Raw genomic sequence first — 144,179 nt, 5'->3', positions numbered from 1 at the left:
GAGCGAAAGAAGATTTCTACTTCCGGATAACTTGGTCGAGTGCCTATCTATTTATAGGATAAAAGTCGTTACGGTCGGATGTGTAAAATATTTAATTTACAAGTTTTTTATTGTAAAAAAAGTTATAACCTTTTTTTTATAAAGACCTAAGTTTTTTTTTATTACTGCTAAGCGATCAACTTTAGAGAGCGAATAAAAAATATATAACACAAAGTGTAGTATCTGTTCTTATACTGCACTTAAGGGTTTGGTCTCGGTTAAGGGAGTAGAATTCCTTCATAACTGATATATTGTTTTAATTTTTGTTACAAACCAGAGTGCCCCTTTGGGGGGAAATTGTTTCCGTCCGAATTAAAAAAAGGTCCTTGTGTCTAATACTGCCCCCCTTGGGAGGCAAGTATTCAGAAAAATAGAAAAAAGTGTGTTTAATATGAATATCAATACACACAAAAAATTATAGGAATATATATATATATATATATATATATATGTGTGTGTGTGTGTGTGTGCGTGTGTGTAGGTGTATTCGTATATATGTACGTCTATATATATATATATATTTACTTTATGAAAAAATGAATTATGTTTCGCCCTCTATATATTACAGTTTTTAAAATGTATAAAGGTCAATGTATATAAAACAAAAGCGCAGATGCAAATAATACACCTACATTCCAACTTCCGTTTTAATAATCGCAATTTTAGTCCCTTGCAAGCGACTCTATAAGTCAGTTCGTGGGTCGATCGGTCGGTCTGTCGGTTTGTTGGTCACCGGTCTCTCCGTAACATCTTTGTGCTCAAGGTATGTTGTTAATACATGCTGATCTTTGCTTTTTAAGCGTTTCTTGACCTTTTGGCCAAGATCACATGGAGTATCTGTTGCGGCAGATACTGTAAGCAAAGCCCATATCTAGGGGCAATCCCACATTTAAGACCTTGTATAAGACCAATGTAGGGACCACCCTTCATACCAATTGTCACTATCCAGCTCCCCTACTCCCCGGGGAGCTGGTCCCCATTAAAAATCGGCCTTGCGCCTTATTTGCCCTGTGGGGGAGCAAATAATACCTTTTTCTTGGCTTTTTAGCTAAGCTCAAAATGTAGTATCTCTCCCGGCAGATACTGCAAGCAAAGACCACATTAATGGGAGACCTCACATATAAGACCTTGGTCAATGTAGGGGCAACCATTCATACCAATTTTCACTATCCTGTTCCCCTAGTCCTGGGGAGTTAGTCCCTATTTCCCCTTCATTCCTCACATTATAAATCGGCCTTGTGCCTAATTTGCTCGGTGGGGGAGCAAATAAATATCATTTTCTTGGCCATTTGGCCAAGCTCAAAGTGTAGTATATGAATAAAGGATTCCAGTTATGTTTTAAGCATTCTTTAAATCGTTCTTAAGGTCATTCAGTTCATTCGAGAGAGCACGCGACTAATGGCTATCGGCCTTGTAAAAAATGTAACTATATATATATATATATATTTATATATATATATGTATATGTATATATATATATATATATATATATATATATATATATATATATGAGCAAACAGTTAATGAAATATGTTAAAAAAACACTTTAAATATTTAATCTGAAAAGGAAACACTAGATAAATGGATAGTCCTTAATCCGCGGAGTTTCGAAGAAATGCTCTCCTTCTCATCAGAGCGTAGGAATAAGCAAAATGCAGGATCGGATTTTGCATCCAGAAGTATTTGATGAAACAACAAATAAGTCAAAGATCTTACTTGAAAACAAAATAAGTTTAGCAGAGGGAATATGGTAAAGAAAAAGGTGATTACACATTAATGGATAGTCTGGTGGAAGATAAAAAAATCCAGTGACGGTAAAATCCACATGTAAAACTTCAAGAAAGTTAAAAGAATGTCCATTTGTACAAGTAAAATCCAAAGAAATCCCGTAATTGGAAGAAGATGGTTCATAATAATCCAAAGGCAGAAATCCATGGAATAATTCACAAAAAAGTGTGTACAAGGAAAAAATAATATTAATAGAAAAAAAATAAGATGTACTTTCCACACTACTTCCGAGACATAACTATAAATAAAAAAAAACCTGGGAAGAGAAAGGAGAAACCGGCCAGAAATTTAGCTTTCGAGGGGTCAATGTTCAACGATTTGACCTTTAAAACTTTACCAAACTCCTCTGGGTCAAAATTGTAAATGTAGGTTACTTGGACTTTATAATTTGTTTTGAGCCACAGATAAATAAAAAACGTGAAGAGGTAAAAATTGGGGTCTAAGTGAAAAAAAATTACCTCTGCGGTCTCTACAAAATTACTCAGCCAATATCCGGTCTAAACATTTGAAATTTAGCACAAAGGATATTCAGCATTAGCGCAAGCTTTTTAATGTGTTTGGGTCGAAAATTTGAGCTACCCAGGGGTCAAAGTTCGAAATATTTAACTACTGAAGTGTCTAGCAAACTACTAAGCCAATTTTGGGTCTAAACAGGTACAATTTGTACATAACGGGTATACAGACATGCGGCAAACATTTTAATCAGTTTTCCAGTGAGAATTTGGTTGCAAAAATGTCAACGTTTAAAAAGGTTACCGTGACAGAATTTTCCAAACACCTCCGCAATGTTGGGTCTAAAGAACACATGTAGATTACTTGGACATGGGTAAAACTTTTTTTTTGGATTTGAGACAAAAACAATAAATGTTAAGGTGTACAATCGGGGGCAAAGTAAAAAAAAAATATACCTTTGCGGTCTCTTCGAAATTACTTAGACAAATTTTGGTCTAGATATTTGAAAGGTTACAAAAAGTGTATTGACACGTAGAAGTTAGGAACAGTATATAAGGCCTGAGTAAAGCAGGGCTGAACTGCTTATATATATATATATATATATATATATATATATATATATATATATGTGTGTGTGTGTGTGTGTGTGTGTGTGTGTGTGTGTGTGTGTGTGTGTGTGTGTGTGTGTACAAATGTTATGATGAATTTACTTGTGTTCAGAACTGTGAAAATACTTAAGGTGAGCAAGGTTTTGAAAACTAGCCTCCATAGCAACCACATCACTTCAGTGACTACTGTTGCTATCGATTCACCGCCCTCGCAAAAAAAGAAGTTAGCAGGTTTAGGTCGGCAGAAGAGGGGTGCAGTGAAAGTAGGGTAAAAAGTGGAAGCACTATTTCTGAATCGAAGACAAATAGTCACAATTAACTGTGGATATCTATGCAAAGTAAATGTGTCATCATGTTATGGTGTCTATAAGCCTCACTTGGTTTACCGTTAATCTGGTTTCTAGATTCAGTTTTGCTTCAATAAAAATAATTGTATGTACTGAAGTCTGCCACCTTAAATAAAAACAGAAATGAAGACGTGATCAGTGTTGACTCTACATATTAAATAACATTATCTTTATTTAAAATATACACAGTGCCTTCTTTATCTCGTACTGACGATGTTTGGTATGTGAGGGGGAACTGGTTTGCTGACTGTTTTTTATCTATACATTAATACGATAGCTTGTGTGTTCTTTTGTGTGTCACGGTTTCCGGCAAATTTCATTGGTTGAGATTTAAGAACATACATATTATCGTATTAATATAGAAATTATACTACATACGAGGCCATGGATTTGGTGAGATTTTAATGAGATCCCAGAACTAATCTTCTCCTTCTTTTCGAGTAGGGGAGGAATTATAATCTGACGTGTTTACTTCCGGTCATGACGTGATTATCTTCTGTTACAAAAGTTGCATATAATATAGTTATAATGACTATATTGACGTAAGATGTCATATTACAAAAAGCACATGGAAGTACTGCTGATTCCAAAAATCAGGTAAATGGATCAGTGCAAGCTATGAGCTTATTTTAACATTCCGAAAATCACGTAAATATATCAAGTAATACTGAGATTATATTTCCGTCTTTAATGTCATCATGGCAGAAATTACACAAACTCTTCTGAATGAGGAGGGGGTTAAAATCATTTGAATGCTGAGACTGATACCACACTCTTAAATTCATGTTGAAGTAATGATGTCCTAATCTCTAACTGTGTTAATGTTTTTTATGTATTACTTTCGGAAAGCTGGTGAAATAGTTTATGATTTAGACATTGCATTATTCCATGTCTATTTTAACAGTGTGTTGGTGATATAAAGTCACTCCCAGAAATGGCTGAAACAGTTTACGATTTAAGCATTACTTTATTTCATATATATGTTTAACATTGGGGTGGCAGGCATGAAGTCAGTCCTGGGATCGGATGAGATAAATACAAATAAATACTAACTAAATATCCAGCGTCGCCCAGGTTTGAATACAGTAGCAGAATACGCAGCGTCCCCCGAGATCGACTGAGATAGGTGGAATATGTATACTATGAGAGGACCAGGAATTGATTGATGTGTTTGTAATGAAATAATCATGGCAGGCAATACATTAAACTTATTATTTTTGTGAGGAGCCGATAATGTGTGTTAAAATTATTAAAAATGATTGTTGAATAACTAACATATCCAAGAATTATGAAAAAATATAAAATGCCAGTAAGTTGATTGGTGTGTTTGTAATGGAATAATCATTCCAGACAATTTTTTTTACATAGGCATCACCACTTATCAAGGCAGATAGGCCAATCTAGGATAAGTGTTAAAGAGTGTACAGCAGTCAAAATGACAATATAGTAATCGATAGTAATGGAAGTTCGGTAAATTAATTAACTTAAGTGGAACGGCTCATCAGAAACTTGTTTACCTTCAACTTGAAGATAACCATATTATAGACAGCTGGAAAGCAGGAAAACGGAAGACAATTCCACAGGCGTGCAGGTCTAATAAAGAAGCGTTGCTCATGGAATTTATGTTTAGGTTTAGGCACAGATAAAGAGTGGTAGGATTATTGATTATGTTTTCAGCTAGATGAGTGTTTCTTGTGAAAGTTTGGCGAGGGGAAACGAGGGATTGAAGCTCAGTCGAACACTTTCCATGAAAATAATGATAAAGCAGAGACAAAATCGCAACATCTCTTCTGTGAGATAGAGGTTGAAGCGAAGAGAAAAGGACATCTCCCACCAGGCCACGAAGTCTATTTTGAACCCTATCAAGGCAGGAGAAGTCTTTTATAGCAGCCCCTGTCTATATGTGGCAACAGTATTCCATACTTGGACGTATCTGGCTGTTATATAGATAGAGACTTGCATCAGCAGTGAGATATCTACTGGACCGATAGAAAGACCCGACCATTTTTCCAGCGGCCTTGGCAACAAATTTGTATGTACGTATTCCATTTAAGATCAGGAGTAAAGGTCAAGCCCAGGAGCCTGTCAAATCTTGAGACCTCCTGAAGACGAGAGCCATTCATTTCAATTGATGCCAGCTGGGGATCAGAGCGTTGATGATGTAAAGATAGAAGCTTGGTTTTAGATGCATTAAAAGTAACCCGCCACTCATTTCCCCATTGTACAACATGATCAAGATTTGAGGAGAGAGAATCGGAGAGAACTTGGTCGTTTATTGTCTTAAATGTGCTACTATAGATGGTAGTGCCGTAACCAAAAATGTCTACGAATGCTGTAAGGATGTGATTTGGAAGATCATTAATGTAGATCAGGAAAAGAGTTGGCCCCAGAATGGACCCCTGGGGGACTCCAGCATTAATACTGTGAGCTTTTGCTTTTTGCCCATCAACTACTACTCTTTTGAACCTATCAGAGAGAAATGATTTAATAATTGAGAAGACATTTCCAGTAATAACATAGCTGGAGATCTTGTGAAGTAAACCTTTATGCCCTACCATATCAATTCATGAAGGTTCTTATTTTAGACATGTAGGGGCGATAATATTTGTCAAAATTGTGAACAAATGATTGTCGAAATTAGTAACATATCCAAGAATCGTGAATAATGATGAAATGTGAGTAAATAGATTTGTGTGTTTGTAATGAAATAATCAGCCCAGTCAAAGTTATTACTTTAGTAAGGTTGTTCTATAATGTGGGTCACAATTATGAAAAGTAATTGGCGACATTAGTAAGATATCCAAGCATTATGAATAATGATTAAATGTGAGTAAATTGATTGGTGTGTTTGTAATGAAATAATAAGCCCAGCCAATATATCAAAGTTATTATTTTAGTAGGGGCGGGGGCAAAAATGTGGATTGAAATTATGGAACGTTATCGTCGAAATTAATAAATACTCAGCTCAAATTATATATCAACGTTATTGTTTAAGTAATTTCAGTTTAATAATAAATTATGTAATTATCATATAAGCGGTTATTTCCAGACACCAAACATTTAACGAAGAAGGCGTTTGCCTGGAATAGTGTCTGTGAAAATAAATTAGCCACACTTTTATTGATAAAAATGAATGTTCTCACTACCAGTTGCATATTGTTAAATTTATTTCGGCGTTTTGTATAAATATGCGTCTGGAACATGATTATTTCAATGTTAAACAGCTATCAACTCAACCCTTGCCAAAGCAACTTGCTTTTGAAAATAACGTATCAGATATGGAAAGAGTTAGTTCTATTCCAGAAAAAATGGGTATCCAGTTATTATGTTTATACAACATAAAATTGGTATCAAGTTATTATGTTTATACTTTGCATCACAAATTACAATTACTGTCGGCAAAGAAAGTATTTTCTTTTGTGGCCCTATCAGCAGCGGTATATAGAGATTGCCAAGAAGGAAGAGTGACGCAGAGGTAAAGTAGAGATATGGTTGAAAAGAAAAGTGGCCCCAAAACGGGCCACCGAAAGAGGAGTTAAAGTATTGTTGTTTTAATATCGATCCTGGAACACACAGTTAAGCTGGTCAATTAAAACGATGACCTTGTCGCCGATGTTAAATACATTATCTTCTAACGGAAAAACAAAATGGAATTTATGATACAATAACCTGTAGAGGTGATTATTTGGAGATTTCTCGTGGATTGTTTAGGCTAGTGTTTTGACCTGACAGGGGAGTCAAGAACACGCTCTCCGGTGCGTAAGAAACTCATCGATAAAAACTCTTATTCTCTGGAAAGTTAACTGATTGGCATGAGAGAGAGAGGTAACTTATAATCCAATCAAGACGAACCAAGGTGTGGCGGATAAACAAGGATCTGTTAATTGGACTACCCATATATGCTCCGACTCATACCAATCCTGTATACTTAAGTCGGTGTAGAGCAAGGAAAATCTGTTTTGCTGTGAGTTCTTAAGAAAGTCTCAAGGTAGGTTTGAACTCATAGCTTGGAGACTGTTGACCTGGGGAAAACTATGCACCGCCCTCACACACCACTTGTTCGATTAAGCACCCCCATTTTGACCGATTTAAAGCAAGAAATCTGCTATTGAAAACCAGAGTAAGGATCTGGGACATCAATTATTGTAACCAACAATAAAGTAAACTTGCAATCGATATTGCACTTGTTGAATTTTCATTGTCTTGCGAAAAACTGTACATACTTTTTTCACCCTACTGATAAAAACCGCACATACATATTTTTTTCTCTTTTGTGAATAACTAATTTCAAACGAAAATGTGGACATTGGTTATTGTGTATTAGTTACAAGTGAACATAAAAAAAGGAAAAACCAAGTTGAATGATATTTCATTACAGCGGAAAAAGGGAAATGAAGAGATCACAAACTGATGCATCCAACGTCATATCGACTGTCTTTGTGAAAATAACTGGAACTGCGTCGCAGGAATTTGGTGGATGTTCGAGCCGAACCACCTAGGACTGCACTTGTAATTGTGTGCGCATTACGGTTTTTTTCGTGTTTCAACTTAACTGAGGGCGATCGGGTCGTCACCAAACGATATACTTTTAATTAAACTACAATCATCAATTATAATAACCATGGAAAGTAAAAATTCAGCACGTTTTAAGTGAAAATTGTCATCAAATATAATCACAGAACCCTTATTTATCAAAAATATTATGGTATTACACGCCATATCAGTCATTGGTAGATGATATTTAGATCAACATACACTCTGAATATATGGTCAATATATAGTCGCCAACACCATAAGCTCAGTTGCCCGCAACAACACTATGTGGCGCTGGGATAAGCAACACTTCGGACGGTATATATAGAACAAATAAACATAAATGCTAATCACGGGACATTTAGGTAACACCGATTTAAGAGTGAATGGGTTTCTTTGTGCTAATATAGCAGCATACAATACCTAATTTATCGTTTTATTTTTCAAATAACGACATTCAATAACTAAATAATTCAATAAGTAAACAAAAAATATCAAATGTTAAATTCGACACACTGTGGCCAAAACCTTGCTACTCGCAATCACGACGCTTGTCTGTCAAAACTAAACTATAAATCTCAATAGTCTACGGTCAAATCTCAACTCTAGAACACGCCACACTGCTGACAACACTTGCTACTCCGACATCTAAATCCAAAATCAACCCCCGTCCCTGTAAGGTGACAATATCTAAAGCATATTAAGAGAACAGGCGGGAAAGTTTTGTTTTATTTCTGTTTTCCTCATTCTTTTTGTCTGCATAGAAACTAATTTTAAAGTGCCCAATTGCAAAAACAAAAAAAGATATAATACTCGCATTTCTTCATATTAAAGATGTTCAGATCCACTTAGTAATAATAAATAAATATGAGAAAAGACTGCTAGAATATGTGTCTACATATATCTTATATAACGTATGACAGTATTAAATTTCCCGGGAATAAAGATGATTTCTTGCGAAAAAATTATGAACATTTTAAAATACAGGAGAGTTCATGTTAACAAAATGACACGCATAATGTTGAATATTCATTTCTTTACTCTAAACGCATAAGGGCATTGTGAATTTCACTCTTCAGTTCTCAGGAGTAAATTATTAACGAGATATTGACTGTTTAAACAGGGTCAGTTGTGCGGATTCAAATATAATTTTATTGAACTTAATAGTGGTGTTAAAATAGATGTTCTCTTACATATACTACACCACATAAATTTTATTACCATCAATATCTAATTACGAAAGGTAATAGGGCCTAAAATATTGATGAAATGGACTGGTAGCTTAAGCGGGTTTGAATACACAGAAACACTTTTACTCCATATGTAGTAAATCTGGAAAGTCTTAGTAGAATGGATTAGAATGAAAAACTTTCTGTGGAAACAGTACGAAAAATAAATAGTCTGATATAGGGGGCGACCCCAAAAAACGGGCCCGACTCTAATTAGGCCCCGTTTCTTAGTATTTTGTCCGAATGAAATGAAACTTTGGTTATAACTAGTTTATTATATTCAAAACATCACATCAAAACGCTAGGGTATTTGGCCTTTTTTACTCTGTTCTACAGCATATGTTCTAGATGGCCTCCATTTTGCTTTTGTCTTTTTTTTTGGGGGGGGGTCACCCTGTATTTGAAATGTAAAAAATAAATGAAGACAATTGCATTGTTTTTTCAGTAGCAAATCTCATTGCATGCATGTTACAATGCTTTATATTTTTATAACTAGGGACGGTTGTTTGTCTGTGTGTATGACGTAGAGGCACTAAAACATTAGACCAACAAACAAGTTACAACTTTATATTGGCGTATGTAATGGTTATTAGCGTCACAGGCGACTGTAATACAGTTGATAATGACACTGTTTAAGAACCTTAGGATGTGGTTCCCGTAAGTACATAAACAATTTTACAAGCAAGTGATTTGAAAAATCAATGCTACATCATCTGATGCATATTACATGAATGAGCGTTCACAATCTTTCTATTAAATCAGTCATTTCTAACATCACCAATCTAATACTAATCACCATAAAAATGGTATATTCCTATTGTCACCATTTACATAGTATGTAGGCCTTTTCCGGGGGCCGCTTGAACATTAGCACCCTGAGCGAAACAGGATACTCGCATATGCATCTAGGTACATCTACTAGTTTTAGAAACTCTAAAAAGGTCACATATTTCTTGTGTATTTTGTAGAGAAAAAGCTGAGAAAACAGAAAACAAAAAAACAAATTAGGATTACAAAAATATGTATCGATATCGTATTGTCTTTTGTAACAGCACCTATACGTCGTAGATTTTTGTTTATTTTGTCATGAGAAACTTCGAGATTTTTTTTGTTTTTTTTTGTTTGCACAACGTTATTCAGAAATGTCCACTCAGCTGCTATGGGAACATATCCTGAAAATATCTAGGCCGTTCTCATGTATTTTCCCCATTTTATATATATATATATATATATATATATATATATATATATATATATATATATATGTATATATATATGTATATATATATGTATGTATATATATATATATACAGAGAAATACAGGTATATATGTGTATAGATGTATATATACACGCACACACACATATATATATATATATATATATATATATATATATATATATATATATATAAATGCGTTTGTTTATACATTTTTCACGCTGAATTTTTGTTTGTCACAGTGCACAATGAGTGGTAACTACAATGGATTGGATTGGAGAATATGGCCTCTGGCAACAACGTATTTGTGTGGAGAGAAGTCAAAATCACGCGTGACGAATATTCGCCAAAGGCATGCTAAAAGCGCACACTTCATGTCATAGGTGCAATCGTGTACATATATATATATATATATATATATATATATATATATATATATATATATATATATATATATATACAGAGCGAGAAAGAGAGTGAGACACCCACACATATATATAGTATATAGACATGTACTTGAAAGATATATATATATATATATATATATATATATATATATATATATCAAGTATACTAGGTTACAGGAAAAAAAGGTACATATGAAGTAAAAAATAAATATCCCAACTCTAGGAAAACAGCCATACACGGAAAAAACAGAGGACATCAGATTAACATCTAATTGGAATAACTAGTATGCATCGACAATTGTTTTATGCTATAACTACGTCATTTATTATGAAAATAAAACGTTTATTACTTCAAATAATATTGTATTTCCATTTCAAAAGGTGTAATTGGGTTTCAAATACATTGTGGCTTGTTGCGAATATATTGTGCAAATACACACAGGAATCTCAATTATAATATGAACTTGATCTGAAAGTCAATATTTGTTTCAAAGCTGTTCAAATTATCTATAAGAAAAAAATAATGTTTACGCATGCTCACACAACCCTCCACATGCAAATGTATAGTCTGAGAAAGCTTTGAGTAAAAATATGTAAAAAAAAAAATAATAAATAAATATAGCAATTTAAATTTCCGGAAACAAAAGCAAACATAATTTAACCTATGGTAGACTTAGCACCTACATAATCAGACTTGTAAGTTTATCATTACAAAAGAGAATTCAATTATATATGGATGAAAAAAAACTTAACTAAAATGGTTAAAAGGCAATTGGCTTAGCACTCTCATAAATCGATGCATCTAAAGATGTCAATAATACTGAGAATGTAACTAAAAAATTATGAAAAAAGTACAACTTTACTGAAATTTTATGAATAGAAAAAGGAAAATCTAAGCCACTTGTGATGTAGATTTAATAAAAGAGGACAGTTGTTTAATACTACTAATAAAAATATAGAATAATACGGTATGTGTTTCTACTAATATATTAGAATAAAATAAAATATTCGTAATATATATAAGTAAATTTAACAAAATGAAAAGATATATTCTGCGACATTATTATAGCATATAAATGCTATAAACAAAAAAATTGCATAAAATCTTAAGTAGTTTTGGTACTAGAAAGACAAATAGATAAGATGGATGAAAACCTAGGCATACATATCTAAAATAAAACAATATATAATCTGAAAGAACTTTGAGTAAAAAACTGCAAGACAATAAAACAGAAATGCAGTTAAAGTTTTCGAAATATCTATACAGCTATAAATTCGGTTTTCTTTTGTGTGTATCGACATTCCGATTAAACACCCCTCTTTTCTGTTTATTTAAAAAGAAAATACAATTTTCTCATATCTTGGTTGTGGAAGTGCATTCACTAGCAAACGATCTAGCTAATTTGCATATTCTTTCAAACAATACTATAATATTTAAATACATACAGACGCTAGTGTTTAACCCCTTCGCGAATCTTCGGTGTATATACACTTGTGGGCAAAAAAATGGGTCAAAAATGTATTTATATATTTCATTGCACTTTAATAAATACGTAATACGGAATCACATTTCCTTTTGATTTCTTTAAAAGATCACTCCTTTTAGACATGCTCTCAACCAAAGTGGAACACTATGAAGAGGAGATGTTATTCCATCCGATTTGCACAGCTTCCCACAGTTTGTAATTGTTCAAAAAATTCTTCCGGCCAATACACGAGATATTATGGACCAAATATTCTCGATTGGGTTTAAATAGGGGCTTTCACCTGGCTAAAAATTAACATCAATTGAATTATCAGAAAATCATTTTTTGTTACTTTAGCAGTGTGCGTAGGGGTATTATGATGTTAAAAATGATGTTCTGGGATACTTAGTAACAGTCCTGTTTCTAATATTCGAATGTATTCCTTTGCATTGATTGACTTCTCACATCTAATAAATGCCACAACTCCTGCTGTAGTGAAAGTTCCCCCACACCATTATCCCTCCATTTCTGTGTTTAACTTTCATTTTCATGCCACTTGTTGAAAATCTTCAAAAGTATATAAGGAGAAGTGTATATATATATATATATATATATATATATATATATATATATATATATATATATATATATATATACGGTGTCTCAAAAAAGCTGACGGATTTTAAATTTTATTAACTACCTCAATATTTAAGTTATGCTTACCAATTTTCATATGTAGGTAGATAAGCTTCTCCGTGATGATTTGATGAGGTATGGTCAGATATCATAGTCTTCTTATTCATATTTTATTTACACAATTAATCTAGGATATGATTTTCAAAAAGTCTTATTTTAGTTATGAAAAATGATGTTACTCAAATGTCCACCAATTCCGCTTACTTCCTCTGCCGTACCTCTGCACAACACTCTACATTTTGAGGGCGTGATTGCCGTTGTGTTGCTGGGTGGGGATTTTCTGAGGAAACCCTGCTATTTTGCTCATGGATGAACCCATTTAGATGAAAATCGATATCATCTTACATAATGAGGGTTTGGAGAATGTTTGGTATCCCATTGGCCAAATCTTGGAATTGCCAGGCGCATTCTAGAAATTTTTCAGGATCGTTTGACTGAAGCTCTTGCACCAATGTAATTTTATATTTAAATTTGCCCCCCTCATGAAGCATTCTGTGAAGAGATGATGGAGAGACCCCAATTTGATTTGATCTCCTTCTTGCTCATCTCTGACGATTCTTATCACTTCTTGCCATACAGGGCCTACCATATTCAGGGATGTCTCATACAGACCCTTGCTCATGAAATCGAACCACCATAGCTCTTATAGCATTGGAAGTAGGGGCATTTCTTGTGTTGAAATTTTGCCGAAAAAAATTTGAGTTTCTGATATTGACTCATTCAAATGTAAATACCACATCTTGGTAGTGTAATGACTAAGGATTATCTTGGAATGGTTATTCTAGATTATATAAAAAATAAAAGAAAATATGAGAAACTAAGAAATTTATGAATTCAATTTAAACATCAGCTTTTTGGGACACGCTGTGCGGACTTGGAACATGCCCAAGACTTTTGGAACATCCTGTATATAGACAGTGGTATATATATGTATATATATATATATGTATATATATATATATGTATATGTGTATGCATACATACTTATATATATGCATATATTAAATTATATTAACTGCAAAAATAATACCGATTTGACGTCCAATTTCAAAAGATCATAACTCCTTTCATAATTCATTTTATTTATCACAATCAGATCTATTGCAATCGATATATGTTTGCCAACGAGAAACAATTTTATTATACCTTTAGTATAGAAATCCAGAGTTCTGGAAGCAATGAAGGTTTTGACGGCCGATTCGGCATCATCTCGGATTTTGAGCATTTTTTCGCATAGGAAGTAATCCAGATGTTTAAAAAAGTGATAATCCGTGGGTGATAGGTCCGATGAATCTATATATATATATATATATATATATATATATATATATATATATATATATATATATATATATATATATATATATACTAGAAATGGTAATTAATAAAAACCTGAAGAAAGTATTCAATACTGTTGTAGAGAAAATATGAGTTTTTCTTTTTATTACCGTATTTTTTCTGTTTAGTTACATTATTGTTTCAGCTACGCGACCGTTTTTTGGCCGTCGTGTAGCTTGCTCTGACTTTTACAGTTTCTCTAAAAGACTTAGGAAGCTACACGACGGCCAAAAAACGGTCGCGTAGCTGAAACAATAACGTAACTAAACAGAAAAGTACAATAATAAAAAATAAAACGTATATATATATATAAATATATATATATATATATATATATATATATATATATATATATATATATATATAACGCCACGAACATTGCCTTTGCATTTCATGATAAACTCTCATAAAGTATTGTTCCGCTAATGCCATAACCCGCAATTTTTTTTCCCTGGCAATACTAGTTATTTGCTAATATTTTTCTTTCCTTCGCGGATTAAGGATTTTTAATACATTCTTTCGCATTTGCAGGATATCATGAATAAAGACTATTATATATATATATAGTTTAGCGTTTATGCTTATTAGTGAAAACATTATTTGCAGACAAGAAATGAAGGTTAATAAGAAACATTAATGAGGATTTTGCAAAGACTTACTTTTTTCTTGTTTCTGATAGGGAAGACATAAACAATGTAACATAGAGTTATTCGAAGCATATCCGTTTTTGTTAGAAAACACGTATAACATAATATATAAGAGTACACACTCCGTCAGAAATGATGTCTGCACTTTAACTAGTATATATATATATATATATATATATGTATATATATGTATGTATTTATATATATATATATATATATATATATATATATATATATATATAAATGCGTAAACCATTACACAAACAATATAGATATACAGAATATATATAGTTATAATAACTTTTGGTACACTGGCCCCAGATGTTAAGCAGGTTAAAAACTGGTCATTAGTAAGATTTGTAAAATGGCCAGGTGATGTATGTGCGGTCCGCTTATTTCAGCATTGTTTCCAATCGTCCTTTTCTACTCGAATCTACTAGGATAAAACAGCGTTGACTCAGAGCAGGTTTCAGTTCAGATTGCGTAACTCTTCCGCTGCAAAATCAAGTACATGCGAAGCCAAAGATTATAGGAGTTGACTATTTTCTCTAATAAGTTGGTAGGTGTGTGTTGTAGAACCAGAAAAGTTTTAAACGAAAATAAACGCCGCATGACAGTAAAAACAATTTTAGAATTATTACCTATTTTCGAATTTTTTTTTTTTAAATCTGACGGTTATGAATTACTAGCATATTGCCCGGCGTTGCTCGGGTGTTTGAAGGTGTATGTTGAGCAAGAAAATAAAAAAGTATAGTAGGAAGGCAGGCTCCACCCCTACCGCAAAGGAGGAAAAGAACGGGAAAAACCTGACGTCTTTGCTGTTACGACCACCGCCAAACCGGAAGTGAACTAGGTTTAAATTAAGGCTAGACAATCGAAACGAGGGAATGAGTTTCGAAAATATCGGCTGAAAATCGACCCCCTTGTAGAAACGTGCCCACTTGAAGGTGAAGCTATTAATTTTGTTAGCCAATTTTTCGATATTTATCGTTTGAAAGGTCGAAAACGATACTAATCTTGGTAAAATCCGTCCCCTCTGTCGAAAGTTTTGGCATACATGCAAACATGCATAATACAAACATTTATATATTGGTAACTTTAATTTTCGACCCAAACTGATTCAAAAGCTTGCCCTATCTCTGAATACCATTTGTGGAAAATTTCAAATGGTTAGACCAGAAATCGTCTGATTCATTTATTAGAGTCCGAAGGGATCACATTTCTTTTTGAATTTGACTCCTATTATGACCCGTTAACATTTATTGTTTTGGACTTACATCAAGTTATAAAGTTAGATCCATGTACACGGAACCTTTATCTAAAGTTTCAAGTGTTTAGACAGAAAATTGGCGGAAGAGTTTGCTAGAGTTCTCAAAGGTAAAATCGTTGAACTTTAACCACATAAGAGCCAACTTTCTGGCCAAACATTGATTACAAAGATATTCCAAAATCTCAATACCCTGTATATCCAATATTGAGTCTGTAGACTGAAAATTGACAGAGTTATTGTGTAAAGAAATGTACACAGACAGACAGATACACAGACAGACAGACACTTTCACTTTATATATATATATATATATATATATATATATATATATATATATATATATATATATATATCAGAAATCAGAAGCTTTCAATAGTAATGCTGGGGCCCCTCGTGTGTCCATCCTGGGCCCAACTCTCTTCCTGATCTACATTAATGATCTTCCAAATCAAATCCTTACATCATTCGTAGACATTTATTCTGATGACACTACTATCTATGATAGCACATCTAAGACGGTAAATCACCAAGTTCTCTCTGATTTTCTCTCCTATGCTGTTGAGCAAGTGGTACAATGAGGAAAGAGCTAGCTTGTTACGTTTAATGCATCTAAAACAAAGTTTATCAACATTTTGATCCCCATCTGGCATCAGTTGAAATGAATGGCTATCATCTCTGGGAGACCTCATGTGTGACAATCTTCTGGGCTTGTCCTTTACTCCTGATCCTAATGGAACACATACATTAAATCCCTTGCCAAGGCCGCTGAAAAAATGATCGGATCCTTCTATCGATCCAGTAGATATATCACTGCTGATGCAATTCTCTATCTATATTATTGCCAGGTACGTCCAAGGATGGAATACTGTTGCCACATTTGGGTAGGAGCCGCTAGTAAGGACGTATCTTGCCTTGATAATGTTCAAAATAGATTTCGTAGCCTCGTAGGGGATGTCTTTTTTCTCTTCGCTGCAACCTGTTCCTCACAGAAGAGATGTTGCGAGTTTGTCTCTGCTTTATCCTTATTTTCATGGCAAGTGCTCGACTGAGCACCAATCTATGGTCCTTCCTCGCCAAACTTTCACAAGAAACACCCATCTAGCAGAAACACTATCACTAATCCCCCCACTCTTTATCCGTGCCTAAACTTAAACGTAGATTCCATGAGCAAACTTTCTTTCTTAGAACTGCACGCCTATGGAATTGTCTTTCGTTTTCCTGTTGACTACAATATGGTTGTCTTCACGTTTGACGTAAACAAGTTTTTCATGAGCCGTTCCATATTAGTTAACAAATTTACCGAATTTCCATTACTAACGAGTAATATATTGTCCAATTTCTACTGTACACTCTTTTACCCTTATCCTCGAGTGACCTCTTGACCTTGATAAGTGGTGATGCCTCTGTAAAAAGTATTGTTGAATTTATTCTTTTAGATGTGTCTCCGAATTACACAATTTATAGGGGCTAAGAAAATTAAAATACTTGATGATTAAAACTAGATATTGAACCTATAAAAAACAAGCTTCGCATCATGGCCAGCAACATAGCTTCTAGAATATGACAACAAAAAGACAAAATAAGAAAGGAAGTGCAATAAGATGAACAAGTAAATTTGGAAACGCTATCATTATTTTGCAATTAAAAACTCTGATCAAGGTCGATAATATGTTTCCAGCAAAATAATGATCCCAAATTTGCATCATTCACTGAGTACATGGCTTCAGTAGAGAAGATTAAAGTTCCCCTTGAGTTTCAATGAACCCTGAGTTGAAGTTTTTTAAAGATTTATGTCAATGATTGAAAGCTTAAACAAATAATCACATCTCAAATTTTATTCAGAAATTAGGGTGTATAACCATTCAACATAAAGGATACTCCTGTAAAGACCTGTTTAAGTTTTATAAAGTAAATCACAACTTGATTGAAAATAGTTATAAATAACAAAAAATCAATCGACTCTAAATAATATATAAAATAATAGATGTTGCTTCGCCTTTAAATATAGCATCAAAGCCCCGAGTTACATTCCATAATGTTATTTTTATTTAATATGTGAGTGGCATTTATTATTATTATTATTATTATTATTATTATTATTTATTATTTTTTTTTTTAGGCATGGATTACAATTCACTTTCAATGACTTTATAGGAAAAATGTACACACATGCTCAAAGTATTGCGAAAATAGTTCCATACGATTTGTTAATCGTAATAAATACATTCTATCCACATTAAATAACTCAGAAAATGTTTACTTACACTATATAAAATCCGGACATTTATCGAATTTTGTTATTTAAAATAAAAATTGAACAGCCGGTAAAAGGCGGCTTCCTTTCAAGCCATGTTTTTTTCTGAATAATATAACAGTGAGGTAGAAATAAATACCATTTTATTTTATTGTGTAAAATATGATGACACAGCACTTATGTAAATCAGTTAGTGTACAGTTTGATAACGTACAAAAATACATACATATATATATATACACACATTCTATAATATTGCAAACCCAACAGTGTCACTATTGTATTCTAGTAATGTACATATAATTTTATATATTTTCAAACAATAATTTGAAAAAATATAAACTTATATGTAAATTACTAGAATACAATAGTGACACTCTCGGGTTTGAAATATTATAGAATGCATACGCATATGTATTTTAATAAAATTTGAAATGATGAACTCATAGAACATGCGACCATAGAGATATACACATTCTCACTAAATTCTATAGCAGAGAATGTTTTCTTTATTGTAAAAATATCTATTAGATGCTCAAGAGTTTTTCACTTACATAGTTTCTACTATCCGTTGCTAGAATCTCCTAGGTTTTTTAAAAACTGTTTTCTGTTTATTTTACTCCACTTACATTTAAATACTAACATATAATGCAAACCTATATCTCGCTGATTAACTCCACACGTAGTCCCTCGTAGACATGGTACTGACTACTATCCTCTTAGAGTGTCGATATACCTTGGTCGGGATAAGTAAGAGTGATATATATATATATATATATATATATATATATATATATATATATATATATGTGTGTCTGTGTGTGTGTATGTGTGTGTGCGGGTATATATATATATATATATATATATATATATATATATATATATATATATATATAAGCAGTGTTCTTCTCTGTTTACTTTAGGTTGTTTCGCCATTTCAAAGTCCCTGATCTATTTGCGTTGATTCCATTCTATGGTATATTCAACGCAACGAAACCACTGGCAAGCCTTTGAAATATGTATATATAGTTTGGAAATAAATATTTGATATTCAGCTCCCACATCTGCGATCGAGCATTTTATTTTATTTTTTTCATCGCGTTCTTACATCGCTGTATATATATATATATATATATATATATATATATATATATATATATAGATAGATAGATAGATAGATAGATAGATAGATATAGATATGTAGATATATAGATACATATATAATATATATATAAAATTTGTCTTTACGTAAGCAGTAGTTTGTTGCTACACGGTAATGAGTATGTTTAGATCTACTAGTATTTACTTAATAGCGATCTCTTCAGGCAATAACACTTATTTTCGAAAGCAGAATTCTAAATGAAGAGCTTAAATTAACTTTCAGCAAAAGCAGCGGGTCATGAGGTTGAAGATTCAGTTTCGCGGAGAACAGGGTTGAATTGGGTGCGAATTTGTTAGTTTATTAATTTATAAGTTTATTAGATTATTATTTATAAAGTTCGACACCTATTGTTTACTGGCACAACCTAAAAAAGCAAAAACGTAACAGTCACTAAATTCACCTTGCCTTCTTTGCTTAAATGAAAAACTATTTATCACAAAATTTAAGGATAGGGCTGAACTCTTAAATAAGAAACAGGAAACCTCCATAATTTGCCGACATTACAAATCGCATCTGCTCTCTCACTTGCAATTTACTCACCAATAAATTCAACCCAACACGACCAACATGCAATATCCGACAGTTGAACACCTACACATGCTAACCTCCTCAAGGCCAACATTAACGAAATCTGAAACTACACTTTTCCTGCAAAGCCTGGGTTTCACATTTGATGAATTTACCAAATCTAATATGGAGATGAGGACAATTTAAAAGAATGATATGCAAGAAAAGTATGTTTTTTTCAGTTGGAGAGAGTGCAACAGAAACGTATGGTATGTTTCAGACAGTGTTTGGACCATCTTGCATGAACTGAGCATCTATTTCTGAGTTGTATAAGCGATTTAAGAGAGGCTGTGAGTCTGTGATGAATGAGGAGAAGTGTGCGAAAAGTAAAAAAAAAATCAAAATAGTAAGATTGATTGGCAAAGTAAATAATATCATAAACAAGGACGGTAGTATATAGTGCACAAGTTGATGTCAGTGAAGGAACTAGAAACACAATTATTGGTGAGGAATTAAAAATGCTAAATATTTGCGCGAAGTTTCTCCCAGGGATGGTCTATCCTTTTCAGTGTCTAGTTAACCAAGTTGGACATGAAGACAGCTCCCCAACCTCCTTATAATCTCGACTTTGCTCCCTATGATTTTGGTTATTCCCTTGGCCCAGGAAAACAATAGAGGCTGTAATTATAAGACAATTTAGGAAAGTAAATAAGCTGTTCCGAGAGTCATTGACACGTTTACTAAATAGCACTTTCATGGGGTCTTAAAAAGTTGTTGGAACGGTACGCCGTGTGCATTGGCGCCGGAGGAAATTAAGGAAGCTACAGATTCATGGGTGTACGTTTAATAAAAGTGCCCATACGAATAAAAGCCTGTAAACAATTTGAGACACTTCGGTTTTTATGGTCTTTTATTTGTGTCGCTGAATTGTTATAAAACACTTGATAAGCCGCTTGAGACAATATATATGTAATTCGGTAAGTTCTTAAATGGAAAATGTACATCAAATCTGTTGCCAAGGTCGCTGGAAAAATGATGCAGTCCTCTTCTAGTATAAAAGGCAGGTACTTCCAATTATGAAGTACTGTTAACATATCTGGGAAGGACCTGCTGGAAAGTATTATAATGCGTTAAGATATTTCAAAATAGGCTCTGTAGCCTAGTGTGGGATGCCCTTTTCACTTCCCTACAACCTCTTTCCCACATTGCGAGCCTGCCTCTCCTTTATCATATTTTCATGACAAGTTCTCGTCTGAGCTCCAGTCTTTGATCCCCCCTCTCGCCAAAATTTCCAATAATAATTCAATAATTTCCCCACTCTTTATCTGTGCCTAAACCTAAAGGTAGATTCCATGAACAATTTTTTTTCTTAGAATTTCAGGTCTATGAGACTTTCTTTCGCTTGCCTCTTTCAAGCCGAGAATAACTGCGTAGTCTTCAAGTTCAACGTAAACACATTCTTGAGTTACCGTCCCCTTGAGTAATCAAGTTTAGAAAATGGCCACTACAACGATTACTACGACATTGTCCCATTGGCGACGGTACACTTTTTAACTATTATCCTACAATATCCTCTAGACCTAGATAAATATAAAAAAAAATCTTCTGAGAAGCAAACTGTAGGAATCCTAAACACACACACGCACACACCCACACACACACGCGCACACACAAACACACACACACACACACACACATATATATATATATACATAAATATATATATATATATATAAATAGAAATATATAAAATGTGCTTGGGTCTCTCTCTCTCTCTTTCTCTCTCTGTATATATATATATATATATATATATATATTTACCGTAAAACTCCTTTAATTTTAACTTCCTCTAAAGTTGAACTTCCTCTCATTTGGACTCCCTCTCATTAGGACTCTTTATAAACCTGGACTTTCTCTAAACTTGAACTGTCTCGTATATTGAAATTGGATTAGTATATTTGATGCAGAGTTGCAGTAAAACTGTTTACGTTGTTTAGTCAGATATTGCGCAGAAATATTAATATTGGTACTATGTAATTTACGTAGATTAGCTATTGATAAATTATTTACACTAACTGATTTTTTTCAGATTGCTATATTGAAAAATAGTGTAAAACAGCCCATCACACTGGCTTGCCACTCTAAAAAAACGAGTGACATTGACTTTACTGGAAAAAATGTCAAATTATAGAAAAATTGGATGCTGGAGTTGAAAATAGCGTTATATTGAGATATTATAAGATTGGAAGAAGTACACTGTTTTACATCAGAAAAAAAAGGAGGAAATATTGAAGGCTGGTCCTTTGTCCTCAAATAAAAAACATGTCAAAAGAAGGAGTGTTCGCAGACCAAAGAAGATTAAAGTCGATCGAATATTGCATGAGTGGTTTGTAGCAAAACAGAATGAAGGTGTCGCAATATCTGGGGCCATGTTATTGCTAAAGCAAAATAAAAAGTAGAATATCGCAAACGATATGAAATTCAGTGAAGGCTGGCTTAGGAGCTTTAAGAGTATAGATGGTAGCAGACAATTAACAATGGCAGGCGAACAACGGTCCGCTGATACACGCGCAGCATCAAATTATTGTGACAAATTCAAGACGATAATTGCCGATTATGTTTTAACACAAGATGATGTTTACAACGCTGATGAAAGTAGCGTAAATTGGAAGTGCTTACCTACAAAAACATTAGCCGGATCCGAGGAGCAGAAAATAAAGGATTCAAATTAAATAAAGAAAAACTGGCAGTGATGCTAATGCTAATGCTTCTGGAACTCATAAACTTAAGATTAAGTTTCCCCGAGCATTGAAACGAGTTTCGCCTTTGTCAGTATCCTATTATTCTTCACGAAATTGATGGATGAATCAACAGTTGTTTAAACATGTTTTTTTGCAATAATTCGTGCCAATTGTCCAGAGGCGTTTTCTTGAATAAGGTAAACGTGATTCAAAGTTCTTGCTTCTGTTGGATAATTGTAGAGCACATCCTCCTGAGTCAGGACTAGTGTCATCTTGCGGAAATATTTTTGTGTGCTACAAATGCGACTTCTCTCATCCAACTGATGAAACAAGGGATTATTTGGAAATTAAAATGTTTCTACGGAAATGATTTTATGATGAATATGATAAATAGTACTTTGAGTAAAAGCGCCATTTTACTATCTAAGATGCCATATTTTTTCTCGCAAGTGCATGGAATCAAGTTCGAGCAAACACATTAAGAAAAGCATGGGGTAAATTATGCCAAGCGCCAAAGGCTTCTGAACTGAAAGAATAAGAGAATAAATCGGGTCGAGAAAAAAATATTGAAACCAAACGATTACCGACCAACCACGCTGTTCTTAAATCACTTAATGCAAATGATGTTGAAATGTGGGTGCAACAAGCTGAGGAAACTATTGATCAATATCCTGAAAGCAGTAATGGTGATGAAAATAGCGACAGCTCCCAATCTCTTGACCCTAAAGTAAATAACCAAGAACACTCTGATGAAGCAATATCATGGGATGATGCAGAAACGTCTATAGAGACGGTTATAACATTTCTAGAAAAAAGGCCTTACTTTAGTGAAAACTATGTTTTGCAACCAATGCCACTCCGAAAAGATATACTCATAAAGAAGCTACAGAACCAATAAATTCTAGATTTTCGTGATCGCTTACGGAATACACTGACAGCGCCCGAGAGCTCAATCGATGAAAATAGAAACTGCAATAAGACTCATTCAATGAATAAATAAATAAAAAAACTGTATTTTAAATAAATGTATGATTTCTGTAGATGATAACTTATGCAATAAATACCTAGAAAGTAAGAGTAGATTTAATTTATTTTCAATGTTTTTTGTTCCTGGTAATAATATTTAACAATTCTTACTTGCAATATATCGTAGACTAAGTATCATATTAAAATTAATTTCATTAACTATATCTTTATTCTTACAAAATTAACGTTAACTCAGCGCATTTTTTTATCACGAAACTTGAACAGCATCTTCTAATTTGGCACGATGGGAATGTTCAAATTATAGGAGTTATGCTGCATATATATATATATATATATATATATATATATATATATATATATATATACACTCTAGCAGTAGGATTAAATGATGATCAATAGATTGTTTCACATTCGAACATTGTTATTTTAACCGAAATCGGATAAATAATTCATTTTTTTTATCAAATCAACTGATTGCTTTCTTTAGTAAGGAACTCCTCGTGGAACATCTCAATGACGCTTCTCATGCAGTAATTCAATCCATAAGGCATTGTACTTTACAATGCACTGTAGATAACCTACTGGCAAATTTATAAAAACATATGTTTTATTTACTTCTTGAATTCTAGTTTAAATTGCAAAAGTCAAGTATCAAGCTTCAATTCTGCTCTAAATATAAGCAGTCACTTCAACCGCACCTCTATAATATCCAAGAAATTATGTTTTATTTCATATTTCTGACCTTTTTCATGTGCGGTGATACTCGTTTGAATTTAAGTTTAAAAGGAAAAAGTAAACTATTTTGTGTTCAGTTGTGTTTTAAACACTAACACTAATTTTGTATGTGCCTGTTATATGCACGAACCTACCATGAATTTTATACGCATGGTCTTTCTGCATGTGTGGTAATAACATTTCGCAAATGCAAAGGGTATATTAGGTTATCTAAGTTGTTTAATTTGGCCAAAATTGACTATTTCTTTTTTCATACTTATTTACTGGTAATCGACAATCGATAATAATCGAGGATATTCTGATAAAAAAGCTATATAAGAAATATATAAGAAATCGGGCACTTGTGTTAAATATCAGAAAAATAGACCCGGCCTTTTAGGAATTCATAGCGAACAAACTCTCACAAAGAGAAAAAAAGTTATTTTTTTAATATAATAGTATATATATATATATATATATATATATATATATATATAAATATATATATGCAACCTGTAACATAAACAATATATATATATATAAATATATATATATGTATATATATATATATATATATATATATATATATATATATATATATATATATATATATATTCCTTGGACACAGACTTGGATTGATGGAATCGAACCTGAGATCGAATATGACATGTTAATACAATCAATTGAAGTTAAATACTAATTCGTTCTACTTTTGACAGAATCACTCCTCCATTGTATTTCTAATGTCTGTCGCCTCCTTGTCAAACTCATGAAATATTTAGGATTGGCCCTGAATAGCTGATCATGATGCACTTCAAAGAAAAAAGAGAGCAATAGAATGTGCGAGGGAACGCCAACAGAATAGAATAGGATGAAAGATTGAGACAGATATCTTGCCTACTTTTCCGTGATCAATCACGAAATGATGTAAGACGTGTTCTTTTTCCGCTGATTAGGTTGCAAGGATAATCTCCCTTTGTTCATATAACTTGAGAGGAAGTCGAGGTCCATCCCTTTATGTGTAGTGACTGTCGTTGTGTCACTTGTGTTTCAAAGGAAATTATCCTAGACCAAATTACGATGTCTTGTTCCCTTTTATTCGAAGTTTTCAGCTTGGTTCAACTTTTAAAATTATCTCTCATGCAACTCATTTTATTTGTGTCTATTTGATCTGAGCACTTTTTAGATAAAATGTTATAACTTAATTAAACAAGCATGAACATGCAGAAGTATATAATAATCAGAAAGAATAAGTAATCAGCTCTCTGTATATTTCCGCTGATACAGTCATTAAGTGGGTAGCTGTTCAGCGATGCTACCAAATAAGAATGCCTTAGATACTGGTTTTCTGACTTAGTCAATACTAAATATCGATACTATTATACTTCATGATATTTATAAAACTCTATCATATTTGATGAGGTAAACAAGCTAATATTCCTCTACAAAGCTACCACACCAAACAAGACTAATTTATATTTAAACATGTAATAAACTCTAAGCGTAAGAATAATCATTGTAATAAACATATTTAGCATGAAATAACTCGAAAATGGTTGATATTCTGTAAGGAAAAGTAAACACTATGCATAAATATTTGCACATATTAAGCACATTTTCAAAAGGAATTGGATTCGACATTAAATAACTTCCAAAAGCGGTTGATATATCGGAAAAGATGCAGATAAAATGAATCATTATTAATAAAATAGTAGTACCCACTATTCTCATTGAATATAAACTTGTAACTTTATTTGATGACATTTTAATATTAACGACTTACGATTAGTTGAAATAATTAGAAATATTAAATGCTAAAGTAAAGATATAAACATTGCTTGTCTACGAATTTAAAAAAATATTTTATTTCACTTATTTATAAATAAACATACCATGGACGAATAAAAAAAAATATTTATACATCGCACAGATATAGGATCAAAATTGCTGCAATAATATGCTTAAGGGAATTGTAAAAGCAGTTATATGATTGACAGGGGGACATACGAGAGGAAAAAAGTAAAATTTCAGTGTGAGTCAAGTTTCAAAAGGGGAAAAAAGAGTTGAAGATAAATCCTGATACTGAACCAATGTTCATCATTATCAATTGTCAGTGATAACTTATTTCTTGTTCAACGTAAAGTAAACAAGAATAATCAAACAGTTTACAACCGAAACCTATTTGTTGTTTCTGTAAATATCTGTTGATATATTAATAACGATTAATACATAAACCGTAGCGGTAATGATATTTAAAAAATAAAACACGCAAACAGCACAACTGAAGGAATAGACACTTCAGCGAAGAGATACACATATTGAAATATTTCGTTATCATCAGGGTAAGGATAGAGACACCTTACACGCGCTTGGGTACGTCCAAGGATGGAATACTGCTGCCATATCTGGGCAGCAGCTGCTATAAACAGTCTATCCTGCCTTAACAAAGTACAAAATAGACTACGTAGCTAAGTGGGGGATGCCCTTTTCTCTACCCTGTAACCTATCTCCCACAGAAGAGACGTTGCGAGCCTATCCTTGTTTTATCGTTATTTTCATGGCAGGTGCTCGTCTGAACTCCAATCTCTTGTCCCCCCTCGCCAATCTTTCACGAAAAACACCCGTCTAGCTGAATCCACTGTGAAAAATTGACCCCACTCTTTATCTGTGCCTAAATCAAAAGGGGGATTCCATGAACAAAGCTTCTTTCTTAGAACTGCACGCCTGTGGAACTCTGTTCTATCTGCCTGTTTCCCACCTGACTACAACTTGGATGTCTCCAAGGCCAACGTAAAGAAATTCCTTATGAACCGCCCCCTTAAGTAAACACTTCATCAAATCTCCACACTAACGTACTGTACTTGCAATAACACTTACCCCTGAGTAGCTTCCGAGCCTTGATAAGTGGTGACCACCGTGTAAAAAAATACAATTTGCGGGAAGCATTAAAAAATACCCTTTTTTGTAGCAAGATTATTTTCATATATGGTACCAATAAGGACGTAACGATATTTGTTGTTGCGTTTAAAAAATAAATTAGGGATGAAGATTCAAATGGCTTACAGCTGAGAGTTGATGACAATAAGGTTTAAGTATAAAGGATTACTGTCTGGTTTCTTTCGAGATTGCACATATACGATATACCTTCAATAACTCTCCAAGATTTTTTTTTTTTTTTTTTATTACATTTTCACCCCAAACAAGGCAAATTGCCACTTTGGTGTAGGGGGCTACTATCAGGGGCAACAACTACTGGGGTACTATGTAGGGATTTGGGCAGCAAGGTGTCGGTTCACGTTACACTTGAACTTCTGCACGTCAGTACTGTTGGGGAAGCAGGGACCTGGAATGGAATTCCAGAGTCTTGCGGTTCTGGGGAAGAAACTATTGGAGTAAAAAGATCTTTTACATCTAGGGACCTCTACAGCGTGGGGGTGGGATCTAGTAGCCTGTCGGGTTTGTCGAGGGTGCTCGCGTCGTGGGGGCACAAGTGATTGCAGTTCATCAGAGCATTCACCACTAAAATACTTGTAGAACAGGCAGAGGGATGCAACATTTCGTCGATGGGACAGAGGCTGAAGCTTAGATGCCAGTTCAGGGCCTATCAGATTTGCGACTCTCTTTTGAACCTTGTCAAGGAGCGAGAGACTAGTAGCAGATGCACCAGCCCAGATGTGGCAGCAATACTCCATACATGGGCGAATAGTGGCCTTATAGAGGTACAGGATACTTTCGGGTGTTAGTAGTTTTCTAGCACGGTAGAGAGAGCCTACCTTTCTTGCAGCGGCCCTGGCAATGCCTTCAATGCAATTGTTCTAACTCATGTTTCCTGTGAACGTTAGGCCAAGGAGTTTGAAAGATGGACTCTCAGATAAAGAGTCTTTGGCCATTGCTATTGGTGGTAGAGAGGGTTTCTTGTAATTATTGAATTAAACTAGTTTAGTCTTGGCAGCATTGAACGCGACCAACCACTTTTGTCCCCATTCCACTACAGATTGGAGGTCTTCCTCTAGTGTTTCTGCCATTTCTTTAGAAATGTGTTCATTCGTCTTCCTGTCGTGTCTGCCATAGAGTGTAGTGTCATCAGCATATATACCCATCTCAGAGGCAATGTTGTCGGGGAGGTCATTTATGAATATCAGGAACAATAGAGGTCCAATGATAGAACCCTGGGGCACTCCCGCATTTATATCATATTGTTTAGATGTGCGACCGTCGAGGACTACCTGGATTTTTCTCTTATCTAAGAAGGATTTAATTATGTTAAGTATTCTACCAGTGATACCGTGTGATCTGATTTTACTGAGGAGACCCTCATGCCATACCCTGTCAAAAGCCTTAGATATATCTAGAGCTACCGCTCTGCCTTCCCCCGCTTTGTCCAGTGATTGGTATATACGTTCAGAGATCACGGTGAGGATGTCTGCTGTGGAACGGGCTTGTCTAAATCCATATTGTTTGTCAGTCAGTAGTTTAGCATCTGTAAGATGATGGACTAGAGCATGGTTAATTATGGTCTCAAATATTTTGGCAAAAAGTGGGAGGAGGCTAATGGGGCGATAATTTGATGGGTCTGTCCTTTCGCCAAGATTCTTGAATACTGGTACAACAGAAGCAGTTTTCCAACAGCCCGGAAAGCAAGCTTCATTAAGACATTTGTTGTAGAGTTTGGAGAGAACTGGAGCTACTTCGACTGAGCACTTTTTTAATAGCACAGCTGGGATAAGATCGGGTCCACATGCTTTTGAGGTGTCAAGGTTTTTTATGATAGCATGCACCTGAGCAGGGGTGGTTTTCAGATCGTCTAGTGTGGCGTCTGTCCGCATAGAAAAGTCAGGTAGGGGGTGGTTGGAAGGGTCCAGTGTGGAGTTTGAGGCAAACCGACTGGCAAGCATGTTAGCCTTGTCGGTTGCTGAGGAGACAACCTCGTGATTGTTGGTTAGTGGGGGAATTGTTGATTGCCCATTATTTACTACACTGTTGTAGATTTTCCAGAAGTCTCGAGTTCCTAGTTTTTGTGCTTCGATGCGCTTTTTAGTGGTTTCCGTAAATTCTCTCTTAGCTGTCGCTATTTCTTTCTTAACGTTACTTCTAGCTTCTATATACTTCAGTCTGTTTGAATTGGACTTATGTCGGTTAAACCTACGGTATGCATGCTGCTTTTGAGTAATGGCAGTTGCACAAGTCGACGTAAACCATTGGGGAGAGTGGGGCTTACTATAAAATTTCCGCATGGGAACATGCGCTTCGATTGCAGTTTTGAACCAGTCAGTGGTCTCGTTTGCACACTGTTCAGCAGGGAGAGAGAAAATATTTTTCCATGGAGCATCTCTAATTAGTTCCCTGATGGCTTCCCAGTCAGCCTTATTATAATATCTCGTTGTTTTGAGCACTGGCTCTTCAGTTTTGGGTCTAGAGTTTAGGGCGATTTCAACCATTATCACTGCATGATCAGCGTTCCCGAGTGGGCTGTGGCCCTTCGCTATGCAGTCATCGGGAACTGTGGTCAAAAACAGATCTAGAAGTGATGCGTGTTGTTCTTCCTGGTCAGGGAAACGGGTTGGAAACGTAACAATTTGTGATAGGGAGTGAGATATAGCGAAGCTATGTGTTGTGCTGCCCGCTGCATCTGTGTGAGTAGAGAATCCAAGCCAGTTTTTGTGGTGGACATTAAAGTCACCAAACACATGTATTTGTGCGCTAGTGTCGAGGGACAGTGCCGTGTCTATGCTGTCAGATACTTTGTTTATTATGGAGCAGTCCTGAGTCGAGGGAGAGCGGTAGAGAAAATAATAGTAGCTAATACTGTGTTTTGTGAATGCATTTAAAATTATCGTGGACTCTTAAAAATTTGGTAATTTATTGCTATACATCTAGTAAAATGACTGATTAATTTTTATGATTTTACGTTCAGATGAATATAAGACAGGGATTGAAGCCCACTCTGAAGCCTGGTTGTCACAGCTGGTGAATATAAAATATACATCCAGAACGTGAGTACACCTTAGAAGAATGATATGTTTTAAACTTGGAAATATGCCACAGAAATATATGGAATACGTCAGACATGTTTTGGACCAATTTGCATGAATAGAGCATCAGTTTTCGAGTGGGATCAGAGATTCCAAGAAGGCAGGGAATCTGTGAATGATGATTGGATCCGTGGGAGGAGTAGGGAAGTCAGAATACTAGAGTTGATTCGTCAAATGATAAGTCCATGGATAAATATATATTATTCCTTAATTGATATTCATTTTTGAGATGAGCACTATATATATTAATTTAGTTTTTATTTCGGACTATTATTCTCATGTTTATTAGTTGTTGTTTTCATCTTTATTCGTTGTTTTTTTTACGATGTTTCGGTCAACTATTCCTCTGGCCTTGGATAAAGACCATCGTCTGCCTATAGAGACAATAACTGCACAGTTTGATATTAGTGCGGAATTGTGCACAAAATTATTTGCTAGAAACTGAAGATGCAAAATATTTGCAGGACGTTTGTCCCAAGGGTGCTCAGAGAAAATCACATAATATTTGACCAAGATGGGAATCAACACAGTTCCTCACCCTCCCTATTATCCAGAACTTTGTATCTCTGATTTTGCTTATCTCCTAAGCTAAAGTAAAACTATTAAGGCTCTCGTTATGAGAGATTTGAGAAGATGAAAAGGGTTGTAAAGGGGGTCATTAACACGTTCACACAAAGGACTTCAACAATTTTATAAAGAAGTTGTTGGTAGTGTACAACAAGTGCATTGTAGCCGTAAGAGATTACTTCGAATGGGTTGGTTGGTTGTTTTTATTTTACGGCATATCAACTCTTCCCAGCTTATTTAATGCCGAATCCGATGATTTTGAAGAACATTTTTTAAATAGAATATATTTTTTTTTGCAAGTCAGTTTCTATTTAACCCATAGTTGGGACCCTAACAGGTACTAACACTCCAGGTCAGAGTGGTCCTGGGAGCAATGCCAATAAAAGAGTGGCTCTACACTCCCTAAAACCCGCAAGATATAGTTTAACGTCATATCCAGGACCACTTCGAATGGAAGTAGAGGTTCATGTACGTATGTACTATCAATAAAAGTGCCCATACGAAAGAAATTTGAAAACTTATTGAAGGAACCTTGTATTATAGCGTGAATTACGATAATAGTTAAGATGAGCTCTGTTTGTTTTATTTTAAGAATTAGATCTAGAGACACACTTGAACATTAAACGTGTAATTGTGGTGTGATACTGTAGAAAAGTGATTTCAAATACTTATACATTAAGTTTCAAATACACCCGCATTAATATTTTAGTGCAAGTTACATAAATTATAAGTTCAATCGTAGAATTTGTACTCATTAAATTCATGAAGATTTAAGAATCCTAATTAGATAACTATTTTGATTAGATTGCAAAATGGCTATTCGAAAATAACTAGACATCGTCACGATGTTGGTGACGTCTATTATTTCAGAGTAAAATGTGTACACTCAGATTCTGATATACTTGTAGAAATTAACAAATATTAGAACGCGAACAAATAGAAAAAAATAAAACTTTAGTAATTACCACGTACAATCGTACAAACCAAGTGTATCATTCGCACTGTAGAAACGAAGCCACGTCAGAGTTGGGTTATTGTTATCGTTTTCAAACGTTTTGTTTTATATTCTTTGTATGCGAGTGTCGAGTTTAGGGCGCCATTATCTGCGCTTAATTAAGTGACATGTCACGTCATAACTCTTGCACCAACTAATTAAAGTGGAACTCTGCTATGAGAAATTGCGCTCGCATATCTCCAAATAGATATTATTTAAAATATTTGCACTCGTTGTATCTGAATATTACGTATTTCCTAAGAATTTTGGATTCATCAATATTGACTAAAACAGACATCTCATCTAGATGGTTATATTGAATTATTTTGTATTTCTTCCGTTATAGCTAACAACGCACACAGTGTTTCCTTATGCGATCTTACTAATAAATAAAGTACATGAGTAATAATAGTGATACTTTTTAGATTTGGTTGTTGTTGGTTGTTTTTTATTTTACGGCATATCCACCCTTCTCAGAATATTTAATGCCGAATACGGTAATTCTGAAGAAATTCTTTTTAATAGAATATATTTGTTTTTTGTTTTTGTCTTTTTGCAAGTCGGTTTCTATTTAACCCATCGTTGGAACTCTAACAGGTACTATCACTTCAAGTCAGAGTGTACCTGGGAGCAATGGATATTAAAGGGTGGCTCCACATTCCCCAGAGCACGCATGCTGGGGCCTCACCATCGGATATAGCTTAAGGTCATATCCAGGACCTTGTTAGATTTAACGGAACCCTGGTGTAAAGAAAATCATAATAATATGCCGATGTGTGGCAAAATGTTAAGTCATGTAAATAGACAAATATACCTGCGTCAGACATGTTTTTTTTATAGACCATCAAGAATCCTAATTTTCGATTGATTATTTCCATGCAAACATAAAGAAGATTTCATAATTTACAAGTACTTGTTATTTATGATAATCAGGGCACACACACACACACACACACACACACACACACACACACACACACACAAAGTCCGTCCTTGTTTGATACAATATCAGGTCAGCTTATATTTTGCTTGGTGATCATAAAAATAGTTTTTCTTATCTTATATATGTAAAAAAAAGATATTTTTAATAGCAGAATAGGTTAAATTACACCGACTAATGTTACACTTGCGTAATGTAAAATATTTCGGTAAAATAAATCATTTGTATCTTAAAGTGAAAACATATTTAAGAGTAGATTTTTTTCCACTTTTCGATAGTTATAGGAAAGATTTGTGTAGAAAACATATCTAACTTCACTGCCAGAAATAAAAAGTACAAATGAAATTTACTAAAAACATGTTCAGCTGTTTCGGAAAATTTGAGAACGGAACTCACACATAGACAAAAAAAAGACAATTTTATATAATAGTATATATATATATATATATATATATATATATATATATATATATATATATATATATATATAAGTGAATTTGTCCGTATGTGTGGCTGTCTATATGCATACATTTCCGTTACAATTTATTCTGTCCATTTTCAGCATAGATACTCGAGATTGTACATAAGGTGATGTAAGACTTTGAAAAATCTGTGTAATAGGTTTTCGGTAACAAATTTTGCTGTCAAACGGGTAAAAATTCAATGATTTGACCTTTTGATATTTTACCAAACTCCTGCGCAAATTGTGCGTTCAAACACTACTAATGTAAGATGTACATTACTGTGACATAGTTCAGACTGTTTAATTCGATTTGATCCCAAAACAACAAAATTTAAGGGGTCAAAATTGGGGTCCAAAATAAAAAGGAATCAACCTCCAAGCCAATTGTTGGTCTAAATATTTGAAATTTTACATTAAGTGTATTCAAGCTTTTTAATCGGTTTCTGACCTAAAATTCCGCTTACAAGGGGTTAAAGTTCAGAAAATTTCCGTTTGCGGTGTCTAGCAAACTAATCACCCAATTTTGGGTCTAAACATTTGAAATTTTCCAGAAAGGGTATTCAGACATGCAGCAAGGTTTTAAAGCAATTTTTGGACGGAAATTTGGCTGCCAAGATCTTAAAGTTCGATGATTTTACCTTTGCCGGCTCTACAAAATTCTTCCGCCAATTTTAGGTAAAAACACTTGACATGTTTGATATAGGTTACGATGGCATTAGTCAAAGATTGTAATTATTTAATATATGTATACATATGCATATACAGTTATGAACAGTACATAGGGATGAAAAGATTCGGATGAACTGCTAGTATAAAAAATAAGAACAGTACAAACAAACAAATAGGGATCATTGGCCATGCCTACAGCAAAAGAAGAACGTAACAGATTAGTTTGACAGGGAAATCATAGAAGAAGAAGCAGTGAACGACAGCTAGAAAATACGTTGATAATTTGGACAACTGGGCAACAGAAAAAACGATTTACAACAACAAATTCATGAATGCCTTGCGGGAGAGAGAAAGATAGAGATCCATAGTCGTCAACGCGCGTACAGGCAGCATCAACTTGAATGAATGCATGAATGCATGAATGCATGAATGAATGAATTACATGTCATTCAAAAAACGCGAGAATAATCATGTGATTTAAACATTACGAAGTGCGCACATGGGCTAAAGTGATCGACATTTAATTATTCAACGGGAAGTGTTCTACAAAAAAAGAAAACGGTATCTTAAATGGGGTACATAAAATTATTTCCAGAAATATTTTACTACTCACAGATACTAGAATTATCAGTAAAGAGAGTCAACCCTAATCACGAAACCATCTCTTACTCAATTAGAAAGGACCAAACCTTCGGCCTATGTAAACCGCGGCGACAATATTGTTGAAATAACCATTTATATAAATCGAAAATATTATTCAAGAAGAAGCTGATTGACCATATAATTTTAACATTATTATCTGCAGACTTGGGCTTAAGTCAATCCCTTATTTCATTGCAACTGTAAGTAGTCGACAATAGGCATTGAGTCCTTACTAGGATATATATATATATATATATATATATATATATATATATATATATATAATTATTTACTGTAAGAATTATTAAATGCCTAAAGACACAAGTATAAGAGCATTTCGAGAATCATAAGTCGGTAAAAGCAATCTCTGATTCCATTCGCAAGGATTAAATCCACCTAGCCACCGTTAACCGCGAGAAATATTATTAAAATTTAAACATTAATTTTAAATGTTTTTTTAACGTCAGTCAGAGTGATCTAATCATTATACGATGATCTCCGAATGCGAGCTACATTGACCGACTTTATTTCAACTATAAAGTGCTCAATGATATGAAACAAGTTTATTAAAGGGACTGACATAATTATTTACGATAATGATTATTAAATACCTACAGACATTAGTGTTTCATCCTTTCGGGATCATAAGTGCAGGGTGTCACGATTAATACCAATCGATAGATTCAACCCCGGCAACGAAGCAATCTTTTACTTTATTAGCAAGGACTAATCTATTTTTCCACAATTATCTGCGAGAAATAGTGTTGAATTTTAAGCATTTATTTTTAAATGCTTTTAACGTCAGTCAGAGTGATCTAATCATGTTACGACGATCCTCGCATGCGAGCTAAATTGACCGATTTTATTTTAACTGTAAAGTGTTCAGCGATAAGAAATAGGGTTTTTAAAGGGCTGCCATAATTATTTAATATAATATTTATTAAATAGCTACAGACAATAGTGTTTGATCTTTTCGGGATTCAGCAGAGCTGGGTGCCACGATTAACACTGGTCGATAGATTCGAACCCAGCAACGAAGAAATCTCTGACTCCATTGCAAGGACCAAATCTATTCGGCCATATATATTATTATAAAATAATGTAATGTTATATAACATTCAGATTATGTGTGTGAGTTCTTTCCGTATACGTTCCGAAACTACAGAGGCTCTCTATTTGAAATTTTACACAAAACTAATTTATATGTGTGGCAGTGACTTAGATATGCTGTGTACGGAAATTCACCCGATTCGTATCGCAAATCGTAAAAAAAATATAACTTAACTTTATCTTTTCTCTCTTATACATAGAAAAGAATAATATTTACAACGAGATATGTTAAATTATACCGGCCAAAAATATTTTGAAAAATTTGAGGAAATCATTTCTTCTTAAAAAAAAACAGAGTTCATATAGGGTAGCTGTAGAGCATTTTATTACTTCACCATTTTATTATTTTTTTCCTATTAAGATTTTCTTTTCATAATAAAAGATGAGGTACTATTAAAAATCAGCGCAAATCATTTCTTATTTGCATATTTAAAACTAAACATTAATGAGAAGTGATGCTTCCAGTTCATTTATCGTCACCTGACGTGATATTGTAAACAAATACTGACGAGACGATTTCACCGGGCAAATTATTCGTCCTAATAACCAATAGAGGGTAATTTTATAATAATCCCTACGCAATCTGTATTAATTGACATATCATAACGCTGGATTGCCAGCTAGTATATAGTAAATACAGTCCTACTTTGCTACTATGTACATACCGTTTTGATCATATGTTAAAAATGGTTCAAGACCATTTTCAATTTTAGAGGAGATATACTTAGCCATGACTGGTGTGGAGCTAGGTTAAATATCTCATGGATTTAAAATTAGTTAAAAAATCAAAGTTTATTTGGGGGAGGGATAAAAAGATGTTTTTGAGGAAGAAATTAGAGAGGCGGATAAGAGGGAAGAATAAAAGAAATTGATAGAGGAGGGTATAAATTCCCCTAGAGATTAAAATGGACAAGAAAACAGAGAGAATAGTTGACACGTAATGAACGAAGATGTCAGAGGACAATATTGACAGCTTTTACATTCTCTACATAGTATACCTGCAGCTTGTCTTATTTGAGGTAAACATGGAATAATATATATATATATATATATATATATATATATATATATAATCTTTTACTCTAATAATTCTTAAATACTTACAGATACTAGTGGTTTATCCTTTCGGGAATGATCAGTGCAAGGTTTCAGGATTTACACCAGGCAATAGATTCGAACTCGGCTGCAGAAGCTACGTCTGACTTCATTAGCTAAGCTTTGCCTTATCGAATCAGTTACTATTAGCCACGAAAAATGGTGTTGAAATAAAACATGTTATTCTTTAAATGCGTTTTAACATCTGTCAGACGATCTAATCATTATATGATGCTCTATATTTAAGAGCTTAATAAACCGACTTTAATTCAAATGAAAGAGCTCAACGATAAGAAACCATTTTCTTTAAGAGACCTACGTAATTATGTATTAAGTATAATTAAATGCATACAGACACTAGTCTTTCATCCTTTCGGCAATTATCCATGCAGGGTATGACAAGTAACACCAGTTCATAGATTCGAACCCCGCGACAGAAGCCTTATTCTCTCTCTCTTTCTCTCTCTCTCTCTCTCTCTGTATATATATATATATATATATATATATATATATCTGTATATATATATATATATATATATATATATATATATATATATATATATATATATATCATAATTTAGGAATTTAAAATTTGGGATTTGAAAATTTTTAATTTGAATTAAAGAAGTTTTATTGTATGCAAAACAAAGAATAGAGTATAGTAAAATATACTTTCTAAATCCATGAGTTTTCGATGTTTCATTGGAGAAAAATATTTGCAAATGTTATTAAAGGTTTGCACTTGATTTGCTAAAGGTAATAAACATAGAAAATTAAATTAAATGTTTTTAAAGTTTTACATCATTTTAGCTACATAGAATTAAGGGATTTGTAGATTGATGAAGCAAAACAAAAAAAAAGGATATGTAACTTCGAATCGACGTATGCAGGTTGAAAAAATATGAGATAATTAACAAAAAGTTATATAAGCACTTACATACATGTGAATGCGCACACACACGCACGTGCGAGCACCCACCCACAAACGCACAAACACAAACACACAACATATATATATATATATATATATATATATATATATATATATATATATATATATATATATATATATGTATGTATATATGCGTGCATATCTGTTAATGCATATTATTATTTTGTATGCATTATATGTATGAGGGGTGCATATATTCTATAAATTTAGTCGTTTCCCATGACTATGTATCGGTATTCATAACCAACAATTGCATTATTTTTACCGTTTAAGAATGTCATTTCTATTCCATTATACATATTGAAATCTACTGCATCTCATTTTTGCCGTTTAAATTAAACCTTTTTACGTTGCAACATTAAAAAAATATTTAAAGAAAAACACTATCTTCTTCCACAAACGGGTAAAATGATTCACGTGAACTTTTTCGAACGTGATTCCTAGGAATGAACGCTGTCCACGCAACAAACCTTCAGTTCTTTCAACGATTTTCTTTTTCTTTTTCATTTCGATACTTTTTTGTGACCAAGAATAAAAATATTAAATACAAAAAGTAACATCGTTTTTCATGCTTCAAAAACCCTTATAACCTTTAAATCAGTATATATATATATATATATATATATATATATATATATATATATATATATATATATGAAACAAAAATATACAGACCAGGGAAATAACATATATTTATAGCAAGAGAGTAAAACTTTATAAAGAAAAAAGTAAAAGAAATAAAGTTTAACAGAGTTATCTCCATTATATTATAATTTACTGAATATAGTATATATATATATATATATATATATATATATATATATATATGTATATATATATGATATATATGTTTGGTATATATGTATTCATGTGCGTAAAACCCCCAATTATCCACTTTACACACGAATACAAATATAAAAAATTAAAAACAAAAGAACACAAATAAAAACATCAACAACAAGAAAATAATATATATATATTTATAATAAACAAGTATATATATATATATCTGTGTATATAATAATAATGATGATAATAATGCTGATGATAATAATAATAATAATCATAATAATGATAATAAATAGAGATTTAATACGTTCTAACAAAGTAATCTCCTTCTCCATCACACAATAGGTCACGTGAATTTTTACTGCGATACTATCATTGTAAAGAATGTAAAACCTTAGGCGAATAATAATAATAATAATAATAATAATAATAATAATAATAATAATAATAATAATAATACTAAACTATACAATATTATATAATATATCTATATAAGCCAATGTTTATAACAAAAAATAAATAAGTAAATACAATAAAATTACCCCCAGCTCAATACGATTAAACTAACCACACCTTTCTGTTGTCCTGACCTATTTCTGCAATCCTGTACTCTTCTCTTCCGCGATCGTGAATATACTTTCGTTTTCTGTTTTTGAAAAGGGGAGGTACCTTTCCCCCGAAATTAATCATAGTTCTATACGTCCAACGGACTTTATATACACCGGACGTACAGCAACTTGGTTATGAAATAATTATATAACGAGGTGAGGAATGATAGATGAATAAACACGTAGACATTTCTCTTCTCAAACACACCCGTCGACTTGTTTGTTTGTTTTTCTTTTCTTTACCCTCATGATTCCGGTGTTTCTTCGCATTGTTTTTTTTGAATTTTAAAACTTCCATATATTCCTTTACCAACAATGCTTCAAGAAAACTAACACCTTCTTATATATATATATATATATATATATATATATATATATATTTATATATATATATATATATATATATATAGACTCAGCCATTCTGATGAGATGTAGACGTACAAACACGTATCAGTTGATAATTATATTTTTAAAATAATATATATATATGTGTGTGTGTGTGTGTGTGTGTGTGTGTGTGTGTGTGTGTGTGTGTGTGTGTGTACAAGCAGCGAGATTAAATGTTATCCGGGGTATAATCTGGCTCAATCAACAAATGGTCAACTATATCATACAGTTATTTTCATCGAAATCGATGAAAATGGTTATCTTGTTAATCAAATGGATCGATTGCTGCGCCTTAGTTTTGAACCTTTGATGAAGTGTATAAAGTAGAATTTTTAAATGCCTTCTCAGGCATGTATGTTTAATGTATTTGTGGTGGTTTCCCTGTGTCTACTGACAAGATTAGGCACAAGGCAATTCGCCAGCAATCATACTATTAGGATAATACTATTTTCCCGTGAGTACAACAAAGATTAGATCTGAACAGATTAACACATTGTGAATATTATCGAATATCTAAATCATAATATATATCACGGATTATGTGTGCCTATATTTAATTCAAAAGGTGTTCTAAGTATAAGATTACAGTATGCACGTCAAAATTATATAATGCTTGGATTATAACATAATTGCATTGTGAAATATTTTGAATGAAATTTCCAATTATCTCGTTTTCCGACAAATAACAATCAGTCTTGTTGAAATTGAAATCGCTTAAACTCGTCTTTTTTTTAATATTCTGTTTTTTATATTGAAAAAAAAAAATCATTACCTTAAAAAATTTAAACACACCCTAAAAAGTAATTGAGAATACAAACAGGGATATTTTATCAAAATGGCGCCATGATTTGCTGAAGGAATTTGCATTAAAAATCGAGGTTATTTCTAATTAGCCTGTGTTCAAAAAATGTCGACTAGTGCAGCGTTTGTTAAGTGAATAAAAATGAGTTTACTTTTTTTTTACTTTTACAAACGAGTAATCACTTATGAAGGCCCCAAACGACTTGAAAATAACAGTTAATTCGGGTATAGTAAGAGGGAAGCCACTTTAGTAACTGCCATTTTCTTCAATTCAGTTTCCAAAAGAAAATACATATTACCTATTAGAAATATTTGGAATCAAGTCACGCCTTTCTCTTATTTAAACCATATTCTCTTGTTTTAGTCTTCCCTCCTTCAAATCCAGACGTATTGAGGTAATTATATATATATATATATATATATATATATATATATATATATATATATATACATATATATATATACATATACTTTTTATTGTATACTATATACATTTATAATATATATAGAAAAATATGTTTTAGCTTGCCAGTTCTATTAAATCTGAATACTTGCTTGCACTTTCAAGGCATATATATCATTTGTGAACAATTCGGATAATACGAGTTTATTTAAATAACATTAATACACTTTTATTTGATAGAGGTACACTTTATACGTGTTCCCTTGAATCGTTTCGATTGACCAACCAACTCATTAGAGACCGATAGAAATCTATTACACAATTATTTAGGTTATTTATACATTTGGTATAAACTACCTCAGAAACAAGTACGAATACTACGAGAAGAAAAAAGTTGCGTATACTCTGTTACCGTTTTAATATATTCTGAAATTAGATTTCTAAAACGGGCGTATTTAATTTTTAATGATGAGGAACAGATAATTCAATCCATACTCGTATATAATTTTATACTTGAATAATATATTATAAATAAACTCTACTTTTTTTCAATCCTGTTTACAATTTGTATAACAAAAATACGAAACCAAAACTTAGCCAACAAAATATGAAACAAAAATGTAGCCAGAAAAATCACTTAATAGCCTAGCTCTTCCAACGTATACCTACCTGAATAGGACATACAGGCATATGTGTATTTTTTTTTTACATACGCATCACCACTTGTCAGTGCCATGACGCCACTCGAGGATAAGGGTTAAAGAGTGTACAGTAGAAATTGAACAATATAGTAATCGTTAGTAATGGATATTCGGTAAATTTGTTAACACGGTGAACGGCTCATCAAGAACTTGTTTACGTTAGACTTGAAGACAGCCATATTGTAGTCAGCTGGAAAGCAGGAAAACGGAAGACAATTATACAGGCGTACAGTTCTAAGAAATAAGCTTTGTTCATGGAATCTACGTTTAGGTGTAGGCACAGATAAAGTATGGGGGGAATTATTGATAGTGTGTTCAGCTAGACGAGTGTTTCTTGTGAAAGTTTGGCGAGGGATGACCATAGACTCAAGCTCAGTCGAACATTTTCCATGAAAATTACGATAAAGCAGAGACAAACTCGCAACATGTCTTCTGTGAGATAGAGGTTGCAGGGAATAGAAAAGGGCATCCCTTACGAGGCTATGAAGTCTATTCTAAACTCTATCAAGGCAGGACAAGTCATTATGTTATTATTAAATGTAATGCTATGAAAACAAATATATTAAGTAACCTATGCTATGAGTTAATTGACTGTAACTAAATTATAATAAATCCAATTACACGTAAAGCCTCAATAATTGTAATATTTCAACAAAAATTAGAAAGCGTACATTAAATGCTATAATTCTTCCCAGTAACTTTTCTTAGATCAGTAATTTTATTTCTATGTGTATCTATGAAATTACTACATTCATAGCACAATCGTAAAAATATTGATTACCATATAAACGAATTCTACTATCTGCATGTTTTTCTTTTTTTAATTCCATTTTGACCCCACACAAGGCACAATACCACTTTAATGTAGTGGGCTATTATCGGGGGCATAAGCTGTAGAAATACTGTGTAAGGAGTGTAGCAGCGAGATGTCCGTCTACATTACACTTGAACTTCTGCATGTCGGTACAGTTGGAAAGTAAGAACCCGGAAGGGACTTCCAAAGTCTAGAAATTCTGGGGAAGAACCTGTTAAAGTAGAAGGCTTTATTACGTCTAGCGATTCTTTATGTGTAGGGGTGGAATTTAGCTGCCTGTTTCAAAAGTAAACTCTTTCAAATTTGACATGTGTGCAGATATATTTTCGCTGAAAACCTGATTTAAAAGTCTATTTGAATACCCTTTGTGTAAGAATTCTAAACAAAATTGGCAAAATAGTTTGCTAGAAATCGCAAAGGAGAAATCGTTTGAACTGTTACGCCTTGACAGCCAATCTTCGTCCAAAAACAGATCAAATACGGCTGCCCTTTCTCTGATGACACTTTATGTCAAATTTTAAATGTTTGGCTAAGAAATTAGCTGAGTAATTTTATAAAGACCGCAGAGCAAATTGATTTTTAATTTGACCTCAATTTTGACCCCTATAACATTTATCGTTTTCGGGTCTAATGGAATTAAAATATTTAGCCCATGTCCAAGTAACCTAGATCTAAAATTTCAAATAAAAAGATTTCACATGAATGGATAATCAGGTGAAGGTAAAAAATCAAAGAATTGTAAAATCCAAACACGGTCGAATTAAAAACTTCCAATCCAACAGGTAAATTCCAAACGCTTCATGTAAAATCTTTTTATCATTTTTCTTTTACCTCCTATTACCTTAACCTCCCCCTTTTTTTAACCAAGTAAGATCTGTGACTTACTTGTGGTTTCATTAAATACTTTTACATGCAAAATCCGATCCCGCATTTTCATAATTCCTGCTCTCTGATGAGAACGAGAGTATTTCTTCGAAACTCCGCGGATTAAGGGCTATCCACTTATCTTGTGCTTCCTTTTTAAAATTAAATATGTTTTTAACTCTTTTTCAAGATGTCTTTTAACATGTTTTATTAATCATTTGTTCATATTATAAGCTCTATTTTCTTTTTCAGTTTTATTGAGCTTTTACATCTGGTTGAGATTACTTTACTTGTAAATATTAACTCTTTAATATTTATAATATAATTTAAGTTTACCATTTTGATTACCTTGGTAAACGTGTTGTAATTTTATATATATGTGTATATATATATATATATATATATATATATATATATATATATATATATATATATATATATTGCATATTTTTACATTTAACTTCATGGTTCACGCGTTAATTTTTGTAAATGATTAAAAATAAATCAATTCGTTTATTCATTACTGTCTACGAATTAATATCATTATAAATTCTATATTGTGCTTTTATTATATTAATCGCATTTATATTCTAAATAAAATAATGTGAGTACATAATGAAATATATTTATTGGTCTAATGGCAATGTGTGTATTATAATTCATATCATTTCTTTGAATCTCTCTTAAGATATGCTAAAAGTGTCTGACAATATTTTCGGACACTTTAGTATTCTACTTTCCGAGTACCCTAGAGTGGCGGAATTCCATCAATGGGATAGCATCAACATATAAAGACAATACCTGCAATAAAAATGGAAGAAAATCGATAAGGCAAGGAAAAGTATTTAATTTTCATTATTTTTTTACAAAAGAAACGCGACATTATTTTTCGGAGATCGTTGAAAATCTGTTAATAGTCTGTAATATCACCTTTCTTCTCAATAACGTTGATCAATCTCTCTCTATAATGATCAAACATATGCACGATATCATGTGTCTCTATTAGTTGTTCTTGGCATCTAGTTTTCGTTCCATTAGTGGAGCCTGTTTCGTTATTTTAGGTCCATCATAAACAAGTTGCGCAAGAATTTTCCAAACATGTTCCAATAAATTTATATCTTTGCTTTTTGCATGCCATTCCAAAGTAGTCATATTCACTTTAACGATCCATTTTTCATGAATTTTGACACATGGATGCTGCAATTGTCTTGCTGTAGAACGAAATCCTTCCCCATCTCTCTTCTTATCCTTGCTAGGTCTTTCTCGTCCAGCAACTGTTTGTAGCTTTCGCTTTTCTGCCCACCTTTCAGCCACTAAAAGCATATATTTCCATTAGCAAAGATCATACCCCAAAACATAACTCCTCCTCCCATCCGTCGTTTGTTCAGTACAACAGACTCACCCCTTCGCGAGCAAGTACACCATCCATCGGACCCATCCAACTTGAAACGCTTCTCATCAGTAAATATAACCTTCTTAAAGTATACATGCTTTGTTAACCACCTTTTATTACTCTCCAGTGTTGTTCCTTTGTGTTTCTTTGTTAGTGCTTTTTTCTTAGGTTTTGCATATTCAAACAAATCCTATACAGCGTTCTTTGTACTATTCGGACGTTTACTCTCAATTCATATTTTCATTCACTTTTTTTGCTGTAACTTTTTCTCCATATGTCATAAGCCGTGGCACAGTCATCTTTATTCTCCCTTCAGTCCTCTAGGAAATTGATCGTTTCCTCCCTCTCAGCAATTTCTGTTCAGAGTTTGTTTCTGTATGTATTCGACTGTTTATCTTGACAGCTTCAAATCCATGGCGATCCTTCTGATGCTGAGACTATATTCCTGCTTCTTCTGTGCCAAACAAAATACTTTTTTGAATGCATTTTACATCATTAAAGTTAATTGTTTTGTCTGTAGAATAACACGTATGATTGATTCTAATGATGACAGCTCAGTGTACAAGCAGAAAAAGTTTCATATAGAAACATATGCATGAACATAACCCTTAATAAAATAGAATTTTCTGACATGTCCTAAAATAGTGTCGTGTTAGTTTTCGCAAACATCACAAAAAAAAACTAAAATTATCAAACCCAAACTAAAAATAAAGTAATTACACTAGTAATGGATTTTTACTTCTCGATTACGTACTTATAATCTCAAAAGTTTTTGTTCCCCGCTCTGTATCTGTGCCAAAACCAAAACGTAGATTCCATGAACAAAGCGTCTTTCTTAGAACTGCACTCCTATAGAACTCTGTTCCGTTTGCCTGTTTCTCACCGGACTACAACCTGGATGTCTTCAAGTCCAACATTATCAAATTCCTAATGAGCCCTTAAGTAAGACACTTTATCAAATCTCCAATACTAACGTACTTTACACTCAATAACCCTTATCCCCGAGTGGCTTCTGAGCTTTGATAAATGGTCGTTACCTTGTAAAAAAACACATTGAAGGACTTTTTTCAAAGTGTCCGAAAAATATTGTCCGCCCTCTTTAGTATGTATATCATTTAATGTATTCAGATGTTGATGATTTTCTGCTATTTTTTAACAATTTATTGTAAAACGTGTCTGCATAAAAATATTCTAAAGACTACAAATTATATCCCGTTTCTATTAGGGATGAATTTACTTGTGTTACGTATAATTTACTATGGTAGTTTATCATTAATGTTAATCTAATATATACAGAAAAAAGAATTAAGAAGTTTGTCGGGGTCTACTCCACCAACACCATATAACGGAACAGGTGTAAGGGGTGCCATGTGTCAAAGAAATGATATAAATGTGGTATAAATATTTTTGCTATATAAATTGATTTTTTACATAGGCGGTACCACTTATCAAGGCCGATAGGCCACTTAAGGATAAGGGTTAAAGAGTGTACAGTAGTTCAACGGACAATATAGTAATCGATAGTAAAGGAAGTTTGGTAAATTTGTTAACTTAAGTGGAACGGCTCATCAGACACTTGTTCACGTTGGACTTGAAGACAACCATATTATAGACGGCTGGAAAGCAGGAAAACAGAAGACAATTCCACAGACGTGCAGTTCTAAGAAAGAAGCGTTGATCATGGAATCTGTGTTTAGGTTTAGGCACGGATAAAGAGTGGGGGGAATTATTAATAGTGTTTTCAGCTAGATGAGTGTTTCTTGTGAAATTTTGGCGAGGGAGTGCATAGATTGACGCTCAGTCGAACACTTTCCATGAATATAACCATAAAACAGAGACAGACTCGCAATATCTCTTCTGTGAGATAGAGGTTGCAGCGAAGAAAAAATTACATCTCCCACCAGGCTACGAAGTCTATTTTGAACCCCATCAAGGCAGGACAAGTCTTTTCTTGCAGCTCCTGTCCATATGTGGCAATAGTATTCCATCCTTGGACGTATCAGGCTCTTATGTAGATAAAGAATTACCTCAGCAGTGAGATATCTACTGGATCGATAGAAGGATCCGACCATTTTCCCAGCGGCCTTGGCAACAGATTTGATGCACGTATTCCATTTAAGATCAGAAGTAAAGCTCAAACCCAGAAGCATGCCAAACGTTAGGAAACCCCAAGACAAGAGACATTCATTTTAATTGATGCCATAGATGCTAGTGTCGTCAGCAACAATGTCTACCAATGATGTAAGGATGTGATTTGGGAGATCATTAATGTAGATCAGGAAAAGAGTTGGGCCCAGGATGGACCCCTGAATGACTCTTGCATTAATACTGTGAGCTTCTGATTGTTGCCCATCAACTATTACTCTTATTAACCTAACAGAGAGAAAATATTTAATAATTGAAAAAAAAATTCCAGATATACCATAGCTGGAGATTGTGAATTAAACATTTATGCCATACCCTATCAAAGGTCTTTGATATGTCAAGAGCAATTGCTCTAGAAAGGTTGCCTCTGTCGAGAGATTCGCTAATCCTATGAGCTATAACTGTAAGCACATCTGCTGTAGATCTAGCAGAACGGAAAGCATATTGGGTGTCACTAAGAAGGTTATTTTTGCTGAGATGGTTGATTACTTCTCTATTTAACACAGATTCCAGCAACTTACTCATGACGCACAGGAGACTTATTGGTCTGTACTGAGAGGGGGATGAACGATCACCTGGATTCTTAAATACAGGACATACTGATGAGATTTTCCAGGGTGATGGGAAGCAATTCTCCTAAAGACAACGTTTAAACAGTTTTGTAAGTATTGAATACTATAATTGGAATACCGGCAGGGCCGGTTGCTTTACAGGAATCAAGGTTTTTGATTAGCTTGGCAACATCACGTACTGATATTTTTATATCACATAGCGTGTTTTCTCATACATGAGGAAATATTGGGGGTTGGCGGCCTTCGTCGCAAAGGGCAAAATTAGCTGCAGAGTTCTTGGCAAAGAGTTTGGCTTTGCCTGATGTTGACGAGATTATCTCAGGTCCATTGATGATAGTTGAGATAGAGTACACGCTTCTGTTCAGGATTCTGTATGCTATTTGCCTACTCAGCTACTTTTGACTTGATGGATTGAGCATATAACTTTCTTGCACTCTTTATTTTTTTCTTACAATGGTTGCTGGCAGTCCTGAAAGCGGCTTTAGTTTCCATACATCTATTGCGTCGGAAGCAGTGGAAAAAGTGATTTCTGTGCGCAATAGCAGCAGCACATTCTGGAGAGAACCATGGCTGGCTGTTAGATTTTTGCTGGAACTTTTCGAGGGTATGAAATTGTCTATACCTACAATTAATCATTCCGTCAGATCTGATACTATAGACGACACATTCTTTTTAAACATTGAACGCAGACGAGGGTCCGATATAAATGTACGGAAGCTATCCCAGTCAGCCATAGTGTATCGATATACTGTACGATGGAAAGGTACGTCTAAAGACTTATTACATTTCATTTTTATCTTAATTGATGCAACTGAGTGGTCAGAAGATCCAAGAGGAGACAGAACGGAAACTGAACATAGTTCAGGGGAAGTTGTTTGAAAAAGGTCTAGGAGACTCGCATATTGGCTGTCATTGTCGGGCACACGGGTGGGTTCGTGGACAATCTGAATAAGGTCATAACCAATGGAGAAATCATGGCAGAACCTCCCCTCATCATCGGTCTTGTTTGATTGAATTAAGCATTCTACATTATTAACGGTGAAGTCTCCACAGACGTGGATGTTAGCTGAATGATATGCTGATAGAACTTGGTCAATTTTCTCAGATATGCTTTTAAAGATAGTAACTCCGCTGTTATGGGGGCGATAGAGAATAAATATAAATGCGGTAGTGTGAGCTTGTGCAACCCGGAAGCACATATAGGGTAAGTTAGGATCTTCTCTAGAGATGCCCCTTCCACGCGGAAGCCATCTTTAATATAGGCACATATTCCATGTTCATGGTGATCTTGGGGGTCAGATTTGGAAGTTAAGTTAGAGTATCATTTAATTACGAACTCATTTAGGGAAATAGTATGTCCAATTCCGGTTTCGCTTAAAAATAAAAGGTCTGCTTTTGTCCCCTGTAATTAGTCTTCAACCTCTGGAAGGTCAGAACGTAAACCCCTGATGTTGGAGAAGGAGACACGGTAGTGGAGGTCTAGGTTGGAAGTTTCAGATCCGGGTTTTATCCTCTATTTTTTATTGAAACTTGTCATAATGTAATTTTGGAGTTCGTGGACTAGGTTGTCAGACTTGCTTAGAGCAGGACAGAGAGGTGAAACTAACAGGGAAAAGTAACGAAGAATGTTTTTTTTTGTAGAACATGATAAGGTAAAGTCGTAACAATTACCCAGTAATATGGAAAGGAGAGGCCCCATCAGAAGCTACAGCATGGTCCAGAATCCATTCACCAAATGGCAATACAGCAGCTGCAGGACTTTGCACCTGTTGATAGGACAGTCTCCTTTGTGGTAAATCCAAGGTTCGGGTCCCTGCCTATCAGGCAGATGACGCCAGCCCAGATAAAACGTTTACCTCCAGCACCCTTATATGGCTATAAAGATAGACAGAGAAACAGAAAATTTCCTCCATCTCTGTCGACTGTTCACGCAAAATACTGCCAACTTAGGGTACAGCTTTTACTTCTCCCTTTGTCAGAAAAATCACTCATTAAAACAAATTGAGGACTGAGTGACAAATAAACAGAAGCGAGAGTAATGGGAGCTGCCGACAATGCTTCCATGAAGGGGTCTCTACTCTCCTTTAAAAAACAAACATCTATTAAGTATTGTTCTTAATAAAAGTCCAACTGGCGTGTTTTTTAAAGGGAAAGTATGGTGATAGATTCACCTCTCACGAATTTACAATGAATACAATTTCCTAATAAGTTCATGCAATCAACTTGGTAGATATAATAAACATTTATGACGAGAAAACGCTATAATTAAATAAAACAATCAGGAAATAGAATATAAATTAAGTACTGAAATAGAATGTAGTTATTAATATTTGAAATTAAACATAAAAATTAAAATACACTTATCTCGAACACGCTTCGTCTCCAGAGGGAAAACTGATTTGAAAAGAGTTTTAGCTTTAACAGTATCAGCGTTTCAAAAGACTTTTTTTTATTTATTTATTTTTTTAATTAACCATTAACACAAAAACGTGATCGCTTTCTGAATTTTTGCTAGTGACGCTTTAAGAAATTGCGATATGATAGAACAGCGACGGGGAGGAGTCTTCTGAAATTCAACTAGTGCCGTTATAAGTAAATTCAACATTAAATGAAAAAAAAACAAGAATTGAGGGGGGGGGGGTCTGAAAAAAAATAAAATGGTTGAGTAAGCTATCCTTTAGATCAACTTGGTAGATATAGTAAAAATTTATGTCGATAAAACGCTATCATTAAATAAAAAAAAAACAGGAACTAAATATAAAAAGTTAGTACTGAAATAGAATGTAGTTATTAATATTTGAAATTAAACATAAAAATTAAAATACACTTATCTCGAACACGCTTCGTCTCCAGAGTGCAAACTGATTTACAAATTACAAAAGAATGGTGTGAGCCTTTTTTAATGAATTTCATTAAAATATTATATATATATATATATATATATATATATATATTTGTGTGTGTGTTTGTGTGTTTGTGAAAGTGTATTTATGTGTGTGTATCTGTGTGTCTGTGTGTATGTGTGACTACATTTCCCTACGCAATAACTCTTTACGTCTACAAATTCGAAATTTGATATACAGGGTACTGAGATTTGGGAAACTGATCTGATAGGTTTTCTAGCCAGAAATTTGGCGATTAAGGGGTCAAAGTTCAACGATCTGACTTTTGAGAACTCTACCAAACTTTTCCGACGATTTTCGGTGTAAACACATGAAATTTTATATATACTTTGATTGGACATGGATCAAACTTAATAACTTAATTGAATCCCAAAACAATAATATTTAATGGGTCATAATGGGGTCAAAAAAAAAAATAGACCACTTTTTTGTGTTTTGCTCAACGTACATCTCTAAACACCCGGGAAACGCCGGGAACCCATCCTAGTATATCTATAAAAGTGAATATGGCTGTGTGTCTGTGTGTCTGTGTACATTTTCCTACACAATAACTACACAATTTTCAGTCTACAGGCTTGAAATTTGGCATACAGAGTACTGAGATTTGGGAAAATCTTTCGGAACGGTTTTCGGCCAGAAATTTGGATGTTAATTGGCCAAAGTTCAACGATATATCCTTTTAGGAGTCCACTAAACCCCTCCGTCAAAGTTGGGTCTAAACACTTGAAATTTTATATATAGCTTCCGTGTATATGGATCTAAATTAATAAATTAATTTGAGCCCCAAACAATGAAGTTTAAGGAGTCATAATAGTGGTCAAAGTTAAAAAAATTGACTGCTTTTTTTTTTTGCTCAACCTACACCTCCAAACACCCTCGAAATGCCGAGCGTAAATGGTAGTCTATCTATCTGTATATCTATGAAAATTAACGTGTCTGTGTATCCGTGTGTCTGTGTGACTGTCTGTGAGTGTACATTTCCCTACATAATAACTCTGTCAATTAAAAGTCTACAGACTCGAAATTTAATATATAGGGTAGTGAGATTTGGGAAGATCTATGCGTTCGGTTTTCGGTCATACCTTTGGCTGTTAAGGGGTCAAAGTTCAACGATATGACCTTTGAGAACTCTACCAAACTCCTACGCCAATTTTGGGCCTAAACACTTGAAATTTTAGATATAGGTTCCTTTGATATGGATCTAACATAATAACTCAATTTGAGTCGCAAAACAATAAATGTTAAGGAATCATAATAGGGGGCAATGTTTAAAAAATTGACCGCTTTTCTTTCTTTTTTTTTTTTTTTTTTTTGCTCAACATACACCTCAAAACATCCAGGCAACGCCGGGCACCCATGCTAGTATATATATATATATATATATATATATATATATATATAGAGAGAGAGAGAGAGAGAGAGAGAGAGAAAGAGAGAGTTAAAGTGTCTGTCTGTCTGCCTGTGTGTGTCTGTGTGTCTGTGTACATTTCCCTACACAATTACCCTGTCAATTTTCAATCTACAGACGCGAAATTTGATATACGGGGTACTGAGATTTGGGAAAATTTGTAATCTGTTTTGGCCAGAAATTTTGCTGTTAAAGGGTAAAATGTCAACGATTTGACCTTTGAGGTATCTATCAAACTTTTCCGACAATTTGGTGGTCTAACATTTCCAATTTTGGATATAGGTTGCTTGGGCATGGATCTAACTTAATAACCTTATTTGAGCCCAAAACAGTAAATGTTAAGTGGTCATAATGGGGGACAAATTTTATTAACAACTCTACCTCTACCAAATTACTCATACAGTTTCTGGTCTAAAAATTTGAAATTTTACATGACGGTCTTCAGGGATAGGACAAGTTTTTTCGGTTTGGGTCGAAAATTTGTGTGACAAATATATAAGTGTCTGTCTGTATGTATGCATGTATGTTTGCATGTCTGCCTAAAACTTCTGATAGAGGCGACGGATTTTTACTATATCAGTATCGTTTTGAAGTTCGACCTATCAGCCGACAAATATCGAAAAATTGGCTAAAACATTAATATCTTCACCTTCAACTGGGCAATTTCCTACAGGGCAGTGGATTTTTTTCGCCGATATTTTCAAAGCCATCTTCTCTTTTTGACTCTCTAGCCTTAATTAAAACCTACGTCCCTCCCGGTTTGGCGGTGGTCGTAGCAGCAACGACGTCACGTTTTCACTATTCTTTTCCTCCTTTGCGGTACAAGTTTAAGCCTGCCTTCGTACTACCACTTTTTTTTTTTGCTCAACACACACCTACAACCCGTGCTGAAATAGTAGTAGTAGTAGTAGTATATATATATATATATATATATATATATATATATATATATATATATATATATTTAAGAATTATTTTTATGAGATTCATTCATTTAATTAGGCTCCCTGAAACAAAGAAAACATAGAACTAGCTCGTGTACAATCATGCCTGCAACAATATAAGCTTCTATTCTTTGAAAAAGTTAACATCGATAGCACCTAGAATATGCTCAATATATTGGTTCAGTAGTAAAATCCAAAGATTATGCCACAAAACACGCTTATATACTATACACAGCTAAACATATTCTACTTATCGAGATGCTTATGATTATCATATTCAGGTACATGAAATAGGAAGGAAAAATACTATGAACGTACAGAAATATAATAATATAATACCAAAAAATATAAAAATTAAAATATTATAATAAAATTTATATCTCATAAATTATAATCACAACATCAATAAAATAATAGAACAATATTAACAATAATAATTATAATAATGATATTACTAATTAAATAATAGAATTATAATTATAAGTAAGATAAAAATAGTTTAATAGTATAAAATACATATAGCGCGGACGTTTACAAACAATAAGTCAAAAATAATCCCACTAGTGCTTAAATTAAAATTAAATATTATTCATAAATATAAGAAGGTTAACAAATTTTAAACATAGATAAAATACATAGACACATACAAAAGCAATAATTTAAAAGACGTACACATTCATAGCCATACAAGTTAGAAAAGCATTTCACCCAAGGCATGAACATTGTTTAACCACGTTTTTTTTTTACTATAGTCTTTCTAAATAAAGATACAATACTCAATTTGAAATTAATTTATCTTCAAAGTGCACTTTTATTAATTTTACAAAATAAAGTATAAAAATTTAATATAAATTGAATCAAAATATTTCCTTGGATTTATTTTATGTAATGTGCATTCAGTTTCACTTAAAAAAAAACATTGAAAATTTTAAATCTATATCATTAATTGCTAGATGAAAGATACTTTTTGAAATTGCAACAAAACAAAATGTGCATTACATAAAATGAATCTAAGGTATTTTTCATTAAATTTCAATTAAATGTTTTTACCTTACTTTGGAAAATTTATAAAAGTGCACTTTGAAGATAAATAAAGTTAAAATTGAATATTGTATCTTTATTTTTAAAGCGTATAGTAAAATCATTTTGTTTAAAAATGTTCATGCCTTGGATGCAATGCTTTTCTAACTTGTATCTTATCTTTTTAACGTTATATTTTAAAACTCTTCGTCTCTCTATTTAAGTTTATATTTACCCTCCCACCACAACTAATTTTTGCAATCCACTCTTTGTATTATCACAGGTCTGAATATTCTCTCTGTTTCAGTTAGAATTTCTTCTCACACCACAAATCAGTTTTTTGGAACTCCCTCTTTGTAATACAGGTCTGAATTTTTGTTTACAAAAAATTTAAAATTACCTTTTTAGATTAAATGTTGTAGAACTTCTCTCAGAATAGAAAATCTTTAAAATTTAATGAGAATATTTTTTATATATGTTTCATGACAAATATTCAGTAGATAACGAGAAAAATAGAGATAAAAATGTCAAAAAGAGTATATAACTGCTTACGGTCAATAGTAGTCATCGCCAGCGAAAGTATTTGTTATTGTTATTCTATTATTATCATTATTATTTAAAACATTTTGTGTCCTGCTCTTTCGCGCGAGGACTAATAGATAGAGGCATATAAATATAGATAATGTTCCATTGAGTGGCAATCTATACTTCCTTACTTGCGCATCGTTTGAGAATAGATTCGTTTAGCTAATCCCAATATAAACAAATTATAGCTGTCTTAACATAAGCACAAGCTCAATGAGGATATAATATTGTGTTGAATTGAGTGCGCAGTGATCATCTTCTTGGCTTGCTTGCCTTCTGACTTATTTCAAGAGTAATTAAAACAAGTCTATTAACAATGTGACTTAAATATTCAGAATATTCATAATTTCCATTATTAACGATTACAACCATTAACTTTTCTACCAGAGTGGATTTCGGACTTTTGTAATCCGTGTCTTCCTTATAAAAACGTGAGATATAAACAATTTATATACATTTTATATGTATTTAGATATTTAGAGGTGGTAATTATATATATATATATATATATATATATATATTATATATATACATATATATATATATATATATATATATATATATATATATATATATATATATATTAAACAGTAATCTACGTACATGGATGTTTCGGGGCCCTAACCTCGTCAGCGTAGCTTGACTGTTATTAGGACTCAAACCCTGGACCTTATGTATTTCAGTCCAGCGTCTTATACATTACGCTATGATAACATAGACGATTTACTGTTTAGTTTTTATCGTGTATATATATATTTACGTAGGTTTTGTTGTTGATTTTTTAAACAACCTTAACATTAGCGTCTTCACCTTGCAGATCGAATGTTGTTTTTTTTTTGAAACTGTCCATTATTTATTTTGGACGTAAACAAATGTTATTTTTATTTATTTATTTATTTATTTTTAAAACAGTAATCTACGTGCATGCATGTTTCAGGTCCCTACCCCTCGTCAGCGTAGCTTGACTGTTATCAGGACTCGAACCCTGGACATTATGTATTTCAGTCCAGCGTCTTATCCATTAAACTATGATAACATAGACTATTTACTGTTTAGTTTTTATGGTTTATATATATTTACGTAGTTTTTATTGTCGATTTTTTAAACGATATTTAGTTTAGCGTTTTCACCTTGAAGGTCGGATATTTTTGTAGCTGAAGACGCTTATCTTAATATTGTTTTAAGATCAACAAACAAAATTACGTAAATATATATAAACGATAAAAACTAAACAGTAAATCGTCTATATATATATTTATATATATAACTATTTATTTAATCACATAAATTAATATACGAAAGTATAATTTTTTGTGTAAGTTTTAAGTATTTACTTCAACAGTGCTCAATAAATAGGTAGTACTAGGTAGTAAGTTATAAAAATATATATGGCAATTAAGCTACACAGAGTAGTCTGCGTTTCATCCAGGCTAGGATTCGTCAGGCTTATTCGAAGAGTTGTATGATAATTTTTGTATATGTACGTTATTTTATTTTTTATTTATTTTCTATCGTTATTGTTAATTCTAAAATTATTTTGTATCGCTATCCTAGGTTAAAGTTTACCTTGTGTGCACAGTGGTTCGCAAGTTCTCTCCTATTCTTTAATGTATGTTTTTTTAAGAATACGATAGCAAATTTTTCATGAAGGCATAATCTACATGGAGCATTTAGGTCTCTACGTGGGTTTGCTTGTCTTACTATTTTCCATTCGACTACCGGCGAACGGCCGCTTTATCTGAGTTCCCAGTATTTGTTTGCTAGTGCTGTTTTTATTCGGTGTTTTTTTTTATTTTACTTTTGAACGTAATTTTTTGTCATAATATACCTTTTAAAATTTAAGGAAGTCATACCTACGTAATATTTCTTGTTATTCGGGTTTCCCCTCGAAAATATTGTGGCTTGGGAAACTATGCTTTTAGTTAGACATTTGTTTGGAAGTGAGCATAGTCTGCGCGATCTACAGTTGAATTTATCGTGTTCATTATTAGTATTTTTATTTTAATTCTTTCTATGGTTGTCGTTGTCCGGAGTATGTTTATTATTATTATTATTATTATTATTATTATTATTATTATTATTATTATTATTATTATTATTATTGTGTCTAATAGTGGGGGTTATCCCGCGTAAGTCTTTTTTCGAATTCTCGACGCCATTGTTGGTTTAAAAAGCGGATTTTATCCCGCGTAAATCTTTTTTCGAATTCCCCTCGCCAATGTTGTGTCTGCACAAATAATCAACAAGAACACCGAAAGTAAACGTATAACAATAATATATTAGTCAGAGAAGTTATATGCATATTTAGATGTGTTCAGATATACTTCAGTTGGAGATATTCCGGCAGGTGGCGTGTTGCATGTCTTACTGGAGGCAACATAGATTTCTTGCCTATTTGGCGGTCATGTAAGAACTCCCCGGGCATTGGTGATTCATACCTTTATATATCTCACTCACCCACATATGTTAATTAGTGGGCGTCTCTACAACAAGTCTTTGTTGTTATTATTATTATTATTATTATTATTATTATTATTATTATTATTATTATTTTACTAGTTACCTATGTTTTCTTCGTGTTAGTTTTATTTTTGTAATAGTGTCCAACTTTTTTTTATTATGTATGTTGTTGTTTTCATTGCTTTTATTTTTTATTTCTTTTTGTTATTATATGTTTTAATTATCATCTCTAAATTTTTGCAGTAGCAAATTTTATTGAAAATTTTGTGTAAGGGATTTGTTCCAGGGAAGTGTTTTTCTTGCCATGTTTGGTGTTTAATATTTGACTGTATGGCGCCCAATACCAGATTATATTTCTTTTTCTTCTTTTTTTTAATTTTATTGTTATTGTTGTTTTATAGCTGATATTTGATATCAATATTTTAATATCCACTATTTTTAAGGACGTTTCGTAGATATTGATTGCTCTGTTAAATACATTTTCATCGCTTGAATTATCGCTGAGTGTATATATGATAGAGTTAGGAATCTGTTTTATAATTGATAGTGAATGATTGGACTTAGAGTTTACGTATATTAAATTAGCGTTATCTTTTAAGTGGGGTTCATATGTGTTTTTATCTTAATTTAACGTTATATCCAGGACGTTTGCTATTTTTATGTTTGATAGTACGTCTACTTTTGTGCCTATTTTTTTCATTTCCTAGTATATCATTTTCTTAAAATTAAAACGCTTGACATTGTTGGAGTCTTTTATTATAGCTAGTTTATCATCTCTATATAGACTTATATCCGTAGTATCAAATATGCTTGTGAGGGTATATAGAATGACTAATCACACAAGATCTGATGCCTCTGCAGAATCAAGAGAAGCCACCGCCAAATAAAAAAAGTAATTTTAGTTTTTATCCATTGGGTATTGCTGTTTACTAGAACTGATTCACTACATTGTTAAATAATGTGGATTTCTTCCGAGGGTATATCAGTGTATGCCTCTGCAGACTCCAGGGCAATGTTAAAAAGTTCTTCAGTTATCGAGGCATAGTAGTCTACGGTGTTGAACTGTATAAACGTACATTTATTTTTGTTTTGTATATTTTAAAACCGAGTGATTTTTTTCGGTAGTATTAACCCACTGGTTTAATTCTATGTCTTGCTTGATTTGTTTGTTTGCTCAAGAAAGCGTTGAGTTGCTTATTCTACCTATTTTTGGTTCAGTTGGGTTTATCAAGAGAATACTTGGGTTATTATTGAAGTCACATTTGTGGTCTTTGAGTACAATGTATGCTTCTCCAGGTTTCAATTTACCAACTTTATCGCTAAATTTTACACTGATATATCCTCAATAGAAATTTGAGTAGACTTTGGAAATTGCAGAATGCTTTTTCTATACACCTTACGAAAAGACTGGCTTTTTTATTATTTCCGATCCAAATAAACTGCTACAGTAGGAATTGAGATTTATATTCTATAAATCAAATTTACAACTAATAAATTTCTTATATAGAGTACAAAGACAACTTTTTTAAATTCCTTATGTCATGCAGTTTACATGTGTGGCTCATACCTTTAGGGGAACATAGTAAAGCGATATTCATATTACTTTACGTACACAATTGAATTTTTTTTCGTAAATAATCTTCAAGCATAATTTTAGTAACATTTCTATTTGACAATTGATCAGGTTTGTTATTTCTACACGGACGTGTGCTGGGCAGCTGGTTTAATTTTTTTTTTAAATTACATTATTTCTAAATGAATTTTTTTATAATTATATGTGAGTGCTCTTGCAGGTGCAATCTTTTGACAAAATTAATTCACGGTATACACAGCTTAGATATAAAACATATGAAGCTAGCGTAATAGGAACAAATTTGCTCTGTCATTAGCTGCATAAGAATTTAAGCAGTAAGATGTTTAGATCAAATGTGAATCCTTGTATATTGGCACGCTAATGTAAATTGTGAGAAAAAAATAACAAGAGTAAATAGACGGGAAAAGAAACGTTGAAGCAGAATATATTTCAGCTTTTTCTACACGGATACGTTTGACTTGGTTGCTAAGCGAGTAAACTTGGAAATACCAAGCGCTTCTAATGATGAATCGCAGTTTTATGCAGTCTGTGATATAATCATTCTGACAGTAGTGAATGCATTAGCATTAAAATATATTGTCTAATTCTATTAGAGACACATGTATTGATGATAACATATAATCAGATTCATTAATGATTTATAAAAAAAATAAAGGAATATTTTAAGGGAATTATGGGTTCAGAATGTGGTGGTATAGATTTTCAACATCAGTTTGAAAAAGAAGTACCTCAGACGCACATTCAGTGTTGCAAGATTCAGCAAGGAATTTTATATACTAGCAAAGTATTTGTTCAATACAGTAAGCAGTTGATACTTTCATCTATAGGTTTCGGTGCCAAAATCGTTTAAAATATCTAGGGTAAAAAGAATAGCGGATGGTCGAATCATCTTGTCGGTTTTCCATTCGTAATAAAAATTAGCGAGGGGGGGTAACCGTTGTCTTAAGTGGAGTTTAGTATAAAGCATTGGTGAGAGAAAGAGAAGTAAAGGGGTGAAAAAGTATTGAAATTTACATCGAATTGCAATTTTTTTAAATCTTTATTTTTATAAATGTTTAACCACTGTCAAACACTGCTAATTCAACAACAACATTCACCATGCAAAGGGTTAAAACAATGCGTTTAATGGAAATATATCAGAAAGATCGTTCATCCAAACGGACGGCATTACCTTGAGTCCAATTTTTCACACTATTATAGCAATGATTCCTTTTTATATAATGTTATTAGAAATGAGACCAGATCAAAGGGAGGCAACTCTTTTATTCTCGTCGAGGGTTGCCAGATCTGCATTTTCTGCTTGCATTAAACTTGTTGTAAAGATATAGAAGCAGTCAAGTGATATTTTATTCCACAAATAAGGAGTCAAAGGTAATAAAGTTTTTCATGTATATTCAGTTGGATATTTCGTACAGAAAAGAAAAAAAAATTAAAGGAACGTTTTTTTATATAGTTGTAGTACTCGTATGCATGTCCTGCTAGGAATGTTTAGCAGAATGAGATCAGGTATTAGGGATCAGTAAGGGGTCTACTTGAACATAACTATACGGTAGAGAGTCAGACTGAAACATCGCTTCTGTTTGAGGAAAGACTGTAGGATGCGAGATGAGATCGTACGTCACTAGAATGCAAAGTTGTGTTTGATACTTTAAGAAAAAAAAACTAATACATAAACTGTTAGTTACTGTTTAACACATCCATTATATAAATTAAGTCCGGTTTAAAGTTTCAAAAACATAAACAGTTAACTAAGGATTTGTTATTTCTTAAATGGTGTTGCCTTGTATGCATAAAAACTGAAAATCTGAGGAAAAATAGCTATTTTATCTGAGGCAGTTACGCAGATTTTATCAGGGGTATGTTTTTCATTCAATCTAAATGGTATGATGTACTAATTCGGAAAGAAAATATGGAATCATTAATTCGGGAATCTATTGTAAAAAGCAAAGTTGCATTGTCACACATTTCTGAGACAGCATGTTCAGGACCTCAGAACATAATGCAAAAGAAAATCAACGGTACATCTCTAAGCAAACGCCGGTGTTATTATGCAATAGGGTGGTGTGAATAGATATCATTATGAATATTGTATCTGTTCGTATGTCTTACTAGAAGAATGGACCGAGTTGAGGATAAAAAAGGTGTGGAGTACAAGAAGGCCAGAAAAAGTGCGAGAAAAGAGAGAAAGAAGAGAAATAGTTTCCAATTTTTTCGCACAGCAACGACGGACAACTTTACTAGCATTTTTGAAAGTAATCAATATATTAGATTGCAGATATATAATATTTTTTCAAACATCTTTAAACATGCAAGATTGAATTTTCACTTCTTAAACCTATGTTTTTAACATTTACATATAGAGGATGTTTAGAAATGTATAGTACCAATTAATGCTCATGTGCTAAAGAGCCTCTGTATGGTAGTTGCATAACATTCTAGATATGAACTTCAAAAGATGTTCAGGGAATAAACGCATATTTGTATATAAAATAGCACTTGCGAATAATAGAACAAGCATTACTTGTGAACTATATAAGGAAACTATTTAATTTTATTAATTTGTTTGTATAATGCTTCTGTTTGTTCTTAATCGGGAAAGATTTTTTTTTTTTGTATAAAACATATAAAATTGTTGGCAAATATAAGTTAAAATAGTTTCTATGAAAAGCGTGTCAAATATATGGCTAAGCAACATGAAAGAAAATACTATGGGTTAATAAATACCCAGAAATTAATAATCTGCTGCAAATAATAAATAATATTGAAAGCGTCAATCTTTAATTTACTCCTTCAGTTTAGCATAACTCGGCAGGCAATGATTTTGTCTTCATTGTTTGAAATGTGTTTTTACGTAAACATTCACTGACTTATTCCCCCTTTTCTTCTGCAGACCGGTATAAAAAAGTTATTTTCTCACACTGTTGCAGTAGTTATTGTATATAAAAAATGATATCAAAGGTCATTTAGTCTCATACTCTTGTGCAGAGTTGCTGGATTGGACTGTATACACAAACTATCGCAGAATTGGCTATTTTTAAAGAATTTGACTTTCAAAAACAGTATTAGTTTTTCTGAAAGTATAATGTCCGGACTAACTAAGGAAGAAGTGGGATATTATATAGCTTGCGTGTAATTTTAGTAGATCAACCGAAAATACTTTAATGTAAACCCTGTAGTTTAATAATATTTGAATAATATCGGTGGCCGTCTGTCATATAACTTTAATTTTAAAAAAATCGCAATTAAAAAAAATCAACGTAGTTTTAAAATGAAGATATGCGTATAAGTTAGAAAAAAGAAATATCTTCTTTGCAGCACCATGATTAATACGCGTGTGTTTAGTTTAATGTACGTGTGCGTATGCGTGCGTGTAAAAGGAAGTTTAAATCTGTGCATTGACTTATAAACTTTGCTTATGTTCATCATTCGTCAAGTTTTAAAGAACACGGATGATATGTCTCAGAACTGCGTACTTTTGTTTAGAAAATCTCATTGGTTTTGGCTACATAATACGTATCTTTTCATTTCTCTCCCATCCGCATTTTGGCCTTACACTTATCAATTATAATCTTGTAAAACTAGGATGTATTCATGTTCATCATTTTAACAGATATGCGTACAGGGGAAAATATTATCCGATGCTGTTTTTGTGTGGAAAAGATGGACTCTTTCTACGCGCTGAAATCTGTTGGATTTCACCGAAACATCCAACTCCTAAGAAAATTATTGAAAACGAGTGATTAAAATTTTCGGACAAGTCGAATTTAAGAGGAAAAATATCTTCGAAACTTCTGATATCAATTTCTCCAGCAGAATTTATAAACTCAATAGGGCGTTAGTTCTTCAAGTAGGTTTACATAAACATTTAAACATGAGTTACTTATAACAAAGATTTACGCTTCAATTAGTTTTAGAAAAAAAAAAAAGATCCAGAGTGGTCCAACTGGGCATGCGCACACATTTACAAGTTTACATCAAAAGAGAAAATGTAAAAGAGGGCAGTAGTAATATAAAAACTACTACTGCTGCTACTACTACTACTACTACTACGAATAAAATATTAATAATACTAATAATGATAAATAATAATTTATAATAATAATAATAATAATAATAATAATAATAAAATAAATGAAGCAAACTGGATAAAAATGAAATACAAGAACAGACACAACCAAGTGAATAGGCTAGTACACTCAAAATTAGGCAGACAACTGCATCTCGAACGCACAGACAATTTGTACAAAGATAAGCCGATAACATTTTCTGAAAACAAGAATTAAAAAAATCCCACGGGACATGGACATACAAACTGATAAACTGATCCAGGCAAGGAGGCCAGATGTCATAATAATTAACAAGAAATAAAAACCCTGTAAAATATTAGACTTTGTTGTTCCAGCTGACCACAGGGTGAATATCAAAGAAAAGAAGAAACGGAGCAAATACATAGATCAAACCAGAAAGCTGAAAGGGATAAGGAAGATGAAAAAAATAAAATATTACCGATAGTAATAGGAGCACTAGCAAAAATTCTGAAAAACTTTGAAAAAAGAATGTGAGAAATTGGAATCAAAGGAAGGACTGTTAAAATAAAACGAACAATAATAATTAAAACAGAAGAAATATTAAGGAAAACACTTGAATGTAAAGACTAACACACACAAATCACACGCTCAGGCCAGACAAACCGTTGAACTGACAAAACATGAAGCGCTACATGGAACCAAGAACAATTGGGTTGCATACCTATAAATTCTCTAACCCCCCAATCTCTCATTACAACATGACTGCCCTCTCACCCCCCCAAAAAAAACAACGAGATCGAATAGCCAACTATTCAATGAGGAAAGAATAACCGAGGAGTAAGCACCGACCAGACCTCCACTGTATAAGTACGAAGACAACTGGACCTTTGGGAGGTTTATTGCTACTCAAATTCCATTAAACAATAATGGCCGCTGTCAACGAGAAATCATTGACAAGCAGTTGTTGCGATTATGTAAATTTATTTGCAAATGTTATCGAAAGAGGTAGAAAGCATTGGAAACTCTGGGGAGACTTGTTGTCACTCAGCTTCCAGGAAACACCAGAGGGTGTATCCAATGAGATCTTTGATGACCTGTGTGAAAGCTCCTTGTGAATTAATAATAAGTGACTGATAAAAAAGGAATAAGAAGAAGAACGTTGGCAGTAACAATGAGATGATTATAGACAATACACTCAGTGACACGCATACTCCTTTGAGACATGTGACATGTTTATCAATACATTGTCGTGATGCTTACTATTCTATGCGTGTTTTTAATAATGTTTTTTCACGGTTAACTTCCAACGTAAAATTGAAACTACATCACTTTTGTAATGTGTAAATAATGCTTCGCCCCTCTTCCTTTCATGCGTACATCGTACATCAAAAAAAAGCGTCATCATATTTTATAATCATAAAGGCAATTGCTCATTTGTAAAAGTCTTTTTGACTGTGTATTTTAGCTAATCATTATTCCTGATTGATTTAGTTCGATTTTTGTATTAACATGATATCTTTGGTGCATCTTTTATGCTATTGATTATTTATTAGACTATATTTTATAGAATTTTTAAATAGCAGGATGAAAACAAAAATTAGCAGCCTCAGGTTACTTTGTATGTGTATTTTGCTAGATATTAGTTTTCATAATTTAATTTATTAAAAAGATTAATATGATTTCTGAAAGTAGTTTGATTAAGAAACACTATTATTTGAGAAAATATTGTTTTGTATTTTGTTTTGGAACATAATCTTCTAATATATACGTATATTTTTTTATTTTATTAATCTATGTTTTATTGTTAATCTTCTACATTGATGAATACACAGTTTACCTTCTACATCAGTTTGTTGTATAGCCGATAATTATGCGTGTGTCTATCATTGACCCTATCCATAAACATCTGATCAGTAATCACGTTTATGATTTCTATTTCAACAATATGTAAAAATTCATACAACTTATTTTGAGATGTTGTTTCATTTGAACGATTAGTTTAACGGCATATCAACTCATTTACGATTATTAAATGCTGAATCCATAAATGTTGTTAAATGTGTTATGCATCCATTTTTTATGGATCATGACGACGATGGTGATGATGAATTTAGTTAAGAATGATGAAATAAACATTCCAACATACGGTACGTAAAACAGGCAATCATGAGTTGCGGTGTTTATGCAAATTATAAGTTGAAGGAGTGTATTGAATAAGAGACAACCAAATGGGGTTTCCTTCTATATTATAAAACAACTGTATTTGTTGTCTCCATTAGTAGCGTGTACAAGAGAGAAACGAGTTAACACGTGCACGGGCTCTTGTGTAAAGATACATTTAATATGTATGTTGAGGAGAGAACAGCTCGGTCATCACGTGCCTGTAGCCAACAGTCCTCGGGACGAATGAGGCCGGTCAAAGGAGAAAGAATGAGCGTTTGGTTTGAGTTTTTGTTTTTACGACATATATACCTTATTTGGATGATTAATAAAGAAACTAATTATTGCAGAAAAAAGGTTTTGCGTTTAAGTATTTTATATCTTCAAATATAAATTTTTAAAGGTCTGTTTACTTATTTTACATTGAAAATATTTGTTCTGCTTTTTGAATGCAGGAGACAATTATTTTGCAAAGAGAAAGAGAAAATCATAACATCAACGTTTAGTTTATTTTTCGTTAGAAATGCAATATAATCAGACAGCCAGGTGGAGTAGCAATAGTCTGAAAGACAGTGTTCCACATTGCTTGCCATAGATGTTTTTTTTATAAATTTTATATTTTCTTTTAACACCTTTTTGTAAAATAACACTGATAGCATTTATAACATATTAATTTTAAGGGACTTATATTTATATTGAAATTGTTCGAGGTAACAGGGAACGAAAACTGATTGCAAAGACAGATTGTGCCGGTTAATAATAGTCTTTAAAAGATGGAGATTGTAGGTAGAAAGAAAACAGTAAGCATGCAAAGAGTTCTACAATCTTGCAGTCCTTGAAAAGATGTGGGAACGAGAAGCTGTATAAAAATGAGGTATAAAATACGCGAACATGAACACCAATAAACCAAGAAATCACAGAACTTGGAATTTAAAAAAAAACTGGATAATATCTGACAATTCTTAGGAGCACATAACATAATAGCGTATGTAGAAAATACTGATACTAGGAATCTCATGTATGTGAGAGAAAGAGTGGTTACAGTGAAAACGAAAGGATTAGAGGAATGAAATTACACATACGTTTCTGCAATATAATAAACACCCTTTCGGATAGGACACATACTCATCATCCTACACATAAAAACAGTACGTCAGAAGGTTATAAGGATCGATTTGTGGTGATAAGTATTAACCCCCTGTGTAAGACAGTTTATAGAGCGATAGAAGTAAACGATTTTAAGAGAAGCAGAATGAGTAATGGAATTCATGTTGATTTAATGTAAAACAAGACCGATCGCCATTAGTCGCTTGCTCTCTTGTAATGAATGAATACTTGAATGTTAGATTGACATGAAGTTCTTTAAAATAAACTAAAATGACCGAAAAATGGGCTGACATGACTTAAATAAATAAAAAGTAAATGACTTAGAATGATTTTAATGAAATTAAGGATGAATCGAATGGCCTTAAGAATGACTTGAATGCTTAAAAAATAACTGGAATCCTTCAAAAACAACTTGATTGATCTGGAAAATGACTTGAATGGCTTTGAGACTGACTAATTGTAAAGTGGGGTATCATTTTACATTAAATTAATACAGAAAAGTGGTCCCCCACTTTACATCACAAAGTTACGAACATAAGTACACCATGTAGTAAGAACAGATGGTATTTATTTGCTCCCCCACCGAGCAAATTAGGCACAAGGCCGATTTTTAATGTGAGGAGTGAAGGGGAAATGGGGACCAGCTCCCCGGGGAGTAAGGGAGCTGGATAGTGACAATTGGTATGAAGGGTTGCCCCTACATTGACCAAGGTCTTATCCGTGGGGTCGCCCCACATAGGGTCTTTGCTTGCAGTATCTGCCGGAACAGATGGTATTTATTTGCTCCCCCACCGAGCAAATTAGGCACAAGGCCAATTTTTAATGTGAGGAGTGAAGGGAGGGGGAAGGGGAAAAGGGGGCCAGCTCCCGAGAGGTGGGAAATGGGAGCTGGTTAAAGGTCAGGTATGTGGGGTTGCCCCCACATCTGGTCTTTGCTTGCAGTATCTGCCGGAACAGATGCTATACTTTGAGATATTAAATCTTTTATTCATGTTAAAAAATACAGAAAAAATCAACGATGAACAAAAAACTTAGGCACATGGCCAACTCAAAAGGGGGGATTTTGGGGGTCGTTGGTCATCCTTGTCACTCCAGAACTAAACAAAGTCAAAAGTTTCTCCCAGCTAGTATCTTCTTTCACCATAATACCGCATCCACCCTTTCATATTGGGGGACGTCCTAGTAACTCCCAATTTTTAAAACATTTTTTATTGACGTGAAAAAACAAGAAAGATAACAATAAAATGGTAACAATAATTCATTTGTGTCGAGGGTGGGGGAAGAAAAAACAAAAGGTGATTAGTAGGACCCTCCCAACCCCGTCTAGTTGATAGACTGCCCGTTTCACTAGGTTTGTAAAAGGAACCTCGCTTCTGCGGGTCAGTCTCTAGGTGGGGATGCCCTCTAGATGGGGGTGAATGGAAAAAAGAAAATTTTTGTGGTTAAGGGATTGAGGTTAGTTTGTATTTCTTTTTCTCCAAGATGGGTAAAATTTAGAGGAAGGGGTGAAAACAAAAATTGCAGATAAGAGGGGATGGGGATCTTCGAGGCTTCCTAATCGGGGAGGGATGGAACACACACTCAGCTAGCTGAGAGACTACTTGTTTAATTTTACTTTACAGGACTGCGCGTTCCACACCTAGGCGGGGAACACGTATTCAAATTTGGCTCCTCTTCGTGCACACAGACTTGCCACATGTATCCATCTTCTGTCAAATGCCGCGCGATGCAGCCTTCTGCTATCACATCTGATCTTCACCCGTAGTTGGCGTTTAAAGAACGCGATCAGATCTTGATCAGAAAAAGACAACACCCCCCGGCAACCTTGCAGACGCGACGTCCAAATCACCATTCTCGCCACGGCCAGGATCGTAACGTAGATCATTTGTCTTTCCCGGTCCCACGGCGGCCTCACGTTGTCCACAACATTGGATACAGTAATTGGGCGAGGATGCTCAGGATCGATGCGAGCCGTCACTCCGCTGGCATACGACCAGTACTGGCGGAGTTCGCGGCAATCGAAGAAAGCGTGATCCGTAGTTTCTACGGCCGTTGTCCCACAACGGGGACAATCAGGCGACTCCAAAAACCCGGAACTGCATTGTATGTTGTTGAGTGGAAGTGTATTTCGGGCCAATCGCCAGGTCAGAGAGAACTCCGAATTGTTCAGATGACTTGAACCTGGCGTCCAGCTCCACGCGGAGCGGATCTCACTCTGCTGCCACCCCAAACGCGCGCATAGCGGGTCGTCAACGGCCCCCTTCACTAGATCCCTGTGGAGTTCCCTACGGGTAGCAGTCACAAGGTCACTGGACCTTGGTAGTAGTTTTAGCGCGGCTTGGCACTCTTTCATGTAGGCAGATTCTCCCCGCGGCCTGCGACGGCTCTCGATGGAAGGGTCGAGAACGAGGTCAGGGAAGGCGGCAGTAACCACGGGGTGCCACGGTTGGTCATCCTGCATATAGTGGCTCAGGAAGGCCAGCCTCTCGGCATCTCGATGCCACTTCAAGTCCGGCATTCCCAAGCCTCCCTCACACGGACGTTGAATACAGACCTGTCTGCTCACCCAGTGTCTTCCTCTGTCCCAAAGGAGCGAAGACAAGAGTTCGACAAGAGCTTTTAGGTGTTGTGCAGGCAGGGGAAGTACGGCCAGTCGGTAAAGGATGAGAGGAAAGACGTAAGTGGCGCACACCTCAGCTCTACCCTTTAAGGAAAGTTTCCTAGGAAGCCACGAATTGACTGCAGCCTCCACCTTTGACCGTACCTCCAACCAATTCTTGTCAAGCTGGAGACCCGATCCGAACCACACGCCGAGGATCCGGACTGGGCCATCTGTCCAGCTGAAGGGCGCAGGGAGGTTTGCGTTGCCACTCCATGCGCCCAACCGCAGTCCTACCGACTTGCTGCGGTTTATCTTGGCCCCCGTGATTCTTTCGTACTGTGTAAGTGCCTCCGACACGACCTCAATGTCTCTGAAGCCCGACACGAAGACTGTGACATCATCGGCAAACGCGGATACCCTGGCAGCTGAGCCGCCAGGCAGAGCCATTCCGCGCAGGGCCGAATTTGCCTCCCCATGTCTCAGCTTGCGGAGAAGAGGCTCCAAAGCCAGGACATAAAGCAGGGGCGACAGCGGACAACCCTGACGAACGGATCGAGAGATAACAAAGGGTTTCGAGCGCTGTCCGTTCACTTGCACGACAGCCATGGGCTGTCGATACATTATGGAGATCCACTTGCAAAAGTCCGGTTTAAAACCGGCGGCCTCTAAGACAGATGCCAGGAAACGATGGTCGACCCTATCGAAAGCTTTGGACTGATCTAAGTTGATCAGCGCGGCTTCCGTGTCGTCATCTATTCCCCCCCTCTAGGATCGTGCGGATCAGGTGCAAGTTGTTCTGAATCGATCTCCCCTTCACAGTGTAGTTCTGTTCCGGTTCAACCAACTCGTCGATAACAACCTGCAGCCGATTCGACAGGACCTTGGCCAAAATCTTCAACTCTGTGTTTAGCAGAGTTATGGGCCTGTAGTCGTCTAATTCTTCCCCTCCATGCCCGTCACCTTTCTTCAGCAATGTGATCACTCCCTTGGTCACCTGCCCTGGGATGGATCCCTGAGCAAACCAATGGTTGAACATATCCGTCAGAAGAGGCGGAAACATGGGCGACAGCCTCAAGTACAGTTCGTATGGCAGACCATCAAGTCCTGGCGATTTGTCACAGCTGACCTGCTTCAGCGCAGTAAAGACCTCCCACTCCGTCACCCGGCCCTCGCAACCAGCCACTCTAGCCGCCTCGAGGCGGGGAGAGTCGGCCAAATAGTCGCTAAACCCAAGGACCGGAAGATCGGGCTGCTGCGTAAAACGCTCCTCGAAATGTTCTCGAAACCCCTCGCAGATCTCCCGAGTCGATTCCAGGGTGCGTCCATTCGGATGTTTGATTTTCGCAATGTATTTGTCCGAGCCACGCATAGAAACCTCACGGCGCACGCCTGCATCAGAATTGACTGCTTCGTTGCCTATGTTTCTAAGCCTAGCTCTAACTACTTGGCCTTCGTAACGCTCGCTAGTCTCGCGTAGAAGGTCCTGCTTAGCTAGTTCCTGACTATCACCCTCCCCCGTAGCCTGGGCTAGTTTCTGCTCTAGCTGCTTCTTCGTCTTGGCCTTATCTAGTGCGAGACGCTGGGCATACTTGACGGAGAAGCTTCTGATCTTGGCTTTGAGACCTAACCACCACTTACTCCCGGTAACCACCCCCACTAGTGCCTTTTTAATCAATTCTCTTAACTGATCTTGGAAGTCTTGTATCTCCAGAAGGGAGGTGTTTAACTTCCAGTACCCCGCTAACTTAGGCCTATTTCCTAGCTTCAGCCGGGCCATAACTAATTTATGGTCCGTCTGGCCTAGCCAAGTGAACGTGGGACAGGATAGGAAATCTACTTCGCCTCTCCTAACTAACATCCTGTCCAAATAGGTATTTGGATAGGAGGACACGCTATTGGTCAACGTCCACATTTCCCGCCCTGGATGCTCGACCCGAAACCTGTCGACCAGTCCGCATCTAGCCATCAGATCAGCCAGGCTGGACTCGCACTTCTCCGACCCTCTAGCTCCGCCTCCTACCTTATCTATGTCGGGGTCTAAGATGGCATTCCAATCCCCCATTAGCACTACCCGCTTCCGACAATCTACAAACGCGTCAAGCTGACTGAAGAATGAGACCCTCTCACGAGCGATGCTGGGCGCATGAACCGCAATCACCCGAAACACAGAATCTTTTACGGCAACATCTGCCACGACCAGCCTGCCCTCCGCATCCCTACGGACAACGTCGACCGTCGCGGAAACAGTACGTTTAACTAGCAAGGATACTCCCTTCCCCCGCGGGCTGCCATATGCTGAGAAAACCTCAAAGTCTCGGGCCAGCACCTGACAGTCCACAGAGGAAACGAAATGTGTCTCCTGAATCGCAGCAACATCCACTCCCAGGGACAAGAGGTCGTGCCGGAGGCGAGCCGCCCGGCCCGATGATCTCAAGCCCCTCGCATTCAGACTAGCCAAATTCAAAGCCATGGTACCTACCTTAAGGTGTGTCACACTCAGCTCCGAAGTCAGCCGGGGAAAGGACACCAACGTTGTGTGCAATGCCCAAGGTGGTCAGGTTTTTCATGTCCTGACCTTCTCTCACAATGCCGCCGACATCCAAAGTGTAAGTCAATTTAAGGGCCCTATAGAGTGACGGATGGACCAACACTGGGACCCTTCCCTTGCATTGTTTTGCCAGTTCCTCAAGGGAAGGGTCATTTTTCCTAATCAGTTCAATTCCCTGACCAGCCCCTTCAGCGGCCTCCAGCATTGTCCACACGTTGGTTTTGCAGGCCTCAGGAAGCCTGATGAAAGTTGTTAGCCGTGGGGCGTCCGGGAAATTAGAGGGGACATTAACGTCTTTTCCACCTATCTGTTGGCAGTCCAGCAGAGGTTTTAAATTTTTTCTCTGCCGGTGTGGTAAGCCCATTGCCACAGACAGGGGGTCTACAAAACAAAGTACCTCTCTCGTTTCGAGGGCGAGAGTCCCTGTTGAAGTGAATTCGTAAGTGGGAGAATCTGAAGGGTCTCTCCCCCTCCCGGGTTCATTCTTTTCTTTCTGGGATGGCGGCTCAATTTGCATTGGTGTGGGGACGAGTGTCTGTGTGGTGTCTGGTGTTGGTGTTGGTGCGGTGTCTGGTGTTGGTGTGGTGTCTGGTGTTGGTGTTGGTGCGGTGTCTGGTGTTGGTGTGGTGTCTGGTGTTGGTGTTGGTGCAGTGTCTGGTGTTGGTGCGGTGTCTAGTGTTGGTGCAGTATGTGGTATGGGGGTGGAAGTGGGTTGTGTTGTTGTTAGAGGTGGTGTATGCTCACAGGGAGTGGGGGCTGCCTTTTCTTCTCCTTTCGTTTTCTTTTTTATTCTTTTGAATGAACCGGGGAGTGGTGAGGTTGAGTTCCTCTCCCTCTCACTAGCAGATTCATCCTCAGAGGAGCAGTGTTTTCTTCGCTTGATCCCCGTCTCAATTGGTGTGGGGACCGTTGGTTGTTGCTGCTCCTCTAATTGCTGTTTCTCCGGTTGATGCTGTTGCTGTTCTGGTTGCTGCAGCCGTTTTTGTTGCTGCTGCTGCTGTTCTGGCTGTTGCTGCTGCTGTTTTTGTTGTTGCCGCTGTTTTCGTGGCATTGGTTGTGGAATTGGCCGCGGCAGCTGATGGTGTTGCTGCGGCTGGTTCAACGACTGGTTTGGCTGCTGCTGATGTGTCTGCTGCCATGGCTGTTGCTGCGGCTGTTGTGGAGGCTCGTGTTGTTGTTGCTGCATCGGTTGTTGGGTTGGTTGTGGGACGGTGGCAGATGGGATTGTGGGCTTCCGTTTCCGCCTCATTACCGTGATCCATTCCTCCCCCTTGGCCTCTTGCATAGTTTTGGGTTTCCTCGGTGCTGTGGTTGGTGCTCCGGTTGCAGGAGTTGTACAACCTGTTTGGACACTGGTGCTGTCTCAGAGGTTGGGACCGCCTTTAGTGTCACTTGAGTAGGAGTTGACTTTTGAGGGCAGCTCTTGGCCATGTGACCCTGTTTTTGGCAGAACCAGCAGTGCGGACGACGCCCCTCCACTACTACTGTCATAGTTGCCTCCTTAAATGTCAGCTGTGCTGGTATCGCCTGGGAGCCTTCTTTCTTTAGCCTCATGGCCACAGTGTAGCTGCCCAAGCACATGCCGGTTTTCGACCGCACTGGGGTTATTTTTTCCACCTCGCCGAACTGTGTGAAGAAGGATCCCAGATGCTACATTTTGATCTTGGTCAAATGGCCAAGAAAAGTTTAAAAAGCTTAAAAAACAGCATCTATTAACAACATACCTTTGATCTTAACCAAAAAGGCCAAACACACAAGTGTTACGCATAGACCGACAGACCGACCGACCGACCGAGTGGTTTGCACGTGACTAAAAATAATATTCAAGAAGTTTTAGAAGCAATTACCCTATCAAGAACAAAGCTATTCGTATGAATATCAGGATAAAAAGAACACCTGCAATTAAAAAAGACTATAGGTGACTATAAACACGATTAAAGGAAACAAGTCGGTTCTTAACCTAATCCGTAACAGAACCCAAAAATACGTCTATAGCAATTACATGTTTCTTTATTTGCCGTTTCTTTTCCCTTTGTTTCATTACTAGATAATCTCCTTACGTCCGCATGAAAATATCGTACATGAAACTAATTTAATGTAAGGTTAAATTAGTAAAATGAAATAGATTCATCAGTGATGTGGTTCTAGGTTGGTTAACTGTGTCTAACTGTGTCAATATATACGCGAGAGTCAAAACAATGAAAATGATATTTTGTTGTCATAGCCTTAGTCATTATTAATATATGTTATTTGCATACAATTGCTATTAACTTCTTGTGCTGCGTATAAAATGTTACTTGTTTCTCTTGTAGATTCATTTTTCTTGAGAACATGTAGTGTGGGTAAATGTTGCTGATAAAATTGGATTTGAAAGTTATGTAATTCTTTATCTGCACAACAATTGCGAGGAGGCGTTCTACTTACTGCAGTTTGGGAGTTTTTCGAACAGCTCACACCTTACCGTGAAATAACTATATTCCATTAAAGTCAATAGAGTGTCATGCGCATCATTTATAATGCTGTGGATTTATTTCGCAAACGTATTCGGTACACATATCTCGAGAGTCTCTCAGGCATTTATTTTCGAAGTGGCACATGTGCTGCACGATGATGCGATTATCAATGATTATATCTTCCAGGTAGGTGTAGACAAATGGTTTTTCACGCAAAGCCTGATCGATTACGCATTGAAATGATTGAGCGGAATTCCGAATCCTATCGGGAACCAAATACACTCGTATATTCTAAACGGAGCAACGGCATCAGTATTAGAAATATCTTTTTCATGACTCGGCATTTGAAAGGTTTTTTTCTCAAAAATCACTTTACTCATACGTTGCATGACCAAACCGAAGAAAAAGTCATGCATATGCGTTCTTAGATAACAATAGATTCATTTAGGCTAAGATAATCTACACCTATTTTGACACATGATCAAAATACACTTTAGCTTGTTTCAGAAGCAAAAAGAATAATAAATTGTATACTGCCGTACTTCTGTAAGTCAACTTACAAACACAATCCAAGACCGGCTTTCTAATTTAGACCCATCAATTCGTGAAATACAAAAGTTCAGTTATTTGATGTAAAACTGCTTTCAGTGCTTTAGACGTAGTATGGATTTCATCGACACAAATAGAAGCATAATAATTTATTTATTTGCGGGCTGTTATTCTCAGTGGCATAGTTGTTGTTTCACCACGTTATGGTCGACTAATCCGCTTGCAATTTTTAGGTAGGATTGAAATTGCTAATTTCAGACAATGCTTACATGGAAACTTAGGGATCAACGCCTCTATCTATTGCGATCAAAGTTGGATATTTTTGTCTTATAAATCCAAGTCTTCGTTATTATCTTGTCTTCCCTCATCATTGCTCACCTGGAAGCAATAAAATACAATAAAATATTTTTAAAATGTAAAAAAAGTATAATAAAAAATACATAATAACATTCAGTATGGATCCCACAATTGAATAGCAAATAAGAACACTACCTTGAATTTATCAGACAAAAAAGTCCAATATTCAGCGTTCTTTGGGACGCGTGCCGCAATAGAAAGAGGCGTTAGACCGCTACAGTTCCAGGGGAGCCTTGCGTAAAATAAAGGTTTCATTCCAACCCAAATTCGGCTAAAGGTTTAGCCGAAACGTGGTTAAACAACAAAAACAACAACACCTATAAATATGAGGATAACAGGCAATAAACAAATAAATAAATATGTACAAATTACTCATCTCAGAAGATACCCATATAAATAATACACAAAAAGCGTAGTTGTATGATAAAGTATTTCTTTTTTAGATTCGCCGAAAATTCTGATCTTTTTTAATAATCCACATTGATTGTAGTCGTCAGGAAATGATTTTGTAAAGTTCTAATATATTTACACTTTTTGTAGAGAAAGATTAAAGGATAATGCTTTGTCAATGTTACCAGTGTCTCCTACATATAATAAAATAAAAGCATGTTTTCTTGGAAAACGTCAAATACTATAAGAAAGGCACACAGAAATTTCTCTGTACATCTTTCACACGAAAATATCCAGTTTTCATGTTATTATATACACATTCGTCACCGTGTGATACATATTATACGTTATATACCCCGTAGTTTTTTTTTCGCAAATACGTAATTCCTATTAGTCGGTAGCAATCTTGTTCTCTCTTAACATATATAACTCTCACGGAACCCTAAACACATAGGTCTCTTTTATAGTCTTGATCAGCCACATGCCACCGGTATATTATTCCACATTTTAGATTCATTAGTATTTATTGCTTATGACAAAAAAAAAAACTGAAATAGCAAACAATCCTTTTGCATGTTTACTTTAACAGAATAGCAGAATAGCCGACAATTACATTAAAATTACGGACGCTCGGTATTTGGATTTACAGTTTGTAATTTATAACACAAGAATTTCCAGTCGGTTTGTCACTTTCGATTACGTTTATCCGGAGATAACGTTATTTAGATACGTGGTTTATAAGTTTTAATTTTCTGTTTTACATATATTCTTCTAACATAAGACATTATATACATAACTCATTAAGCTTACTTATCGTAAGCGTAGACACACGCTACATCACTCGATTATGTAGGCAATGCTCCAATTTCACCTCGTGCTTTTCGTCAGTTAAATTTTAGGATGTCTTTGGTAGCGTAATTTTCCTTGTTTTAGTTTAAACTCAAGACGCGCACACAATGTTGTTTTTTGTTATTTGCGGTGGTGGTGATAATTTGATTATTATTATTATTATTATTATTATTATTATTATTATTATTATTATTGTGGCGGTCAAAAATTTTTACAACATTAACAACTACATTTGCAGAATTCAATAAAGACAAACCGTGTGGAACTCGTATATTTTGTCTAGTTGGTGACAATATTACCGTATTGTTTTTTACTATTATTCACTCATTAATATTTTTCACACTCGCTTATATGAAAGATTTATATTTGGGAATAATCTGTGGGGTTTCCTGGATTCCTAGTACTCATCACCTCTTTTGATAATCCTATCAATTAATTTGCGTTATCCTAACAGCTATTTAACATTGGTTCCTAGCTGCTAGCGACCATTGGTCTTCTCATGGAAGTGTGTGACAAAAAGCTAGCTTATACAACGGTCCTTTCCGCACCCGTTCAGAGGACGCCCAGTAAATGTTACTCTCTTCAGTTATTCGATACACCTTGACCCTCGTCACTTAATTGATGTAGTGCTAGTTACAGTCTCACTAACAAAATGAGGGAAGGCGGTAGGTCAGGTGTAAAAAAGGTAAAACTGCTACAGTTCAATTTGCATGGTTCTATTGCACGTTCCTTTGCAGTTTGCATCTGTAGCATTTTCCTTACATTTAGCAAGTACCTGAAGCTCGTGCGTATTAGTTCCCGCATTCAAGAGTTTTCCTCAACAGGCCAGCTGTTTTCATTATTGTTCTTTGTTGTGTATTCGGACACTAGTTACATATTTAGCACGCCTACGGTGTTATTTATAATGTTATATGATAATATACGTGTGTATTATATACTATACTGTATTTTGTCACTAACTTTGAATATGTACTGTATAAAATATACTCTATTCCCCGCTACACGAAGATTTTACCTTATGGACAAAAAACCATAACTGATTAATGTCGTATCTCGGGGATCCACTGTAATTATATATATATATATATATATATATATATATATATATATATATATATATATATATATATATATATATATATATAACTAAGAGAGTTAGGAGAATAGAGTTTTTATTTACTTACATAAGAGATTTATCGGGATAATATAATAACAAATTTCATTGAGCTGATGTAGGAAACAATAAGGGTGTAAATTGAAGTCGCAATATTGGTGAATATAGAATTGTTCATTCATTTATTTAAGGCATATAAACACCTAACCACAATTAAATGTTAGTATGCATTTAATAAATAAATGAACCGTTCTATATTCACCAATATATCGTTTTATGACTTCAATTTCCACTCTTATTGTTTCCTATCTATCTATCTATCTATCTATCTATCTCTCTCTCTCTCTCTCTCTCTCTATATATATATATATATATATATATATAGAGAGAGAGAGAGAGAGGGAGAGATAGATAGATAGATATGTATATATATATATATATATATATATATATATATATATATATAGATAAATAGATAGATAGATAGATAGATAGGAAACAATAAGAGTGGAAATATATATATATAGATAGATAGATATATATGTGCATATATGTATATATATATATATATATATATATATATATATATATATATATATTTAAAGTAATTTATAAAATATATATGGCGATTAAGCTACATTGAATATTCGGCGTTTCATCCACTATCGGATTCGTCAGGCTTATGCGCGAATTCTGTGGTTGTTTCTCGTTTTTATATATACAAAAGGGACTTTAATAATAATTCCAGCCCCCGCCTGATAAGCCCAACTAAACCTGAAATAGGTAGAATTAGCAAAACTATACTTTCTAAACAAACAAATCAAACAAGACCTAGAATTAAACCAGTGGGCAAATACCACCGAAGCAATCACTTGGTTTAGAAATATTGAAAACAAAGATAAATGTACGTTCATACAGTTTGACATTATATCCGAAGAACTTTTTACCATTGCCCTAGAATTTGCTGAGGAATACACTGATATATCCTCGGAAGAAATCAACACCGTTAAAAATGTAGAAAATCGGTTCTAATAAATAACAATAACCAATGGATAAAAACTAAAATGAAAAATTCGTTTGATTTGGAGATGGGTTCCAGTGATTCTGCAGAGGCATCAGATCTTGTGGGATTATTCATTCTCTAAACCCTCACAAGTATATTGGATACTACGGATATCGGCCTATATAGAAATGACGGACTAGCTATAATAAAAAACTCCAACAAAGTCAAGGGAGAAAACTTTAAGAAAATCATACAAAAGGAAATGAAAAAATTAGGCCTAAAATCAGACGTATCAGCTGACATAAAAATAACACACTTCCTGTACGTCACAATAAACTTAGATAAAAACACATATGAACCATACTTAAAAGAAAACGCTACTCAAATTTACGTAAACTCTAAGTCCAACCACCCACCATCAATTATAAAACACATTCCCAACTCGATCGTAAGTAGACTCAGTAATAACTCAAGCGATGGAAATGCATTTAACAGGTCAGCCAATATCTACGAAACAGCCCTAAAAATAGTAGATACAAAAATATCGATATCACATATAAGCGAAAAAACAACAACAACTATAATAAAATCAAAAATAGAAGAAAAAGAACTATAATTTGGTATACGGCCCCATAAAATCAAATGTTAAAAACAAAAGTTGGCAAGAAATTTCTAGACCTTATTTAAAAACACTTTCCCGCAACCAACCCCTTACACCAAATCTTCAATAAAAATACCTTGAAGTTATCTTATATTTGTTGCGAAAATTTTGAGATGATAATTAAATCATATAATAACACACTACTAAAAAAAAACGAACAAAGCAATGTAAACAACAACAAAATAAACAATAAAAAGTAGAGACCATGACAAAAATAAAACCAACACTAGCAGAAATAATAATAATAATAATAATAATAATAATAATAATAATAATAATAATAACAAATCAACCCCGGACAAGAACAACCATACCATAAATAAAAATACTAATAACGAACAAGATAAATGCAACTGTAGACACCGCACACTTTGCCCAGTTCAAAATAAATGTCTAACAAAAAGCGTAGTTAATCAAGCAACAATATTTGCGAAAGGAAACCCGAATAACAAGAAATATTACGTAGGCATGACTTCCTTAGATTTCAAAACCCGATACTATGACCACAAAAGTAAATTTAAAAATTAAAAAAAAACACCGTATAAAAACAACACTAGCGAATAAATATTGGGAACTCAAAGAAAGCGAATATTCGCCGGCAGTCGAATGGAAAATAATAAGATAAGCTACAACGTGCAGACATTTAGACGACCCATGTAAATTATGCCTCCATCTTACCTATACTTTAAAGAACCCCAAAATCTATAAAAATGTAGACGAGAAATAGCAAACAATTGTGTTCACAAAATAAAACTTACTCTAGGATAGCAATAACAAAATAGCTTAAAAACTAACAAAAACAATAGAAAACAAACAAATAAATAAATTAAATAAGCATTAATATGCATAAACGACCACACACACACACACACACACGTACATATATATATATATATATATATATATATATATATATATATATCTGTGTGTGTATGTATGTGTGCATGTATGTGTGTACACATATGTATATTTATATATAAAAAAGAGAAGAAATGAGGAAAATCGTCTGCCTTAAACCACTAATCTAGTTCTAAAAAGGTCATTTGTTCGATAAAATGCATGCCCATTGGCTGATAGGAAGGGGCGCGGTGGATACTAGAAAGCTGATTGGCTAACTAAAATCCTCAACATATATAAAAACGAGAAACAACCACAGAATTCGCGCATAAGCCTGACGAATCCTATAGTGGATGAGACGCCGAATATTCAGTGTAGCTTAATCGCCATATATATTTTATAAATTACTAACTAGCTCTACCTACGTATTGAGCATTTTGAAGTTAATACTTAAAGTTTACACATAAATCTATACTTTCGTATATTAATGTTATGTGAGTAAATGAAGTAGGTATATATATATATTTATATATAGAAATAAAAATTACAATAAGTTTACCAAGGTAATCAAAATGGTATAAGCTCCCGTCTGGTTGAGCTTTTTATTCTCTCCAGATATGTTTGAAAAGGAAGACATTCCCCTGTCTGCCAAGAATATCCTTATCACTACCCAACAAGAATATATCCACAGATTTGTTCTAGGTTTAAACAATTTCCTTAAAAATATAAGGTGGAAAGCTTATCACCATGGCTTTTCTTCGAAACTCCGCGGATTAAGGACTATCCACTTATCTTGTGCTTCCTTTTTTAAATTAAATATGTTTTTAACTATTTTTCAAGATGTTTTTTTAACATGTTTTATTAATCATTTGTTCATATATATATATATATATATATATATATATATCTGTGTGTGTGTGTTTGTTTTTGAATATACAGACATAGAAATAGTATACATCAGGGTTTATATATATATATATATATATGTATATATATATGTGTGTGTGGGAGTGGGTGTGTATTTGTGTGCGTGTGTGCGTGAATATGTATATATATGCATGTGTGTGTGTTTGTTTTTGTATATACAGGCATAGACATAGTACACATCAGGATTTATATATATATATATATATATATATATATATATATATACATATATATATATATGTATCCGTGGAGACATGCAAACTTTATTCATTATACATACCAATGCTTATTTAAGAAGCTCAATGTAATTACAGAGCCATAGAGTGAATGAATAACAAAAGTCTATATTCGAAAGGTCATTATGTTTACCATCTTAAAGTTTATTCTTTTAATTTATTTATCATTTACAATTCTTGACTGTATCTTTTCCGTAGCACAATAGCAATCACTTAATTATTATATAGATCAGTTAAGCTAGTTTCCCCTTAACTCAATAACGAAAACTAATCCATTGCCTTTTATAAATGAATAAAAATCCGAAAATTGGAAAGAAGTTGTACATATTTCATAATATGTTTACATTACGCCGTTTTGAATTTCGACATTCTGATGAGTTAAATGCAAAATATATTCACTGGTTTATATAAGAATTAAGTGATTGATTTTGTGCTACGAAACGGATACTGTCAAAAAGTGTAAATGTCGGATGCATTTAAGGAATAGATTGTTAGATGGTATACTTCATGAACTTTCGAATATATCTTTTGCCAGCTCTTTGTTTCGAGTAACAGTAGTAAAAACCAATAGAGAACTTATTTTAACGCATATTTATAGTCTCTCACATAAAGTAGAAGAGTATAAAAGCTGTTGATTAAATGACCGGGATGCTGCTGTTGCAGTTGCTGCTGCTGCTGCTGCGGCTGATGATGATGATGATTGATTAACCGAGATGATGATGATGATGATGATTAACCACGCTTCCCATTGCTTTTGTTTTCTATTAGTGAGCTTTAGTAATTCAATAATACCGTCGATTCACACTTGGTTAAACAAAGCAATCAGTAATTGAAAATTTTACATTTAATTACACACCTTTCTGCGTAATTTACTGCGACAAGATAAGTGGTCGAAAAATCATAAAGAAAATCACTTGACTTCCCTCAGCTAAAATCTTGTCGCCACGTTCGTACATAATTCGTCGTATCCATTTTGCAAAACCAGGATAGTTACGAGTTCCATCCGGACATTTAACGCAAGATCAATACGTAGTGTATGTTTTGGTTCACTAACAATATCATACAAAGTTTTTTGAGGGAGACGTTTTTTATTTTGTAAAAATCACTAATAAAGCCTACTGCGAGTATTTTTCTAGTCAAAACTTTTATTTTTATTTATTTATTTATTTTTTTTTTGCCTTTCTCCGTCAAGTTATCGGAGTAAAGCAGGTATCCTACGCAAGATACGTGCTCCTATGCCACATGAATTTGTATCGGAATCTATGACTATTCCGCGTTTTGGATGAAAATATGTTTTAATAAGACAGTTTTGAGAAGGGTTTGCATTTACGCACATGCCTCATAGGATGTGGCGTTCAAATTCACTTTTTCAAGAAATTGTTAAAGGTGCTGAAAGTTTATGCATAATCATATTAAATACGTTGTAGTTCTTAGCGAATCTACAAAAAAACGCGGCGAAAACGATGTATTTGCATACGCTTGCATATCCTTTATCACCCCTGCTATTTGTGACTCGAAGATTTGTTCGGTTTTCGTTTAGTATTTATCACAAATATTTTATTTGTAGCATGAAACACTTACCTCCCTTTTTCTTTTAGTTTAAATCCGAAATCTATATTATTTTCTGTGCTCTTTATCTAGCTATGTTTTACTAATAATTAAATTATCATTAAGATAGGTCGTCACAAATTCTAGTCAGTACAATATTTAGTCAGTTAGTTAGGACCCCATACTTCAGTCGAAAGGCTATCTGTAAATTTTCTATAACCATTTATATGTATCCATAAACAATAGCTTCGTTGTCTACAAGTTAAAAAAATATGCAAATTAAATCTACTTTCAATAGAAAATATGTCTTTCATTTTGCTTTGCGAACATTTTTTCAGAGCAAGGCAAAAAAAAAACTGTAATCTTTCAAAGCTATGTGCATACCATTTTTACTTCTACTGTATTCGACATTTTTCAACTGTATCTAATTCTTAAATGATATATTGTTTTCGCAACTTTGTGAAAGCTGGTTGTATACCCATTTTCAAATCAGAATGTGTAAACATTTGATTTAATTTATTAATAGAAAGTTCATCAGGATCAAACAATGTGTGAAAATATCTCATTTAAGTGAGTTTAAATACATTCGCGGAATCTTTAATTTTTTTTTTTTAATTCTAGCAAAAAGAATTATATCAAAAAATTTCACAACTACAAACCTATTCATCCAGTCATTTACTACAGGACTAACCGATTTTGCATGATCAATATTCAGATTGAAAATTTTCTCTGAAAACTGTACTGTCGTTATTAGTTTGGCTTTGAATTTTATTTGATCCCCGGTCACTGATTTAACGATTTTGTTTAACATCAATTTCTGTCCATGTGTGAAAATTAATAATATATAAAATTGGCTTTCAGCCTAATTACATTTTTATGCTCCTATTTAGTATATAACTCTGTGGAAAACCTAACATTTTCATATTTCCTTTTTTATGTTGTTCTGCAAAAGTATTGTATGCCCTACGCGAACATGATTAAATATTTTCCTTATTTTATAGAGACAATATTTGTACCAATCCACAATTTAATCACGGTTTACAGGAAATATGACCTCTCTTATTTTTCAATATAAAATCAAACTGCTTGAACACTTCTATTCATGTTGTAGACTTTTCTAATATTGGATACTTTTCGAGACTTTTCAATAAACTTTGAATCCTATCAATGCCCTGTGAGTTGGTAGTGATTGATCAGACTATTTTTTTTTAATTTGTTAAGGACTCATTTCAGATTCGGTCTTCGACATCAATTATTGTGCAAATACATTTTCTATGTAGCCATTAATATTGAGCTCTAAACACCAGAAGTTATAATTTCCCTTACTATGCTTGCAAATGTCGTAGTGTTGTTTATAAGTTTTTTTGTTATGAGTTTAAAACTTTTCGACTGCTGTATTTTTTACTACTATATAAGACTGTATTGTCGATCGTTTTTGCTCAATGGACAAACTGCAGCTTACCCAGTCCACATACCTTTCCGGATAACATCATTTCGCAGCATAAAGTCAAGCAGTCCACTTAAAACATTATATAATATAGTAAGCAAACAATTGATAACATTAGACCAATTTTCGGTTTTGTTTCAAAGAACTTTCATTTGATTTGCGAAGGTATACGACCCATATAGAGTTCAACCCGGATATGAAGTCCCGAATAAAAGAAACACGAATATAAGCGATATTTTAATGATCCCAAATTAGAGCTTGTGTAATTGTACAGTTTAACCCGTATATAAGACCCCTGAAATTAATTTAACCCGGAGGGGAAAGTTTATAGACAAAATGTCATATTAAAGATTGTAAAAACCACGAAAGAAATAAATTACTTAAAACATTAGAGAAATTGACTGAATTTAAGTATTATATTCATAAAAACAATATACGAGGGGCGTACAATAAGTAATGTCCCTAACCCACTTCCAGTTGTCTGATCTAGTGTAAATATTGCATGTGCAATGCCTTATACTCTACGGGGTCTTTGGCAAATTACAACTCTGAACTAATTGTGGTCTCTGTTTTACAAGTGTTTGAACTGACTCAGGTGTGAAATGGAGCCTGTTGAATGTTCAGCAGTGATCCGGTTTTTGTATTTGAAAGGACGCACACCACAGGAGACTTTTGATTAAATGAAAGAAACTGAAGGTGATAATGCACAATTATATGACCTTGTAAAACGCTGGAATCATGAATTCATAGATGGCCGGAAGTCTGTGGAAACAGCTCCCAAACCTGGTCGCCCCCCTTCAGCCATTGATGAGGTTTCTGTCTGTCAAGTTGACGCTGCTATTATGGGAGATCGGCGAATTACTATTCGCCGAATAGCCCAAGATGTCAAGATTTGTACAGGGTCTGTGGAAACTATCAATCATGACCGTTTACATATGCATAAGGTGTCTGCCAGATTGATTCCCAGGCTCCTCACATCATTCAAGATGCGAGAACGCGTCTAGTGCTCGAGGATGAATTTGGAGATGTGCCAAGAAGATGAGCCAAATTTTTACAAAAGACTGATTACACAGGTTGAAACCTGGGCCCATCACTATGATCCAGAGACCAAAGCCCAGTCAATGCAGTAGAAGCACTTGGACTCATCACTTCCAAAGACGGCAAGGGTGCAGTCTTCAGCTGGCAAGGTCATGTTCACAGTTTTCTGGGACAAGGGCGGAGTAGTGATGACATGTTGTCTGGCAAAGGGTACCACAATTACAGGAGCCTTTTATGCTTTATTTTTTAGGAAATTAAGGGAAGCTATCAAAATCAAGAGGCGGGGCAAGATCAACAAAGGTACCCTCCTTCTGAAGGACAACGCCCCGGTCCACAACTCGCATGTCGCCAGATAAGAAGCACGAGCGTATGGTTATGAAATCCTTCCCCATTCTCACTACTCTCCTGAACTTGCATCATCTGACTTTCACCTCTTTCCAGCCATGAAGTTGTTTTTGAAAGGAAAGTGTTTCCCAGATGATGCAGCCTTGATTTCTGAAATTACGTCGTGGTAGGAGGACCAACTTAAGGTGTTCTATAAAAACGGTCTCCATAGCTGTATCAACCGATGGGAGAAATGCATAACTCTTGGTGCTTCCTATGTAAAGAAAGACTAATGACTATGCCAAGTGTTGTTTTCTACTGTAATGGGAAGTGGGGCAGGACCATTACTTATTCCGCGCCCCTCGTAATCAATTTATTTAGAAACGAATGAGTCGGCCACATCAAAATGTAACAAAATGCGGATGCGAATATTGTAGATGCATACGAATACAGAGCTGTGTGCGAAGTGAGTTCATTGTAAGAAAACAAGAAAAATACTTTAAAAAGCTTGAGCACAGACAGGAGAAGATTAAACGTCCGATACGACGATCACGCTAGAGACATGAGTGACGTCATTGCCTAACAAGGAGTCATGCGTGACGAGAGAATGAGGAATAAACTTTTTTTTCATCTTACCTGAAACAGCAAGTATACGTATTTTCTTATTCTTTGTCACTGTTGCGACCGAGTCTACACCATGTTGGTTCCCGATTGTCTACATGTTAATGCGTCAGTTAATGTGAGTAAATGTGTGTAAATATTTATAAATGTGTGTCAAGTTATGAAAAGCTAAAAACCTACGAATCGGTATTTTTTTTCCCTATGTCATTAAAGATGTACGAAAACGTGTTGATAATTGGGAAGCTTATATAAGAAAGGGAAATCACGTCAGAAAAATGTGATAGACAATATAAATATGATCATTTCGTTGCCAAATATACCGGTCATTCTAGATAAACATTATTTTCTGTGATATACTTATTAAATTTGCCGGAGAATTCACTTATGCTAATGTTTATATATTTGTGAATGGTGTGGCGTCATAATCTGCAATGCACTTGTTCATTATATGTAGTACATATATATCAGGCCATTTGCATAAAGTATTTAGGGGAGAAAGACAAGATAAAAAATCTTCAAGAAATAGTCCTTATATCATAAAGAGTTTGCTGTACCAGTATATTACAGATATTTTCCAACCAAAATGCGTAAAAAAGAAGTCATTAAAGGTATATCTCATTGTGCAGGTTATTGTGGAAAAGACGGTAAGACCATTCACTAGCCCTGAATTCACTAGAAAATGAAATATTTAATATATCGATTTCCTGTATTTATGTAAAAACTCCTAAATAAGTGGATTAAGCTAAGTATTATGTGATGAATACATTTTGATTACAATTAATTACTCAGAGGGTTTCCTCGAAAAAATAACCCTCAAGGCACCGTGCAAGAACTCGTGGTAGTGTTTTATGTATTCTACAAAAGATTTAAAATGATGAAAATTCAACACATAGTGTATTGCCGTAATATATATTTTGTAATTTATATATTTACACCAAAAAAAAAATGTGTTGAAATATTGTCATTTAAAAAATTTTGGAGGAATACATAAAGCACTACCACGGGTTCAGGTATAGTGGCTTGAGGATTATTTACGGGGATGATACGCAGAACCCTCTGAGTAACTAAATTGTAATAAAAATATATGTAATTTATATATATATATATATATATATATATATATATGTATGTATGTATGTATACTAAAACTTTTCAGCGCGTTGCAAACGCGCAAAACTTATATTTGTTTCTTTAGAAGGAGTGCATAACTCTAAAAGAAGATATGGTGCCTGATTCATATAAATCCTTAATTGCGCATCGAGCGGATACCATGATACATGGGTCGCTGCACATAGTCAAAAAAAGCTTATATAAAATTGCACTCAGATAAGCTCAGTATTTTCTAAGAAAACGTACAACGGACAGGCAGAACAACCAATTAAAACATAAAAAATGTATATACGTAGGCACTGTCCCGCAACAGTTCAGTGCGGCTATACTGGCAACTACCTTAAGTAAGGGTTGAAAATAGACAGCGCAGGTGCGAGTCGGCACTTTACACTTCTCTGTCATTTAGCTACTCCTGAGATGAGTACATTAAATTATAATGCTCAGACGTGATTTTGCCGGCACAATCACGTCGGTACACCGGTTCTCGCCAGATCACCGAAGTTATTCATCGATGAGCCTGGCCAGTACCAGATGGGTAACCATTAAAAAAGGCGTGGCGCTGTATATAGGTTGGGAAACTAGCGGTTTCTATCCTTCTCTCGAGGATTGATAGGGCTCACTTAAACTGTGGTAGGCAACCCATTTAGTGATGGCGTCACGATAAAAAATACTCGTGATATCCCTGGCGACGCATTAGGTATTCAGCCAGGGAACAGATTTGAATTACACTATAAACCCATGCAGTAAGTTCAATCCAGGCTGCGGCCGCCTTTTACGTTTTTTACAATGGTCACATATATGTCAAATGACAATGAATAATATTGTGCAAACGTCTATGTTTCATTTGTTTACACAAAAACCACTGCTGTATACACTAGTGATTTTTATTTCACTCACCTCAAGATAGGATACCTTTAAAGTAAAAGAACAACAAAGATTTTCACTGTATCACGTCTTCTCAGGCTGGTAAGACTAGCAAGTACCTCAGAACAACATTGAAATACACGTTATTTCATATAGGATAATCATAACGTCCTGAATTAATAATTTCGGAAGGATGAAATACTTATGTCTGTATGTACCAAAAGCGAATATATATATATATATATATATATATATATATATATATATATATATATATATATATAATTACAATTAAATTGACCAACATGATCCAAGATGGTAGAACTAAAGTATATTATAAATATTAAAGAATTAATATTTAAAAAGTAACATCAACCAGATGTAAAAGCTCGATAAAACCAACTATGAGATTGAGCTTATAATAAGATTTTTAGATTTTACCGTCATTGGATACTTTACCTTTCACCAGACTATGCATTCACGTGAAATCACCTTTTTCTTTACCATATTCCCCCCGCTTCACTTTTTATTATCAAGTAAGATCTTTGATATTCTTGGAGTTTTATCAAATACTTTTGTATGCAAAATCCGATCCTGCATTTTGCTAATTCCTACCCTTTTATGAGAAGGAAAGTATTTCTTCGAAACTACGCGAATTAAGGGCTATCCACTTATTAAGTGGTTTCTTTTCAGATTAAATATGTTTTAACTCTTTTTCAATGTGTTTACCATGTATTATTAAATATTTGCGCTTATATATATATATATATATATATATATATATATATATATATAAACAGAGATGTGTGTGCCACAGACGGTTTCTGATTGGTTAATCCAATAATCACATCTCCTAAAAAACTATGGTTCCTACGTGCTTAACTTTACCATAAAATATTATGCCCTGATTTATTGTCCATCTTGGGAGGGCCTATTTTTCCCTGGCTTGCAATTTACAAATTACAAAATTACGAAACTTACACCAGCCATCACAATCCAACCTCCGACACCACGTCCGCCATTACACCTACACCATCCTCACTATTAGTACTACTACTATTCCCAGCACACGCGCACACACGCACACACACACACTCTGGCGCTAGCCGCACACGTACACACAACACGAAAGCAAACGCTGTCCTCCAAAGGACAGACTATTGGTACTACTACTATTCCCAGCACACGCACACACACGCACACACACACGCACACACGTTCACTACCGTCCTTGTGTACGTCACGTTGTTATGGCAACCAAGCCCGCTGACTTTCACACCATAAACGCACACAGTAAATCTGATTTTCTTCATTTTCTCATTTTATTACTTTGGTATGTTCCCGTTTATAACACAACTTACTATTAGACAAACCCTACTGGAAACCACAATAATAAACCTTGACCAGCTTAAATTACACCAATATAATTGCCGACTGTCCATCCAACACCACTACTAAACAACACGTTCTTTTACAATCACATACACCTTTTTTATTACACTTTTTATAAACTTACTTTTTCACTTAGCACATTATCTTTAAATTTCAAACAATAATATCATCTTTCCTAACAAAACTCCTTTTTTTCAATTTTAAATACTTTTCGACTGCTTGCTATTTACAACAAAAACGTTACCACTATTTTGTACAGTACAAAATGATTTGCCAATCATACCAAACCATCATTCCCCTCCCCTTTACTTTTTTTCTCGGTTTCTTATTTCTATTAATTCCCTGGATAACCACTGATTGGGTACTAATTAACTATTTCATGTAGAACGTGCCCTGCAAATTTTGGCTACAACTGGTGTATTTTTTATGTCTTTTTTTGCGTTGTTCTGTTTGGTTGGCTGCATACGGGTAATGTCCAAGATCAGTACTCGGAAAATTCAAACTACCTGAAGAGGATACGGTTGGTTATAGAACGGAGTCATGGAATCAAGACACGAAAAAATACTTTTTTCTTTTACACTTGTATTACGAAACAAAGAAATTACTTTTAAACAAAAAAAGGTACTCGTGCACTTATTGATTCGTGTTGAAATAATAACGTTATTATTTAAAAAGCCATTCTTTACATGGGGAGGGGGTGTTTTGTACCTACTCTGTACTTTAACCTTACAATTGAATAAAAAAAACTTTAATTAAACTTGGAAATACGATTTTAAAAAAAAAATAGCGCGGATTAGTAAGTGCATTCGCATTAAAAAAACGCTTCTTGTATTAAAATAAATTTTATTCAAAAAAATAATTTTAACGCTTTACGACGAAAGAAATTATTTAATATAAATTATATATAAAATTTTATTTAATTATATATGTATTTAGTCTCTTAATATTTTTTGTTTCGGGGGGAAAAAGTGTTAAAACTAAATTTCGGAAATCGTAATACTGAATTTCACATCATAATGGTATCTACGGATTCCTCGTGTTTTAAGATGATTATATCCAAAAATTACGAAAATCGATAAGGTAGAAAATTTATGAAAGAAAATGAATTTGATGAAAACGATCGTAAGATACGGTTCAAAAGGAAGGTAATTTTCGATTTCAACAAGATTGCCGAAATTTTTCACCTGATTAAAGTTGTTTTTTTTGGGGGGGGGTGATAATTCGGTAATATTCAGATAATTCCGACTACATAATTTGGAAGTTACCATTGTAAATTATTAGAATTGACCAAAAACATAAGTAATTATTGTTTTATCTGAAAACTCTTTATCCACTACAACATTTCGTTCCAATGGTTTAAAAGAACCAAATATTTGTTTTATTTGATAATATGAGTTTTTTGGGGGTTTTTTTTTTATAACACAAGCGGTATTAAAATTAAAGCAATTTTTTTTTCGTATCTTGACTCCGTTCAGTTCCGCATCCACTTCCGGTAGCTTGATTTTTTTCCGAGCACTGATCTTGGACATTACCAGCATACGAATACAAAAGTAGGTGATTGGTTGTTATGGTTTTAAAAACTGCCCCCCCCATCACATACGCAAAAAAAGTAAAGTTGAAAAGACGTCCTTAAAATATAAATGGATTCATTTGTTGATCTGTGACGAAAATTATGTACCTATGCAGAATATGGACCGTGTTGCAATGCTAACGTTATTTAGGGTGCGTGTACACTTTATCGCCGAAACTGGAGACGCTATTTTATTTCGAGCACCTGCCGATTAGAATGGTCGAAGTTAGAAATAACAAAAAAATTAAACTAGATATTAATTACTTCTGGAAAGAACTATGAAAAAAAAAGTAAATAATGTGAAAGATAACATATATCGATAATTGTTTAATTTGAAATGTGTCGATTTAATAAATGAAAACGGGAAAGTTTTTCATTTAATTTTAGGTTAATTGCTTCTTTCCCGAAGCAATCGTTTTCCAGTTTTATTTTTTTGTTATTTATTTTATGTTTCTGCCATAGTTTAAAATACTGATTTCTCCCTTGGATTTCAACGGCAGGTGCACGAAATAAAATGGTGTCTCCAGTTTCGCCGATAAAGTGTAGAAGTACTTTATTTATAAACCCAATCATATGATGGAGAGGGTAACTATTCTGTACTTTCACCTAACAATAAACGAAAGATACCTTAAAAGTTTAACTTATGTTCTATCCAAAAACAGCATGGTCTATATTCTGCACAAGTACCGAAAATAATAAAACCAATTAACACACGGAGGGGTAATTGACCCTAACCTTAAGTCGGGGAAAAATCACATTTGTTGAATCTTATGTCTGTACTTCAGCTGGGCCATTTCCGCTCTATTATGTAAATGGCAATCATTCAGGTCAATACGAGTCCTAATCTGTAGTATTAACATTATATATATCTATATGTATATCTAGAAAAGTGACATTTTTTGTGCATCTGTGTGTGTTCCCTACTAAACTACTGTCAATTTTCGGTCTAGAGACTCGAGATTTGATATAAGGGATATTGAGATTTGGTAAAATCTTTTTAATTGGTTTTCAGACAGAAATTTGGCTGTCAAAGTTCAACGATTTGACCTTTGAAAACTCTAAAACTCCTCCGCCAATTTAGGGTCTAAACACTTGACATTATAGATGTAGATTACCTAGACATGGGTCAAACTTATATATATATATATATATATATATTATATATATGCATATATATATATATATATATATATGTATATGCACATTACGTTATACACAGAACATAGGTCCCGAGCAAAGCCGGGTTTAATTGCTAGTATATATATATATATATATATATATATATATATATATATATATGTGTGTGTGTGTATGTGTGTGTATCTTACACGGATGTTGATAATTAGATTACTTTGTCAGGAAACAAACAAAAACAAATCTTGTGCTAAATGTACAAAACCATAAAAATACACTACACACACTTATACTCGAAAGAAAAGAAGTCTATTATGTTTAATTTTGTTTTTCTCCTTGTACCAAGATTCCGTGTAGATAACGCTACTGATATTCAACTGTAATTATTGGCTGACATTATTCTCATGCGAGTTAAATTTTAGAGAAAAAAATTACAAATTTGCAAGGCGTGTTTACACACACCTTGTGTCGAATTCTCCAACGACGTGTCACTAGGTTTTTTGTTTGTTTGGTTCTTAATTTTTTATGCATTTTAGTATTTTTGATTTTATTCTCTTCTTCAATATCGACTTGCTAATTTCAACTAAATTCACATGTTGTACTGAAGTTTTTGAAATTAAAAAAAAATGAAAATATTAGAAATCACGCTGTATAAATTTTAGTTATAATCAGATTTCGTATTCTTAAAATATGGTCTTTTTTGGCATAGATTTTATCGGAGGAAAAAAAACTGTTAAAACCATTTAAAAAATAGAAATACACTGTCACGAATTGTCGACTTTATTATAGCTTGACAGAATTTTACAAGTTAATAAAGGTAAGGAGACAGGTAAATAATCTAATATTCCATTAGCAGAGTATATAAATGTTCTGAATAATAAACAATCTAGTTACGTCAGTAGTGATTTTCTTTATTCTCATGTACGAGGTGCGGGCAATAAGTAATGCCCCTAACCCACTTCCCACAGCAGTAGAGGAACGAAACTTGGCACAAGTATTAGTCATTTTTTTACAAAGGAAGCACCCAGAGTTATGCATTTCTCCTATCGGTTGATGCAGCTCTAGAGACAGGTTTTTAGAATATCACAGGTTGGTCCTCCTACCACGACCTGACTTCAGAAATCAAGGCTGCCTCATCTAGGAAACACTTTCCTTTAAAAAAAAAAAACTTCATGACTGGAAAGAGGTGAAAGAAAGAGGGTGCAAGGTCAGGAGAGTAGGGAGGATGGGGAAGAATTTTATACCAAACGCCCGTGTTTTTGACCAGGCGACATGCGAGTTGCGAATGGGAAAGTTGTCCTGCAGGAGGAGGGTAATTTTGTTGATCTTGCCCTGCCTTTGAATTTTGATAGCTTCTCTTAATTTCCTCAAAAATGAAGCATAATTGGCTCCTGTAATTGTGGTACCCTTTGCCAGACAATCGGTCATCACTACTCCGCCCTTGTCCCAGAAGACTGTGAGTATGGCCTTACCAGCGGAGGACTGCACTCTTTCCTTCTTTAGAGGTTGTGAGTCCAAGTGCTTCCACTGCATCGACTGGGCGTTGGTCTCTGGATCATAGTGATGAGCCCAGCTTTCATCCTGTGTAATCAGTCTCTTGTAAAAATTTGACTCATCTTCTTGGCACATCTCCAAATAAATCCTCGATCAACGACGCGTTCTCGCATCTGGAATGGTGTGAGCAACATAAGAATCAATCTGGCAGACACCTTATGCATATGTAAACGACCATGAATGATAGTTTCCACAGACCCTTTACTAATCTTGACATCTTAGGCGATTTGGCGAATAGTAATGCGGCGGTCTTCCAAAATGGCAGCCTCAACTTGAGTGACAGATGCCTCACAAATGACAGAAGGGGGGGCGACGAAGTCTGGGAGCAGTTTCCATAGACTTCCGGCCATGTTTGAATTCACGATCCATCGATTTACTAGGCCATATTATGGGGCATTATCACCATAAGTTTATTTCATTTCATCCAAAGTCTCCTGTGCTGTGCGTCCTTTCAAATACAAAAGTCGGATCACTGCTGGACATTCAACAGGCTCCATTTCACACCTGAGTCAGCTCAAACACTTGTAAAACAGAGACCACAATTAGTTCAGAGTTGTAATTTGCCACCTAACCCGTGGAGATATAAATCATTGCACAGGCGAAATTTCAGCTAGATCAGTCAACATGAAAGTAGGTTATGGAACATTACTTATTGCACGCCCCTCGTATATAGATTCCTTTTTTTATCTTACGTTATTGTTAAACACACACACACACACACACACACACACATATATATATATATATGTTTATATATATATATATATACATGCATATTTTTCTCTAGTTTTAAAGGTAATACGGCGTATGAGGTCTTTAGTCTTGAAAATCTTTTTTTCTAAGAAATTCTTCCATATTTTTAACGTGAACAAATATTTGTTTCGTTATTTTTTTTTTTAATTTTTCTCATGCAATATAAATTTACGGACAAGAATGTTTCGATGTGTTACCTCTCATAAGCGTAGCTAGACTATTTCTAGAAATCGAATTTTAGGTCATATGTATTATAGTTTAATGCATTCGTAGTTACTCTGCGCGTCCTTGATAATTTACCCGTGTTTCTAATTGGTGTATTTTATATATATTTTTATTTCAAAGGATAATACGGTAATCACAACTTAAACTTTGCAGATTTATTTTCTTAAAAAATCGCCCGTGTTTTTGGACGAATTGACATATTTATTTTTTATTATTTTTGTATTACTTATAAAAATGTAATCTACGTATTATCGATGTAAAATCAACTATATGCCTTCATAAGTTTAAAATGCTTAAAAACAAAAAAAAACGTTAGGTGATATAGGATTCGTAGCGTGACGGCTAACACATTATACTATAATACGTATGGCCTGAGGTTCGCTTCATAAATTTATGGTACGCTAACCTGAGGTAACACCTCGAAACATTTATGCCTGTTTATTACTGTTTTATAAGTAAAATTAAAATTATATATATATATGTCTTTCTCACTATATATATATATATATATATATATATATATATATATATATGAATATATATATATATATATATATATAAGAAAACGGGAAATGTATATACATATATATATATACAAATATATACTTATTTTCATATGAAAAATACTATATACATAATATATATACATATATATGCCTAATATATATATATATATATATATATATATACATATATATATATAAATAAAGACCATATATATGTGCATATAATGTTGCAACCCTCTGCCTGTCTTCCAAGTATTTTATTGGTGGATGCTCTGACGAACTGCATGCTTTTGTATCCCTTCGATGAAAACATCCACAACAAACCCGACATGCAGCGATGCCCCACACCTATACAGTTGATATCCCTAGATGTACGAAAGCCTTTTACTCTAATAGCTTCTTCCCCAGAACTGTAGGTCTCTGGAATTCTATTCCGGTTCTCCTGCTTCCCCAATATACTGACGTGAAGAAGTTCAAGTGTAATGTGAACAAACATCTTGCTGCTAAACTCCCTACATAGTAACCCTGCAACGTTGGTCTCTGATAGTAGCTCCCTACCTCAAAGTGGCAACGTGCCTTGTTTTGAGTGAAAATGTAATAAAACATAAATTATATATATATAAATATATATATATGTGTGTGTGTGTGTGTGTGTGTGTGTGTGTGTGTGTGTGTGTGTGTGTGTGTATTTAAGTAATACTTATACATAATTTTTTATATAATTATTTTGATACATACGGAGAATTTGTTTCATACGTTCGGGAACTATCAATGCAATAATGAACGATTACCGCCGGAGATTTACAAGGAACAAACGTTTGTTGAAATTATGATCCATATAAAGCGTTAATAACATTCCAAAAGTCCGGGAGTTCTCATCTGATTATAATTTTACGATATGTTCACGTTATGGCATAATATGTTTCATGTGTGTGCTTAGTCTTTCAAGTTTCACGCCGTTTTCCAGAATATATTAGATAAATTGTTATAGCTTATTTTGCGGCTGATAGATAGTAGCTTTACTAGGTCGAAACATTAATAAATAAAATAAAACACATGGCTTAACCCTAAGTCTCCATTGCTAAATTTGTCTAGTTAGGAGCATTTCAAAATGTAGCTTCCCTTTTGTTTTCTGGAACTACCGAACTTGTGCTTAAAGTCTATAAATCACGCACGGCCTTAAGTCGATTTTGCAATACTATTTTACACGCTGACTGGCAGTTCGTCGTCAGATCCTGTGGTTTGAAATCTTCTAGAAAGTGCTTAGGTGAATGGCTAGTGTGTCGCTTCTCTTCATGCAATCTGGATTTTGTGTACTGTCGGCACTGTAAACAATTGTCGTTTAATATCAAAACAATTCAGTTATCAATAATTCGGAGATAACTTTCCTATAAATCAGCATAATCATTCTTAGGATATTTACGAGTAGAATTTGTACAAAGGATAGTGATATGTAATCGGGTTCTTGCTTGTTTCAAGATGCAGGATTTTTTTCAATTTGGATACTTTCAGATAGTTTCTCACTCAGCATTGCATGGAACAAATGGATTTTCCACTTAGATATTATGAGGAAATATTCCAGCATTTGAGCCAGAGCCCAAAAGCTTTAGGGTTAGATCTCATATCCAGCAGGGACATCTCTTATCTGCTGAACCAAAAATGTTTTATGATTTACGATCTCCACCCTCTAAAGCAGAATTACCATTTCTCCATGTAGTCTATTTCTTTTACTCAATACGTTTAATTCATTTATTTTTTATTCATTTACTTCTCTGTTCCCTTTTCTGTTGCTTCACTCCAAAATCCTTACTGTCTCTCTTAATTTTTCTCTCTTTGGTTCTTTTTCTTACTCTTTCTTTCTATTTAGTTAGGTATTTTCTTTTTTCAAGTTTATTCCAACCACCTGCAAAGTAATATGTTGTTCACATTTAAGCACAATGTCTACTGCCGATATCATCGTTGATGTCAAGCCAGACTCCATGCCGCCGAATGCCCATTTTACTTCGTTGAAAAAAACATACGGTATTCTGATATTAGGTTCTATTAACCTAGTGTCACCCACATCACTATATCCTTACCTTGTAAGCAAGGTAATTAAGTAACATTCGTGACGCATGCATCAACGTTACAACAGTAATTCACATGAGAGATGAGAGATTAGGGTTCGACTTCAAATAAAAAAAAAACACTGTATTACTTCATCAAGTCAATAATATTTATCTATCCTCCATATATTTTAACTCATGACGATCCAAGGCGGGCTCTTTTTGTTTGTATCGTTTCCGTTGTTTACATGTAATATATATTTTAAACTATTCTCCGTGGATCTGTTCTTCTTTGTGGCTACTTGCAAGCCATAACACTGCCGACATTGGATCTGAGAAACATACTCACGTCTAGTGTTCGATAACACTGGCGACACTGGATTCGAGAGATATTCTCACATCTAAAATCATGTTCTCAAATACACTGACGCCATTGAATTTGATAAACATACTCACCTCTAAAACTGTGTTCCCAAAAACACTGACGACATTGGATGCAAGAAAAATATTCAAGCCTAAAATAATGTTCTGAAAACATTAGCGACGTTGGACTCTAATGCTTATCACGCTTAAGAAAGTATCTAGCATAACCCTTGTTACTGAAGGACTCGCGAGAATTATGGTATTCGTCCTTAAAAACAGACGAGTACAGAACGGAAAAGAGTTGGTAAAAAAACAAAAAGGTTCGTCGCTATTGGAAAGTAAATTTTTATTTTGCAAAAAACAAAAAAGAAAAGGCTCGTCGCTGTTTTTCTCTACTAATAGTAAATCGTACTGTTTCCCTTGTTTAATATTTTTGTTGGCTTGTTTTATTTTCATGAGAGAAAAATCAAAACGTGTTGTTAAATTCAACCAGACAAACGGTTTCCTAACAAGACGACGAACGCTTTAAAATTGCTGAATCCAATCAGACAAAATCATCGAACTAAAATCAGCGTTGGCACTAAATTACAAACTGAAACTGCCGACGTCAACAACGTATACAGGACACTCAAAAGAAATTACAAAAACAGTTAGCGGAATGCCAACAACGTAGAGAACAAACAACAGGAATAAAAAAAAATAGGCAGACGAAGCTCAAAATCAGTTGATCGAATGTCAATTACGAGTAAATGAACTATTTTCAGAACCTCAATTACGAACAAAGGAATTCCTTGCAGAATTTTTTTTTTACATAGGCATCACCACATTATCAAGGCCAAGAGGCCACTGAAGGATAAGGGTTAAAGAGTGTACAGTAGAAAATGGAAAATATAGTAATCATTAGTAATGAAAATTTGGTAAATTTGATAAATTATATGGAACGGCTCATCAAGAACTTATTTATTTTAGACTTGAAGACAACCATATTGTAGTCAGCCGGAAAGCAGGAAAACGGAAGACAATTCCACAGGCGTGCAGTTCTAAGAAAGAAGCTTTGTTCATGGAATCTACGTTTAGGTTTAGGCACAGATAAAGAGCGGGGGGAATTGTTGATAGTGTTTACAGCTAGACGAGTGTTTCTTGTGAAAGTTTGGCGAGGGGGGACCATAGATTGAAGCTCAGTCGAACACTTTCCATGAAAATAACGATACATCAGAGACAAACTCGCAACATCTCTTCTGTGAGAAAGAGGTTGCAAGGAAGAGAAAAGGACATCTCCTACGAGGCTACAAAGTCTACTTTGAACTCTATCAAGGCAGGATGTCCATTCTAGCAGCTCCTGCCCAGATGTGGCAACAGTATTCCATCCTTGGACGTACCTGGCTCTTATATAGATAGAGAATAGCATCAGCAGTAAGATATATACCGGATCGATAGAAAGATCCCACCATGTTTCCAGCGGCCTTGGCAACATATTTGATGTACGTGTTCCATTTAAGATCAGGAGTAATCGTAAAGCCAAGAAGCTTGTCAAAACTTGAGGCCTCCTGAAGACGAAAGCCTTTCATTTCAATTGATGCCAGATGTGGATCAGAATGTTGATGATGTAAAGAGAGAAGCTTGGTTTTAGATGCATTAAAAGTAACCAGCCACTCCTTACCCGATTGTACTACGTGCTCAAGATCTGAGGAGAGAGAATTGGAGAGACCTTGGTCGTTTACTGTCTTAGATGTGCTACCATAAATGGTAGTGTCGTCAGCATAAATGTCTACAAATGATGTAATGATGTGATTTGGAAGATCATTAATATAGATCAGGAAAAGAGTTGGGCCCAGGAGGGATCCCTGAGGGACACCGGCATTAATACTGTGAGCTTCTGATTTTTGCCCCTCAACTACTACTCTTATTAACCTATCAGAAAGAAATGATTTAATAATTGAGAAGACATTTCCAGTAATACCATAGCTAGAGATTTCATGAAGTAAACCTTTATGCCATACCCTATCAAAGGCCTTAGATATGTCAAGAGCAATTGCCCTAGAAAGGTTGCCTCCGTCGAGAGATTTGCTAATCCTATGAGATATAACTATAAGCACATCTGCTGTAGATCTAGCAGAACGGAAACCATATTGAGTGTCACTAAGAAGGTTATTTTTGTTGAGATGATTGATTACTTCTGTATTTAACACAGATTCTAGCAACTTACTCATGACGCACAGGAGACTTATTGGCCTGTACTGAGAGGGGGATGAGACGTCACCTGAATTCTTAAATACAGGGCATACTGATAAAATTTTCAAGGGGGATGGGAAACAATTCTCCTTAAGACAACGTTTAAACAGTTTTCTAAGTATGGGCGCCAGTTCAGGTTGAAGTTTTTTGAGTACTATAATTGGAATACCGTCAGGGCCAGTTGCTTTACTGGAATCAAGGTTTTTGATTAGCTTGGCAACATCACGTACATATATACGTATATCACATAGCGTGTTTTCTGATACAGGAGGAAATATTGGGGGTTGACGGCCTTGATCGCAAAGGGTAGAATTAGCTGCAAAGTTCTTGACAAAGAGTTTGGCTTTGTCTGATGCTGATGAGATTACCTCAGGCCCATTGATAATAGTTGGGATGGAGCACACGCTTCTGTTCAGGATTCTGTTTGCTATTTGCCAAGACTGGTGGGAACCAAGCCGCTGATCAGCTACTTTGGACTTAACAGATTGAGCATGCAACTCTCTTGAATTCTTTATTACTTTCTTACAATGGTTGCTGGCAGTCCTGAAAGCGGCTTTAGTTTTCATTCATCTATTACGTTGGAAACAGTGGAAAAAGTGATTTCTGTGCGCAATGGCAGCAGCACATTCTGGAGAGAACCATGGCTGGCTGTTAGGTGTTTGCTGAAACTTTTTCGAGGGTATGAAACGGTCAATACCTACAATTAACCATTCCGTCAGGTCTAATACTGTAGAGGACACATCCTTTTTAAAAATGGACTGCATAAGTTGATCAGATATAAATGTACGGAAGCTATCTCAGTCAGCCTTAGTGTATCGATATAGTGTACGATGGATAGGTACGTCTGGGGACTTATTACATTTCATTTTTATCTTAATTGATACAACAGAGTAGTCGGAAGATCCAAGAGGCGACAGAACAGAAACTGAACATAGTTCAGGGCAAGTTGCGAGAAAAAGGTCTAGTAGGCTCGCATACTGGCCGTCATTGTCGGGCACATTGGTGGGTTCCTGAACAATCTGAGTGAGGTCATAGGCAATGGAGAAATCATGACAGAACCTCCCCTCATCATCGGTCTTGTTAGAGTGGGTCAACCATTCGACGTTGGGAACATTGAAGTCACCACAAACGTGAATGTTAGCCGAAGGATAAGCAGATAGGACTTGGTCAATTTTCTCAGATATGCTTTGAAATATAGTAACTCCGCTGTTATGGGGGCGATAGAGAGTAAATATAAATGCCGTAGTGTGAGCTAAAGCAACCCGGAAGCACATATAGGGTAAGTTAGGATCTTCCCTGGAGATGTCCCTACCACATGGAAAGTTATCCCTAATATAGGCATATATTTCATGGCCACGGCGATCTTGGGGGTCAGATTAAGAAGTTAAGTTAGAGTATCCTTTATTTGCGAACTCTTCTAGGGAAATAGCCTGTCCAATGCCAGTTTCACTTAAAAATAAAAGGTCTGGTTTAGTGTCCTGTAATTGGGTTTCAACCTCTGGAAGGTTAGAACGTAGACCCCTGATGTTGGAGAAGGAGATATGGTAGTAGGGGTCTACGTTGGAAGTTGGAGAACCGGGTTTAATCGTGTATTTTTTCTTGAAGCGTGTCATGATGAATTTTTGGAATTTGTGTACTAGGTAGTCAGATTTACTTAGACCAGGACAGAGAGGGGAAAGTAAGAGAGAAAAAGAAACGAATATTGTTTTGTATTTGTAGCTAATGATAGGGTAAAGCCGTAACAATTACCCACTAGTATGGCATCGAGAGGCCCCACCAGAAGCTACTGCATGGTCCAGAATCCATTCACCAAATGGCAATACAGCAACTCCAGTACTTTGCACCTGCTGATAGGACAGCCTCCTTGGTGGTTAATCCAAGGTTCGGGTCCCTGACTATCAGGCGGATAAGGTCAGCCCAGACAAAACGTTTACCTCCAGCACCCTTAATAGTGACAGGACTACAAGGATAGACATAGAAACAGAAAATTTCCGCCATCTCTGCCAACTGTTCGCGCAAAATACTGCCAACCTAGAAAACAGCTTTTTCTTCTCCCTTTGTCAGAAAAATCACTCATTAAAAAATGAGGACTGAGGGACAAATAAGAAGAAGCGAGAGTAACAGGAGCTGCCGATAACGCATCCACATTGCGTTTTCTACTCTCCATTAAAAAAAACAAAAAAACTATTAAGTATTCTACTTTATAAAAGTCCAACGGACGTGTTTAAGGGAAAGTATGGTGATAGATTCCCCTCTCACGAACTAAGAATGAGTACAAATTCGTAATCTATTTTTGCAATCAACTTGGTAGATAAATAAACATTTATGGACGAGAAAAAAAAAGCTAGCATGTAATAAAACAGAAATACATAAATTAAATACTGAAATAAAATGGAGTTATTAATATTTGAATCTAAAAATAAAAAGTATGATTAAAATTGAAATCACTTATCTCAACAAAAACACGTCCGTCTCCATAATGTAAACTGAAATGAGGAATTTAAGTTAACAGCGTTCAAAAAGATGTTTTTTTTTAATTAACCGTTCAAAGAAAAACGTGATTTTTTTCTGAACTTTAGCTAGTCACGTTTTAAGAAAATTATGATAAAAAAACGGATTGGGGGGAGGTTCTTCCGAAAGTTACAAAAATTTAATACTGAAATAAAATGGAGTTATTAATATTTGAATCTAAAAATAAAAAGTATGATTAAAATTGAAATCACTTATCTCAACAAAAACACGTCCGTCTCCATAATGTAAACTGAAATGAGGTATTTAAGTATTTAGCGTTCAAACAGATGTTTTTTTTTAAATTCACAGTTAAAAGAAAAGCGTGATTTTATTTTAAACTTTAGCTAGTCACGTTTTAAGAAACTTACGATAAAAAAGAAAAGCGGATGGGGAGGGTTCTTCCAGAAGTTACATAAATTACATACTGAAATAAAATGGAGTTATTAATATTTGAATCTAAAAATAAAAAGTATGATTGAAATTGAAATCACTTATCTCAACAAAAACATGTCCGTCTCCATAATGTAAACTTAAATGTGAAGAATAATGCGCACCCAGAAAGCGATTTAGCTTTTTCTCAAAATACAATGTGGTTCGCAATAGATAATTGTCAGTACGAGGAAGATGAACAATCATTGGCAGCTTATTTCAGGAGATATGAGGATTTTTTTTAATATCGAGTCCTCTAACTGATTTAACCAGAAGTAGAACAGACTGCTACTACGTAAACTTTAAACGGCTGAACATGATAAATCCCTGGATTACATTTTTCCACGGAAAACAGCGTTGTCGTCGTTTAATGAGACGGTAATTCTGTTAAAGAACGGTTCTCTCCGAAAACGTCTCTTTTTCATAAGCGATGGAGACATTTGAATGTGACCAAAGATAATTATGAGGACTTTGCCACGTACGCAGCAGTAGTGAACAATCATTGTAATGACTTAAAGTTCTCTGAATTAACAGCAGACATTTTTAAATGTCTAGTTTTTGTACAAGGTTTGACATCGGGAAAAGATGCGAAAATCAGGCGCAGAGTTTTTACAACGTTAGAAAACGAACATAACTAAACACAATTGAATGAGGATTGTCCAAATGTTTGAACATAACAACAGATGCGAGAAATATCGAGAAATATCATTTTTTTAATGTAATTTTAATATTTACACATCTGAACGTAACGACTTTTGTTCTATAAATATATAGAAACACTATCCGGAAATAGAAATCTTCTTACGCTCATGAATGACACTACATGCCAGTTGGCAAAAAGACGCTGGACTATTATGGCAAACGGACGTAAAGTATTTTAAAGAATTCATCCTAAATGTTTTTCATGCAACTTTTTAAAACTTGTTTTTCTTGTTTTATTCATGTATTTGTATTTATTTGTATCTACTTTCCTGTCTTATTCGTAACCCCCCCCCTTCGCGACTATTGAAACAGGCAAATTATTATAGCAATGCTACAAAATAAACAAACGATTAAAAAAATGACGGGATTTATTTTCTCTATTAGAGTAGATAAAGTTCGGACTTTATTTAAGTAATATACTTAATATATACAATTACTGCAAGCTTGACTATATTGAAAATGCTTGCTTCTTGACAAGCCAATCAAACCATTTAATATAGTAAGTATTATTTTCTATTATATTCGAAATATAATACAGTGACATTAGCAAAGAAAAAGTCACCTATGAAAACGAACCTCCTAAATTAAAACCTTGAATAATAATCTACACTCGAATGTAAATTAATATTAAGCCGACTTTACAAATTGATAAAAGTTAATTATTAGATTTAAATTATAAATGTGAAGCTCCATTAATCAAGCTGGAGATGGATAACGACATACCTCTACCCATTAATAAGGGAGGGGGTTATCATCAAAAGTGTCCTGAATTGATAACTTAGCACCGGACTTAATACTAAGAAATAAATAAGTCACTTGTACCTATTCATCCCTCCCCATTTTTTTAATGCAGAGTAGATAATACTATGGATGTGTTATCGGCAGCTCCAGTAACTCTCGCTTCTCCTTTTTTGTCTCTCAGTCCTCATTCAATGAGCGATTTTTCTTACAAAAGGTGAAGAAAAAGCCGCTTTAAGGTCGGTAGTACTTGATGAACAGTAGTCTGAGATGTCGGAAATTTTTCTTTCTCTATGTCTATCTATCTGACCATGTCACTAGTAAGGGTGCTGGAGGTAAACGTTTTGTCTGGGCTGACGTTATCCGCCTGATAGTCAGGGACCCGAACCTTGGATTAACCACTAAGGAGGTTGTCCTATCAGCAGGCGCAAAGTACTGGGACTGCTGTATTGCCATTTGGTGAGTGGATCTGGACCATGCAGTAGTCTCTGGTGGGGCATCTTGATGCCGTACTAGTTGGTAATTGTTACGGCTTTACCTAATCATGTGCTACAAAAAAATCCCTGTCTTTTTCTCTCTTACTTTCCCTCTCTGTACTGCTTTAACGAAATATGCCGACGTGTTTCCACAATTCCCAAAATATTAATATGAAATATCCCCAGAAAAAAAAACTCGAATAAACCTAGAACCCCATCTTCCAACGTAGACCCCTACTACCAGGTCTCCTTCTCCAACATCAGAGGTCTACGTTCCAGCCTTCCAGAGGTTGAAACCCAATTACAGGAGACGAAACCGAACATATTATTTTTAAGCGAAACTAGAATAGGGCCGACTACCTTCCTAGATGAGTTCATAATTAACGGATACTCTAATTTAACAGCTAAACCTTACCCCCAAGATCGCCATAGGGATGGAATATGTGCCTAAATAAAGGATGGCTTCCCGTGTCGCAGGAATATCTCCAGACAAGATCCTTACTTACCCTATATGTGCTTCCGGGTTGCACTTTCTAACACAACTGCATTTAAATGTGCCCTCTATCGGCCCCACAACAGGCGAGTAACTGTATTTAAGAGAATATATGAGAAAATAGACCATATCCTGTCTGCACATTCCTCGGCTAACATCCACATCTGTGGTGACTTCAAATAAGACAGACGGTGAGGGGAGGTTTGTCATGATTGTGCCATTGCTTATGACCTCACTCAGATTGTCCGCGAACCCACCCTTGTGCCCGATACACCCGGTCAATATGCAAGCCTCCTAGACCTTTTTTCTCTCAATTCCCATGAGCTATGCTCATGTTCCGTTCATTCTCCTCTAGGATCCTCCGACCACTCCGTCCTATCAGTTAAGATAAAAATGAAATGTAATAAGTCCCCAGACGTACCCCTCCACCGTACTGTATACCGATACTCTATGGCTGACTGGGATAGCTTCCGTACATTCATATCTAATTTACCTCTGCACTCCATGTTTAAAAAGGAGGCGTCCTCTATTATATCAGATCAGACCGAATGGTTAATTGTAGGCCTAGACCAATTAACATCATCTAAAAAATTCCAACAAAAACTTAACAGCCAGCCATGTTTCTCCCCAGAATGTGCTGCTGTTATCGCGCACAGAAATCACTTTTTCCATAGCTACCAACATAATAGATGCACTGAGACTAAAGCTGCTTTCAGGACTGCCAGCAACCACTGTAAAAGAGTAATAAAAAATGCAAGAGAGCTATATGCCCAGTCTGCTAAATCCAAGGTAGCTGGTCAGCGGTTGGGTCCAACTAATTTTGGCAAATAACAAATAGGATCCTGAACAGAAGTGTGCATTCTATGCCAACTATTATCAATGGACCAAACGTCATCTCGTCAACATCAGACAAGGACAAACTATTTGCAAAATAGTCGAAATGTTTTCTCAATCATTAAATAATTTCTCTCCGATAGATCCATAAGAGTAGAGGCCGATGGACAAAAATCAGAGGCCTGCAGTATTAATGCTGGAGTCCTTCAGGAGTCAATCCTGGGCCCAACTCTCTTCCTGATCTACATCAATGACCTCCCTAAACACATACTTAAATCATTCGTTGACATCTATGCTGATGACACGACCAGCTACCGCAACACGTCAAAGGCTGTAAATGACAAAGTTATCTCTTATTCTCTCTCCTCTGATCTCGAGCGCGTGGTTCAGTGTGAGAAGACATGGCTGGTTACCTTTAATGCATCTAAAACCACACTCCTATCCTTACATCATCAACGCTCTGATCCCCAGCTGGCATCAATTGGGATGGATGGCTCTCGTCTGGGAGCGGCCCCGTGTTTTGACAAGCTTCTTGGTTTCACCTTTACTCCTGATCTGAAATGGAACACGTACATCAAGTCTGTTGCCAAGGTCACTGGAAAGATGGTGGGATCCTTCTTCCACTCAAGAGGACATCTCACTACTGATGCAATTCTCTATCTATTAAATCCAAGTACGTCCAAGAATGGAATACTGCTACCATATCTGGGCAGGAGCTTCTAAAAACAGCCTATCCTGCCTTGACAGAATACAAAATAGACTTCGTGGCTCAGTGGGGGATGCCCTTTTCTCTACCCTGCAACCTCTCTCCCACAGAAGAGACGTTGTGAGCCTATCCTTGTTTTATCTTTATTGCCATGGCAGGTGCTCGTCTGAATACCAATCTCTGGTCCCCCCCTTGCCAATCTTTCACGAAAAACACCCGCCTAGCCGAATCTACTGTGAAAAATGTCCCCACTCTTTATCTGTACCTGATTCAAAACGTGGATTCCATGAACAAAGCTTCTTTCTTAGAACTGCGCATCTGTGGAACTCTGTTTCGCTTGCCTGGTTCTCACCTGACTACAACTTGGATATGTTCAAGTCCAACGTTAACAAATTCCTAATGAACCGCCCCTTAAGTAAACACTTCATCAAATCTCCACACAAACGTAATGTACTTGCAATAACCCTTATCCCTGAGTGGCTTCCGGGCCTTGATAAGTGGTGCACTGTGTAAAAAAAGAAGCATCGCAATATAAAAAAAATAACTCAGAAAAAAACTGTCGAGAAGCAACACAGAAAATGACCCCCAAAAGACGAAAAACACAAAAGCACGGTGCCTTTTCGGAAGATGTGATGCTAAACAATGGGTCAAGGATTGCCCATTCTAAACAAAAAGATGCTTTATATGCAATAAAATCGGACATAAAAGCTCTCACTGCAGGAAAAATCAGAACAAAAACCAGGTACGTCAACCAATAATTAGAGAAGTGGTAGATGAAAACCTACGCAAATACGCAACTGTCAGCATTTTCGGCAAGGATGTTAAATGTCAGTTAGACAGTGGGTCGGAGCTTTCGATAAATAATTTCCAAACGTGGGAGAAATTACGAAAACCCACTATGCTTAGTACCAACAAAACGGCGACGTCCGTCAATGGTACAAAAATTGATTTTGAGGGTGAACTAATCAACAACGGCACCTTGTTGGGGGAAAACGAAAAAAAACTCAAATGTATTAAAAATATGAGAACCTACGTGGTTCCGATAGCATGGATGAATTTCATTCGTGGGATCTTCCTATACCCACACTTTGCAAGAAAATAGAAACTCATCCAGTAGAAACAGAGAAACTTATAACCAGGTTTAAAAATAATTCTCAAATATATGTTCTCTTGGTCTTGGGAGATGCACAAACATGGGCGGGGAGTTTCACCTAGAACCGGCACACAACCGATGTTTAAAAAAACGTAATTTCCCGTTCGCAATATCTGAACAAGATAAATCAGGAATTGGATGGATTAGAAAACATCGGTATACTGGCTAAATTGAATATAATGATTGGTCTGTTCCTAGCTAATTTTAACCCGAAGTTGGATATAATAGTGGCTAGTAACGCTAGCTAATATGGCGTTGGCGCCTGCATGTTATATAGGATGCTAGATGGCTCAGAAAAGCCAAGAGCTTTCGAATCCGGGATTCTGCTTACAGCAGAGAAAAAATATTCTCAGATTAAGAAAGAAGGAAGAGGAATTATTTTTGAAGTTTTTATAATCCACCGGTTTCTGTACAGAAGACATTGTTATCTACAAACTGACCAGAAACCTTTCATATCCATTTTTGTATAAAAAGGGGACTTCCCATATTCACTGCGAATCGACTTAACGAACTTATTATTTTTACTTAACTCTTAGTGAAAATGTTTTATTTTGTTTAAACAAAAAATACCTTTACTAAAGTTATGGTTTTCAGTAGTAAATAAAAAACGCAAGAATTTATGTTTTTTTTTTAATATAAATAAAGCATCGTAATTTGTAACAATAAAACATAATTTTTACAGTAACATTACGAAAAAAGCCCCTAAATTAATGAATTCGATATAACTCGAAGAAAAATGAATTCTCGCATACTATTCTGGAAATTAAAGATTCAATTAGATTCCTATTTCAGTCACCTAAATTATTTAGGGTGAAATGAGTTTAGGAATTTATAGCCAAACCTAAATATTTTTTTGCTTAAAAAATAGCATTAATACAGTAAGTTAGGTAAAATTTGCATAGAATGCTCTGCTTTACGGTTGTTGTAACAATGGAATGGAAATATGAATTTCGTTCCCTTTTAAATTCGGTACATTTTTACATTACGTCCAACTCATCGTTCACATTCGACACATCAACTTTTATAGCTTTTCGAGTATGCTGGCAAGGTTAGGGGGTTCTATTCCGAAAGCCGTTCTTAACATGGGTAGATTGGTAGGTGTGTCAGAAAATAGTGAATAATTCCACCCCGTTTTTCCAAGCTTATAACTCCTCGAAAAATGTAACTCAAGCCCTATTTTTTTCAATTAAGGGAGCAAGGACCAAGGTTTCATTAAAAAAAGAAGCAAAACACACAAACAACGTGTTTCAAAAAAAAAAAAAGGTTTCAAACTTCGGACTTTACAGGGGTAAATTTCTAAAAAACAATACTTTTTTTGTTTTAAATTTGAATATATTATTTATTGACCATTTCTCTTCAATTTGTGATATATAACACTGTGGTGAGTAAATTATTTACTTTTTAATAGACATATCAAAATGGGAGGCGTGAATAATTCGACCTCCTGTTTTTCCAAGCTTATAACTCCTCGAAAAATGTAATGCAAGCCCTAATTATTTTTCAATTAAAGGAGCAAGGATCAAGGTTTTATAAGAAAACAAAAACAAAAGAAAAAAACTAACAACGTGGTTTAAAAAAACAGGTTTTAAACTTCGAACTTTACAGGTGAATTTCTAAAAAAAACACTACTTTTTTGTTTTAAATTTGAATATATTGCTTATTGACCTTTTCTCTTCAATTTGTGATATATAAAACTTTGGTGAGTAAATTAATTATGTACTTTTTAATAGACACTTGAAAATGGGGGGGGCGTGAATTAAAAAAACGTTTGTCTAAAATATTATATTCGGTTTATTGGAAAGGGCATAAAATTTCACATTGACCCTAAAAATATCGTAAAAATAGAATCAATAGAAAATTCTGATAGATTTTTAAAGTTTAAAAATTGAAAAATATTGAGTTCGTAAAATTCATTAGTTTTTTTTTAAATATTTCTATTACTTTTAAAACAACTTTATTAGTATATTTTGAAAGTATAATCCATAAAGAAAATAAACAACCCACTTTTAAAAGAGAAATTACGAGATTTTTATATTTTATTCGCAGTTTCGTGATTAGGGTGTAAAAAATTCTGATACATCTACTAGATTAGAGTGTTTATTCGTTGTAAACGTACCGTACAACCTATAAATCTCGACATTTCCAATGTGAATGGTAAGCTGGACTTATGTAAAAATTAACAAAAAGATATACCAAACTGACTTTTTCGTTTAAAAATGGAATTATTTCCCTTTCGTTATTAACTTTTTTCTTTTTTTTAATAAATATTTTGTGTTTTATATACATAAAGTACAATTGTTGAATGTTACTGTTTTGATTATATTCGTTTTAGGGGGGCACAATTAAAAAATTAAGAAAGATTAGAACGAAGCGAAATTTAAGTTTCCATTCCATTTTTACAACAACCGTAAAACAGCGCATACTCAGAAAGTTTTATCGTAATTTATAAGCATTGTGTTGAAACACTAAATCATCATTTTATTATTTTTTTGTATAATTAATGATGGAAGAATTTTCTGTTTATTTTCTGAACATATGTTAAAAAAATAATAATTAGGACATTCTCTTGAAAAAAGAATCAACTTTTTCTCTACTTTCACATAACTATTTACAGTGTTCATCTGTTCTTTTTATAATAAAAATTCCGTTTTCAAAGAAGAAAAGTGCAAGTTTTCCTGAAAAAAAAACTTTCACCAAACATTTTATGGTAAAAAAATTCATCTTTTTTTGGGGAAAAATAACAACTTTTATTGATTATAAAAATTGCAAGAAATAATAAAAGTAAATAAACGAACAAAATACAATTTTCCTTGAGGAATGTGTTCATTTTAACAAACTAAACCACAGCAACGCGTGGTCGGGTACAGCTAGTATATATATATATATATATATATATATATATATATATATATATATATATATATATAAACAAACAAATAAAAAAAGAAGAATGAGCTTTTCTCTATGGCAGTTATAATTTATATATTTATACGACTGAGGTGTCAGCGCAATACTATTTGAATTTTTAATATTAAAGAATTATATATCAGTATCTATTTTTAGTTGAGTAGGGTTTCTGGTTCCATAAACGAAGATGTTTATGGTTTGACAAGCGGAACTCAGATTAATGGACGGAGTAACATAATACAAACACACACACACATATATTTATATATTTGTATGTGTATGTATATATATAGAGACAGAGTGAGTGAGAGAGAGAGATAAAAAGAGAGAAAGAAAAGGAGTGAACTAAAAAGAAGAAAGGAACAGAGTAAATAAAAATCGATAAATAGATACTCATGTTGTATGGCTAGGTTTTCTTCAATTTATTTCATATACACAAAATGTGCAGTTGCTTGTTTATACAATCTTTCTATACCAAGCCGCAACAATTAAATTGTCGCCCTAATAAAGACAGCACGATTCCATTTCTGTTTAATAAAAACAGGGTTTCTTTTTTGGTGCAGATCACCAAATACTTAGCCAGTTTTGCAAAAATCCCAAGATCGACAGGATTTTTTCACCATGTCTGAAAGTGACACCCCGTTCAACAAGTGGGATCGAAGAGGCGCCACTGTAAAACTCATGCACTCCACCAACCCATGTTTTAACAACAGAACCATTGCCAGCAGCCTCTAAGTGTATCGCTAGATTGTCACGAATAACAGGGACGTGCGCAGAGTAATGAAAAAAAATCGGGCCACAGTTATGGTTTTTGGTATTGTCTGAAGTTAAGGCCATATCATGCCACTTGCTATCTTCGAACTACGCTTCATTGTCGACAGAAAAGTGTAGCTGGATATAGTGAAAAGTGTGGGGATACATGGCTGTAATCAGGTGGCCGCTATCAGAACCGGCCCACAAGTTCAAAGAGACCAATCTTTGGCTTCAGAAAGAGTGCGACGATGTAAAACCTATCTCTCACTGTCACCACTTTTTCTCCAGGCCTACACCCTCTAGACTACTTCGTTTACGTCGAAAACATAACAAACATGGGCATCCCGCAATAGCAAAGGCAGTATGACCGCCGTCATTCACCGAGTATCCGCTGAACTTCCGATAGCGCTGTGAGTTCTAAACCCATATGGAGGAGGTTAGTGAGACTGAAGTTTGCTACATTAGACGTCAGCTCTACTTCATAATCAACTTTCCTGAATTATTTTTAAAACAAAACTTTAAAAATAAAACTGAAGCGTGGTTTTTGTTTCGGGTGACACTTTTATCATTCCACCATGTTTGTATCTATTATGTATAGAGACAGAAAAAGAAAAAAAGTTAGTGGAAGACTATGCTGAAGACGATAAACAGAACAGCCGGCAAACAGGTTGCTAGAGACATGTCAACAAAGCACCTGGATTAATGAAACCATTTCCTATGTTCTGATGAGAGGCAAATTTATTTGTCTGTTTCCGATGTCTTCAGAGAGACGGCGACCAGGTGAGGAGCACAAAGACATGTTTGTCATGATTAGCCTAAAGCATGGTGATGGGACTGTCATGATCATGGGCTGCATGAGTGCTGAAGCGTTGAATAAGTACATTTTATTGAGGAAAACACGAACCCCGACATGAAATGTGAAATATTGCCGAAGAAAATAATCCCTTCACTCCAACAACTGGATCACAGACCAATGTTCCTGCATGACAATGATCCAAAACTCAGATCTAAGACGACCATGTAATTACAGAAGAGATTTAGTGATAAAGGTGATGGATTACCCAAACATATCTCCAAAATTCAACCCAACAGATTATATTGTGTGGATCCTCAAGTGTTATGGAAGAATGGAATGGCTTACTCTAAAGTTCTAGTAACCTTGGCACTTGGAAGTGCTTGGGTGCGATGTATGGCAATGCAATTAGAGTGTGTCGACCTTCGTCTGCGGGGGGTTGACGGTATCGGATTGCCACTTCCTGGCTGCTGTTTCCGGCTGGTAGTACGAAACCCCTAACTCTTTGGTAGCGCTTAGAGTCGCTGCTCTATCAACAGTTGTATAATATTGGGATATTTGTAGTGTCATGTTGCGCATGAAAGGAGGTCCTGCACACATTCCTGGTGGACTCTCCTGAGGCCACAATCCTAGTAAATGAAAGGTCAGCTTATGGTCTGCTTGTATCTGGCATTCACGTTAAACACATGTTCAGGACCCTTTACATAAACTGAAACTCGTCAAAAATGATGACGGTACATTAAAAAAAATTACGATTAAACCAAGCTTAAACTTAAACAAATCAACTCGTCCTCTTCATTGAGGCTTGCATTTACGAATATCCGAACTAATGTATATGATGTTGAAGCAAATACCCCGGAAACCTTAACACTAATTGAGACTAACCTACATTTTTCAATCCCATCTAACTATTTTAACATGCCTGGATATCTCCTACTCTTGCGCGTGGCACAATGACGTAGCTCCTTTTGAGGGAGCTGGGGTCTTCTACATTAATTAAGCTTGTGTCTAACTTGATCTGCACTGGTGCAGTGCAACTGTGTTAAACAGGTGTTTGTGATTTTAAAATGTTCTGTTATAACTAAAGCCAAGAATGACAGTTTGTTTATAATATTGAACCAAGGCAAAACGATATAAGATTTAATAAATTGAGAGGTCAAAGCTGGAGAACGCGTCATCGAGGCATTCTAAAACAAAACAATGTTTAACATGTATGAATTTTCTCTTGTAATACCCTTCTCTCTTTTTATGCCCTTCTCCCGTTCTCTCTCGCTCTCTCTTTCTTTCTCTATTTCTCTCATGCACTCCCTTTCTCTTTCTTTCAAGGAAGAAAGAGAGAATTGAAATATAATTTCATTGTTGTAAAAACAGTTGAAGCATTGCACAACGTATATGCGGAACATAGTAATTAGGTGTGCACGCAATAGGTCGACTAAATATATCTCCCACTTGTTAACAGTAAAATACATTATATAGTTTTTATAAAAATGAATTTGTTCGCTATTTCTGTACAAGTGTTCGATTTCAGCATGCCATTAATTCCGACGATGGGAAGATACCTGTAACGACACAATGAAGAACCGACCCGTGCCAGCCAGTTATAGCTGACGACATATCATGCCGTTGCCGTTGATGTTTCCAACATGTGCCTAATGCTAGATATCGTCAGATATCGCTTATTCCTCGGGGAGCTGGTTGCGTTCCTAAGACGTTCCTCAACCAAGTAACCTTCCCGGGGAGCGATAGTATCATACCGTATGGACTCTGACATATATATGCACGGACTTGTAGTTTATATTCAAAACACCCTCACTCACCTTGACTAGAAAAACAAACTTAAATTGGACGATCAAGCCTTTATGTGCTTTAGATTTAACATGCATCATAACATTAGCTACTTTTATTTTCTTTACTGCTCCCCCTCAACCAAGGACGTCGCCCTAATAAACAAAGTCTCTGACAGCATAGATACAGTAATCTCTCTTGACACTAGCGCACAAGTGCATGTATTTGTTGACTTCAATGCCCACCACAGTAACTGGTTTGGATTCCTTACTTACACAGACGCAGCTGGTAGCACATCACATCATTTCTCTATACATAATTCCCTATCACAGATTGTTTCGTTTCCAGCCCGTTTCCCAGACCAGAAAGAAAAAACACTTTCTCTATGATTGTATAACGAATACCCACAACCCATTGGGAACGCTGATTATGCAGTGATAATGGTTTAAATCTCCCTAACCCTTAGAGCTAAAACTGAAAAGCCATTGCTTAAAACAACGAGAGATTATAAACAGGGTAGGCATCAGGGATCTCATCAGAGATGCCGCATCGGAATATATCCTTTCTCTTCCGGCTGAACGGTGCGCAATTCAAACCACCGAATGGTTCAAAACGGCAATTGACGAACATATTCACAATCAGAAATTTTATAGTAAGCCTTACTCTCCCCAATATTTTACTTCTACTTGTGCAGCTGTCATTGCGCAAAGGTCGCATGCGTACAACAGACGTAACCGACATAAGTCTAGTTCAAATAGACAGAAGTATATAGAAGCCAGAAGTAGCTATAAGAAAGAAATAGCGACAGCTAAGGGAGAATTTACTGAAATCACCAAAAACGCATCGAAGCTCAGAAATTAGGAACACGTGATTTCTGGAAAATCGACAACAGTGTAGTAAATAATGGGCAATCAACAATTTCACCACTAACCAACAATCATGAAGTTGTTTGCTCTGTAACCGAGAAGGCTAACCTGCTTGACAGTCAGTTTGCTTCAAACTCCACACTGGACCCTACTAACCACCCCTCCCTGACTTTCCTTTACGGACAGATGCCACACTAGACGATCTGAAAATCACCCCTCCTCAGGGGCATTCTATTATAAAAAATCTTGACACTACAAACCATGTGGACCTGCTCTCCTCCCGGTTGTGCTATTAAAAAAGTGCTCCGCCAAAGTAGCTCCAATTCCTCTATACTTTACAGCAAATGCTTAATTAATCTTGCTTCCCTGACTGCTGGAAATGTACTTCTGTTGAAAACTGCTTCTGTAGTACCAGTTTTCAAGAATTCCAGCGAAAAAAACCGACCCAGTAAATTACCGCCCCATTAGCCTCCTCCCATTTTTGCCAAAATATTTGAGTCCATAATTAACTAGGCTCTGATCCATCACCTTACAGATACTAAACTTCCGACTGAGCAACAATATGGAGTTACGCAGTGGCATTCCACAGCAGACATCCTAACTATAATCTCTGAACGTATATACCATTCAGTTTATTTCTACTTGTTCAGCTGCCATAGCGGAAAGGCAGCATGCGTACCGCAAATTTCACCGACATAAGTCTACATCAAACAGACGGAAGTATATAGAAGCCAGAAGTAACTGTAAGAAAGAAATAGCAACAGCTAGGAGAGAGTTTACTGAAACCGCCAAAAAACGCATCGAAGTACAGAATTTAGGACCGCGTGACTTCTGGAAAATCTACAACAGTGTAGTAAATTATGGGAAATCAACAATACCCACACTATCAAATAAACATGAGGTAGTTTGCACAGCAACCAAGAAGGCTAACATGATTGCCAGTCAGTTTGCCTCCAACTCCACACTGGACCCTGACACCACACCCTCCCTGACTTTCCTTTGCGGACAGACATCACACCAGATGATCTGAAAATCACCCCTCCTCAGAGGCATTCTATTATAAAAAATCTTGCCACTTCAAAAGCAAAGTAACCTGATCTAATCCCGGCTGTGCTATCAAAAACGAGGTCCGCCGAAGTAACTCCAGTTCTCTACAAATTTTCTAACAAATGCTTTAATGAATCTTGCTTTCCTGACTGCTGGAAAACTAGTTCTGTTGTGCCAGTTTTCAAGAATTCTGGCGAACGAACTGACACATTAAATTATCGACCCATTAGCATCCTCAAAATGTTCGTCAAAATATTTGAGTCCATAATTAACCAAGCTGTAGTCCACCCCATTACAAATGCTAAACTACTGACCGACCAAAAATATGGATTTAGGCAAGCCTCTTCCACAGCAGATATCCTAACTTTGATCTTTTAACGTATATACCATTCACTTGACAATGCAGGGGAGTGTACAGCGATAGCTCCAGATATATCTAAGGCTTATGACAGGTTATGGCATGAAGGTCTTCTCAGGAAGATAAGATCGTACGGTATCATTGGGCAGATACTTAACCTTATTAAATCCTTCCTGGATGAGTGAAAAATCCAGGTTTCATCGACGGTCCTGCATCTAAAAAATATGATATAAATGCGAAAATGCTTCAGGAATCTATCATGGGACCATTGTCATTCCTAATATCCAGAAATGGCCTACCTGACAAATTTGTCTCTGAGATTGGTATATATGCTGATGACACCACGCTCTATAACAGCCACGACAGGAAAACAAATTAACCCATATCTAAGGGAATGGCAAAAATACTGGAGGGAGACTTAAAATCTGTAGTGGAATGGGGACAAAAATGGATGCTCACATTCAATGATGCCAAGACTAAACTTGTTTCCTTCAATAATTACAAGAAACCTTCTCTTCCACCAACTGCAATGTCCAAGAACACATTACCCGAAAGTACTTCCTTTAAACTCCTCGGCGTTATTTTTACAGCAAACATGGTTTGGAACAATAACATTGAGAACATTGCTAAGAAGACAGACTCTCTGTACCGTGCTAGAAAGCTACTAACGCCCGAAAGCACCGGGTACTTCTATAAAGCCACCATTCACCCATGTATCGACTATTGCTGTCATATTTGGGCTGGTGCATCTGCTACTAGTCTCTTTAACGCTGTTCAAAAGAGAGTAGCCAACCTGATAGGTCCTGAACTGTCATCGAAGCTTCAGCCTCTGTCTCATCGACGAAATGTAGCATCCCTATGCCTGTTCTACAAGTATTTTAATGGTGAATGCTCTGACGAACTACAAGCACATTAACCCTCTCGATGTAAATACCCGGACAAACCCGACAAGCGGCTAAATCCCAGCCCTACACAGTAGATATCCCTAGATGTAAGAGAGCCTTCTACTCTAGTAGTTTCTTCCCCAGAACTGCTTGACTTTGGAATTCCTTTCCGGATCCCTGCTTCCCCAACTGTACTGACATTCAGAAGTTCAAGTGTAAAATGAACCGACATCTTGCTGGCCAACTCCCTACATAGTACCTCTGTAGCTTAGGTCCTTGATAGTATCTCCCTACAAAAAATTGGCGATGTGCCTAGTTTGGGGTAAAAATGTAATTAAAAACAACTCTATACTCCAGAGAGCAAAGAATGTTCTCGTTAATGACGGTTGATACACAAACTATTTACAATTGATACGATGTATTTTACTACTGAGAGTTTGCCTAGGGTGATGTACTCAATTTTTGTTTACAGATTTGTTCAGATTTTCAAGATCACGTATTTATTTATTTTGACTAGAAACAATTAACTGTGCTATATTGGCTGCATACACGCTACTTTTATTAAATTAGCCCTGTTATATAAGTTGCACATCCTACTTTTCATTCTGTCAAAGTGTCATTTTGTCAGTGGTGTCCTTTGAAAAGATATATTTAAATATATGTAGAAATGTGAAGGGTGTAATAATGTTTGTTGTATACTGTATATATATATATATATATATATATATATATATATATATATATATATATATATGGGGGTGTATAAATATAGTGATATATCTGTAGATACAGAGAGACAAATAGAGAAAGAGAGAGACATACGCTTATGATTCTATTACACGTAGTTTATATTTAATGTTTTCTATTCAATAGGTCAATACATTTTAGTCGTTTTTAACATTTCATATGCAGCATTTCAAACGACTCATGAATAATTCATTATGTATACATTCTTATTTAATACTTATGTGTATTGTAATTTACTCCTATCTGCACGTTGACATTTCGTTTCATATACTTTAATTGATTTTACTAGAAAGGAAAAAATGATGATACTATCGCTTGATACTAAAGAGTTTATTTTTTTATCAGACTGTATAACTGCAAAATGTGACTCTTTATTTCCCCAGACAAGTTAATATGCAGAAAAGCACAGAAATATAGAAACGAAAAGAAAATATTTACAATTCAATAATAAAATCTTCTTACTTTTTATGTTCTTGCTACATTACACTAAAAGGGACGATTGCTTACAATATTCAAATATTTATTTTACGAGCAGACATAAATAATTCATGTTTCATGCAACAAAACACAGATACGTTATATAGTAGTTGAGACAGTGTCTGTTAAAAAGTATACTTCAATGCAAACATCTAAATATGTATATATATATATGTATTGCTTACTAAAAAGTATACTTCAATGCAAACATCTAAATATAAATATAAATTAATATATATATATATATATATATATATATATATATATATATATATATATATATATATATATATATTGCTTACTATAGATATTTTGCCGATGATCAGAATTATTTTTTACAGCAGCATAGAATATCGCTGCGGTTTATAGTGATTTAGAAGGCGTTATTCTAATGAATTTAGTGTTCTTCGATGAAATTTTAATTGGACAATCGATAGAAACGCTATTCAAAAAATACGCCTGGAAAACCAACGATAAATAATTGACTAAATTACTCTAAACCTACTTCATATTTTCAAAGGTTTTTAATTAAGTCATGTTATCCGTATGTTTCAGATTCATCGAACTACTGTTCTCATTTTGAGCCTGATCTTCACAACGTTTAAATCGATGTAATCTCCGACTTTCTTCAGGTGTAGCTTATCGAATTTTGGAATGTTTCCGTCGAACTCGGGAATATGGACGGAATTTCAAGTCGAAACCTTTATTTGCATCAAAGGGATAGAAAGCATTTTTTCTCAGCCATGGCTGGATAGAGGTCCTAACTAATTTGCAATTGATTATTCGGTCGCCAGCACTGAGGATTGCACCTTCCAAGCACTGCAGCCCGGGTCTTCTATCACACTCCACATAAGAACACTCGTTCGATGGATGCACATAATACAAATAAACAATCTTCACCTCAAAAAATCAGAAACATCGATTCATTTTATATCCCGAATACCAAAAACCATGTACGTTGTTTTAATTTATTTTCTTACGAGCATTTCCCGGTAAAAAAATAATCGCTTTTCCTTCTTGCATCAATGTATATAACATAATGATAAAATAATATTACTTAAAAAATAAATATGCGTTATAATAAATTCTACTAATGCGTAATTTCCTATTCTTCTGTAACATATTAATAACTAAATAAATTAAATGAGAAAAAATAAATAAAATGGAAGTAGCTCCTATTAATATTATACTTACTAAAAATTGTAACAAATGTGAAAAAGATAAGATCTTTATGATTCCAAATCTAGTGTGAATGAATTTATAAGTCATGGTTAGCTCATGGGCAGTTTCCAGTTTGCGACAGTTTGCGACATTTTTCGCATCACACCAGATCTGGAGAGATTTCTTAGATGGAAGATTAGCTGAGCAACGGGACGACAAGGATATCTAGGATATATACATAAGGTGTGGACGTTAGTATTTAGAAGGTAGTTTTACATGATACCACACGTCTTCGACCACCAACTGATCTATACACAATGTGTTAAAGTCTGTGTAGTATTTTGTGACTTTGCGTTGTTATATTTAATACTAGCATGGGAGCCCGGCGTTGCCCGGGTGTTTGGATGTGTATGTTGAACAAAAAAAAAAGTGGTAGTAGGAAGGCAGGCTCGAACTCGTACCGCAAAGGAGGAAAAGGATGGGGTAAACCTAACGTTTATGCTGTTACGACCACCGCCAAACCGGAAGCGACCCTTTTTAACATTAAGGCTAGACAATCTAAAGAACAGGATACCTTTAGAAAATATCGGCGAAAAAAGTGACCCTCCTGTAGAAATGTGGCTAGTTGAAGAAAATATTAATGTTTTTAGTCAATTTTTCGATATTTGCGGTATGAAAGATCGAACTTCAACACAATACTGATCTTGATAAAATCCATCGCCTCTATTGAAAGTTTAAGGCAGACGTGCAAACAGACATACATTTATATATTGGTAACTAAAATTTTTCGACCCAAACTGATGAGAAAGTTTGCCCTATCTATGAATACACTTTATGTAAAAATTCAAATATTTAGACCAGAAATTGTCTGAGTGATTGGGAAGAGACCGCAGAGGTAATTTTTTGATAACTTGGACCCTATTATGACCCCTTAAACTTTATTGTTTTGGGCTCAAATAAAGTTATTAAGTTAGATCCATGTCCAAGAAACCTATATGTAAAATTCCAAGTGCGTAGACCCAAAATTGTCGGAGGAGATTGGTAGAGTTCTCAAAGGTCAAATCGTTGAACATTGACCCCTTAATCGCCAAATTTCTGGCCACAAATCGATCACATCGACTTTCCAAAATCTCAGTAACCTGTATATCAAATTTCGAGTCTGTAGACTAATAATTTATAGAGTTATTGCGTAGGGAAATGTACACAGACACACAGATACACTGACACACAGACACACATACACTTTCACTTTTATATATACAGATTTCTTACCAACAAACCCTTGCCCGGTCGCATTAACTGATATAAGAGAAAACACGGCAACAACGGGAGCAGATAAAGATGAATAAAGCAAACCAGCGTAAACAGTGTTAGGTCAACGATTGTCGCGCGGGGTCCACATGGTTTCACGCTACATGTTTATTCGCATGAAATGAAGGAGATCAATTTATCACACCATTAAGCTTGACCAAATAACGGATTATATTATGAGAATTCGAATATGCAGTTTCTTGTCTTCATAAGAATGATGTTATCTGTTTCTCGTTATGTAAATTAACAAGAAAACTTCGTTTCAACATAAAACTGTTTATTAACACTAGAAAAGTTGATAATTTTAAGAGAACGAAACAGTTAATAATGAGATTCCGCCATCTTTGTAAATGTTGTCTACCCATGGGATACAATCTTACCTTTTTAGAGTTATTTCTCGTTATTTACGCTTATAACATTACTAACAATATAAGTGTTCCTCCTAGAATAAAGAAAAGTATTATTCCTATAAAACGCCAGTTTAAATAAAAAGCAATCCAATGGAAGACATTTGTTCTTCTTTGCTTTTTTCCTGTTTTTTAATCCTACGAAAGCCAGGGATGATGTTAAATTTGTCGCCTGATAGCTGTAATTGTTATGTCGAGTTATAAATAAATAAATCACAAAGTTCACCTCGGGACAACGAAGTAAAAAAAAAAACAAAAAAACACGTTAGGTTTTACGGCCGCGGTTCGTGGTACGGCCATGGTAACAACTTATGTATTTTTAAGAGTCCTTTATTATAAAAAAATAAAACATTTTGAATTTCAAGTGAAACAAGAGATGGTAGGTAATCACGAGGCGTCAAATAGTAATTATCAAAAATTTATGAAAAGCGATTACATAAAATAATAATTATTAATATTTTTTTTAAATACGATATTATGCTTACTGAAAAATATAATTGCTTTTCTACATCATTTTTCGTAATTTTTTGATATGTTACTATTTGCAATCTGACAGCCAAGTATGTACTTTTTTTTGGTTATAATTCAGGAACCAAAGCAATTCTTAGCTTTTAGACTAACGACTTTCTTCCTGTCTATCTGTAATAAACACGAGGATGAAAAAGAAAACTAATTATTTATGAACACTATATCAGCGGGCATTAAAGAACGCAGCTATAATATTCAATGACCGGTAGTGTAATGGCTAGTTTTATCTTAATTCTTTACCTTAAGTTCTACGTAAAAAAAGTGTTTAAACTACACTATATTTCAATACATGACTACAATTATATATGGTGATTGCAACGTTTTGTCGGACGAGTGCCACTCCCTCAGACACTTAATGTCCATGAGCCCCAAAATGACTTCCATCGACACAGGATCAGATTAATAGACTGATGGGAGTATCTATACACAGATGGTGTTACAGAGTCTTAGTTTGGACAACAGCGAAGTCTCTCTCTCTCGGTTCAAAATGTTTATATCCAGCAACAAGCAAGAGCAAGATAACCGGCAAGTTAAACGGCAGACCAGCTTAATGCGGGTACTGGTCTCCCTCTTTCTGGTTTTTATAAATCAGAGATGTGCTTCTCCTAGGAAGGTTGCCTTCACTATGGTTTACGGGAGCCCTCTTCACCCCAAACACACAGATACATACACACAAACACACACGGTGCTAGTTGGCCGTTAACCCCCAAAAATGGTTCTTTTTATATATATATATATATATATATATATATATATATATGTTCAAACACTACCGTGTTTTAACATATTATTAAGTGGGGATTTTAGTCATTTAGAAGTGTTTTAAAGCTTCACCGCTCAGTCATTTTTCGACTAAATTCCAAACAATTTTTACAGAATATAGAACTGCGTCTCAGCTATATAGTGAAAGTAAAAAATAATTTTCGCTCAGTAAAAAAAAAGGTTATGATGATTTTTCTGGTGTTCAAAATCGTAAAAATATGTAAGGAAGTGTTCGACGCTTTTTTATGACTGCTTGTCCTAGCAGCCACTTCCTGTCCGCGACTACTATTGCTGCTAATTCACTGCCGTTTCGGAAAAAGAAGTAACAATTAAAACAGAGGGAATAAAAGCAGGAAAGGGAAATAAGTGTGGGGATTATATTGAAAGCAGACGAGTGTCGTAAATTGTTATTACATATGTGTTTATAGGGGCAAAAAGGGCACTGAAATTAAACAAAGCCCAAGTGAATTTATTGGAAACCTTGAAAAATCATGGATAAAAATTGAAAAAAAAAGCATTAAAATTAATATAGTAAAGCTTAATCATGGAACAGTAAAAAACTGTTTGTTAAAAATGGAAAAGAAAAGGACAAGATATTTTAGTATATATAAGAAATTTATAACCTAAAATATTGCGACATGAGGATTTTTTCTTTAATTTCAATTTATAACATTATATAATAAATGCTTAATGCTGCATTATTTAAAGTTATAAAAGTATTATATGTTTTTCTAGAATATCTTGTCCTTTTCTTTTGCAATTTTAATATCTAGTCCTTTACTTTTCTAAGTTTAAGTTGAATAATATTACTTTTCTATTCGCATTGTTCTGTTGAAAAAATATATGTGTGTGTGTGTGTTATTTGTTTTTGGTTTTGTTTTTGCGATACTTCTTGAATAAATTCTATTATTTACGAAAGTGCATTTTACCTAAATGCGAGTTGGGAATAATTTTCCCTTTAACCAATTTGGTACCCCCATATAGGGTGCGGTATATATATATATATATATATATATATATATATATATATATATATATATATATATATATATGTATTATTTTTAAAATATAATTATCCACTGACAGGTGTTTCTTCGTCTGCAACTCATCAGAGTGTCTGAATCTAGGGAGATTAAAAAACAAATATATTTTAATAATATATATATATATGTGTGTGTATGCGAGCTAAAGTGACCGACTTTATTTCGACTGTACGTGGCTCAAAGATCAGAACAGATTTTCATAAAGGCACTGCCATAATTTTCATTCTTTCGGGAATCATTAGTGTAGAGTGTCACGATTAACGCCAATCGAGAGATTCGAACCCGGCAACCTGACTAACGAAGACGAAACCCATTGGGACACTATCAACCGCAATATATGCATACACACACACATAAACACACACACGTACACACGCAGGCACATATATATGTGGGTGTGTGTGTGTGCGTGTGTGTGTGTTTGTGTGTACAGTAATGCATCCTATGTTTTTAACTAAGAAATAGTTCAAAAGCTACGAAACATGAGTGGTCCAATTAAACGAGTAACCCTTTGAGCTCCAGAATTCATTTTACATACATAGTCAGACCCAAATACACATGTGGCAACGTTGAAAGATGTTACAGCCGCTTCCTCAATCATATCTTAGTCGCCGTTCATCAATCGATAAATCCATCGCCTTACTGTGCTGCCATTAACTGCATCGTGTTATTAAACGTTCAGCTGAATGTTCATCGGTTCAATTTTTCTTGCCTAGATGAGTTTAAGCTTCCCATATCTCAAATAAAAAGATAAAACTTATTAATGCATGAGTTCAGTCATTATAACAATGCAATTTGAACCCCGCTCAAATAAAAAAAAAATTAGATGGCAATACGCTTTGAAGATTACTCGTCCATTCGACTTACCGTAAGTTCAATTCGTACGAAATGCCATATTTTATCAGATGCAATAATTGTTTATTTCTATACTAGCGACTCGAAGCTTCCAATACGACGAAAATAGAGACACATGGAAAAGAAGAGTGACAGATGATTAACTTTATGACATAATAATTAGTTAAGGCGAATAACTTCATGATATATTGTTGGCCAGAAAGAAAATGACACTTACTTTCTGTACAAGTGCAGAGAAACGATGGCAATAATACAACATATTTATTTGAGAAAGAGCGTGAATAGCTCGGTAGTGATGACCTTGTTAGCCAGAAGATATCTGATCGTATTCAAACTACTTTCGTGGAATTCATGAATGGCGCGAAATAAGGAGAGATAGGGGAGCCATAGCTGTCATTGCCTATGTCAGGCATGACACCACGTGATGATAGTGATAACAAAATATAAAGGTTGTTTGCTACTAAACATCAAATATCTCCAATAATCCAATTTCAATTTGCAATCATTTCTTAGGCGTCATTTCGTAACTATTTGACGCAGTTTTCTTCTTATTCTAGAAAACAAGTGTTTATAAACGATGAACTGCTCAATCTAACTTCTTTTTCAATCATTTCATTAACGTGAAATGTCGTTCGATTTCTCCGATGCCTTTTAAAGTAAGTCCTAATTGAAATGGAAAGGTGTGAAGTAATGGCGACATCTTATTACACAATCTTGCCAGATATTTTGAATTGTTAATGACAAAAAAGAAAGAAAAGTAGCGATATGACAAAAAAAGCTTACTCTTTATATTTCGGGCGAGACATACAATTAATATTTGCTGTAATCTCCATTTTTCTATCGTTTGTCTTATCTTAAGTATCTAGGAAAGACCAATGCTGATTTAAGTGCTGAGTCGGCAATAATGTTGAAATCATCATCTCCAATGCTTTCGTCCTCACACATTTTTCCTGTAAAGTTGCTAACAAATTTTCATTTTTTTTGTATTCTTTGAAGAACAAAAAATAAAATAATAAAGTTTTGATAAATCAGATACAATTTTTAATCTCATTCACCAAAAATAAATTAGAGATATCGGCTTACTATTTAATGTCACACCAACAAGAGTACTATGTAAGAAACTTAGCAGTGAGATGAGGGTTAACATTACATTTAATTAAATAGTAGGATTGTTTTAATATATTAAACTAACACATACTTCTTATTTTTGTTTCTAATCTTATATTTTACTTGCCAGTAAATTAACAGGTACAGTTTTACGCGGAGATATAATATTAACAAGGGGCTTTACAAAATAAAAAAAAAACAGTAAACAGTTCTTTGTCGGGGTTTCATTGTGGTCATTAAAAGAAAACATTAATTGTTCACCACTAGGCCTTCTTGTGACGGATCTTGGCAGTGCAAACGAAGATCTATCCAAATGAATTCATCAGAAGTATCTGAAATTTTCAGCAACTTTTGATCCCAGAATGTTTCCACAGTTAAAAGTTGCACACTTGTCCTATTTTCTAAGTTATCTATTCTGTCGACATTGACCCGCCAACTTCATCAGTGTCTAAAGCTATGATGACCAGTCGCCAGTTCGTGCGTCCTATGATTGCCTCTCTCTCTAAGTCTTATTCCCCACTAACAAAAAATTTACAAGAATTAATATTTATCTCCCGTTGTAATAACGTCGATAATACAGGCAGCATAAAACTCACCCGCATTCTTCAGATGGTATTTATTTGCTCCCCCACTGAGCAAATTAGGCACAAGCCCGTTTTTAATGTGAGGTAAAAACCAGCTCCCCTAAAAGTAGGCAAAAAGATCAGATGATCGATAATGATTATCTAAGAATTCTATAAATTTATCAGCTAAAGTTTATTTTGTGATAACATTCCGATTTATAGTAAATACATATTTTGATTTGAAATAACTGTTTTAGCTGATATTATATTAAGACTACGAACACAACAATACTACTACTATTAATAATAATTCTGATTTTGTTTATCAACGTTTCTCTGGAAAGGGATGGAATTTACTTCCAGATAATTTCCATCTATCCCGGCTCCAAACTAGGAGTTTCAAAGATCAAGTGGTTTTCTACGTATGTTGGTGGTACCTACAATAGCAGAATTGTGAAGGCTGCCTAAAACGTCGGTGATTCGTAGTTTTTCAATTGCCCTTCCTGACGACTTGATACTACTCCTAGCGTACCTACTATGATCGGTATTATTTGGGCTTTAACCCCGTGTATACGTCTTATCTCCAAGCCAATAGAGCATAATTGCTCAACTTCTCGTTCTCCTTCTCTCTCACCTTCCTGTCTTAAGGTACTGAGAAGTCTACAATCTGCCAGTTTTTGAGACCTTGTCAATGATGACCAAATCCGAATGATTATGTTCGAATTACTTTGCCGTTATGACGCTTTCGTCCCACCATACTTTACATTTCCATCCTCATTTGTTCTCACTTCATTAGACACCTCCTCAAACCACTTTCCATCACACTTTACCCAAACATTCTTACAGACCTCCCAATATATCCGGATGCGATCATGTCTTTTGCGGTACTCTCTCTAGGCTAATGCACTACACCCTACTGCAAGGTGCGCAATTGATTCTGAGGTCTTACCACAACCGGCATTCTGCTGAAACTTCCTCTCATAGAACCACTTTTTTTAACAATCGTGTTCCTAATCTCTGTTCTTGATTCTGCACACAAAAAGAAAACATTCAGTACTGGTACCCAGATACCCAGCTCTAAGCCATTGCCATGATCTTTCATCAGCCACTTCTGCTATATCCTGGAAGAACCTTCGGTGCATTTTCTTCTTAGCCATTTCCTCTGCCCTTTCTCTATCCATATGTTTCACATAATCAGCATTCATCTCACATACCTCCACTTAATTGGCCACTATCTTAAGCATCAACTCCTCATTTCTAATCGCATGCTCCTTCAACATCTCCCCCACACAAAATTTTACAATGTTCAATCCTTTCCCATCGCCTTTCCTCCTTTGATACAGCCTTGCTACGTTACTTCGAATATGAATTATACCAAACATTGCTAAACCTTTTCTTGTTTTGATATCGATGGCATGCAACTCCTTGTGTAAAAATTCTAAAATCCCCGCACTGTACCTCAAAACACTGACTGCGCATGTATTCACTGCTTTCATTATGTTTCCTCCATACAATTTTGTCTTCGCAATTAGTTTCACTCTTCTAAGGCACTCCTTCCTGACTTTCTCCTTCATTTCTCTATCCATAATGCCTACATCCTCCAACGCTCCAAAATACTTATACCCTGTATCTTTTATTTCTTTCATAATTTCTACATTTGGTAGCAATATTCCATTCGAATGAATCTTTAATCCCCTTTTCATCACAAGCACCGCACATTTACTAATCCCAAACTTCATCCCGATGTCTTCCGAGTATGTCCCTACGAGCTCTACCAGTCTCTCTATTTCTTTTCCATTTCTACTGAACATCTTCAAATCATCCATAAACAGTAGATGGTTGAGGCGTCTGCCACCAGATCCAAAGTTATACCACAGTTTCTCTCTCTTCAAGAAGATGCTTAGTGGCATCATTATCATTACAAAAAGAAGTTGACATAACGAATCTCCTTGGAATATTCCACGTTTAATGGCAACCTGCCCCGATACCTCTATGTTTGCTGTCAGCACCGGTTTCCATTGAGCCATACTTGCCTCTAAAATCCCTACCAAATTCTCAGCAACTTTAATAATCAATAGTGTTTCACAGATCCATGAATGAGGAACCATGTCGTAAGCTTTCCTGTAATCGGTCACTGCTGCACTCAAATTCCTTTTCTTCCTCTTTGCAACCTGCGTTACCAATCAGAAATAGCTGCTTGGTAACCATCGAGCCTTTCCTACACCCTTTCTGTTCATCAGGGAAAACACCATTACTCACAAGATGTCCATAATTTTTTTCTGCAAAGATTCAAGTAAACAGTTTCCACATTAGTGTGTAAGACCTTCTATGGTGACGTTACGTAAGGACCCCTGATCATCTTGAAAACTTCGACTCGTGTCGTTTGGTACTTCGAGAGGCGGTCCCATTGAATCCTGGTGTGCTGAAAAGGAATAAAAAAAACTCACGTAGGCAAGAAAGAAAACAAACGCTTGAATTCTATTCTACTTTTTTTACAAATATATTGTTCGGGTTTTTGTAAGTTTTAAAAGTCTCACATCTCTCCTCTCTTCGGAGACACACTCTGACGGATCGGAGGAGGGGTGTTCTGGTAACGTCTTCTAGGGAGGGGTATTGTTACTTCAAGTTTCGCGCAGAAAACTGGTTAATTTCGAGCGACATTAGCATTATATAGTAAGGTCAGACCTGGAGGATACGACCTTCTAAGCCAATCGAATAACGCCACGTGGGTTAGTAATTCAGCCATATCACTAGCTTTGCAACCTGATACCTATATATGGTATCTTTTCCCACGACCCCCAGAGTTCATCGGCTGTCAGTCAGAACACCTGGTACTGAGACCGTCGTGCCAGACAAAGTCAACGCTATTATTCTAACATTTCCTGTCGTTGTTTTCGAATAATAATATATCTCTGATTTCACAACAATAAAGCAAAATATATATATTTTGACAATAAAATAAAATATATACCCATATCTTCTACTTTAAGTCTTTGGGATATCCGCCGTTACCGGGGATCTATTAAACTAGCTTAGTATAGTCACCCGGCTCCCCAATTAGGGAAATCGTTCCCTGAGGTGGGTCACGTTACAGTGGTAGATATATGATTGCTGGCATCTGCTCCTTTTGCAGGATAGTGTCGCCCTTGCCTTAACAAGCCAACCAGGATCATCTCCCGACTCTACGGCCCTTTGCAGGGCAGCAGCTTTATGTGAATAAAGGCATTGGAACTGTTTGACTCAGAAGCCCATCACTCCATCTAGACCAGGTGCCTTCCAGTTTGCCATCCTTCGTATGCCAGCCTTCGCGTCATCAATGGTTATCTAAACGTTCTTCATCGGCTACATTCCTTTCTTTGACCTCTCTCAATCAGCTAGCCTTCTTATTATATCGTCCTTCGCCAGACCAAATCCCACTCCAGAACTTTCTGGCATCCTCTGCATTTGGAGTGTTGTAATGTTCCACCTGTTTACTACCATTTAATTCTTTATACAGCTGAGACTGATTGTTCCGGAAAAGCTTGTTCGGCTGGAACCCAACACTTTTTCCAACAGAGTTCCTAATTTTCATACCACCAGTGTGGATCTTCTCTTTCAACATTGTTATAACGGTGATCGTTCCATTTTCCAGCAATCTATACCTCCTTTAAAGATCATCCTTGACTTATGTTCTAGTTTTACTCCTTTTCTTATTTCTCGATTCTACCAATGTCTTTCCGCCACCGTTTAATACTTTCTTCAAGCCGACACTGCCAGTATGGCCTTCTATGATCCATTTCTTTCTTTTTTTTCTGTATTAAGTCAAGACGATTCGCAACAACCTAAGACGCTTCATATAAACGCCTGTTAAGTTCCGTATCGATATGTTCTTTCTTATGATGTTGTGAATTTCTCATTGAACTATTCTTACCTCGCTTTTCACCTTCTGCCTATCTCTACACTTCATGTTTGGATATCTATGATGTCGTCTCCAAGAAGAACCTCTCTTAACCTGAAGTACTTCTTTTTCTACAGAAGTCTAATCTCGAATTTCATCACACTTTTCTATACATGCTTCTTCCGCTGGTTGCATTTTCTCAGATTCATTGGTCTCATCTGCTTTAGATCCTTCAAACTCCTTCTCATCATTTCCCCTAACGATTAAATTCCTCCTCAGTTGGCCACCTTCCATCATCTCTTACATTTCCCTTCAACACTTCCACTCTCTCCGTGCTTGCATCAGAGCTAGTTTCATCAATTTTACTTTCGCTATTCATTTCATTCCTTACCATCCGTTCAATATCTTCCCTTACAACCACAGAAAGTAGGTTGTTATTTTTTAATTTGTTGTAACTGGGATACTGAACTCGCGACACTTCTAGCTCTTCCTCTTCCTTTTCTCGGTTCCCACTCTTCCTTCATTTTAAGGATATATCTATCTTACAAAGTATTCTCCTTCCGTCCATGCGTTTTTGACATTTCCTGTTCCAATGGGGCCCTCTCTGTCAATTCTCACTGCCCCTACATCCACCCACATCCTCATAATTTCGAACAGTTGTATAATGACGACAGAACTAACACTGTTGACCAGTGGGACACCTGCCAGACGTGAGACCTAATTCGCGTCGTTATTTTCACTATTTCGATTTCACATTCTCCCATGCATAGGGTTGTGAATTTTAGGTTAAACCACCACCGATAGTTCTATTGAGACATCATCTCTAGGAGGGTTCCCGATCTTTCTCCTTCACAACAACTATTACCACCACCATCACCACCATGAGAATGATTTTCCCTCCTCTCTCTCCCTCTTTTCCCTTTTTTATAATAACTTATTAAGTAAGTAATCACTTTTTGGATTAACAGTTAACATATTCATGGGTAGTAGTAGTAGTAGTAATAATAGTAATAATAATAATAATAATAATAATAATAATGATAATGATAATAATAATAATAATAATAATAATAATAATAATAATAATAATAATAATAATAATAATAGTATAGACCAAAAGATCTTAAAGGAAGATAGAAGGAGAAAAATATCGACATAGCGTGAATTGATTACAACTAAGCACACGACAGAATACCCCACACACGGATAATTGAATGCTTAAAAATATAAATAATACCAAGCAGGATACTCAACGTGATAAAAAAAGCAAGGAAGCATGGAGATTGGAACTGATAGCTGATGGACAACACATATTAGAAATTAATATACAAAGAGGTATCTTCCAAGGAGATTCGCTATCACCATTACTGTTCATCATAGCCATGATGCCTCTGAACAATATACTGAGAAGTGCCAAGCCGGATACAAGTTCTTAGACACAGTGGGAAAAATGAATCGCATGATGCACATGAACGACCTGAAACTTTTTTGCAGGGACCGAAAACGAACTAGAGACACCAATAAACACTACCAGGATCTTCAGCCAGGATATCAAAATGGAGTTTGTTAGAAAAATTCGCACTACTAGTTATAAGAAAGGGAAAACTGGAGACAGCAGAAGGCATGGAAAGACCCACCAAAACGGAGATGATGGTACTATGAGAACAAGACGGCTATAAATACGTACGAATTCTGGAAGCAGACAGCATCAAAGCAACATAAATGAAAGAGAGAATTGGAAAGGAATACTGCAGGGAATAAGAATACTTCTGGAAACTAAATTATATGGTAGAATAAAACGTGTAAATACATGGGCAACACCACTAGTAAGATGCCATAGACCATTCATAGCCTGGGCTTTAAAAAAAAACTGAGACAGTACGATCAGAAGGCCAAGAAACTCTTGACTATGCATAACGAAGTACACACGAAAGACGATGTTGGCTGACTCTGCGTAAAAAAGAAACACAGCGGGAAAGGACTGGTCTGTATAGAACTAGAACAATACATTCTACAAAACACTGAAAGTATAATTATGTTAGCGAGAGACACAAAAACAACAAAAAAAACATAAAAGAAAGAGACAAATAATAACACAAAGAAAGAAAAATGAGAAGATAAACAACAAAAAACGAGTATAACGAAAGCACATTGATATGGGTGCGAAAAGGACACGTAAACCGAGAAACTGAATGCATAATAAATTCGAAAATAACCAACCACATCAAAGCAATGACCAACAAAACACAAGAAAACAACAAATGTAGACGCCGTGGACAAAGAGACGAAAAGATAAACGAAAGTGAATGTAGCAAACTAGCTCAAAAATACAAGAATAAACGACCAGGTAGGAAGGGCAGTGCACTAGGAATTGTGCAAAAAACTGCATCTTGAACACCCATATAAATGATACGAACATAAGCCAGCAACAATAATTGAAAACAAGAATCACAAAATTCTATGGAACATTGATACATAAACGGATAAACACATACAAGCAAGAAGACCGGATGCCGTAATAAAACAAAACAAAAAATAGCATTAACAAGAAAAATCTTGCCAAATCGTAGACGCTGTTGTTCCAGCTGACAACGGGATGCATATCAAAGAACAGGAGAAACGGAGTAAATACACTGACCTGGCTAGATTGCTAAAAGTGATATGGATGATAAAAATAAACAAGATAATGCCTATAATAGTAGGAGCACTAGGTAAAATTCTGAAACACTTTGAAAAAAGAATGGGAGTAATTGTAAAAAGAGGAAGGGTTGTAAAGATACAACGAATAACCATATTGAAAACGGCTGAAATATTTAGGAAACCCCTTTAATGCGGGGACTAATACACATAAGCCACGTTTTTTTTGACATGGGGGTCACCACTTATCAAGGCTAGAAGGCCACTCAGGAAAAGGGTTATTGCGTGTACAGTAATCAATGAGATAGTATTCTAGTAATCATTAGTATTGGGGGTTTTGATAGAGTGTCTTACTTAAGGGGGCGGTTTGTCAGAAGTTTGTTTATGTTGGACTTGAAGACGTCCAAGTTGTAGTCAGGTGGGAAACAGGTAAACGGCAGAGAGTTCCACAGGCATGCACTTCTAAGAAAGAAGATTTGCTCATGGAATCTATGTTTGGATTTAGGCACAGATAAAGAGTGGGGAAAATTATTGACAGTAGTTTCAGCCAGACCGGTGTTTCTCGTGAAAGATTGGCGAGGGGGGGGGGCGAGGGATTGGAGCTAAGACGAGCACCTGCCATGGAAATAGCGATGAAACAAAGACAGGCTTGCAACGTCTCTTCTGTGGGAGAGAGGTTGCAGGGAAGAGAAAAAGGTCATCCCCCACTAAACCACGATTCTATTTTGTACTCTGACAAGACAGGATAGGCTGTTTTTCTAGCAGCTCCTGCCCAGATGTGGTAGCAGTACTCCATCCTTGGACGTACTTGGCTTTTATACAGATAGAGAATTGCATCAGTAGTGAGATATCTTCTGGGGCGGTAGAAGGATCCCACCATTTTCCCAGCGTCCCTGGCCACAGATTGGATGTACATTTACCATTTAAGGTCAGGAGTAAAGGTCAAAGCCAGAAGCTTGTCAAAACATAGAGCCTCTCCAAGACGAGAGCCATCCATTTCAATTGATGCCAAATGGGGATTAGAGCGTTGATGATGTGAAGATAGAAGCTTGGTTTTGGATGCATTAAAAATGACCAGCCACTTCTTCCCCCACACGTTCACTCGCTACACGAACTACGGCAGCGACAAAACGTGAAGAAGCAATCCATGACACCAAGCAACTTTAAGATGCATATCCATAAGTTTTACATCCCGTCCTCCATCTCCTCCCATTTTCTTATCACCGCTCTCTCAAAAGAAAAAAATATGCCAAATATCCGAGAAGGGTCAAAGAGGAGGGAAAACTGAGAAGAAAGCACTGGCCAGACTTCAGATGGACAAGTGTGAAGAGAACACGGACCTTAGGGAGGCTCATTGCAACTCAAATTCCAGTGGAGACCGATGTCCACTGCTAGCGAGAAATCAATGGTAAGCGTATGTTACGATAATGCAAATTCATTTTTAAATGTTTTTAAAATAGGTGAAGAGTACTGGAAACCTGGGAAGGCTTGCTTCAGAACCAACAATACAACTTTATCTATCATAAATAGATTACTATTTAGACTTAATTATTTAGGTTCCTATCTACAAGACAATATATTTTGTGTTTAGCAGCGAGATATTGTAGTATTATATGAGTACGCCGGGGCAACATCGAGCAAACTGGTCGATTTTTTTTTATTAAAAAAATAAAACAAATAGACGTTAGAAAATATTGATTTACAGATTGAAGTGTTCTGTCAGGAAATTAACTCTAAATAAAATAACTAAAATAGAACAAGCAATGTTTTGAGTAGTCGTGGAATTTAAGCTAACGATTATATGAATAAAGATGCGTGATACACATCGTACGTGTAGAGATAACTTCATGGAAAACATAGATTTACACGTAGGAAGTTAGTCAGCTACAGAGTTACTGGGAAACGTATTAGCGAACAGACGTGTACATGACCTCGTTGAAAGCAGGATTGGTTAAAATCAGGAAAATGTAGAAAGAAAGTAGATTTTACAAACTCCGACAAAGGAATCTAATACGAATAAAAGCCGTCTTAAATATAATTCTTTTTGATAGTGTTCTTTTGGGGATTGGGTAATAAGAAGGTGTGTGGTTGTTTTGGTTTCCTTAGCAAGCGTATTGTTAGTGTTTGATTGTATAATAATTGTGGGTATTTTTTATACTACGTGCATTTGTGAAGAAGCGTCCGCGCCCACAACGAAGATTTTATATACACGCATGACGAATAATAGTAATACACTCTGTATATACATCTTCATTAGATATACAAATATAATGTTTAATCTACAACTAGACGAATGGCCTAAGTAAAAAAGATCGATACATACAAGTCATTCGTATATATATATATATATATATATATATATACATATATATATATATATATATATATATATATATATATATATATATCGACTGAGCAAACACGCCACTCACATAAGAATGTCTATTTACCTACACAGATCAAGCAACCCGCGGCACACTTTCATCATATTGTGCTTTGGTTTTGATACCCCCAAATTCTAAGCTATCTCTTTACAACCCTTCCTTTTCATAACCTATCATACTTTCATGAATCAGAGTCCATTTTCTGTAGGTTGTTTTTGAACCCAATCAACGACGGGTACTTTTGCTAGTATATATATATATATATATATATATATATATATATATATATACATATATATATATATATCGACTGAGCAAACACACCACTCACATAAGAATGTCTATTTATCTACACAGTTCAAGCAACCCGCGGCATAGATCCAACAGTGGAAAGAACCTACCTAATACGCAACAAGGGACCAGGTATCAAACCAGCTTAAATGGGTGACATCTTCCTTTCGAGTATATAAATTTCTACTGTTGAGACGTCAGCTTGGGTTAAACTTGTTGGATACCTCATTCCTTGTTCGATATTAGGTAGTTTTTTTTCAACTCACGGATCTGTGCCGCGGGTTGCTTGATCTGTGTAAGTTAATAGACATTCTTCTGTGTGTGGCGTATTTGCTCAGCTGGTAGAGTTAGGATGGGTCTATGTGATGAGCCCAAATGAGGGTGAAACTCGAGACTTGGACTTCCGGTTTGTTGCCTTTCTTGGCTCTTGTTCGGATTTGGAAATAATTATACATCCCCTCACACTTTCTGAATATTATATATATATATATATATATATATATATATATATATATATATATATATATATATATATATATAAGAGAGAGAGAGAGAGAGAAATAAAATAAAAAACTATAAGTTTAACTTTACAATCAAGATTTATTGTTCGACTGAATACTTCAAAAAGCAATTTACAAAGTCCTTATTTGGCGGAGTTACAAAGAATGCTATTCTTATTATTGTTCTCCTCAAAGAACATGAAGAAATCAGCAAATTATATTTGTAGTAATGCTAAAATTTTCTAGTTACGGTATTAAGTGCAACAGCAATTTATTATAGTTATAAATTGCCAAATCAAAAAAGAAAAAAATGAAAAACTATTGGATATGTAAAAAACTTATATAAAAACAAAACGCCCATTCTATTTCAGTTTGAATCCCACTCCTCTAAAGTTGATCCAAAATGCAAATTTGTTCTCTAGAAAGAATGTATTCCAAGATAAATCCAGCGTGATGATGCATATAAAACGACCGGAATGTTTTCAAAAACCCGATTCGAAATTTGAAAAACAGCTGAAATCATGCAAATAGTCCAAAAACGAAGTTTGCCCCTAGTAAAATGGGATCTACTAGTATGAAGAGAGAAATACAAATTGAGAAGCTTTATCCTCGGCTTAAAAAGAAAAAGTGATTTCAAGCGGGGGAAAAAAAACGTGAAAGCTCGTAATTACTGTGGCCGGAAATTGTCTAGACAGAATAAAACAGATCTTTCTGTAAAGAACTGTGATGTCATTATTAAAAGAAAAAGTGTAGGATCGATGATTATGATTTTTTAAGTGTTGCATAGTTTATTAAGGCTGTCAAAATGCCATGATGATAATAAAGGTCACAAAATAATAATAATAATAATAATAATAATAATAATAATAATAGTAATAATAATAATATTAATAATAATAATAATAATAAATCTAAAATAATTCTAATAATAGTCTAGTCAATGATTATGTGTAATAATAATAATAATAATAATAATAATAATAATAATTACTTAGTAATTATAGTAATAAATTTAGTAATAAGTATAAAAAAACTAATAAAGATGGTGATAATAATGATGTTTATAATAGGAGCAACGTGGATAGTGACAGAAATGAGTATGTTAATCATATAGCGATATGGATAAAAGTAAACATACACATACATACATATATGCACACATATACATCCATACATACATACACATACACCCACTCACACACCTGCATACTTATACACATAACATACATACACGTACTTTCCCACATTTATACATACATAACTACATCCATAAACGTACATATACATATATGTACACGCATCCATGCACACACACACATATATATATATACATATATATACATATATATATTTATATATATATATATATATATATATATATATATACGAGGAGCGTGCAATAAGTAATGCCTCTGACCCACTTCCCATAACAGTAGAGTAAGAAACTTGGCACAGTTATTAGTCTTTCCCTACATAGGAACCACCCAGAGTTATGTATTTCTCCCATCGGTTGGTGCAGCTCTGGGGGCAGTTTTTGTAGAACACTCCAGGTGTGTTCTCAAACCACGACATGACTTCAGAAATCAAGACTGCAGCATCTGTGAAACGCTTTCCTTTCAAAAATCACTTCATGGCTGGAAAGAGGTGAAAGTCAAAGGGTGCAAGGTAAGGAGAGTCGGGAGTATGGGGACTGATTTCATAACGAAACGCAAGTGCTTCTGATCTGCTTAATTGCGAATTGTGGACCGGAGCGTTGTCCTGCAGGAGGAAGGTACCTTTGCTCATCTTGCCCCATCTCTTGATTTTGATAGCTTCCCTTAATTTCCTAAAAATGAAGCATAATAGGCTCCTGCAATTGTGGTACCCTTTACCAGAGAAATCTGTCATCACTACTCCGTCCTGGTTCAAGAAGACTGAGCATGGCCTTGCCAGCGTAGGGCTGTGTCTTTTCCTTGTTTAGAGGTGGTGAGTCCAAGCGCTTCCACTACATTGACTGGTTTCTGGATCATAGTGATGGACCCAGGTTTCATCTTGTGTAATCAGCCTTTTGAAAAACTTTGACTCGTCTTCTTGGCACATCTCCAAATTCATCCTCGAGCACTCGACGCGTTCTCGCTTCTGGAATGGTGTGAGCAACCTGGGACACTTTATGCATATACAAATGGTCAACGCTCTGATCGCCAGCTGGCATTAATTGTGATGGATGGCTCTCGTCTGGGTGAGGCCCCGTGTTTTGACAAGCTTCTGGGTTTGACCTTTACTCCTGATCTGAAATGGAACACGTACATCAAGTCTGTTGCCAAGGTCGCTGGAACGATGGTGGGATCCTTCTACCGCTCCAGAATATATCTCACTACTGATGCAATTCTCTATCTATATAAAAGCCAAGTACGTCCAAGGATGGAATACTGTTGCCATATCTGGGCAGGAGCTGCCAAAAACAGCCTATCATGCATTGACAGAGTACAAAATAGATTTCGTGGCTTAGTGGGGGATGCCCTTTTCTCTACCCTGCAAACTCTCTCCCACACAAGAGACGTTGCGAGGCTATCCTTGTTTTATCGTTATTTTCATGGCAGGTGCTCGTCTGAACTGCAATCCCTGGTCCCCCCTCGCCAATCTTTCATGAAAAACACCCGTCTAGCTGAATCCACTCTATATCTGTGCCTAAATCAAAACGCGGATTCCATGAACAAAGCTTCTTTCTTAGAACTGCACGCCTGTGGAACTCTGTTCCGTCTGCCTTCTTCCCTCCGGACTACAACTTGGATGTCTTCAAGTCTAATGTTAACAAATTCCGAATAAACCGCCCCCTTAAGTAAACACTCCATCAAATCTCCACACTAACGTAATGTACTTGCAATAACCCTTATCCCTGAGTGGCTTCCGGGCCTTGATAAGTGGTGATCACTGTGTAAAAAAAAAAAAAAATGATTGTTTACACAGTTCCTCTACTAATCTTGAAATCTTAGGCTATTTGGTGATTAGTAATGCGCCGATCTTCCAAAATGGCAGCCTGAACGTGACCGACGGATGCCTCATTAATGGCAAAAAGGGGGCGACCAAGTCTGGGAGCTGTTTCCACAGACTTCTGGCAATTTTTTAATTCACGATACCAGCGTTTTACAAGGTTATATGATGGGGCATTATCACCATAAGTTTCTTTCATTTCATCAAGAGTCTGTGGTGTGGGTTCTTTCAAATACAAAAACCGGACCAGTGCTCGACATTCAACAGACTTCATTTCACACCTGTAAAACAGAAACCACAATTATATATATATATATATATATATATATATATATATATATATATATATATATATATATATATATCACCTTGCACTGAAGATTCCCGACAGGATGAAACACTAGTGCCTGTAGGTATATAATTATTATAGTAAAAGAATAATTATGACAGCACCTTTAAGAAATTTGTTTCTTATCGTTGAGCACTTTCAGTTGTATTAAAGTCGGTCAATTTAGTCCTTATGCATAGATCATCGTATATCGAGTAAATCACTGTCTGACTGACGTAAACAAAATTTAAAATTATAATGTTTAAATTCAACGTAAGTCACGAGGTTAATGGAAGCCGAATTAGTGCGGCCTTTGCTAATCGACCCAGAGATGTTTCGTGTTGCAGGGTTCGAATCGTTCGACTGATGTTAATCGTGACACCCTGCAATGATGATTCCCGAAAGGATGAAATACTAGTGTTTGTAGGTATTTAATTATTATAGTAAAAAATAATGATATATATATATGTGTGTGGGTGTGTGTGTAAATATATATAAATACACATACATAGACACACACGACGATAATTATATACACGTATACAAATTATAACAAGTGCTAAAACTTCTACCACCCCTACACACCACCACCGCCACCACTACAATATATATATATATAATAAATATATAATGTATAAAAACAATTACATGGTTACGGTTACATACATATATATATATATATATATATATATATATATATATATATTTGTATATACACACATACACACCCATATATATATATACATATATATAAATAAATATGCACGTATATGCATATCCACGTACATAAAGACACACATGCATATATATATATATATATATATATATATCAATAAATTCATATATATATATATATATATATAAACATACATATACAGAGAAATATGTATAATTTAGGAGTATCATTTATCTTAAAAAAATAAACTAATATAGTTATAGCCGATATCAGTATTGATGACTTCTATAAGTCTCAAGATAAAACCAATACACTCGGTAAGACAAAATGATAAAGTCTGGTAGAATGAGTGGAATGTATTTATATTTTAAATTTTAACAGAGTGACTACGTAATTTCAAAGTTGCAATACTTGTATTTTGTCCTACGTTTGCACCGGAAAATCAGCTCACTCTTTGTATTGATTACATTTTTGGATTGAGGAAACATTAATGTTCTTACTGTCTCAAAAAGGCAGCCGTCACAATATTTACATCCAGGGGTGTAAGATTGCGATTTACATATAATACTCCAATTAATTGAGAAGCGGATATTCTTAGATTTAAATGTTTTATTAAAGTAGCCAGAGAGATTCCCTGGTTTCTATTTGTGTTTTTATTACTAAAGGTTTATGTGTGGTGTGAGATTCCCTGCTTTATTAAGGTAGAAGTTGATCCGATGTATGTGTATGCTTTGTGGTCATTGTGGATAGTGTTGTTCGCATTTAATAGTAGATTGTTATTAAGATTAGGATAGGAAGTGGGTGAATGGGTGGGGATGTTATTACTTGGCTGGTTTCCATTATTAATATCCTGGGAGTTGGTTTGTGAAGAGCTATCATTATTTGTATTTTTAGTACTGCTATTAATCAAGCTTAGTAGAGGAGGGACGTGTTCAAGTTTATTGGCATTTACTTGACCAACGATTGGCTGTTGGGAAAGATTAGTGGTGTTGCTTTGGATGGGATTTAGTTGGTATCTCAGTTACAGTGCATGAATAAATAACATATTTATGGATACAGTTATTATTATCTTGATTTTTTGTTTGTTTTTCTTTGTTTTGTTTTAGTTTGTGTTATCTTAGTTTTTTTTTACATATCCAATATTTTCCATTTTGTTCATTTTTTCATTTTTTTCTTTTTTTTTTGTTTGACTAAAACTACAATAACTTGCGGTTCCACTTAATACCGTTAACTGGTAAATTCAAGCATTGCTACAAATATAATTTGTTGATTTCTTTATGTACTCTGATGAGAAGAATAATAAAAATAAGCATTCTTTGAAACTCCGCCGAATAAGGACTTTGTAAATTGTTTTTTTGGAGTATTCAGTCGAACAATAAATTTTGATTGTAAAGTTCAACTTACAATTTTAATTTTCTTTTTCTTATAATAAGCTCTACTCTCTACTGCGTATTGAGCTTTTTTGATTCGGTTGGATTACTTTTTCTATATATAAATATTGTTATTTGTATTAGTTTCAGGGTTACCATTGTGTATATCATGTAAACACTACCTCCTTTTGTTTATATTGATATATATCACAATAAAAATGCTATCATAAAAAGTAATATTTTCAAGCTTAAACATAAAAAAATGAAGTACTAGTCGTCAAAACTGGAAAAGAAAAAGAACAAGATATTCATTAAAAAAATGTAATAAACTTAAAGCTTAAAATTTGCACAATTAAGAATTGATTATATTATGTTATGTAATTTTTAAAAATCTGAATGCTGTAATATTTTAGGTTAAAACTTTATTATATTTTTTACCAGAATATCTTGTCATTTACCTTCCCGTTTAAACAACTAGCCCTTCCTTTTCAATGATTAAGCTTAACCATATTACTTTTCATGCTCGCATTTTTCTATTGTAATATATGATTTTTCTAAGTTTGTAATAAATTCACTTATTCTTTGCTTAATTTCAGCCTTATTTTTTGACACCTTAAACATAACATACATATATGTAATAACAATGTACGGCACTCGTCTGCTTTCAAATAATCCCATCGATTATCCCCCTTTTATTCTTTCATCTCTCTGCTTCACTTATTACTTCTCCTTTCGCGAAAGCGATTAATTGGTAGCAACAGTAGTCACTGAAGCGACGTGGTTGCTGTTGAAACGAATCATAAAACGTTGCTTAACGCCATACGTTTTTCTTGGATTTTGAGTACCAGTAAATCCATCATAACTTTTGTTTTAATGAACGAAAATTGAAACATTTTTTTCACACAATAGCCGAGAAGGTGATCTATAGACTTTAATAATTGTTCGAAAAATGAGTGAGCTGTTTAGCTTTAAAGCAGTTCTAAATGACTAAAACAGCCACTTAAATATATATTCAAACACTACACTGTTTGAATGATATATATATATATATATATATATATATATATATATATATATATATATATATATATATATAATCCCTCGGTTACCTAACAATATGTTTTACACTAAATTTCGGTATTAATTGCATTGTCAGTTGTGTCTTCGTTTTTGAGGCACGTTCTTTTATCAGGTTTGCAACGAAGTTCTCATAACTATTTTAAAATGTTGAAATATATTTCTTTCGAGAATTTTATTTTTTTCGAATTAATCTTATTATTTAGTGTAGATATAAATTAGTTTATGCATTTTTACCTGTTTAAAATTGAATGTCATCAAAAAGGGAACATTGTTTACAACTTTTTCTACTTTTAATTCATTGATGTTCTGATATTAAATTCAAACAACTCGTGAATTGAAAATCTTGCTATTAACGTCAATAAGTCGTAATCGATAAGCTAATTCATAATTATTAATTAGTTTGTGTATGTATTTTTTTTATTCTGATTCCTCGCATACAAGAAATAATAAAACTCAGAAATAGTGGGCATATTTATTTTGAATCATAGCCACAGAAATTATATGTAAGGAGTAAGGTACTATTATGTTTGTTCACATTGCAGTTAAATTTCACATTAAATTAAAATTTATACATATATAACAATTCCGGAGAAATCTATGTCGTTTTCTAATCTCTCTTTGATGCATTCTACATCTTCCTTCCTATATCTCTCTTTCTCTCTCTCTCTCTCTCTCTCTCTCTCTCTCTCTCTCTCTCTCTGTCTCTCTCTCTGTATATGCATATATATATATATATATACACCTATATATATATATACACCTATATATATATGTGCATACATATTAGTACAGTCAGTGAAGCGAGAAACGGAATAAATTCCAAATCAAGTACGTCGAGTGTATAATCATTAAAAGTTAAAGGTCTTTATATATTAAGAGCGCTTTATAATGAGGGACGTAAATTTGCTGCTTGTGGAAAATATGTCACATCATATTTAATGCAATTACTTGTAAAACAGGCAGATTACTGCCATTTTAAATTATATTGGAAAAAGGCGTCGGTTTGGTTTATTGTGAGAGACGTATTATGATTGAGGGTATTTTTACCTGTTAACAAAAAAGACTAGAGGTACATGCACCAGATAACATGTTGCAACAATACGTCATGCATATACTGATGATATTTTAGTAGACATAGCATAAAAGATAGAAACTATACTTCTTACAGCTGCGTTCAAAACGTTTTCAATATATTCGTTTTAATTAGATCTCTTCCAAGCAAGAAAAAGACATAGCATCAATCAGAATGGATATCAACATTATCCTTATAATATTTTTTCGGTAGCACAAGAGAAGTAGAGGTAGAGTTGATCCGAAGTTAACAATCAAATTATGCAGGGTGGTCTACTAAAAAGTAGTCCGTAAAATATAGTAAAGAGGAGGAACATTTTTTATTGTTTAATGACCCGTAGAATTGTTTAAAGTAACTGCAGAAAGAAAAAGAAAGCTTGAAGTTCATTCCGCTGACATGATGATTTTTTGGACACGTTTAACAACGTTTCAAGGTATTCTCTTGTGGTTCTCCTGATAGCGTTGGTAATGTTCTCCTTTTGTTGGTCTAATTTCTGAGGATTATTTGACAAAAATCACATGATGACAAGCCGGGCAACGTGGTGGCCAAAGCAATTTACTTATTTTTCTCTTTTAGGTAAACCTGCCATAAACTCGAGTTAGAGGTTTGTTGGCCGTGTGGCATGTAGCGCCACCTTGTAGGGAAAATAATTGCATTTTCTCTTGTCGTGTCAGTTGGTCGTTAAGAGAAAGATTAGAGAAATTGGACTATATTTTAGTGGGCCACCATGTATCATCATAATCATTACGATTGCAAAAGTAAAAATATATAAGTATATTTTAATGATGAATATAGACTAAAAATATAGAGATATTAATCTATTTCATAAGGCATATAAAATTCCTGTACAAATAAAAAATAGCGATAGACATGTTAAGTATTTAATGCTATTGAACATTGTTAAACATATATACATATATACATATATATATGCACATATATATGCATATATATACATATATATGTGTGTGTTTAGAAATATAGGCATATATATGTGTGTATATATATATATATATATATGAGTGGGTGTGTTTGCGTGTGTCTGTGTGTGTGTTTGTGCGTGTCTGTGTATCAAAATGCATTACAGGAATACGAAAAATATAAAAGTATATTTTAATGCTGAATATGGACTAAACATACGGAGATATTAATCGATTTTATAAGGCATATAAAATTCATGTACAAATAAGAAATAGCGATAAATATGTTAAGTATTTAATGCCATTGAACATTGTTAAATATATATATATATATATACATATATATATACATATATATGTGTGTGTTTATATATATAGATATAAATATATATGTGTTTATATATACATATATATGTGTGTGTTTATATATATAAGCGTGTATATATATATATATATATATATATATATATATATATATATGAGTGTGTGTTTCCGTGTGTCTGTGTGTGGGTTTGTGTTTGCCTTTGTGTGTATTTGTGCGTGTCTGTGTGTCAAAATGCATTACAGGAATACGAAAATTATAAAAATGTATGACCAAAAGTGTACTTTTGTCGTTTTCTACTGCAGACGTGCAAGAATGCAAATGTTATTATGAAAAAATTATAAACATTTTTTTTAAAAGAACATCTTTTCGGCCATAAATTTGGTCTTCCCCAGTGAAATAAAAGAGATAATCATGCAAGAGGGAAAAGGAAGAAAGAAAGAGGAACTAAGGGAAAGCATATTCCATAAATACATATAAATATCCGTACTCAGTTACACACAGGAACACAATGCGTATATACATATAAAATGCACATTAAACAGTAAAT

The sequence above is a fragment of the Euprymna scolopes genome, chromosome 12 (genome assembly GCF_053919585.1).
Source record: "Euprymna scolopes isolate OS-2025 chromosome 12, ASM5391958v1, whole genome shotgun sequence".
Classification (NCBI taxonomy): Eukaryota; Metazoa; Mollusca; class Cephalopoda; order Sepiida; family Sepiolidae; genus Euprymna; species Euprymna scolopes.
Note: the sequence above shows the minus strand (reverse complement) of the source record.